Source organism: Halichoeres trimaculatus, unplaced genomic scaffold (genome assembly GCF_033239565.1).
Source record: "Halichoeres trimaculatus isolate MK-OKI-2021-1 unplaced genomic scaffold, fHalTri1.1 fHalTri1_scaffold_20, whole genome shotgun sequence".
In the NCBI taxonomy this organism is placed as follows: domain Eukaryota; kingdom Metazoa; phylum Chordata; class Actinopteri; order Labriformes; family Labridae; genus Halichoeres; species Halichoeres trimaculatus.
Window position 1 is genome coordinate 22,645,322 of NW_027437198.1, and position 116,889 is coordinate 22,762,210.

At 42.5% G+C, this 116,889-nt stretch overlaps 2 protein-coding genes across 5 annotated transcripts; both read left to right on the plus strand.

Annotated features, from left to right (window-relative positions):
* The first annotated feature begins 492 nt into the window (after window positions 1-492).
* On the plus strand, window positions 493-25,447 carry med25 (mediator complex subunit 25). 2 transcript variants are annotated; one of them, XM_074697581.1, is made up of 20 exons: window positions 493-649; window positions 1,700-1,852; window positions 1,941-1,986; window positions 2,075-2,199; window positions 2,283-2,381; window positions 2,517-2,637; window positions 2,745-2,901; window positions 4,450-4,568; window positions 4,730-4,805; window positions 5,608-5,867; window positions 8,046-8,147; window positions 12,960-13,045; window positions 13,130-13,187; window positions 13,277-13,384; window positions 13,930-14,106; window positions 19,347-19,460; window positions 19,674-19,745; window positions 21,512-21,682; window positions 21,768-21,888; window positions 24,910-25,447. In XM_074697581.1, the coding sequence occupies exons 2-20, from the start codon at window positions 1,707-1,709 to the stop codon at window positions 25,011-25,013; spliced, it is 2,262 nt and encodes a 753-aa protein (XP_074553682.1). In that variant the 5' UTR covers window positions 493-649; window positions 1,700-1,706; the 3' UTR covers window positions 25,014-25,447. The 2 variants fall into 2 exon arrangements, with proteins under 2 accessions (XP_074553682.1, XP_074553683.1); XM_074697582.1 differs by lacking the exon at window positions 19,674-19,745.
* A 5,580-nt stretch (window positions 25,448-31,027) lies between these two features.
* On the plus strand, window positions 31,028-85,035 carry lrrc4ba (leucine rich repeat containing 4Ba). 3 transcript variants are annotated; one of them, XM_074695877.1, is made up of 4 exons: window positions 31,028-31,205; window positions 35,802-36,123; window positions 72,271-72,806; window positions 79,045-85,035. In XM_074695877.1, exons 3-4 carry the CDS (start codon window positions 72,561-72,563, stop codon window positions 81,007-81,009), a joined length of 2,211 nt encoding a protein of 736 aa, XP_074551978.1. In that variant the 5' UTR covers window positions 31,028-31,205; window positions 35,802-36,123; window positions 72,271-72,560; the 3' UTR covers window positions 81,010-85,035. The 3 variants fall into 3 exon arrangements, with proteins under 3 accessions (XP_074551978.1, XP_074551979.1, XP_074551980.1); XM_074695878.1 differs by lacking the exon at window positions 35,802-36,123; XM_074695879.1 differs by lacking the exons at window positions 31,028-31,205; window positions 35,802-36,123 and adding an exon at window positions 64,786-64,969.
* Window positions 85,036-116,889: the final 31,854 nt, after the last annotated feature.

The following is a 116,889-nucleotide window of genomic DNA, read 5'->3' on the forward strand; positions in this document are numbered from 1 at the left end:
GTGATAGATATTTTGATTAAAAGAAAGTCAGCTTATTAGAAGGAAGGGCGGCAGCAATTTTCAAAGGTATTTTAAATCTAGATGTCTGCTTTTCTTATCAGTTTTAATGATGCTGTCTCTAGTAAAAGAGTGTAATACAGAATATATGCTGCAGGGGTTTCAGTTTGTCAGCTATGACTTAGCTTTTGATAGTAAATATAGCACACAGTTGTTTGTCATTTATGATGTGTAATGTAAATCTGGTCATCTGTGAGTGGTGTGCAAAAAAAAAACGGGGGGGACCAAATACTAATTTTTTAAACCATCAAAAATCTGGTACAAGCTCTCTGACTCTGAGTTTTAAGCTTGTTCGTCAAATGTGATTATTTTTGCTCGACAAACAAGAGCAGAATTCAAGCTAAACCACAGTCTATGGTTTAATTCGTGGTTTCAAACGGCAAGCGGCAGCACTTCACTGCTGCACGAGGAAGAGCCGAAGAAGATGACTAATACGTCATGAATTGTGGGCGTGGTCTAGCGTCACTTCCGTTGAAAATAAAACAAACGATAAAGCTAGGAATGCTGTGTTTGTTGTGCTAAAGTGGGTAATTTAATGCTTTAATTGAGGGTAAATCCACCCAGGATTTCTCTGGCAGCTGAATAACCACAGGTCAGTCCATTCTCGTTCATAAATAGATGACGAGGCGCGTGCGATTCGGATTTTTTCCGTTAGTTTTGCATTTATCGCACACTGACGTTACAGCTATGCTAGCTAACGTTTGATGATAAACTCAATGTAAGGTTCACATATTATGGCTGTAAACATTTATTTGTGCCCCGCATTGCATGAAAATATGCTTTGAGTGTTAGTGAATGATAATTTATTTATCAAGTTAATTATAAGCCGGGTTAGCTAAAGTTCAAAACATTTTAGTTTACTAAATTCTAACATTTCAGGGATAATTCAGTTTAAAGTGCTTACTTTTAAACTGTTGAAATGAATATTTTTAAAGGTAGCGAATTCATCACTACTCAGATAGATAGATTGATAGATTTTAGATTAGTGATGAATTTACTACATTAATAAATATTTATTTCAACAATTAATAAGTTAGAAATAATTTTGAGCATAGAAATAGCAATAAAATTATAAATTATTGAATAAATAATGTAATGAAATAGGTTAAATATATATAAAAGCTTTAAAAATACCAATAAGGAGAGTTGAAAATGAATGAGTCAATGAAACACTGAAATAAAAGAACAGCAAAAACGTGAGGAAAAAAAAAACACAGTGTTCATCACTCAAAATCAGGAACAGGATCTGTAAACTGCTGATATATGCTATCTCTAGGCTCTCAGTACCTTTAAAAAGTCCCCAAAGTAATGTTGTTAAAAAAGTGACAAGGATAAAAAAGAGGAACAAAACAAAGTGGCTTTTTTATCTTGGTTTCAATACATCAGTTCCTCGTTTCCCAGAATAAACGCTCTCACTGAGAAAGATCTGAAAGATTTTTCCACAGTCCAGTGTCCTTGGGGCTGAGACACCCAGATATGCAGTGCACCGCACAGGCTGACTTTGAATCAACAATTTGTTCTGAAAGAGTCCAGATAACAAGAATATGTCAGAGAGGATTTGATATAATCTAGGTAAATATATTTTTAGAGCTTTTATGTTAAGTCTTGTAAAGTAAAACTAAACTGTGTTCCCCTTTTTCAGATACTACATGGTGGCAGGTACATCACTCATGGAGCCGTCCACCAAGCCTGGGAACAACCAGGTGGCTGATGTGGTCTTTGTCATCGAAGGGACGGCCAACCTCGGACCCTACTTTGAATCTTTAAGGAAAAATTACATCCTTCCAGCTATTGAGTGAGAGAACTAAGACAGCCATCTATCTTTTTCGTGGAGTTGGTTCTGATGTTGTTGTGTCTGACTTCTTCTACTTTTCTGAACACAGATATTTCAATGGAGGGCCCCCAGCAGAGACAGACTTTGGCGGAGATGTTAGTGTTCTACTTTTTTATTTTCTTTTGGTTTATTTGGGGATGAATTATGTTTCTATTATTTATGTGAATATGTCTCCTTTTCCAGTACGGAGGGACGCAGTATGGTCTTGTAGTCTTTAACACAGTAGATTGTGCCCCTGAGTCGTATGTCCAGTGCCACGCACCAACAAGCTCTGCCTTTGAGTTTGTCTCATGGATCGACAGCATTCAGTGAGAGATTACTGATTAAGTATCATTCATGTGGTTTCAGATTAAACAAAACAGAAACTTAACTGCCTTCTTTTTCCTCAAAGGTTCATGGGAGGTGGAGCAGAAAGCTGTAGTCTCATCGCAGAAGGACTTTCTGTGGCTCTGCAGCTCTTTGATGACTTTAAGAAGATGAGAGAGCAAATGTGAGGCATTCCCTATGTTTTACTGTCCCAGAATTCCCTAGAACAGAGAGAATATGATATTTACCCTGACCTCTGGAAATTCTTTTTAACTCCTTAAAATTCCCTGTCTTCACTGCTGCTCTGTTTCTTTTTCAGAGGCCAAACCCACAAGGTGTGTGTGCTGCTGTGTAACTCTCCCCCTTACCTGCTTCCTGCTGTGGAGAGTGTCAGTTACACCGGCTGCACAGCAGACAGCCTGGTCAAAATCATCAGAGATGTGAGTTGTGTTTTATGTTCCTTTTGTGACAGATGTTATATATATTGTGTAACTAATGTGTTAAATATCCTGTTTTTTGTGTCATGGTGTGTTTTTTCATTTCTCAGAGGGGAATTAATTTCTCTGTGGTGGCTCCACGCAAACTGCCAGCTCTCAGAGCTCTGTTTGAACGAGCGTCTCCAGTAGGCGGTGCGGTTGAACCCCATCCAGACTACAGTCAGGACCCGTTCCACATGGTCCTGGTCAGAGGCATCTCTCTTCCTGGTGAGAAAACACGATTTAACACCTGGTTTGTGTGGGTGTTAGCTTGCTTAGACCAGTCTGTCCACATTTGTTAACTTTCTTTAGAAAATAAATAATGCTGCATTGTACTTTGGGGATAGTTTAAACTTTTCACTGATATTTTGTTTTTTATGTCAGGGTGTTTTGGTCTTGCCTTGTTATTTGGCATCTGGGAGAACATTTATTTCTCTCCAGTCGACAGCAGGCTAAGCGGTTCAGTCCTTTGTTTAGGTTGATTCTGATAATGGTGGTGGGAAACTGAAAGTATAATATGACATAAAGATGTTGTATGACACTATAAATATGATACAATGCAACTTTCACTTTAACATGGTTGAAGTATTTACGCAGTGAGTTTTGCTGGAAGGGAACCCTGAATCATGTTATTTGGAATCAAATGCTGATTTTAGGCATTAGTTAGCCAAGCATTAGATATCTAACTGTTATATAATGTTAAATATATGCAGCCAGAGGTGTTTTTTTCATGAATCAGTGAAGAGCAGTGGCATTTAACAGTGAATATTGGTTGTGCATCTTCTCTGCATAAAAGCTAATCTTCTGCTGGAGATGTAGAGCTGTGTAAATGCAACTTTAACAGGACTTATTTGCCAACAAGGGGCCAAAACAGTGACTCAATCCAGCTTTAATAATATGATCTACTTACCTCAGTCATTTGACGGAATTCTTTTTAAAGTGTGTTTATGTTTAGGACTGCAGCAGAGGTCTGCAGACTCACTCAGGCGTAGCCAGTTATGATGCTTGATGGCAGCAGTACAAGCGCCTACAAAAGGCAATTTAGCTTTTGTTTTGGAGAGAGCCATAGAAATAAATCTAAACTTAGACATCAAGGGGAATCTGCGCTGGATGCTGTGTAGTATTGTTCATGATTAAAAATGTGTTTTGTGTAAAACAGTGCAGCATTGTGGTGTCCCAGCTCACTTATCAGCTGCATTTAAAGCGTCTTATCTGCAGACACACTGCTGATAGGATGTTACACCACTTTCTGCAGGGCTGCAAACAAACACACGAGTAAATCTAGCGTAAATGTTCTTATCGATTTCTGAGAGTCTTCTGTCTCTGTTTCTTAAACTTTGGTGCCCTTTTGTTACTTGTTTGCTCTGAGCTTTCTCTTGAACCAACTGTGTTTCTCTTTTATTTTGAACAAAGTAACACACTGAACAAATGTAGTCCAAACTGTAATAACGTCCAACCAGACACCATTTAAGACATAATTTGTCAGCTTCACTTGTTACGTGGTGTTACAGATATCAAACATTCACACAATTGTTGACACAATTGTCTCTGAGAAGATTACAGCAGGTTCTTGGTGAGTTGGCGTAGCTTAAGCAAAGACTTTTTAGCTGCTCCTAATGGTTCCTCCTACACTTTTCTGTGTGTAGGAGTTGATTCCTTGTAAATGTTTCTAATCCTTGACTCTTGGTGAAGAACCGTTTCGCTCCTACGAGGCTTCTGCAGAGCTTCTTTACTTTTTCAAACAGTGCAGAAACTTGCTCTTCTGTCTGTCTCCAGTGTCTCCAGGAGGAGGTCCAGGACCACTCAAACCAGTCCTCCCCCCTCAGCCCAACAGTCAGACTCTTGGTGGAGCTTCACAGCCTGTTCCTCCCATTAACGCGTCTCATCCTTACCAGGTAACAGACAAGCAGCCACACAGCGCTGTGAGACTCTCTGGACTCTTATTCCTGAAGCCTTCTTTTGGCTCAGTCTCAGGGAGTGTGTGTGTGTGTGTGTGTGTGTGTCCTCTCCCTGAAGTGTTAAACCAAGCATTGTCCTTCTTTAAATCTTCTAACAGAATCAGCCCCCTATGTCTGCTGCTCAGGCGGCTGCACAGATGGCTGTGGAGGCAGCCAACAACCAGAAGAGTCGCTGTGAGTAACCAGTGGGCTATTTATGTTAGCCGGGCTTTTGGCTGATGTGTCTCCATGTCTCGGATCTCTGTGTGAGACTGTTTGTACATCTCGGAGTGGGGCTTATTGTTACTTTTTTTAGACGTCTATTTCCAAACATAGCAAATCCGTCCTCTCCTCACAAGTGTGTGTTTTTCTCTGTTGTATTTTACAGTGTTGGGGATGACAGCATTAGAACTAATAACTAACCCCCTTACTTTTTCCTGTAACGGGTTGTCTAATGGATCACTGTGTCAAGCGTTATAACGCCATAACCGTTACTGTCAGTGAAATGAGGTGAGGACCTAATGCTAAAGTAAACTTTTCAGCAACAAATATCACACAGCTACCTGTTTCCGTCTGTGTAACCTGCAGTCAGAGAGGATCTCCTGCAGCATCTTTGGATCAAACCAACCCCAGGGAGAGGGGTGATGCTTTTCAAAGTTTTAATGTAAGGCACAAGTAGCCGACTTGTTTTGATTTTAAAAAATATTATAGATGACAGGAATACACTAAAAAACAAGGGGTTAATCTGGAGAAATTAGAAGTTGGGAGTGGCGCGAGAGACTCCTGGCTCAGCCAGACACAGGACAGGAGCTGTGAATTTACTATGCATGAGTACAGCGTGGTCTGTGGGGTAAAAACTACTAATACTACTAATTAAATAACTGTTTGGGAGAGTAATGAGTAATTATGACAAAGTACTTTTTTAAAGTAATTTTCCCGACACTGGTATTGTATTAGTTATTTATAAGCTCAGACGGTGTTCCTCTCCTTCCTCCAGTCCCAGTTATGGTGGGTCAGGGTCCTCCGTTCCCCGGTCAGCCAAACATGCCATCAGTCTCTGGGGTGAAGCTCAATCAGCCGAGCATCGCTACAGTCACCACAGCCTCACAGCCCATGATGCCACAGCAACAAGTTCCCCCCAATCAGCAACAGCCTGTCCCGCCCCAGGGGCAGCAGGTGCCCAGTCAGCAGCAGGCACCACCTCAGCAGCAGCCCCTCGCAAATCAGCCCACGGCGGCTTCAGCCCAGCCCAACATGGTAAATCCTGATCATCCATATGAAACCTATAGTGTGGTACCATCTTTCTTCTTTAATAAGAGTGATAAAAAGTTGTGCTCCCACTGCTTTAGGGAAAGGTTAGGCACATAAATCTGAGCACTGTCCAGAGGGTGTTTTGTAAGACAAGCCCGAGTTACCTCAGCTTTTCAGCTCAATGTATAGAGATGCATCAATACACTGCAAAAACTGAAATCTTACCAAGAGTTTTTGTCTTATTTCAGTGACAAAAGGTCTTTTTAGACTTAATTGGAGCCACATTCACATGCCCAGTCCAGAAAATGTCTTATTCCAATTTATTTAAAGACAAAAATGAGGTCTGAATTTCTTGAAATGAGTAAAAAAAAATCTGCCTGTGGGGTAAGAGAAATGTGACTTGTCAAGATTAGAATAATGTCTTAATACAAGTAAATTTTTCTTATCCCACTGGCATCTTTTTTGTTACTCATTTCAAGCAATTCAGACCTCAATTTTGTCTTTATATAACTTTAAATACTACAATTTTTTGGACTAGTCAGGTGAATGTGGCTAACATCGAGTCTAAAAAAAACATTTGTACTGAAAATAAGACAAAAACACTTGATAAGATTTCTTTTTTTTGAAGCGTACATTGAGCTCACAGATTATGCACTACATAAAATTAAAACCTTATCAAGTTTTTTTATTTTATTTTTCGTAGAAAATGTCTTTTTAGTCTTAATGTGAACCACATTCACCTGACCAGTCCAGAAAAATGTCTTGTTTTAAGTTTTTTAGAGACAAAAATGAGGTCTGCATTGCTTGTAACGTGTTAAAAAAATCTGCCAATGGGACAAGAAGAATGTTAGTTGCATCAAGACATTATTCTAGTCCTGAGCAAACTTTAAAGCAAATTTTTCGTGTTCCATAGGAAGATTTTTTTTACTTGTTATGAACAATTCAGACCTTATTTTGTCTTGAAATAGCTTGAAACAAGACATTTTCTGGACTGATCAGTTAAATGTTGCTTAAATTGAGTATAATAAGACAATCTTTACTCAAAATAAGACAAAGACACTTGAGAAGATTTAAGTTTTATGCAGGGTAAGAATATTGATGGTTATCAGACCAATCACAGAGGAGAGAGTACAACTCAAATTATCACATGGAAGACATCAAATGTGATTTTTCTGATTGCTTGAAAGAGTAAAAAGTCTTTTGAACAAATACTGAACATCTGGATAAATACTAACAAGAAACGAAGTGAGGCAGAAAATAAAAGTAGAGCAAATCTCCTTCTGTTGGAAGTTCATCCCAGGACTGCAGCTCAGTGAAGACTATTAACAGCAGTTGGTGTGTAGGAACCAGAGGTGTAGTCTGGTGTCAGCTGTAGCAGAGCTCATAAATCAAATAGGGCCTTTCTACTTAGATTTTATTGGCAACCAGTGAAAGGAGGCCAGAACAGGAGCGCCTTCTTCTCGCTGCTGCAGTTTGATCTTCAGTAGCTGCAGGCGAGCCAGGGATGACTGACTGACTCCCACATACAGAGAGTTACAGTCATCTCGACGTGAGGTAATTAAAGCATGTGAAACAGTCTCCATATCTGCAGCAGACAGAGTGAGAGATTTCTTACTGTTGACTTAATGTGAACAGAGCTAACAGACGCTGAATCAGGTGAGATTTGGAGTTAAAACAGCACTCAGCTGCGCTCCTGATTGGCTATTCTCCCCAGGTTGTAAACATTATGAATGTTTAAATCAGATCAATATTTTTAAAGTGTCTCTGTCTGTGTTAGGAATCAAAGAGCCGAGTCTTTAATCTGTGCAGCGTAACAGCAGCAGCCGCCTGGAGCTGAGTTTGCTGTCTGACGCCGTGTGAAGTCTGATATCAAAACGAATTTTTAATGTTACAACTACAGATCAGAAAAGGACCGTGTTCCTCTTCCTTTGTCGGTCATTGTACGTACAGTTAGTTTACACATTTTTCATGACTTAATTTCTCTCTGTACAGCACACCAGTGTTTATTTAGATTAAAAAATCAACAATTAGCAAAACAAAATATTGAATAAGAGTTTCAAATCTCTGTTATTTGTCTGTTCCCTTCACTGGGTATATTTTTGACTGCTAAAGCTCTGTTTTGGTCCAAATTTGAACAAATATGCTTTGTGTAACACCCTCTCATCTCTTTTATTTTCTTGACAGGCTGGTGTGTCCGGAGCCCAAGGCAACGCGAATCCCATTGGACAGCCGCAAGGTGTAGCCAATAAGATTGTAGCATGGACGGGCGTTCTGGAGTGGCAGGAGGTAACATTCAGTAAAAGGTCTAAATTTGAGTTAATGCAGAGTGGCAGATGTCCTAAAAATGGAGCCGTACTGCGGAGAGCAATGTTAGGAAACATTTTAAGATGAGTAAAGCGTTTTGAGGGGGAATCGCTCTGCGTTCCAGAAAATATGAGAACCATCGAGGATGAAAGTCAGCTCTGTGTCTGACGTTAAAGCCATCCTGGTTCAGTGGGAGGGAGGAGTCGGTTAAAGGAATAGTTCAACATTTTGGAAAATGTACTCATCTGCTTTTTTTTTGCTGGGGGTTAGATGAGTAAAGACCAGGCTCTTGTCTGTTTGGTAAAAATCAGATTACAGCCAGCAGGTGATTCACGTAGCTCAGCATGAAGGACAAATAAAGAAATACTTTGCCTGCAGGAAATGAAATCTGAATATGAACTCATCCTAAGTTTTGACAATTCATAACCTTTTTTGGAAAGATGCAGTTACTTCCTTCAGTTTTAACTTGTGTCATGACTTTGGATGATTTTCCTGTGGTAAAAACGAACGCTCGGACGATATGCTTTTCTCCAGATTTGATTCTTTTATGATTATTGGCGTGCCAAAATTGTAATTCTTTAATATTTCTGATTTTTAATTTGCATTTTTAACACCAGACCATGTGAAAAAGTTGAGTATTGATGATGATGATGATGTCTAAAGACTATATCTGGAGCCATATTTTTTTAGGATTTATTCAGGGGATCTGACATCACTAGATAGTCAAAGAAAAATATATCACCCTCTGCTGGAGAATAGCGGTAAAACACTAGTCAGAAATTCTCAAATAAACACAATATTACAGGAGCTTAATTACTGTTTACCCCTGGAGTCGGAATTGGTGGAGGTGGTGTGGATCCCCCGACTTCCTAGTCAGAAATTCCGACTCCAGGGGGCGTTCCAGTTGAAATGTACCGTTTGTGAAATTGACCATAGTGACTGAAAGGATGAGATGGTGAATACAAGCAGATGAACGAACACCAAGGCTTGTTGTAGAGCCACTGCTTCTCAGATGAAGTGGTTCGGGCGTCTGGGTAGGATGCCTCCTGGACGCCTCCCTGGGGAGGTGTTTCTGGCATGCCCAGCTGAGAGGAGACCCAGGGTAGACCCACAGACTGTATATAGAGCAGACAGTGTGGCTCTGGCATTTACCATTGTACGGTTTTGAAGCCAAAATTCCCTGTCACAGGCGCAGCCACTGGCAGTAGTTGTGCAGCCAGAGTCTGCGCAGTAGAGACTGTGAGGGATTCTGGGAGAATCTGAGTGGAGCCAGGTTTTAAAAATAAAAATATTTTTTTTGCTTTTGAGAGTCTAATCTCTTCTTGACTCTACCTCCTGACATATTTTACAATCCCCTAAAAAAATACACGAGAACGTCAGCTGTCAATCATCGTTAAACGTGGCGTCAAACCTCGTTTTTAACCTCGTATAACTAATGAAAACGAAACTTTTCAGAAAAAAGAGGGCTTGAATACAAGGCAGCCAAATGAAATAATCAAATCACCACAACAATCAGACATGAGAAAAATTTCTGCGAGTCGTTTTTATTTTTTAGAATTTGACCACAGCCCATCTGGAATGACTGGGAAGCAGATTTTTTTTACCTATACTGCAGCCAGCCACCAGGGGGAGCAGTATTTCTCGGCTGGCCTGGGAATGCCTTGGTGTTCCCCCCAGAGGAGCTGGTGGAAGTGGCTGGGGACAGGGGCCACTGGTCTTTGCTGATGGCATTGCTGCCCCTTTGGCCCGGCCCCAGTTAATTGGCGGAAGACGGATGGAAAAAAATAGATGTTCGAACAAAACATCCCACTTTCAAAATTTCTAAAACCAAGAAATCCTGTTACCTATTTGAATCCATAGTATTCTCCCAACCCTGGTGAAAATGGTCATTCCGGCTCTCAGGACACAGGAGTTCTTAGTCTACCTCTTCTCAAATCAGTTTCTTTATGTTTCTCTGTGCTGCCATTTGGTTTACCTGATCCAACAGGAACATTTAAACACCAAAGTCACACAGTTTTTATGCTTTGCTCCGACTTGACTTTGACCACAGATGAGAAGAAGTGTGTTTAGTAAAATGTCAAACTCTAGTTTGAGTAAGTTTTTCCGGCATCTCTGGCCTGTACATCAATCTATATCAGACAGCTGAAATAAAAGCAGCAGGACCCTCTAAGTAGTGGTGATCATCACAGTGGTGAGTCTTAATAACCACCTGTCATTGATTATTGCACAGTATGATTAATTGCACATCATTTTAGCGTCTTGCTGCTATTGGCTTAGCTCAAGGTCAGATCATTGAGTTTACAGTGGCAGTGCTGAGCCAGGAAAACAGATGGCTAATGGCTCTAATGCGACACTCACAAGGCCCCTCAAGTGTTTGTGTTTGGTGGACGGGCTCCGATCGATTGCCCTATCGACCCACGGTTCCTTCTCCTCTCTTCTGTTTGTCAAAATCATCAGAGTGGGTCAAGCAGACGGGGATAGGCGTGGGAGGCTCAGGAAACTCTTGTCTATAAGATTAGGAGCGTGAAATTCTGCTTTTAATCTACCTTTTCCACCTCCACCGCTTTCATCACAGAGAAGATACCCTCTCTGCTCGATGACTGAAACAGAAAAACATTTTTCTTCTGTAGAAATCGTCTGTTTCTGCTCGGTTTCATCAGTTTGTTCCCCATACTTTTTGTTGGCTAATTTATGAAGTAACTTTCCTGAAAGGTTTTGCTCACATTTTTCAAACCAGCCCAAATCTAAGGCAGATAAATTGGATTGTTTTCTCCCCGACTCATCTCAGGATCCTTTTATTTCCTGTGGTAACAAGCACTGAAACAAATAGACCATTTGTCTGCAGAGAAGCCAGGACAATACACGTGTAATGGGCAGCACAGAGACTACAGTAGGCTGGACTAATACGTGATTGATTAGCCATCAATCCTAAATCGATTCCTTGAAGATGAAGAAGTTTGGCGCTTTCCCCAAGTGGGATTGCTGCATCGATGGGCGTGGAGAGTCGTTCTTTTTTCTGTCTTTACTTGACATTTTGCTGGTAAGGAGGTTATCTGCAGGCCTTTAAACGTCCATCCATCCGTCCATTTTTTAATTGCTTGTCCTGATTGGGGTCAGAGTTGAGAGAAGGTCGAACCCAGCATGTCCCTTTTCCTCAGCGATATTCTCCAACTGCTCAAGGACAGCTGGAAGATGTAATCCCTCAGCATGTCGGGGGTTTTCAAGGTGTCTCCAGCTGGTTAACAAGTAGAGCACAACCAGAACGACACAGTTAGGGCATCCTCACAGAAACATATGGTCGGATCAGTTTAAAGAAAACCTCCAGTCTATTTTAATCTGGGCCTTATATGTTCAACGTGTTAAAAATGCAACTCAAAATAGATGTTAAATATGATTTTAAAAATAAAGCATGATGAGGTCTTTGGTTAGAAAATTAGAAAAGATTAACAAAGAAATGAGAGGTATCACCACAGGGGGCGTCACAATCAACACCAACAGAGAGCTCCTCACAGGAGCTTTAAATGAAGCCTTAGGGGCCATTAACACGACAAAGCTTTTGGGGTGAAATGCAAAAGTTTTGTTGCGTTTCGGCCTCGTATTTTCACAGAAATGACGTGTCAGCCAACCTAAAACGCAAACTTTTGAAATCGGCTTCCGATTTCAAAAGTGGAATTTTTTTGAAACGCTCCCGACACCGTTGCCGTGTAAACAATAAGCCAGTGTGTTCAGTGGAAACGCTGACGTCACACTCCGCTTCGTGCATACAACAAGGCAATAGTGCTGTTGTTACGAACCTCTTGGTCTACCAAGTTGTGCTTGTGCTGCTGAATCTGCTGAATCTGCTGACTGTCTTTATACAAAGTGAGCATCTGTTGCTCCACTTCTGCTCTTAATATTCCCTAATACACCAGATGATTGGCTCAACTCTACTTCGTTGGAGATCTCCCAAAAGCGGCTTCTGGACGAGACAGTTATAGTGCCAACTACAGGCCTGGCATGCTGTAGTTTTCGTGTCAACGCAGATTTTTTTCACTGTGTTTTAGCATTTTTGGATGAAACATTGTTGTAAACGAGTATCAGCGATATGGATCAGGAGAGTTTGGTACAGGTTGAAGCAATAAAGCCTGATTCTGTTTCCATTTCCACAGCCAACCATAACCTTCTTGGTAGAGGGCGTGTAATCTGGATGCTAACTGCCGCGTTAGCAACACAACAGTGTGACAGTATAGCAGCAAAGCACAGTTTACCCCAATAATAAATCCAATTAAGAAGAAAAATGTGACACAGTAAACAAAGAGCGCTCTGTTTGTGATGGCATTATCCACACAAAAGGAAAATTAACTTCATAAATGTTGACTGGAGATCTAAACATGGCAGGGTTATGTGTTCTTTATTACCCCTGTAGCACAGAAAGTGTTTATTCTTTCGACCAATCAATGGACTGTGGTGTTTCTAGCTCCACCTTCTGGGGTCAGATCGGTTTGTCTGGCACCCCAATAGAAGGGTACCAAGAAGTGGGATGGTACGGGTTGGCAATTTGGGGACCTTTTCCTGTTTTAGTCAAAGGGAACGCCACAAACCAAACTGAACCGCTTGGTGGAAATGGGGCTTAGGATCTTTCACTTTGTTGATACCTGATTGGAGTCTTCTGATGTGTCCCATTTCTCATTTTTATTTTTAAATCTGCTTGTTTTTATGTTTTATTTCTCTGTGAAGAACTTTGAATTCCCACAGTACAGAAAACATGTGATACTTAATCAACCTTCCTCTCTTTCCGGTTATGTTCACTCCCAGAAGCCGAAGGCCTCCTCTCTGGATTCAGCCACGAAGCTGACGCGCTCTCTGCCGTGTCAAGTGCACGTGAACCAAGGGGAGAATCTGTAAGTATCCCGACACACGAAATGATGAAATGATTTCTGGTGCAGTTTGACTTTTGTTTCATGCTCTTTTTTGTGTTTTGATAGAAACACAGACCAGTGGCCTCAGAAGCTCATCATGCAGCTGATTCCTCAGCAGCTCCTGGTGAGATGTGGTTTCTGTTCTTGGAGAGTTGTGCTGACTGTTCTTTGCATTTTTAAATCATGTTTTCTAAGTGCCTGCTTTTTCTGCAGACAACCTTAGGCCACCTCTTCAGAAACTCTCGAATGGTTCAGTTTCTCTTCACCCACAAAGACATGGAGTCGTTGAAAGGCCTCTACCGCATTATGGCCAACGGTTTTGTGAGTGTTTTTTTTAGCACTTTACGTTTTCTCTGAGCCTTAGAGTGTTTGTTCCCCCCCGTGTCCCCAAACTTATCCATCATTTAGTGCAGCTCGATACATTTTCCATGAGTGGCAAGTGAGTGCAGGTTTCCACCTCTGTTTGGTGATTTGACTGAAAGCTTCATGATGTGCTGCAGTGTTATAGTACAGACTCTAGAGGGGGTTCCAGGCCATACTTTCAGGCACTTTCAGGGTAGCTCATGTTGTTTTCAACATGCTTTGCTATCAGCCCAGAAGAAATAAGAGTAGCTGATTCAGTCCCAGAAGGAAAGCATCATGATTTTTAGTGTTAATCGGGTAGAGCCGCTGGGAAATATCAGAGGTTTAGCTCCATTCTGTCCAGCTGAGCTCCATTTCTGTGCCGAAATTAGGATAACAGCTCAGTGAGAATCAATTAAAACCATTTGCATTCATTAAAAAATATATAGAGGAGTGTGTGAAGTCCTGAGGCCATGAGTCATGTTATGTCAAGGTTTGAGTCTGCCCTGTGACCCTCCCTGCAGGCCGGCTGCGTCCACTTCCCCCACACCACCTCGCCTTGCGAAGTGCGGGTGCTGATGCTGCTCTACTCCTCCAAGAAGAGAATATTCATGGGCCTCATCCCCAACGACCAGAGCGGCTTTGTCAACGGCATCCGGCAGGTCATCACCAACCACAAGCAGGTCCAGCAGCACAGAGCGGTGAGTGGCTGAGGAGGAGGAGGAGGTGGAGGAGGGGGGTGGGAGCTGAAAACCAAAAGAAGGTGATAATGAGGAGGCATTATCAAGGAGCACTGGGGAATTGAGGTGCATTGTTTACGGCATTAAGGTGCATTGTTATTGACATTTCATTTAGCGAGCCCAGTATCTTCACAGCAGCCACTAAAGGCTCTCGCTCTAGTAGGAGCTAATGAGGCTAGCATTAGCTAAATTCCTGCTGCAACATTAGCTCTCGCACTTCATTGTCTCCTTAAAGGGAGGGAAATATTGGTGCAATACATTTGCACTCTTTACGGAGAAGCTGTTGCATCCTCCATGTTGAGCATTTTAAAGAGGATGAGCGTGCTCGTACAGTTTGACAGTTTTAAAGCTTTTCTTTATGGTTTCAGGGTCCACTTTATTAGGTACACGTAAAAAACTATCTATAATAACTGCTGTCTTCAAGTCTCCTCTTATGTCCATAAGCTTCAGTCTGGACTCCGTCAGGAGGTGACTCTTAAAGGTGCAGTGTGTAGAAATTAGAAGTTTAGCAAGATCACTGATTTTCAGGCTTTACAGATCTAACAGGATGCTGAAGATGGCTCATTTATTCTGATCATCTGAGGGACATGTCTCATAGCCGGAGAAACAAAAAGCAGAGAGCTCAATGACAGCAGCATAACCCTCTGATAGCTCATGTTCTCTCCTCTGTAGTTCATGTTTGGGGCCGATGCCGATACCGATACTGGGGGCAAAATAAAGACGATATCCGATATATCCGCTGATATATAGAATAAAGTCATTAATAAACACAGGATATATACTGTATATAATCACAAATCATTATAATACCCATATGATTCAAGACAGAGACAGAACTCTGTTAAATTAACAAGGAACTTAAATTATAAAACTGTCAACATAAGAACTGTAGTGTAAACCAATGATAAATAAGAACAAGCTTTAAACACAATAATAAATAAATAAGTCAAACTTTAAACACAGTAAGCATTAAAAAAAATGTTAACACACAATGAGCAACTAACATAATGTTAAAATGTCGTTCTATAGTCTTACATTAGATAATGGTGGACAGAGGGGGTGGGCACTCGGGCAGTGTGCAGCCCAACACACAGGAGCAGGAGCGACAGAATCTCAGTGGAGCAAAAATTTTTATAATCGGCCACATTATAATTGGCCCGATTAATAGGTTGGGCTCTAAACACTATTGAAACCACTACAACAAACACACAAAAAAAACAGACCGAACATTTTCTTCGACGGCTCCCAGCTTGGAAACGCTACACCGATGTTTACTCTCCTTTTAGTCATTGTCTGTCCCGGTTTCACTTCATTTGTGCGTGATGTTTCGGACCAAAATATGATGGATTTACACCCATGTGACGCATGGTCAAGGAAACTCTCCATACTAACTCTTATTTGCAAAACAACAAAAATATACCTCTCCTCTTCTTCTTCTCATTCTTCTTCAATGGCAACAACCGTCATCTTCTTCTATTGTAAAATTAGCTGCACCCACTCTTCTTTGCTGCCTGATGTATTGAAAAACGCTGTTGAGGAAATTTCAGGAACCTTTACACTTGATGAAGAAGACCCTGGAGACTCAAATAGCTTAAGTTAAAATAATTTATATAGCTTGATTGAGGAGGAAATGACAGACAGAACTATGCTATGTCTATCTATAAGCTAACAGGTTCAGCTTAGCTTGGGAACCCAACCTGGGAAACAGTGGAGACAGGAACGTGTGGACTAGAAACACACTGTCTCTGTGTACAGATAACTATAAGGCAAACACAGGTATTATTGTGACACATTTAGAGGCAATTTCGAGAAGTAACTAAGGAAATCCATGAAGCAATATGAAAATTCAGCCACAACCATGATTTGCTCTTTCTGTCCACCAAAATCTGCCGGAGTTGGTCGGTCGTTTTGTCTGTTGGCCAATGCTGCCAATGTGTACAAACTGCACCTTTAAATGATGCTGATGTCAGTGGTTAGGTGTGTGTTGTTGCTGCACAGGGAAACAAACTCATTTCAATATGAAATAAAATTTGACTTCAAACGTAAAAATAAATTGAAAACACTTTCAACTGCAGTGTAGATTACATGCTTGAGCTGTTGTCATGAATTGTAATAGGTTGCACATGTGAACCGAGAAAGGCCTCTGGGATTATATAACTCACCAAAGGAACAACAGGAATGATATAGAGGTTTTCCACAGCCCAGGTAGAGAGCTGGACTGTTACCTCGTTATAGATGTGCAGGACATATCGATGCAAACATGAGGTGAATGAAGATCTAAAGAAGCTGTTTTAAGTTGTTGGATGTGAGAGTTATTGTGCTGAGCTGTAGGCGAAGCGATGGAGAAGCAGAAGTGTGTGCTGCAACCTTTAGGGACCAGGTTAAAAACTGTTAAAGCTGGACCACTTCTTGTCGCCGTGCTCACACGGCATAAAAATTTCACTTTCCCTCTCTGCTCGTCCTCGTCCCCTGGAGACGAGCTGATTTAAAATATGCCCTCTGGATTAGCCGTCCTCTCCGTGGCAGAGCTGGGCTCCAGCTCCAGCAGCCTGAGGAGGCTGCTGCACAGCTCAGGAACAATGCTGCACCCCGTCACAGAGCAAGCAATGTGTCTCCATTTAAAACTGAAGCCTGCTGTCAGGTTTTACACCACTTGGATCACATTTCTGCTCTCATCAGCCGTGATAGCGCGTGTGCTCATCCTGCTAGTTTCATGTCTTTACAGAAGAGCGTCTGCGCTATATGTGACTCTGAGCGGTGTGTGTACGAACATCAAGACATTTAGAGACAGCAGACAACATGAAATCGTAATGAAGATCTTTCTTTTCCCCCCTCCTCTTGTGCATCATCACATATTCAGAGCTGCATTGCTAATAGGGAAGCGCTACAGCAATCTTAACGTAATTAAAATTTTAATTTGGAGCAGTGGTTAGGTTCTTCTGTGGCGGCTTTCATTTGTTCTGCATTTCGGAAGACAGAATAAATTGTTTTTTTCTTGAAAAGAGATGCAAGCCCTAAACCTTCGATCTGGGATTTTGCAGGTTACTGGGTCAAAGACAGGAGATAAATCTTAGATGGGAGAGGAGAAGGAAAGCTGGAGCTGCGAGTTTGACTTCACTATTGGACAGAAAACACATTGTGCATTAGCGCGATCCCAGGGTGTTTTTTCCAGCTTCAGCAAGATGGATGGGTGAAGGTGTTTTTCCATCACGCTGTAGTTAATAATTTGTGCTTAGCAGAAGGATGAAGCACCCTTCATGCCTCCTCGTTTCTGCCTGAGCTTGGAAACAGAATCCACGCTGCAGACGATGGCTAACTGCTACCGGTTACAGAAGTCAACATCTTCAGCCTCTCTCTGTCTTATGATGTGATTTCTCTCCTGTCTGATGATTCCTTTTTAAGCTCTGCTCTGAATACAAGTGTGAGGATGTGCAGTAAATGATGATGAGAATCCAGCCCACAGGTGTTTCTCTGCCTTTCCATTTTAAGCCCCACGTTTGTAAAAGCAGCGGTTGGATACTGTATGGGACTGTTTTTTTTTCTGCTCCTCACTTTGCTAACAGCTTTAGTCATCAAGCTCGAGTTTGCTTTAAACCGTGAAATCCAAAATAGCAAACACAGCAGCAGGTGGTGCTTCAAGTGTCATCATGTCCGTGTTTGTTTTTGCCTTTTCGTCTGCACACTCACGAGCAAAGAGGGAGCGTTTGCTTTCAGCCCAACGCTCTCAAGTAGTTAACACAGCAAACATCCATTACATGGGGAGAATATGTCGACTGAAGATATAGATAATGGATCCAATTTAGTGTTTTTTTCATACGTTATTGTGTCAGTAAATATTGTAAGTGCATCAAATAAATAGTGCATTGGTTCGAAATGTTTGAACATGATGTTCTTTCCAACTTTTGTCAGTCTTCACCAGAAAACAGATGTAGATCTCTGTGATCGTGGTATATATGACCATAAAAAGTCACATTTTGATATGCATCTATAATTGTTCAGGGCTTTTTTTTTAAGAAACACAACTCTTTCTTTTTTTTATGCTGATGATGTTCAAATCCACCTGCCTTTGACTTCACAATCCACTGACTCTGAAAGGACCTCGCTCAAATGCCTTAAAGATGTTAAGTCCTGGATGAGCGAAACTTTCTGCTCTTAAATGAAGAAACGCCATCGTCTTCTGTGAGGAATCTTGTGGTCATTTTTGACCGCCAGGTCAGCTTAGTCGTCAAAAACAGCTATTATAATTTGAGGATTTTACCGAGAGTAAGTGGGTGCCTGTCATACAGAGACTTTGAGACTGTGATCTATGCTTTTATTAGCACTAGATTGGATTATTGTAAATCTTTGTATCTTTTTTAATAAGTAATGCAAATTTAATACAAGTGGTATATAGAAACTAAGTAAGAAGAGGAGAAAATAAAAGGAAATTTGGGATAAGAACAGAACTGAGAAGTCGTTAAAAACAGAGACAAGGTCAACGAGGGCGACGAGATTTTTGAGAAAAGAAAACTAAATAGACAAAATAAATAAATTGATTAATTAATTAATTAAATACTGAAATAAGTAATAGCCTTGAGGGATGACTTTAGAAAATCTGAATCAAAAGCAAAATCCAACAAAACAGGGCATACAAAAAAGTTAAAGATAATAATAATAATAATAATAATAACAATAATAATAATAATAATAATAATAATAATAATAATAATAATAATAACCAAATAATGATGACGATGATGATAATAATAATAATATAATAATAATTATTATTTTATTATTATTATTATTATTATTATTATTATTATTATTATTATTATTATTATTATTATTATTATCATTAAATTTAAACACCCAGAAAATAAAAGCTGAAAAAATTGTTAAAAAAAATTAGAGAAAAAGAAAAGAAAATTTTAAAAGTATAATTATGCAGACTCATCTCTTCTCCCTGGCTTTTGATTAAAGCCTGATGGTCATCAAATTATTAATTATTTCATTCAAATTATTTATTTTTATTCTATATTATTTCATGTTAAATTTGCTCCTGTTCTACTGTTGTAGTATTGTATCCTGTTATTTCTGCTGCTTTTAACATGTACAATCTGCACTTTGCTTGTTTTTAATGGGCTCTATAAATAACATTTGAGTTGAGTTGAGGGCTGCCCACTGCTGCAAGCTAAATCACGTTTTGTGTCCCGTTGCAGCAACTGGGCGGAGCCGGAGGTCCGATGCAGCCCGGTCAAGTCGCTCCCAACCAGAACTTCCTGAACAGACCTCCTGGCCCCATCCCCGTCTCTCACGGCAACGTCCAGCAGCAGGTAACTGATCTGACTGAGTGGCGTGCGTGCCTGTGACTCCTTCTCTCACACTGCCTGGCGTTGACACCTTGTGACTGCCCTGGTGCCCGCTGATCTCTGCATGCCTGACTGCTAACCCTTTCCTCCACTGTCCCTCTTTTTTTTTTCTCCACACCACCACCATTTCCCCACCTCCTCCTCTTCCTCCTCCTCTGGGATCTGTCCTGTGTGCAGTCTGTGGTGGTGGGCATGCCCCCTGTTAGTCAGGTGTCTATGATGGAGGAGCAGCAGAGGCAGAACAACATGGTGAGACATGAAGTAGCTTCTTAACGTGCAAGCAAGCTCTGCACAGGGTGTCATACATAACATAAATACACTGCAAGAACAGAAATCCAGGCTCGTGATTATTTCTTATTTTTGGGAGAAATGACTCTTCACAGGCTCTTCAGGTGTCATTTTTATCTCTTCATATCTTAAAAAGGGGCTGTCTCTAGACCTGCCAGGTAAATGCCGCTAATATTAAATCTTTTAGGACCTAACACATGCTTTGGTTTCAGTTTTTGCAGTGCATTTAGTCAGAGAATAATGTCTTTGTGATATTAAGTAGGGATGCACCGATATGAAAACTATGGCCAATACTGATCTCGGATATTAATATTGTTGTTATGGCTGATAATTGATATTAATGGAAGAGACAAGCATGATCAAAAAGTACAATTTGTCTGTTGGGATCAAAAACAGGAAGTGAGACATTAAAGAGGGGAGTCCACTCTTCTTCTGTAGTTTTGGTGTTTACATAGTCAGAGAAAACAATATTATTTGGGTCTTGAAAGATCGTTCAAGATTAGGGATGGGTACCGAATTAGGCAATTTTTATCAGTGCCGATCGAATCCTGTCAAAAGTCCCGAGTACCGATTCCCGTGAAACCAAAAGTTACCACGTTTAGGTACCTAAATGCATCCTTGTGACTGTGAGGGAGTGGAAGAGTTGGTGATTTTCCATGCTGGACGTGAACACAGCATTGCAAGGTGTTATACTGAAGAATAAATATGTTAGATTGACATTTTTTTTAGGTTTTATTGTTACAAAAATTGATATTTTTTACCACGTTAACACAAAAAAGTACCGAAAATTGGTACCGTTGAGTACTGGTACCAATTTCCAGGTACTGGGCATCGGTACGGTATCGTTTCAAATGTGAAAGGTACCCATCCCCATTCAAAATGCTCTGAAAATGGCCAGCAGCTAATGAGTAAATATTGGGGTGCACCGATCACAATTTTCTGGCCAATCACCGATCTTTAAAAAGTGTCACCTGCCGATATCGATTTGGGTCGATACTGATTTTTATTTTTTATCTTTTATATCTGACAGCATGTACATTCAATGTTCCAATCTCAAACCTTATTTCATTGAAAATCATTGAACTATACCTGTGAAACAATAAAATTTTTGTTTTAACTTAAACAACCAATAAAGTGTCCTGACTTTTAGGTCTCAGAGCAAAAAGCAACAATCATGTCTAGTAAATATCAGCCCACTTTTACATATTGGCTGATGCTGATATATTAAAAAAATGACAAACATCGGCCAATACAGATATTGATACCGATATATCGTGCATCCCTATAAATAAGGATGTCCATGTTTCAGATATTTAGGACTTCTCTTGTTTAATTCATGAAGAAACACACCATCACTCCATCTTCACTGCTCAGAGTCTCTGATACACGTCCTTGCTGGACGCTCCTCCTGCAGCATGCTAAAAACATACCTCCATATTAACATGCATGTGTGAGTTTGTATATCTGTTAAGGAGGAGTTGTTTGCAGAGCACGACATGAGGGGCTGTTTAGATTTAAAAGCTGCATTTTGTGTCACATCTTTGAAAGTAGCTCCATTAAAATCAGCCTGAAGGTGAAACACTCATTTAACATCAACAAAGATTTGTTTGCAGCGTGCGAGCTGTGAGGTGAGTTTGTTTAACACCTGTTGGTCAGTCAGGATGGAGAAATGACTCAAGTTGGGTTTTTTTTTTTCTATGTGTAAGATTTCTCAAACTGTTCTTCAGATGACGATGAGAGCAGCTGGACCAACAAACCAACAACAACCTGTCAGCGGCGCTCCGCCCAACCAGGTCGCACAAGGTGGACAAGCCCAAGCTCAGGGTCCCATCCTCCGCCTCTCCAACCCTGGAGCCAACCCCCAGCTCCGCAGCCTCCTCCTCAGCCAGCAGCAGCCAGTAAGAACGCCATCTCCTCCTCTGCTGAACATCTTCACAGAGACTCCTGCTTCTCCTGCTTTAACCCGTCTCTGTGTCTCTGCAGCAGGGCGGAGTGTCCCACATGCCAGGCATGATGTCTCACCAGGGTTTGGGGCAGCAGTTGGTCCATCAGACGCCAGGAGGGGGGGCTCAAATGCAGGGCCAGTGGAGGCAGCCGTTGGCAGGTCAGTGCGCACCCCACTGATGAGGAAGGAGATCAGAAAACATGAGACTGAAGATGAAACTCATCCTCGAATATGGGTCATGAAAAATACTCAGTTCAGAAGTTTGAAACCTCACAAGACAAAAAAAATCACGAAAAGAGAGGAGAGGAGTCTGTTTTGGTTTTCCCTGTGTGAGTGTAGGAATAACTCAGAGCTAATCAACTTCTGTTTTTCATTATTTCACTTTAAATGAGCTCAAAGCAGCTCTCTTCTCTTCAAACGTGACTTTTCAGCCTCCACATGCAGCTCATCACATGTATCTGACAAACATCAACTCGACAGACTTTCTCGTGGGTCAGTTCCTTTTTTTTTGCTTATATTAATAGAAAAGTTCTGGAAACTTCTGTCCTGTATGGACGTGGAGCTGTGACTTCAGAGAATATCTCCGCCGGAGGAGGATCCTCCTCTTTACAGGAAGACGTAAAACCGCTGATCAGAGGTTATGATATGTACGCCTTCCTCCTCAGGCCTCTGAACGACGCTCACTTTGATTAATTCTCAGTAACGCCTGTGAACGGATCAGACTTGTGTGAGGAGTGTTAAACCGGTTGTGAAACAGACTGAAATGAATATTAATGCCTCTTTATGGCCCACAAAGGCAAACAAGACGATCAGCAACAAGATTCATATTTCCATACGGTGATTTATAATTCCTCTAACAGCTGCCGAGAGGGTAGGTGTCAAACACGGAGATTAGAGCGCACTGACACACACCTTTTCTATCTTTATTTTCTGTTATTCACAATGAATGCTTGATAAGAGGAGGAGGGTGAGAAATTTGTTGTAAGAAAACACAACTATCGCGCAGAGGATGGGTGTGATCGTCCCTTTTCCTGCAAATAAGAAGAAGCGCTATCAGAAAGTTCCTTAGAGAAGCTTTAACGTAAAACTTTAAATTAGTGTTAATGTCTGCTTTAGCTCATCATGTGTGTGTTTCAGGTTGTTTTTCCTAAAAACTAGAACAGGACTGTGTTTTATTCAGTGTTGGACATTAAAATCTTAGTGTTTAAGAATGAGGTCACATTCCTTCAAAAGGAGAAAACATGACTTGATTCTGAGAAATAATTATTTCTCTATTTTAAAGAAAAAAAAAGGGGCTTTAAAGGTGCAGTGCGTAGAAATTAGAACTTCCTCTGATAGCTCATGTTCTGTTTGACAGAGCTAGCCTTCAACAGTGAAGCACAAATCCACCTCTGACTGACCTGACTGTCAGAGGGAAGGTAAACCTCTCAAATATAGAAATGCTTAGGCTTGTTAGACTATACCACAAACAATAAACAGTAACGTTGAGAAGGGAGAAACATTGCTACAGATACGTTATCCAATGGTTCGTTGCACGTTTACCTCTGGGGCAGGAAAAAAGTCAACTTCTGCGTCGTTTTTAGACTAAACTTTTTCATTGACGACCCCCAGCTTGGAAACTAGGGATGCACTGATGTGAAAATCTTGGTCTCTACCAATACCGATATGAAGAGTGCTGTTATAGCCGATAACCAGTATTTACAAATATCAATATTGGTAAAAAAAAATAATCTGAGATAATGTGTCGAGGTAGTTCAGAAAAAAAAAGCTGCATGATCGTGACAAAGGACGACAAAGGAGAATGCTATGAAAAAGTACATTTTGTTGGTTTTAGGATCAAAAACAGGAAGTGAGACATAAAACCACAGAGTCCACTCTTCTTATGTAGTTTTGGTGTTTACATAGTCGTAGAAAACAAGATCTTTGGGGTCTTGAAAGATCATTCAAGATGCTCTGAAAATGGCCAGCAGCTAATAAGTAAATATCTGTCAACTTTTACACATTGGTCGATATCAATCTTGATACCTTCTTCTTCCTCCTCTTCTTCTGTTGCCTCCTCCTCTTCTTCTTTTTTTCTTCTTCTTTTTCTTTTGCTCCTTCTTCTGCTTCTTCTTCTTCTTCCTCTTCTTCTGTTGCTTCCTCCTCTTCTTCTTCTCTTTCTTCTTTTTTCTTCTTCCTCTTCTTCTTCCTCTTCTTCTATTGCTTCCTCCTCCTCTTCTTCTTTTTTTTCTTCTTTTTTTCTTCTCCTTCTGCTTCTTCTCCTTCTTCCTCTTCTTCTGTTGCTTCCTCCTCTTCTTCTTCTTTTTCTTCTTCTTCTTTTTCTTTTTCTTCCTCTTCTTCCTCTTTTTCTTCTTCTTTTTCTCTTTCCTCTTCTTCTTTTTCTCTTGTCTTCTTCTGCTTCCTCTTCTTCTTCGTCTTTGTTCTCTTTTCTTCTACTTCTGCTTCCTCTTTTTTGATTCTTTTTCTACTTCTTCTTATTATTATTTATTTTTTTCTAATAATTATTCAGTGACAGATTTCTGATGGTTTCTTTTAGAAAGTCTTATAACTAAATTTATTTGAAAAGTCAGAAGTCTTTTTCTTCTTCTTCTTGTTCTTCATCAGAAATAACTGCTGTCTTCTTCTACTGTAAAAACAACAACCCCTCTCTTCTTCCATTGCCTGTTGGTAGATTTCAGGACCACCATCCTGGCTCATATTGAAAACTGCATTTTGCTCTTTCTTTCCCCAAAAATCTGCTGTGGATAAACATGGTCGGTAATATATAAATAAAAAGCATTTTTTCTAACTTAATAAAAAGAAAACAAAAGTTCCATCAGAATTACTGCTCACTTGTTTTAAGATACTTCACATGCGTTTCTAAAAATTATATCTAATTTCCACAGTTTCTGTTTAGTTGAACGCTGACAACCTCTACATTCTGCACCTTAAGTCGTTATTTAAACTCTGGATTTATTTGTAATGAAAAAAATCACCTGAATTTATGAGCGTTAAGCTAGCAGCTCTCCATCGACGCTTTAAAAGAAGAAAAATGACAGCTTCAGCCTGTTTGATCCTCTGTCCTGCTTTGAAGTCTGACCTATATATACAGTACAAAGTGAGTAATGTGAAGAGAACCCTGTCTTCTAAATCTCTCTTTCTCTGTCTCTGCTCTCCCCCCGAACATCCCAACCTGTGCAGGTCAGATCCTGATGTCAGGAGGTCAGAGAGGAGCTGTCCCTCAGCCGGGGATGCCTCAAGTCTCCAGCGTCATGGAGGATGAAATCCTCATGGACCTAATCTGAGCTGGCGTGCTGGACTCTGGAGCGAGTTGAATCTTGGCAGCCTTGTTTTTTGTTTTTTGTTTTTTTTAGCCAGTTTGGACACATGCATCCGCTCAGTTGCTTTATTGCTACAAATGTTCAACATAATTAAGGAACAAATCACGAGTCGTTTTTTTCCCTTTCTTTTCACGGGACTGAGCAGCTGAAGTTAATTAGGGGCAGACAATGCGAGCATTAGTTTTTCATGTAAATGTTGAACCGACAGCACGCTAATCCTCCACAGTGAAGAAGCTAAACCAGTGGAAACAGACAATTATGTTCAGCTTCTGCAAACATTTCCTATATGTTGTATCACTGACTTCTCAAACACTGTTTTTTTTCTTCTTTTAATTAAAAAATGTTTGATTTCTTATTTTAATCATACTGAAGTTGTTTTATGAGGATGGAATAAAGAAGCATAGATTTATCATCTTGAGGAGTTTTTGCTCTGGATGCTCGATGATGTTGTCCTTGTGAAGTCCGGCCAACGTCTCCTCAGTCCTGCCCCCTGCTGAGCCCGTGCAGATTGGACCCGTAAGGTGAGAGCGAGCCTGAAATAGACTCTGTGTTTCATAGTTCAGAGTCTTTTTCTGCCAAATAGTGTCACAGTGTTAATTTTAACTACTCCAATATGTCGTGGAACCACAGAGAGTCGTCTTGTGCCAAGTAGTCCTACCAGATGGCATCAGTTGGCCATGCTTCCTTTGGCATACCGTACAATCAGGCTGACCGCATGCGCACACGGATCACACTCCTCGTATATGTCAGGGTCTGCCTTCTGAACGTGCTCATGCATGCACGCTCCACGCGCTCAAGTTAAAGCCACACACACACACTCTCCTGTCAGGTGACATGGGCGCTAAAGCTGCAGGAAGAAAACACACATGTGGACTTTGCGTAACCTCACACACCTTCATAACACACACCAGTTTGTAGTTTTTGGACGCTGTGTACACACACATGTACACACTCACCAACCAACAGGAAGTGATGTCAGTCCCTGTCACCTGGGAGACAGAGACGGTTGCTAAGTTACTGTGACAGTGGGTTCTTGTTTCTGAGCTTTTTTCCTCAGCCCCGCTTTCACATGGACTCACACAGATAGACACTGGTCCCTCAGTGGCTGCTGTTCATCCCTCCCATCCCTTAATCACTGGCCGGCCCTCGGAGCCCGGCTTAGCCTCACTTTATCACTTTCTCTCCTCCTTCTCTCCTTCTGTCCTTCCCTCATCTATCTGCCTCCATCTCACTATCGTGCTATTAGCGCCTGTCGGAGCTCATAAGTTTTTCAGTATCTCTTATTAAACGTTCGCAGGTCCGTGTGATGAACTTCAGGGGTAAATAAAATTAGCTCTAATCTGGCCCTCAGTCATCAGGATGGATGCGCAAACATCAACCATAATGTTTGTTTTTGACAATTTGCACACATTTTTTTTCAAGCTTAATTAACTAAAAGACATGTTTTGAAAGGTGTGTCTGTTATATATCCCATGGTTATATTTCCAGCACCCCACCTTGAGGAAGGTGTCCGCTTTGTGACTTCTTGAATCTTACATGTTTTAAAGCATCTAACCCACAGATTTTGTGTAATCCTGTGTTCAGGATGTGGTTTAAAGGCCCCGCTGCATTTATTGAGAATGTCCATGAAGTCTCCTCCTGTTGGTCTCTGGAGCGTCAGCCTCAACGTCAAACACATCAAGAAGGATGAATCCACAGGTCGGCTCCCCCCAAAGGGTCAGGGGGTGTCCATAGCTGGTTACATCAATTTCATGAATATATACAAAGATAATGAATGGGGGGGGGGACTATCAGTGAAAAAATAACTAAATAAAAAGGATTAAAGAAAAAAAAAAAGAAGGAAAAGGGAATTGAAAAAAAAGGAAAGAAAAAAGAAGAAAAGGGGGTTTAGAGGAAGGAAGGAAAGAAAAAAGAATAAGGAAAAAAGAAAAGGAAAAAGAAGAAAAGGGGGTAAAGGGGAAGGAAAGAAAGTAAGAAAAAAGGAAAAGGAAGAAAACGGGAAGAGGAAAAAAGGAGAAAAGAAAGGAAAAAGAAGAATAGAAGTAAAGAGGAAGGGAAAAAAAGGAAGAAAGAAAAAGGAAAAAAGAAAAGTAAAAAGACAAAAGGGGGTAAAGGGGAAGAAAAGACAGAAAAAAAAGGAAAAAGAAAAGGAAAAAGAAGAAAAGGGAAAGAAAAGAAAGAAAGAAAAAGGAAAAAAAGAAAAGGAAAAAGAAGAAAATGGGGTAAAGGGGAAGAAAAGAAAGAAAGAAAGAAAAAGGAAAAATGAAAAGGAAAAAAGAAAAGGGGGTAAAGGGGAAGGAAAGGAAGAAAAAACGAAAAAAGAAAAGGAAAATGAAGAAAATGGGAAGGAAAGGGAAAAAAAAAGAATAAAAGGAAAAAAGGAAAAAAAAAGGAAAATGAAGAAAAGGGAAAGAGGCAAATAAAAGAAAGAAAGAAAAAAGGAAAAAGAAGAAATGGGGAAGGAAAGAAAGAAAGAAAAAAGAAAAAGGTAAAGGAAAAAGAAGAAAAGGGGTAAAGGGGATAGAAAGAAAGAAAGAATAAAGGAAAAAAGAAAAGGAAAAAGAAGAAAAGGTGAAGGAAAGAACTAAAGGAAAAAAGAAAAGAAGGAGAATGGGAATTTATTTTAAAAATATATATTCTTCCCCTATCTGAACTTTTCTATTACCTAAATCCTCCATCTACATATTCATCCCAGCATAAACTGAAATCTCATACCTGAGCATCTCCTTATGTGCCCCATGTAAAAATTGAACTTTGATCTAGAATAAATGGGAAAATGAATTTTTGTGCAATATATCTTCTGATGAATGGATAAAAAATGTCTAAAATTATCCAACACACAAATAACTCTAATGACTGAAGAACGTATATGTGGAAAGTTTTAATAAGATATTTTAAGACGGCCCAAATTCAAAGCAAGTGCAAAGACAATTTTACGTCCAGATGATGGAGAGACTGCGCGAGCAAACATTTTGGTCATGTACAGTAATCAGGAAATTCTGGGAAAACCCTCTTTGAAAAATTTCAAACATGTTGTGCATCTCTCTGAATTCCAACCCACATTTCCATCTCCTAGGCAAGTTACCAGAAGAGATAAAGGAGATTTAAGCTCATTTGGTTTCAGTTTTGAGAGCAGTAATGAAACAACAACAACAAGGCATTGGCTCAAAAAGGACGTTCTAGGAAATACAAAATGAAAAAAAAAAAAATAAATCAATAAAATGAAATTCAGAAAGCAGCTTTCTGGAAACATAGAAGAGATACACAATGAGCAACACTTCAAAGGATTCACCAGTTTAAAGTGATAAATAAGGATTTTTTTTTAATGCACACATGAATTGTCCACATAAATAACCTTTATTTTGATGGTTTCAAGAATATTCATCAAGCTCATGGATTAAGCTTCTTAGGCTCTATTTATACCATTTATAAAATTGATCATTAATTTACATTTATAGAAGTGTGAGCAGCAGATCAAAGAATGCATACTTGATTTTAATAAAAAAATATCATAGCAAAATGTAATTGTGGTGCTTCACTTTCCTTTTTTTGTCTTGTTTCTTTCTTATTTGTTTGACTACAACAACAACAACAAAAACAAAACAAAACAAAAACAAAACACAGCTGCTCAGCTTTGCCTTGTTGTGATAGTTTTGTTTGTGTTGCAAATGTTTCATCCCTCCCTTGTCATGTTGGTTTTCATCATTCATTTAAAAAAAAAATACACATGGAGTCATTTCAGCTTCAAACATGATCCAGAAAACGTGACTTTCTGCCTCATCCTCGGAGAACAACGCTGAGCTGTTGGCTCATAACTGTGGCTTTAAATGTCGTAATTGCCGCTTGGCAGTAATGTCATAATTATGAACCAAAAGAAAAAAAAAAATCATAATTATGAGATAATGCGCTGGAAATTATAGTTTCCATCCACTTCACTCATCAGGGATTTGGCTGTAAAGACAGCAGAGTTTGGAGCCCAGTGTTCTCAGTCTTCTTACCAGGAGAGTCCTGATCCCAAAACCTGATTCCATGACCCAGAAGAGATCCAGCAGATCTGATTTACAGAAAGGGGTTTATTTATCTATTTTTTGCTGGTTAACTGTGGAGGTTTGGGATAAATGTGTCATGAATTTGTCTTCATCACCTGGAGAACATGTTGTCAGCTCTACAAGACTTCAAGAAGTGACAACGGTAGCTCCTCCTCCTCACTGCCTGAATCTCTTCCTTCACCTCTAAATGAGACCCAGATCCAAACCCAATCCACCATTCCTCCATTTTTATGAAATAAACTGTGACAGAGGCAGAAACGTACCCACCCTGCCTGAACAGATCTCCCAGGTGGAACCTCTGTTGAAAGTTGGATCTCTCTCCGTTCTCCTCAAAGCCTCGGAGCCAACAAAGAAAAAGAAAGGAGAAATCTTCATGTGAACAGCAATGTCTGATCTCAGAGCTTTAGTAAAAGAATTTGATTCTCATCAAGGAGAGAGGATTCAAAACCCTGAAGAATACTGTCATTCTTTACTGATATGGTTGTGGTTGGATCCCAGGAACCTCCAACCTTCGCTGGAGCAGTAACTGAGTCTTCCAGCAGACCATCACCTGATCAAGTCTGAACCGTGCAGGAAGTGTTTAATATCCTCCGTCTTGGAAATAGAACAAGAGCAATTGATGCTCAAAGCCTCCATTGTGGAGGCAGGCGTCTCAATGTGCTTTGTTGCCTTGGAGATCCAGACTCCTGGGGCGCCATGTGGGGGGTGCTGTGGGGATACAGGGCTGATGAAGGAGCAGCCATCAAAGCCATCAGAGAGTGAGAGCTGTGGCGTGTCGTACTGGGTTGTAGCCTGTGCTAACTTCAAACACTGTCAGAGAAACATCAAACTTTTATTACAGTTATCAAAACACAGAAGCGTGGATGTTGATTTTATGATTCTGTGTTCAGTGGTGCAACACCATCAGTAAATCAGCTCAGTGATGAAGACACGATTTAGATATTCCACGACCAAATAAAAGACTCTTAAAATCAACTTTCCTTCTGTTATGTGTAAAATGAAAAAGACTGAGATGCTTTAAACACATTCATACCAAAATACAACATGCATAAGATACCATACATTTCATATAGAATACAGAATATAGAATGTAAAATATAGGGGTAGGAGAAAAATGGTTATATGACATATTGGGATTTCCTGTTTGGCAAAATCAAAACAGTCAAAAAAACATCAGAATCGTGATTCTTTCTCAAAATATCTTTTTTTTTTTTCAAATTCAAATTCTGCATTACAGTCTTTGTTTATAAACTTGATTGGAAATTCATCATCATTTTACTTTTTTCACATGTTTAAAAGCAAACTAAAAACCGTAAAAATCGTAAATGTCAAAGAATCGCAGTTTAAATAGAAACGGCATCCCAAAAATCGTAATAGAATCTAATTGCAAGAATAGCGTATTTTACGACGGCGTATTAGGGCCACTAAGAAATAAAATAAATATATACAAATTTTCGAGAAAAAAATTCAAAATTTTTGAGTGTCTAAAGTCGCAAATTCTGACTTTGGAAACTCAAAAATTTGCGAGTTTATAAAGTGGAAAATTTACGACTTAATAAACTAGTAAATTTGCGAGTTAGTGAAGTACAAATTTACAACTTCGTAAAGTCGTAAATTTACTGGTTTATTAAGTCGTAAATTTTCCACTTCATAAACTCACAAATTTTTGAGTTTCTAAAGTCGTAAATTTGCAACTTCAGAAACTCGAAAATTTTGAGTTTTTTTCTCGAATATTTTTTTTTTATTATTATTATTTCTTTAGTGGCCCTATTTATTTTTTTGTATTTCTTTGGTGGCCCTAATACGCTGTTGTTCATATTATCCCAGCCTTATAGAATTTGACATTAAGACATGTTCACTGTGCTCTGAGTGTGTCAGTAGTCTCATCAGTGGAGGCTCTGCAGGCACAGCGGCAGGTGTGCGGAGGGGGCGGAGCTTCAGGGGAACCGCGGGAGACGGAGAAATGTTTGAAGAGCAGCAGGTGGAAGGAAAACCGAGATGATCTTTACTCCAAATCAAACTGATCCTTCGGTGCTTTGGAGGATCGTAACAGTGGATCTATCAGGAGGACTCTGTGCCAGGCTTCACCCTGAAGGGACCAGGACTGGTGAGTCTAATACTTTTAAACCTGAGTCTTTGCTTGCTGCTGCTGCTGTTCAGTGGTTTGTGATGAGTATGAGTGAGATTAGCTGCTGTAGCGGTCTTTGTGGCGTGTTGGGGTGAATGTGAAGAGTAGAAAGGCGCTTTAAAGGTGATAGTTCATTTACTGTTGCTACTTCCTCTTTTGGTTTGAGTGACTCTCGGTGATTGGCGGCTTAGAGCAGGAAGCTTCTCCTCTTTCCCCCCGGTTGAACCAAGGGACAACATCCGGTTTAGAAAAATGAGGCTGATGCTGAAGTGCTGAATGTTGCTGTTCATCGAGAATCCGCTTGAGGCTGGCCGCAGAAAGACTGGTCGCCACATACACAAAAGAAACAAACACTCAGATTTTTACGTCATTAAAAAATGTGTTTACCAAAGACTGCATATAGAGTGGACAGCTTGGCTCTGCCATTTACCATTGTACGTCTTTGAAGCCACAATTCCATTGTTGTGCAGCCAGAGTCTGCGCAGTAGAGTCTGTGAGTGATTCTGGGAGAATCTGAGTGAAGCCAGGTGACAAAAAGTAAAAGATTTTTTTTTTTCATTCGAGAGTCTAATCACTTCTTGACTCTACCTCCCGACATATTTTACAATCCCCGAAAAAAAATACACAAGAACAGCAACTATCCATCATTGTTAAATGTGACTTAAAACCTTGTTTTTAACCTCTTAAAAGTACTGAAAAAGAAACTTTTCAGAAAAAAGAGGACTTGAATACAAGGCAGCCGAATGATATCTTCAAATCACCACAACAATCGGACATGAGAAACATTTCTACAAGGTATATTGATTTTTTAAAGTTTGACTACAGCCCATCTGGATTGACTGGGGAGATGTTTTTTTTTTTTTTTACCTATACAGCAGCCAGCCACCAGGGGGAGCAGTATTTGTGGCAACCTCACTTAGAGTTGAGCAAAATTACATCCTTTAAAAAAAAAAAAATGTTTTACAGTCGATGGTATTTACAGCCAGGTTCAAAAACAGCATGGATCTGAAATGCTAATATTATTTTCAAAAACTGCTCCCCCTGGTGGCTGGCTGCAGTATGAGTAAAAAAAATCCATCTCCCCAGTCATTCCAGATGGGCTGAAGTCAAACTTAAAAAAATGTATACACTTTGTAGAAATGTTTCTCATGCTTGATTGTTGTGGTGATTTGAAAATATTTTTGGGCTCGTATTCAAGTCCTCTTTTCCCAGAATAGTTTTTTTCATTAGTTATAAGAGGTTAAATAAGTTGTCAAAAAAAATTGTCCTAAAGGTTGACACCAGGGAGACTGCTGTTCTTTTATCGTACAGTCAATGGTTGAGGCCCAGCTCTCATGTCTGAGTCTAACTGTCTCTATCACCAGCTCTTCCAGCCTTAATGTTATGACCACAGGGTCCACAGGCAGAGCTGATGTGCAGGACTCTTATTTTCAGTTTTATTTGAGAAGAAGAGATCAAGACTTTCATATCTTTCTGCATTTATCACAGTTGGGTAATAAGGTAAAATAACTCATGAAGGCTTTTAACATCTTGGTGAATTTAGTAGTGAAGTATATTTGCTTCTTCATGGCTCATATAGATTTATATTATTAGCATTAAAATATGATTAAGTGCTCTTAACTTCGTCAATTAGGCCCCCGAACGAACCATGAGCAGAGTGTGAGCAGTGTGCACCGCTCAGAGGTCAGCCTGAAATTTAACGCTCCTGCTTCATGTCGTCTCCATGAGAGAGGAGGCAGTGGACCGGTTTAAGGCCCGGTTAGAGCCGGCTGCGGGCTAAAGATGAAGATTATTCAGCCTGGTGGCAGAAGTGCTGCTCGGCATTATGGGGTTTATAGGCCTGGGGCAGAGTTTGTTTTACGCCCTGCCGCAGGAGGTGTTGACAGGAGCGAGCGATGTCGGAGCAGGAGAGACAGACTTATTATTAGGCCTGGCCTTGCTGAAAGCCAGCGCTGGTGCTGTGATGGCGGTAGATGAGTTTAGCCTGCACACGGAGAGATTAGGAGGAGGACGCGGGTCGGAGGAGCATATAACACCTCAAATTGGATTTGTCTCCAGGGGCTGCTGGTCGGGGTCCACTTGGCCTGACTGTGTGCAGATCAATGGCTCCATTGGACCTAATGGATGCCAGATAGGGCCGTGTCTGATAAGAGAGGAGTATTGGCTATAGTGGGAGAGATTCAAGCTTGGTTAACTTTGTGTTTAAAAGAGCTTCTTCTCCCACTGTGCGGGAAAACACATTGTTTTTCAGCATGTACACTGGCAAAAGCGTCGGAGCGTTCAACCCCTCGCTTGCTTGTCACGACAACCCGAATGTTCAATTTGGTATCACACAGGTTGGAATCTCTGCAGCCGATGGCGTGCTGTTTCGCCATCAGATACGGATCAGGGCTCGGTTTGGTTTGGGGCCTCGGAGGCTGCGGAGTTCAGACTTGAGATTGTGTGTGTGCAGAAGGAGGGAGGGAGGTGTAGAAACAGCAGGAGGAGAAAGGCAGGCGGCGTGTTGTCGACATAGAGGCCGTGTTTGCCCCACTTCTTCTAAATCCACGCTGTTCCAGTACAGAGCATCACGGCGTGGGCAGACGGTGGAGGGACCTGAGTGTAACCTGGAGCCAACAGAGGGGCCTGTGTGTTTCTTAAAACAGAGGAGCACAGGAGGAGGCGAAAATAGTCGACATGAAGCTCTCCGTCTTCATATGAGGCACATTAATCCTCACCGTGGCCCCCATCTTTATTCATTCATCGGCCTGTGGTGTCCACTCAATCAGTCACTTAAAGCCTGGCCTGATGGAGCGAGCCCTCCTCACCCACACAGGGGGCAGGGAGGAGGAGAGGAGGAGAGGAGGGGAGGTGATACTCCAAACCGCCTGAGCAGACACTGCAGCACGGAGATACAAACAGAGCGGGTTGGAGAGGAAGAGGAGGAAATGTGAGGGGGCTCTTTTAAATAATGAGGCAAAGAGGGGGAGGAGAAAAGAGGGGAGGGAGGGGATGAGACAACTGGAGGTGAAAGGAGAGTGTATGACGAGTGAGTGGGGTTCAAAGTGAAAGAGGAGGGCGAGGAGCGTTCATATGAAGAGCGATTTGACGGAGGGAGAGATCCAGGCCGACGACAACACCTCCACTGACTACTGAGGTGTGTGTGTGTGTGTGTGTGTGAGGGAGAGGGAGAGGGAGGGAGTGTGTGAGAGTTAGGGAAGGGGAGGGATATCCACTGCACTGTTGTGTGACTGGAAATTTAATAGAGAGAAGGAGGGAGGGAGGGAGGGAGGGAGGCAGGAAGGCAGCAGGGGAGGGGAGGAGAGGAAGGAGGAAGGAGCGACGCAATGCAAAAGCAGGAGCGGGAGACAGTTGCTGGAATAACAGAGGAGTGGGGGGACACTGCTGGACCCTCTCTGGAAAGTGTGTGTATGTGTGTGTGTAGAGGTGTAAAGTGAGGAGGAACACAAAGTGCTAAAAAGAGGAGAAGGCCGCGCAGGGAGGAACAGGTTGGACACCCTGTTGCTGCATCCAGGCTGGAGATGTCAGGGTGACTCGTTATGTTATTCTCCATCTAAATCATACTCCTGTGTGTGTGTCTGTGTGTGTGTGTGTGTGTGTGTGTGACAGAGCCAGGCTGTGAGGGAGACACGTGTGTGTGTGGAAACACGTGCCCATGTATGATGGAGAGCCGGCGCCGAGGTGCAAAGGATGTGAGACAGGAGCGATCCTCCGAGTCTCGATATAGAACGTTATCAATCCAGCACTAATCACGCCTGACTCCCTCCCTCCCTCCCTCCCTCCTTCTTTCTCCTGCTGCACCCACCCTCTCCCTTCTCACATGTTCCCACCCTGAGGTGATGATTGACAGCTCCCCTTTTATCAGACCTTTAACCTCAACCTGGCCTTCAACCTTCTAATTACACCCCCTCCCTCCTTCCTCCTCCTCCTCCTTCCACTTAAGATCATAATTCTCACGTTCATTAAAGCAGAACTTCCTCTTTAAGCTCCTCCCCCTTTCTTTTCATCCCAGCCTGTCAATCACTAATCACCTGTGCATGCTCTGCATTTACAGCTTTAATGTCAGGATGGGGGCACATGCAGCCACTGCTGCACAGGTTGGGCTCCATCAGCACTGTGAGCTTGGGTGTTGCCAAGGGAACCGGCCAAGCAGCAAATGTTCCCTATAACAAGCTGTAAACACCTCCATCATCACATTATAGAGATTATGTGACTGTATGTGGATGAAAACAGGTGTGAGGGGAAGAAATGACGTGAAGTTTGATAAAAAATGACGTTTATTTTGTCTTTGAACGCATCATTCTGCAGAACAGAGAGGTGTGCGCTCACTTTAATCCCTCTGATGATCAGAATTTGGATGCATTTATCATGTCATCTCATTTGTCTTATTAATATTTAAGTCTTTGCTACAGGCTGTCTGTCTGTCTGTCTGTCTGTCTTGGAGCATGCAGCGTGCATGCTGATGCGTCTGCTTGAATGCAACAGCGTCAGTCTTCAGATGCCGCGCAGAAACACGAGAAAACGAACAGTGAGAGGAGAAGAAACAATAAAGTTCAATTTCCCATGTCCCGGCAGCAGAAGCGGCGCAGCGTCCCGTCGCCATCGTCCGCTGGCTCCATCCACCTGAAGATTTCTGAGACAATTCTTATTACCAGCGGAGGCAGCGCTGCGTTTGGAAAGGGTGAATCAATCTGAGCGAGGGAGAGGGAGAGGGGAGAGATAGAGTGGGGGAGAGGAGGAGAGGAAGAAGACAGCGTCGGCGGCGGCTCTGCAGTGGAATACGCTCATATTTGAGAGGAAGGTGAGAAGCTCTCGGAGTACTCGACCAAACCAGCGGCGCACGGAGCAGGGGACGGGACGTGGACGCGGCATCAGGAGATCAAATCAAGAGAAAAAGGTGAGTCCGTGGATGACATTCACTCTGTCATTTTGTTGTTTGTGCGCTGCGTGTGTTTGCGCGTGAGCCCGGCGCGTGCAGTCGTGCTCAACAAACTATAACGCGTTGAAGAGAAATCCGCATTCGTGACCTGGTGTGATGTGTGAACTGTCCTCGTGCGTGTAATCCGGCATCACCCCCCCTCTTCTCCTGCCTCACTGACTGCATGGCTTTGGTACCCAGGAATTACATGTATGTACGACAAGACTGTGTGTGTGCGCGCGTGTGTGTGTGTGCGTATTTGCGCGCGTGTGTGGGGATGAAATTGATCTGCATGATGTGATTAGGTGAAAACAATCCGGATTCAAACTTTTCCAGCTCACAGCCTCCCAGTCTCATTCTTTATGACTTGTTAGTTTGTCTCAGTAAATATGAACATAACCTTGGCGCTAAGAGGAGCATCGCTGTAGCACAGGCTGTTGACAGGGCTCACTGTTTGATCCAGCTAACGCGCTGCTCCCTCCTTAATAAACTCAATTAAACCTCCCTAATCTGGCCACTTTACACACTTAATGTGTGTGTTGGGGTTCCGTTAACCCCCCCTTCCTTTGCCCCCCCTCCAAATTGATGACCCCAGATTTGTGCAGGAAAAATGCGCAGCCACCTTGCGGCTTATGCGCGGTGGGTTAAGCTCTGAGTCAGAGCCTGGGGGCCCCTCCGGCTGAGAACAAGGAGCGGATAGATTAGGACTGATGAATGAAGATCTACTGCCTCTATCTGCAACACAATGATACGGTTATGAGAGGATTTAAATGCTAATGTGCAGTGTTTCAGAGAAATCCGAATGGGGCTGGGGACTGGCGGGAGGAGATTGCTGGCAGTGTGTGAGAGTGTGAGCTCATGGACCAGCTGGATGAGCTCCGGAGTTTTATGATAGAGAGAATAAGTTATTAATGGGGTGTTGGAAGGTGAAGTGGGGCACTGGGGCAGGATTAGACAAGAGAGGGGCGGAGAGGGGGGAGTGTGTGTAGCCTGTGGGCTCCAACAAGAGGAGATGTGGGGGTATTCAACCTCCAACAGTGCAACTTTCTTCTGACAGATTAGCATGAGGAAGGAAGATGCTGAAGGAGAGTTTATGGGGGAATGTGGAGGAGGCAGCCTTGTGTAAGATGGCTGCTTTAATATTTTGTTACCCCTCAGACTTATTGTTGCCTTTGTTTTACGTTCAGCCCTGTATTTCATTTAATGGTGGTTACAGCTCCTATAAACTTTTACACCAGCATAGCTCACCCACCAACACTGACCATGACACACACCTTTTTACGAGCCTCCTCTCTGCGTCGCCGTCCTCTGAATCCATCCTACCAACAGGAAGCGAGGAAGAACTGAAATATTGTGCAGCATTTTCCCTGCTGAACGCTGCTGTCCTTTAAATATTTTGTTACCCCCACAGGCAGATTAGGCACTTCTGTTTTGCTGCCTGAATTTTATATCCTGTGATTTTTATTCATGCACCTGTATTCGATTTAACGCTTGTTACAGTACCTGTAAACTTCAAAGCTTTCAAACTACCCAGGCCGTCAAACGCAAACCATGACACATACCATTTATGAGCCACGTTTCACTGAGTTTTCCTCCCATTACGTCCAAAACAGGCCTGAGGACGTAAAACTTTAAGAGGATTGTAAGTTTTTATGCGGCCTGTAAAAGTATGTGTTTTATCCAATCATATTGTGAGCTTTATGTCCAAAAAGTGCAGGAAAAAGAGGCTTCTCTTCGACCAGTCATGGCAGGGCCCGGGCTTCATAAGGCTGTTGTCACATGATATCACAGTTAAAGGCGAGGTCCTCCAGCTGAGGGCAGAGCTTCAAATATCAAGACAACTCAGTGCGGGGAAAGAGAGGCCGAAATGTCAGTGGAATTTGTTCGCCTTGAACTTTATAGCTGCCCTCTCTCTGCTCCACAAAGCAAAGTGATACCTGAAGTAGTTCAACACAGCAACTGGAGAGAAGTCTGGACGACATGCCTCCATCTCTTAAAGAAGTGAAGCCAAATGTTAGCCTATAGATGGGCTCTGATGTGTGCTTATCAGACGACAGCAGAACAGATTCCTGAAGCAGACTCTTGTGTTTAAGTGCAGTGACTCAGTGTGTTTACATGAGCTGGTTAAAGCTTGATCTGGCAGTTTAATTGGTCCACTATCCACCACGGTTATTATAGGAGAAAATTAGCCTCCTTTCAGCTACTGGACCTCGTTCTGGTTCAATTATTGCATCTCAAAACAAAGCAAGCAAGTTAGCAAGAGGCTAACGAGCTGTATGTCAAATGGTGTGGGATAGCTTTAAAGCGATTCTCCGGGATGGAACAAGTTGGGTCCTATCACAAGGTTTAGGGCAGAAATTACCCCTACAGCAGTGTTTTTGTGCAGCAGAAGCCCAGGGCGCTCGCACCAAACACCCCCTCCCTGCTCCTCTGCTGGTTTCCTCTGCACTCAGACGGGGCCATATTTTACTCGACCAAAAACACAAATAAACAGACTCCCACCGAAAAAATCTGATATCGGTCTGCATTCATGCTTTGTTTAGAGAATTTTCAGCGCGTCACTTTCACACAAAAACACCGCTAAATAAGGCTCTGGTTCTCTTCGTGTTGTAAAACAGCGCTACCTCCGCTGCAGAGCCACAGCTGGCTATGAGGCGCTCGCCACTTAGTGCGAGATATAAACAAACGCAGGTAGTCTGCCAGGACGAAGAGACACGATGAGAACTAGAGCCTTATTTAGCGGTGTTTTTGTGTGAAAGTAACGCGCTGAAAATTCTCTGAATAAAGCGTGAATGCAGACTGATATCAGATTTTTTCAGTGAGTCCGTTTATTTGTGTTTTTGGTCAGGTAAAGTAAGGCCCCGTCTGAGTGCAGAGGAAACCAGCAGAGGAGCAGGGAGGGGGTGTTTGGTGCGAGCGCTCTGGGCTTCTGCTGCACAAAAACACTGCTGTAGGGGTAATTTCTGCCCTAAACCTTGTGATAGGACCCAACTTGTTCCATCCCGGAGTATCACTTTAAAGCTCTACCGTTTGTGCGCTCTATGCTTCACCTGTGGAATGAGGCGCGGTTGGCACGACAACAGTTTTAGGGCAAAAGGCAAAAGTGTTGTTGTGTTTCAGCCTCGCGTTTACACGGAAACTTTTGAACACACAGTTGTTACCATTTTAGCGAACTACCGTGTTGTGCTTGTGCTGCTCAATCTGCTGAATCTGCTGACTGTCTTTCAACAAAATGAGCATCTGTTGCTCCACTGCTGCTCTTAGTATTCACCAATACACGAGCGCCACATAGCGCCACCTACAGGCCTGGCATGCTTACTACAGCATTTCCTTGTAAAAGCAGATTTTTTCACACTGGGTTTTAGCATCTTTGGACGAAACGTTGTGTAAACGGGGCCTAAATGAGATGAAAGCTAGGTCTAAGGCTTGTAGATCCTCATTCAGGAAAAGTGCATACACACAACTATGAGCTTAATCTTTTCTTACAAACGCTTGAAGCACAAACCTGGGATTCATCAATATTTCTTATTGAATTAAATCTTACTCAATGAACAGAAACAGAAATTGCTCAGACCATGTGTACACACAAAATTATGACGACCAACTCTCAGAAAACATGAACACATCTTCTTTCAACTAAATGCATGACCTATTTTGATTACTTTTTAATAGAATTCAATAGTAACTGAATTGACCAAATGTATTAAATAATCAAGAAACTGACACCTTTTCACCCTCATCACGTGACATATTGAATTTAGTCTTTAGTTTACTGTTAACCCTTTCAGGCTCAAATTAAGTTTTAGTAACAGAAAAAATATATGGGGTAGTTATATACAATTCTGACTTTTTATGAGAGAGACCTTCACATGCAATGTATTCTGGGATGTTGCAACATTATAATAAAGCTACCTATAAGGAAAAACCCAGAGGAGGTTGGTAGTGAAACTTTGAAAATCTGTTTCGGTGAAACCAAGGAGGCAGCCATGTTGGGAGTGACACAGCTCTGCCAGTTGGTGGGATAGTAGGAAACTGTTGCTAATGCGTAACTAAGTTCTTCAGTGGTACTTCTGAGAAAAGACTCATAAAATGTGGATGTGCCGTTATTACGTCTGCCTAGAGAGGGTTAAATATACAATAAAAATGATAAATGTGAAGTCTAAAATGTCACATATTTTGATGACATGCCTGTAAATTTAGAGCAGTTGTGTGCACAGACAGACTGTGTGTTTTTTCCACATAGGAGGAAACTTCAGCCTGTGTTTTGGCTCCCAACAGGGCACACCACTGAATTAGAGTTGTTCAGATTTACTAATATAGACGTGAGGTGGTCAAAATTGGCTGGTGCACATGTGTCATCAATTCAACAGTGATTTTATGCACAGAGTAAGAACATCTCTACGCATTTATCAGTGAGTGAGGTCCATAATTATACCTTAAAGCAGTCAACAACGCCTTCCTTTAATGTGTTTCTGCTAGAAAAAACAACGCTATTGTCTACAATCATTGTATTAAAGTATCAAGATTTTTTGTTTAAATTTTGTTGTTTTTTTCAAATTTAAATCCTTCATATAATTTTTTCTTTATAAGCTGGGTTAAGGAAAAGTTGAGATGTCAGATCCCCTGAAAAAATCCTTCAAACTGACTCACATGTGATGTTCATTTTTGGGGAAAATATGGCTCCAGATACAGTATGCAGACATGATTCAACTTTTTCACTTAGTCTGGTGTTCAAAAAGTGAACTGAAAATAAAAAAAATTGGGAATATCTCAGAATATCCCAGCCCTAATATTGTCCAAGTATGTTAGTCTGCCTATAAGAAAAGCTGATTAATTGTTGCTTATTTTAACATCATGCAAACATACCCAGTGTTCCTCCTCTGTCCTGCGAGAACTGTGCAAGAGTTGATTGATCAATCAAGCAAAGTCAATCACAATTTCATAACATCTCTTTCTAAAATTCAAATATTAAACTTCCCAGAAGAACAAAATGCTTATTAGTAAGTTTGAGACCTTATGCATCTGAACAAATTAGACTAAAGTGAATTTAAGAAGTATGTATAATCCTGACTTATTAAGTGCATTTTTTGTTATATTGCCTGAGGCTCAGAAACAAAATAAAAAAACATCCAAATATGAAATTCATTTTACATTACTCTATTTATTTTAAAATAAAACAGACAAATTTATATTTATTTTTATGATATTCCATTTTGTTTCATTGCTCTTGTCTTAAGATTTTTCCTTTGTGACCCATCTGTTATTGATCAATCAATCAATCACGCTTATTTATATAGCACATTTAAAAACAACCAAGGTTGACCAAAGTGCCGCACAGTCTTAAAACACAATCAAATAAAAGCAAGTTTAAAATAATAATAATAATAATAATAATAATAATAATAATAATAATAATAATAATAATAATAATAATAATGATAGTAATAATAATAATAATAATAATAATAATAATAATAAAATGAAATAAAAATAGAAATAAAAAATGTGTCAGAAGAGAATAAAAACAGTAAAAACAACATGATGATAAAATGCAGTGATCTTTAATGCAGCCAGCCACCAGGGGGAGCTCTAAATGGTTTGGCATCACTTTTTAGTTGCTTTTATGGTGACCTTGTATTTTTTGTAGTTTCAAGTTAGAAAAAAAAGTAAAGAGTTGGACTTCTTGGCTGCTTTAAATCACCGAGTCCTGTGAGTAGAAGATGGAAGAGCCACACTGCGGGGCTCAGGTCTCCTTCTGGGTCCTGAAGGATGGGAGTCGTGACCCAGTATGCATGTTATTAAAATTAAACAGTGTCAGGATTCACCTGGAAAGGTTAACACGGATTAGTTAATGGGATGTAGTCTGAATGTTTTATTCAGCTGATTCCTCCTGTAAGGATTCTGCGCCCGTACCTGCTCCACGTTGAGGCTGATCCACCAATGATGAACACACCTGATGCACGTTGTGGTGGCGTTACCGTTGAATGCAGCTCAATGCAACTTCTTCCCGCGGTCACCTCACTCACCTCATCCGTCAGCCGTTTATCCTGACATGCTGGCACACATGTTGCACAAAAACGGAGCGCTTCTTCTTTCCTGTCGCAAATTTAGCCCTGGCTGAACGGTTTCAGTCATCGGAGGAATCAGGCCGGGCTGCTCTCTTTCTGATGCACACCACTTATGCATGGCTGATGAGCTTGATGAAAACAAGCAAGCAGGTTAACAGGGACATGGTAAATTACACCTGCACACCTGGCCTAGAGGGAAGGTGTGACTTTGAGATAATGCTCAGCCCTTCCTCCTCTCACATGGCTCCAAACTGTGGACTGTTTCCAGAGACGAGATGAGCAGGAGCGTGTACAAATCCTCCAAAGGAAAAACAAGAGGTCAAAGAAGGCAGGAGAGGAGTCGAGCGTATAAATACCCCTCACATCCTTCAGCGTCCTGATATAACACAATGTCAATGATTGCTGCGTCTCTGAAAAGATGCTTTCAGTCTGCTGGGCCTCTCCTCGTCCCCTTATTGTAACTCAAAGGACAAAGGACTGCATTAATTCTGAGGGACGTCTCTGCTGCTGATTTAAAATGCAAGGAGAGTATCTGTTGCCCTAAATATGCTTTCTGTGTGTGCACGCATGTGTCCATGTGCAGAGAGACCGGGAGGGGGAAGGACGAAGATTATAGATGACAGTAAAACGACTCTAATCAGGCCAAGCTGGTCGCTGATCTCTTCACAGGGCATCACTGTCATTGATTGATCGCCGCACAACTTGCTGATGTACACAGGTTGAAGGGTGAAGGCAGAGTTGCTGATCTGCAGTGAGAGGCCGGGGGCAGTGGAAATAACTGCCAGTTGTCTCTTAGAAACACAGCAGGATGAGCTTCGAATTGAACCGGAGATGTTATATTTCCTCACAGCGAATATGTTATAATGCTGAAGCTGAAGAGTGAGAGGAGAGAAATTAAACTCAAAATATGGCATATGTTTAAGAAAAAATGCAAAGTAGTTAAACAAAACAGACGATGAAAACTTTATTTAAAACATTTAAAATAGCAAACACACAGAGATGGGAGGAAGGAGTGAAATTGGAGTAGAGAAGCAGTAGAGATGGAGTAAAGAGGGAGGGAAAAAGCAGGCAAGGAGAGGAGAATGAGGAGGGAAGGAGGGGGGGAGAAGCAGGCAACAAAAGTGAAAATGAGTTCACAAGCAGGGAAAAAGGAGTGAGGAAGCGGGTTAGGAGGAGGGGAGAAAGAGAGGAAGCAGGTAAAAAAAAGAGGAGGAGGAGGGAAGAAGCAGGGAAGAAGGAGGGTAGAAGGAGGTAAGGAGAGGAAAAGGAGGAGAGAAGGACGACGGAATAAGGAAGCAACAAAGAGTGAAAATGGAGTTCAGAAGCAGGGAAAAAGGAAGGAGTAAGGAGTAAAGGAAGCAGGTTAGGAGGAGGGAAGAAGCAGGAAAGAAGCAGGTAAGGAGACAAGAAGGAGTAGGGATTAAGCAGTGAAGAAGGGGGGTAGAAGGAGGTAAGGAGAGCAAAGGGAGGAGAGAAGGACGAGGGAAGAAGAAGGCAACAAAGAATGAAAGTGGAGTTCAGAAACAAGGAAGGAGGAGGGGATAAGGAGTAAGGAAGCAGGTAAGAAGGAGGGAAGAAGCAGGGAAGGAGGAGTTAGGATAAGGAGGACGGAAAGTAGAAGGAGGGAAGAAGGAGGCAACCAAGAATAGAAATGAAGTTTAAAGGAAGGAAGAATGAGGGAATGAGGAGTGAAAAAGCAGGTTAGGAGGAGGGAAGAAGTGGGAAAGAAGCAGGTAAGGAGAGAAGAAGGAGGAGGGAAGGTGAAGGAGAAGAAGGAGGCAAAAAGTGAAAGTGGAGTTCAGAAACAAGATAGAAGGATGGGGATAAGGAGTAAGGAAGCAGGTTAGGAGGAGGGGAGACGCAGGGTAGAAGCAGTAAGGATAAGGAAGGAAAGGAGAAGGGGGGAATGAGGAAGGGAAGAAGGAGGCAACAAAAAGTGAAAAAGGAGTTCAGAAGCAGGGGAAAAGGAAGGAGTAAGGAGTAAAGAAGCAGGTTAGGAGGAGCAAAGAAGCAGGAAAGGTAAGGAGAGGAGAAGAAGGGAAGAAGGAGGCAACAAAAGTGAAAGTGGATTTCAGAAACAGGGAAGGAGGAGAGGATAAGGAGTAAGGAAGCAGGTTAGGAGGAGGGAAGAAGCAGGAAAGAAGCAGGTAAGGAGACGAGAAGGAGGGAAGAAGCAGGGAAGAAGGAGGGTAAAAGAAGGTAAGAGGAGGAGAAGGAGAGGGAAAGACGCAGGCAACAAAAAGTGAAAATGAAGTTCAGAAGCAGGGAAGGAGGAAGGAGTTAAAAAAGCAGGTATGGAGTAGGGAAGAAGAAGTTAGAATAAGGAGGAAGGAAGAGGAGAGAAGTAGGAGAAACAAAGTATGCAACAAAAAGTGAAAATGCAGTTCAGAAGCAGCGAAGAATGAAGGAGGAAGGAGTAAAGAAGCAGGTTAGGAGGAGGGGAGAAGCGGGATAGAAGGAGGTAAGGAGACAAGAAGGAGAAGGAAAGAAGAAGTAAAAAAGGAAGGGAAGAAGGAGGCAACAAAAAGTGAAAATCACTTCAGATGCAGGGAAGAAGGATGAGGAAGAAGAAAGAGGAGGAGGAAAGGAAGTGTACAGAAAATGGGAAATGTACAGAAACCTTATAAAAGATAAATATGATAAGAGCCAAGATTTACAGGAAGTTTAAACAGAAATCACTAAAAATGTAAAAGCTACGTGCACCATTCTTGAGTTTGGGTCTGTAGATCTGAGGGTCCGTGTGATCTGTCCCAGTTTGACTTTAGTTAGCATGAGCACTGACCCATCTGTAGCAGAAATGCTAACCGCCTGTGATGGCGAGGTGGATATAATTAGCTCTGATTGGTTTGATTGAGCCTCCGTCCATGCCTGGGTGTTGGCCCTTTGGGGACCATGATGACTGTCTGGACGTTAATTATTGAGTAATAAATGGAGGAACAGTAATGGTTAATGATTCAAAGGCTGTAATCTGTTCCAAATGTCCAGATTTCCTGCAAAGAAATATCTTCTCTCCACAGAGAGAGGACTCAGGCGATCCCTCCTCATGAGTCCATGAATGCATCGTGGGAGAGCAGTCCGGCGGGGATTCGCCAAATATCCGATCACGTGTTAGTGAAGACGAATGAAAGAGGGGTCATCGCTGGGAGTCAGGCCACGGTTCAATTTGTGCCGTTTGAAATGAGCTGGCCGAAGAGCGGTCAGCCCTGCGTGTCTCATTGAGTTTGGCAAAGCGGAGCGATATTATCTTCTCCTGGTTAGATTAAGTATTAGTAAATGTGATTGGGTAATGAAGGCGGTCAGGCCCCGGTGACCACAGCGCTTTGCACTGACTGCCAGCTTGGCTGCATCCAGGCGCGGAGTCTTGGGGGAGTTTGTTTCGGGTCAGTGATGGCATAAGAGCTCAATACAGCATTGCAGAGTCAGGCTGGGGCCTTTCCTCTGTCTGCTCGGCTGACTGGCTGCTGGGCTGGAGGCGCCGCTGTCGTGGCATACTGATGCCGCCGCTGATGAGGAGGATGACAGTGTAAATATTGATGATGCAGACGCACAGAAACAGACTTTGTACCGGAGCCCTGACGACCGGAGTGTGAGGCTTCACAGTTTGTTGTTTCGTCGCTCCTCGTGATTCAGGCGTGATTCAAACAGGTTGTGGCCTCCGACGCCTGGAGAGAAGCGTGGGCCGGTGTCGCACGTACGCATCATCCTGTATGGATCTTTGTGGAGGTTTGTCGTATTTTTAGGGGAGGGATGGCGCTGATGTCACGGTGAGATGGTGGCGGTCCCTGGAGGCGGCTGCAGCCACAAAGGAGGTAGTTAGTGAAGCTGTGCGCCATCGCTGTGATAAATCACGCCGTGTGTTTACACGGTTAGGACGATTACTCTCCACGCTGTCACGTGAACCTTTGCTCGCCGTTTCCCTAGACTCCACTCCACCACATCTACAGACTGTTGACTCAGTTGTACTCGTATATTTATATATTTTGCTCCTCTTGCACTTTTCTTCCTGTGATATCTTTGTATCGGGCGGTGCAGACAGCGGTGAGGCGTTCAGGCTCAAATTTCCCTGCGTGGACGTTTGTAACACATGCTGTTGATTGACATTGAAGCAGGAGGAGTCTCTGAATTTGTTCTTTTTGTGGAAACAGAAAAAGTTTGGAGTCGATGTGGAGTTTGTTCTTCAGCGGTGCACCTGTGGTGACCTGAGTCTAATAATAACTCCGTCTGACCTGCAGTTATCAGACGTTTGTCAGCTTTCAGTCACCGCCTCCCTCAGAGACGTTGTCATATGGACGTTTTTTTCCGGGGACCTCTCCGTCGCTCTGCAGGCTTCACTCAAAGCCACGCCACGCTTTGAGAGCTTCAGAGCGGGGCCTGCGGACGCCCGGAGCCCCCGATGATGTGACAGAGACACGCAAGATGGTGAGTGGTTACTATGGCAGGTTACTATGGCAACCTCAGGTCTCTGTGAGAGCTTCCATTTCGCACAGCGTGGGAGAGAGGGAGAGGGATGGGTGGAGAGAAGAACCCGCAGAGAGGAGGAGACGGGTGGAGAAGCTGGCAGAGGAGGTGAGGTGTGGAGGTAAACATGCCTAAGGTGAGGAGGAGAGGAGGAAAAGGGGGAGGAGACAGAGTGATGGAGAGGTGTTAGTGACGGGGTGAGGCTGAGGGGCAGATCGAAGGGCAGGAGAGGCGATCACGTGGTGTGAAACGGCGTCCCTCTAACATCTTAACGCCGCGTTGTGATCCTGCACACTGCGCCTCCTCTTTATCTCTCCTCTCGCTTTAGCTGGCGAGGTGCTCGGCTGCGAGAGACATTGTGTCAGTCTTGGTGACTGGTCTCCATGGAGACGTCCATCAGTCAGTCCGTGTCAGTTGTTTCTCGGGCAAAGCCTTATCGTGTTTGTCAGTGTGAGTGTTTATCTGTCTGTGTATTAGTCAGCGTGTCACTCATAGAGGAAGGCAGGGCCAGGGCCTGGATGGATGCAGTCCAAGAGAGCCACGCTTATCAGGCGAGCATGCACACGCTGTTTGTTTGAACTTTTGTTTGTTTGCACGCTGGAAAACAAGCATTTAACAGCCCAAACGGTGAGGTCTCATGTTGGTACAGTCATGGATATAGAGATGCATGCACTGATTCATCCACCTTTGCACTTGTTGCATCACACTGATAGTGTGCGTGCTCAGAAATCCTCATTAAGCGCTGATCTCTGTCACTGTGAAGAACTGTAAACGGCTGCTGGTGTCGCACTCCTCTTTTTTTTTTCTTCTTCTGCATATCTGTAATGTTATTTCCTGCATTTGGTGCTGCTGCGTTTCACCGAGAGCAGCGATATAACACTGTCACAACACTAAGTGCTGATTCTGTGCTGGAACATTACACGTTTGGTTTTTTATTCTCATACCGTGGTGTGCTGGTTTAAGTTTTTACTGTGCAAGGATGAGGTGTGTGCTTACAGACCACAGCTGCAGAGGAGATGCCACAATGTAGAAACAAAGGTTTGATGTTAATCTTATGTTTGGAAATCAGGATTATCTCCTTGTTATCAAAGCAACTTCTTTGGTCCAGACTTGTTCACTCATTTCGACTCTGGCTGCCATGAATCATCACTTTCTTCATGGGGTTTCTAAACTTAAGCATCTGGAATTTTTTTTTTTTTCAAATTATTGAAATTTTGACACCAACTCTGCACAGCCCTGTTTCCACTATGGGTGGGAGACGAAATCGAAAATTTATAGGGATTTTTTTTTGACAATATCAAAATCAGGATTCTTTGTAAAAACAATTTTTTTTTTTTTCAAATTTAAATTTTTCATTTCAGTCTTGGTTTATTAAATAGATTGGAAAAAGTTATGTGTGTGCGTTTTATTGGAAAATATGGCTCCTGATATACTCCGTAGACATTGTCATCATCATTTGACTTTTTCACATTGTCTGGTTTTAGAAAAAGCAAACTAAAAATTACCAAAAATTGTAAATATCAAAGAATCACAATTTCCTAGGTCAGCTAGGTAGTAGTTTGATGCCATGGCAGCGCTACATGGTATACCTTGCTAATAAATCCAACGAAGAAGAAAAATTTGACCATTTTGAGAGCAGTTTCACGCTGTTCGTGAGGCTATTTTCTAGAGATGTTGGATACCACTTTTTTTCAGACCAATACCAGCTTGAGTAATCACCAATACCTCTGGTACTTTTGGTACATAAAATTCAAATTAACAGTGACACATCATTTTGATCAAGACAGCACAGTAACTCTGACATTAAATCCAAAATAAACACAAACACAATTGTTTAATGAATATCAGAAATAACAATAAAAATATGTCAGACTTTAAATTATTTTTTCTTTTTAAGCTATTTTTGGGCTTTTATGCCTTTAATTTGGTAGTAGAGAGGACAGTCGATAGTGGAGGAAACGGGGCAAGAGTGGGGAGTGACATGCAGGAAAGAGGCTGGATTTAAACCCAGGCCACCTGCGCGAGGGCGAACCTCATGGAGCTTGACTTAAACCACCTTAAGTGCTTTTTTAAGTAAACGGAAGTGTAAATAAAACAGTTGAACTGTTAACTCTCCCTGGTTTATTCATGTTACCTGAACAGGGCCTGACGCACATTTGACGTGGTGTTAAACTGCAGCAGGTAGCGCCAACAACTGGTGAGGAGGACTCGCTTGATGTAAGATTTTCTTGTCTTGAGTATCCCTAGTGTTTTCCAAACAAAAGTAAAGTTATCTGCATGAAGCTGACTGGAGATTTGAACATGGTAGGGTTTTGTGTTGTTCTTTATTACCGCACAGGGAGTAACGTTTCTCTCAACCAATCAACAGACTGCAGTGTTTCTAGCTCCACTTTCTGGGGTCAGATCAGTATGTCTTGCACCCCAACAGAAGGGTACCCCAGAAGTGGAGCGGCACAGGTTGGTATTTTGGGGACCTGTCCCGGTGTTTGTCAAAGGAAACACCACAAAATGTGTGCTGTACTGAGAAGAACCGAACTGAACCGCTTGGTGGAAACGGCTTTTGACTCACCTTTGACCTCTTAGTGCGTTCATCCTATCCCATCACCTGTCTATCTTCATCTATCCTGTCAAATAACCTCCCCAAAACCTTAAATGAATCTTAAACTGTGTTACACAGAGTGTCTCATCTCTATTACTGACTTTGATCGGGGCCTCTGGAGTAAAACATCCACAGCATCTCGTGTTGTGACAACAGGATGGCGTTTTTGTTCAGGTGGAACACTTTGCCTGAGCGTGTGGCAGCGAAAGGGCCTGGACTTACCATTTACTTTACAAACTGCACCAATTACAGAACCCATGAGCTGTGTCCTGTTATGTGAGTGTGAAGCCCAGCAGCCTCTGTGATACTGTAGAGGAGATATTTACTGTGTTGTGCACACTCTCAGACTGTGCTAAAGGAAGAGTTCATGAACAAAAAGGCAGAGGGTGAAACTTAAAGGATCTGTAAAATAAACCTGCAGAGTGGTAACGCACTCTGGTATGAAGCTGAACACAAACAATGTGTTTTAGTCCAATATTTGTGTGTTTCATGGTCTGTGTGGGAGGATTTGTAATTGCTGTAATTGCCCCACATTCTTTGCTCTGCAGAGCTCTGCTCGTGCATTTCATCATGGTGAAATCAGCCGCGCTGATTTAAGTCAAAGTCACAGAGCTTGTTGTTGCACAGATTTTCAGTACGGTCCAAAAGAAATCCATCACACGTCTTATTTATATTTTCTATATTCAGAAAGTGTTGTTGCAGTACAGGTGAAATTCATGTCGGTAGTTCAGATACTTCCTTTATTTTTATCCTTTAACCCCTAAACTTCCACTTCTTTTAACCCTTTAACATTTAAATGCAAAGGATATAAAGTGTATTTAATTTTTGAAACTTTAATATTCCATCCAAGAAATGTATTTGTTGTTGTTGAAGCACTGAGATAAAAAAAAAACTCAAGATAATCAGAGAAATAAACGAATAAATATTTCAAGCCATAGAGACGACCCAGTCAGGTTTTACTCAGTTTAACATATTTTTAATGTGATAATGACTCAAAAATGCTCTACAACAACTGAGCAGCAGGTTAAGGGGTTAAAATGATTTTTTTAAAACACAGAAAATCAAATGACCCTGAAGAAAAAGCATACTTGAATTAAAGTTGTCAAACAAGTAACTATTCAACTAATTCTATCATAATTTGTGAATGGCAGAAGTATCATGATTAATCCTGTCTTCAATTTTATGTTTTAAATTCTTCAACATTTAACATCCAAAAAGATTTCAAGTCCATTCTACAGAAAAGTTGTTGAAAAAAAAGTCATAATTTAAGAAAAGCTCTTTCACTGTAGTAGGAATTGACCTCTGGCTAAGCCACGCCCACTCCACTCGCTCAGACAAACAGTGAACATTGAGTGACAGGTGCTTTGTTGTTGTGCCACAGTAGGAGACATTTCAGAGGATGCTGTTGATGATTTTTGGAGAATGAAAGATCACGTATCATCTAGAGCAGTCATTTCCATTTTTTAACTGATGATTGGCTCCTCATACTTTCATATGGGATTATTTTTTGTAATCCTAAGGGGACATCACCACAATGTTTACTGTAACTGAAGCCACAAGCTCAAACAGCCAAAGCCAAGCCACCATATATTTCCTACTGTTTCACAGCACTCAGAGGAAAACACTGTCACTGTGTCACCATCACACATATAAAAGAGCTGACCCATTGATTACTTTGACCGCTAGTTACCTAAAGAAAGATTTGGAGTCAAATTCAAAACCCGTTTTGAAAACACAACATCTAAATATCTTGTCCTGAGTCTAAGATTTTGCTTCTTATCTCTTTCACATAAAATAAAATAGAATAGAATCCTTCACAGTAAAAACTTAAGTATTTTCAGAGTGTAAGCCTAACAAAGTGTAGTGTATTTGTCAAATTTGTCTCTTAGGCCTGTTAGCTGGTACAAAAGATGTAAGATGATGCAGAAACATCATCAAAGAATCCATTTTTATCTTTTCACAGTTATCCTGTCAATTGATTTTACAGGTTAGACATATTCTGGATTGGGTCACCGTGGCTTGTTCCTCCAAAAAAGTGGGTCACCGGAAAAAAAAATTGGGAAACACTGATCTAGAAGTCACCAATAGAGCCAATAAAAAAGCCTCACTTGCAGACTAAATTTACAGGCCACAGTACAAACCTGATAAACAGCATCTTAGACAACAAGACAGAGGATCGGCATTGGTAAGGACAAGAATATAAAGACCTTTTAACCATCTTTACCAAGAGTGTGTCTCTGTTAGTTTGGTGCTACAGTATTTACACTGAGTCAAACAGCACAACGTTTGCCAACCTTTGTTTTCTCAGCTATTACAGATAAGCTAATGAAGCTAAACTCAAGTAGCTAACGTTAGTTTAGCTAGAACCCTTTGTACAGCTGCTAACAATGATGTACTATCACCAAAGAACAAAAACTAGAACAAACAGGCTAACAAACTCCCAACAAACAAAGAGACACAGCAGGGAGCTAACGTTAGGCTAACTTTAGCTAACGTTAAAGAAAATCCCAGCACATCTGTCAGGTTGCAGTGGTGGTTCTAGCGTTAAAGATAACTTTAGATCACAATATGGAGCCTCAAATTTGACGTCAGTTTACCTAAGAACAGGTGTAGACGTCCTTGTTTGTTTTATCCACGTTGAGTTGATGCTGTGGTCTACACAACTGCAAAACTTATCCAAATTACTTTCCAATATCGTTTGACCATTTTTAGAATTAAAACCTCAGAAAAATTTCATGAAAACTGAACAAAAACTAACTTTCTGTGATGCTTTTCAATGATCGTCCAGGCAGAGAATGTCCGATTGTACAGAAATGGTTATAACCACTGTGATTGGCTCATCACATTTGAGGGCGGGACTTAGCCATGGGTGAATTTTTACATATATGAAGTTACATTAGTCAAAAGTTTCACCTTAATCTTGAAACTGAATATAACTTTGTGAGAAGTGAGAAGAAGTCCCTTAAACACGTGACCCGTCAGCACAAAGTCCTGCAGCTTGTACTTTCATGTTACAGTAACTTTTTTATCATAAGTGACACACACTGAACGCAGCACGGACTGACCCCATCAGGGAAATGTCACTGAACACACACACAAACAATCTCATGGAGTCAGAGTTGGCACGCCACAGTTTGACCTCTCCAATAAAACACACACACACATTTTCTTTTTCGTAAGCAAAAACTAAAAATCACAGCGAGGGCAGCAAAGGAACACAGAAACGCTGAACCGAGTCGTCCTCTCCAAAACAGCTGGGAGCAACAAACGCTCAGCCCAGGAACTCTGGGAAAAGGTTTCAGAGCAAGCCCGAGAAATTGTGCAGTTTGCTCTGCTCTGTAAATGGCTGAGAGACATTTTGATTAGCTGCTGGCTTCAGCTCCCCCCACCTCCTCCTCCTCCTCCTCCTCCTCCTCCTCAGTGTGCAGGAATTGAGTGTATCAACACACTTAACAACCTTAAATACGGATTAATTGTTCGCCAAATCAGAGTCCCGACCACAGAACGGACAGTAAGAAGTGGGTTTTATTTGAAGTCGTGAATGTGAAGATGGTAACATTAAAGAGGACTTTCATCCCAGCATGTAACGACAAGTGGCGAGCTCCCCCAGAGAGGGATTTGAACGTGTGTGGTAGGTAATATAATGTGTGTTAATGGGGGTGCTTTAGCAGGGTGATGAGCACAGTGACTTTTAATCTGCAGCCCTGTGTGTGTGTGTGTGTGTGTGTGTGTGTGAGGGGTGGGTGGGGGTGGGGGTTGTCGTTCCTGTAGGAGACACTCTGAATAGATCAGGCCTTCTCTCTGCATCCTGCATCCTAATGAGAGCAACGCGGCATCTTTGGACAGTCTGAGTGGGAGGCTGAGGTGGGAGACGGATCCAGAGCAGAGGGGGCTGCAGAATATCCGATTTGTCGAGGATGAGTGGTGATCAAATGTGGAACGCTCTGGTTTAAGACTCCTCGTCAGCCTGTTTGCTAAAAATAAGCTCTTATTGGGATATCGCGGAATGATTAATAAATAAAAAACAGTTTGTCTCGGTAAAAATAGACTCAAAAAGTGAGCGTTTCAGGGCGTTAGAGGCTGCTGGTCTCATTATTGTATCATTTTAAGAAGCTTAATAAGTAAACAGGGAGGAAACGAGGAGGAGTCGCTCTCTAATTAATATTTTATCTCACAATCATAAGCTCAAACGACCTTCTGTACGTTGAGGAGTACAAAATGACAGATTAGCTTAAGTGCTAACAAGTTATTACAGGACATCAGATGTGCTTTCACTGAATTATGGATATTTTATGTTTATTACAACAAACACAGAGTGTAATGAGAGCAGGGAGGGGGTGAGTCCTCGCTGAAGCTCATGATGATGTGATGTTCAGGAAATATTGATGAGTGTGAGAAATGACTTTGAGAAACGTGTCACTCTTCTAAATTATTTCCACTCGGTCATGGGGAACAAACTGAAATGTTGAAGAAAATACTCTTCTGAATCTGTGCACACCAGGACCCAGTTACACGTTCATCTGTGCTTACGACCAGATCTGATTTAAAAAGATTCAAGATAATCCCACCAACAAACAGAGAAATAATAAGGCCTGAAAATCTGGGAGGAAAATAAACTCCATGAGTGGATTCTGGTTTTAGAAAAACAATACTTTATTTTATTTATTTATTTTCATTTATTATCTCAAATAATAATAAGAAAAAACTGTCTACAACAAATCATAGTCAAAAATAGAATAAAATAATAGAAATCAGATGAAAGAGAGTAGAAAAAGAAGCAACTGACATGTTCGAGGATCTGTGCTTTTTGACACTTTTTGTCAGTTGGTGCCCATTCCCAAACTGTAGGGGGCGGTGTATCACAAATGTATGTCTATCAAAGTACGAGAGTCAAAGAAGTTTGTTTGTCTTTACGACATCTGTTCCGGAGATTTTTCCAGATTCTTTTAAACAGTTCAACTTCTTTGCCGAGAGTTGCTGCAGTTTTACGCCATGAATTATTTCCCACTTGGTTATCACAGTGTAAAGAGTCACACAGATGCCTGTATTTCTGCACTTTGACCACTAAGAGATTCTGTTCTTCCGCCATCTTGTCTGCGTGTCTCCATCCAGCAGGTTAGAAATTTTTTAAGTGGGCATGACGCAGAAGATTTCCACGTGAAAAGGACTGCGCAATGGGCGTGGGTGCAAAAATGACATTGTTAATGTGCAAGAGAGTGTCCAGTAATGTGGAAGTTAGTGGGAGGTTAGACGCTAAGGAGTGGTGAATGTGGGGACTAGGGCTGGGTATGGTTCAGAATTTTTTAATACTGGTATCAGTACCTTCACTTGTATACCAGTTCCTAAACAATTTCATAATGTAAATTTTAACAAAAAGAAAATAACAGTACACATTATAGTTCAAATCTTGAGTCTTACTTTTCAGCTGTACTTTTTTTCCACTCTGAGCAGTTTTCTTATTGAGTGCACCTTAAATGTGTTAATAGCTTTGTATGAACTTTCTTCTGACTTTTTTTGTCAAAATAATCCTCCTCCTTTATCCGGACTTGGAATCACCAAAAATGACCAAAAAGACGAATGAGGGAGTGTGATTAAATTTCGTTAGGGATGTCCCGATATTACATTTTCACTTCCGATACAATGCCGATACTGCAGCATTGAGTATTGGCCGATACTGATATTAATTCTATACAATATCAGCATTAAACATGCATACTTTTATTACTTATTTTGAAGTATGTCTGTCATGTTAGAAAAGGCTTGATTAAGTGTTATTATTCAAACACAGAACAGTAGTCAGCAACAGTAGGTATGAGGAAAAACTGACCCATTTATAATTAACCAATGGGTAACAGAAACTGCTTATATCAGAGATTTTAGATGCATTCTGATACGATAGCGATACTTGTTTTTTTTGCTGATATCGCACCGATATCTGATATCAATACCGGACTGGGACACCTCTAGTTCTCGTCTTCTCAGGCTGCAGCGTGCGACATGGATCATACGCGCTGTCTGCATGCTTACTGTACCACACTAAAAAGCTCACCTCTCTAAACAAACTGGACTTTAAGAAGCATGCTTGGGCGTGGTATGGATGGCCAGTGTGACAACGCTCTGAGAGGAACTGCTGCATTGGATTGTGGAGGGGCTCAGCTTAGCACTGAACTCAGTGCAGCTTTCACGTCAGTCTCCAAACTATAGAAAAGTTTCTGGATTTGTCAGTCGTCCATTTTTACCACAAAAAAAAAGAAGCTAGAGGGTCTGAAATGTAACATTACACCATTGGCACCGAAAGACGAGGCATGTTATGATACCATTAAAGAACAGAAGTTCACTACCCAGCCGTGGTGTGGAGAGTTCAAAGTTTCTCGCTAACAGCTCATATCCTGCCATTTTCATGAACTCTGTGTATTTTCTTGGATTCATAAGATTGTGTTTTCCACGCGGACTCATTTATTGTAAAGTAAACCAAACCTCAGGGTGCAGATAAACGCAGCTCCATGTTTTTTTTTCCTGCGTAACATCACATCCCTGCAGACACGCGTATCTCTCCTTCAGGCCTCATACTGTCGGCTTCTTTCATCAGTAATAACTCCGAACCACCTCCAGCACCTCCTCGCCATTCCCCAGCTGGTACCAACCACTTATTGATACCAGCAATAAAACACAGATTGAGTCAATAGGTGGGGAGACTCAGATGTGTTTCTACATAAAAGTACAATGTGGGGAAATCTCTGTGTGAAGTATCAGGGAGAGCAAAGATCGATATGAAGTACAATGCTGCTGTTTTCACCTGAACGTTGTGGCCCGCCGCTGTTACACACTCCTGTCCTTAAATCCCTGTCTGGGTGGGGGGTTTAGGGTGTTGGGGGGCGGCTTATCGACTTGCATCATTGATCCACCTGCGAGAACATCCAACGTCGTGAATATTTCACCAACCTGGGGGGCTCCTTCCCTCTCGGAGCCAGCCGTGAATCAGGTATTACTGAAGCAACACAAAGGACGTTAGTACGCTATTAGTCACACTGCTTAGAGTGCGTAAGTGTGTGTTTGTGTGTGTGGGCAGGTGACGTCAGGCCTCCATTCACCAGCAAGGCCAGAGCCTGTCCGGCTTTTCTTTCAGTCCCGAGGGGGGCGGTGGGAGAGGAGACAGAGGAGAGGAAGTGGGCGAATGCGGGGCTTCCTCTCGCTGCCTTACAAAACCAACCCCCCCCACACACACACACACACATTTAACAACTCTTCAAAAGCACAGTCTGGTGTTCCCGCCCCCCCTCTCTAGGAACATTAAACACAGGGAACCTTCTGCGTGACTCTGCAGAAAAACGAAATCTGCTTTTTCCTTGTTTTCCATTAAATCACAGCTCCTGCGTCCTGCTGCAGAATTTCCCTCGTCTTCATTTTTTTAAAAGCGCCCTCACTCTTTCATCCCCCAAGTCAATTTCCCTCGCTGTTTAGTCCCATGCTTTAAATGTTTATAAGTGCCCGTGAGGAGGGGAAGCCTAAGTGTGACGGACTACCCTGGGACTCAGTCGGGGCTGGAGGAGCAGGATGAACGCAGACCGTGGACGCTCTGGATTAAAATGTGTAGAAAGTGTCTCCATGGCAGGATTACTGCGCTATCTGACATGACTACAGCGGGAACAAATGAAACGTGTTGTATTATTTAAATCGTCAGCACACTGTTTTTAGCTTAGGCGGCACGGTTTATATCCAGTCTGGCCTCTGCACGCTGAACGTTATTCTGCATGAGCAGCTTTTGTTCCCTGGTTGGGACAAAAACAAGAGATGTCCTGCTGAGTTGGGGGAGACTGCCAAGAACAAATTTAGAGGTTGTTTTATGTTAACTAGCAGGGATATCATAACAGCACTGATTTCCGTCCCACACGGCTCTGCTTCTTCAGAGCTTTGAGCCAGGAATGAGCATCTGGGAAAGTTTGGGACCTGGCTGCAGCCCTCCTTCTTTTATTGTCCTGCAGTTCATCGTATTATTCTTAATAAGAAGCAGTGAGATGAGACTGATTTGGTTTGATGCTCTGAGTCCGAATGCAGCTGAGTGGAGGGGGGCAGCCCTCTCTGGGAATCTGAATCACTTTAAAGACTTTAAAGAAGGATGATGGAGCCACTCTGGTATTTAGAGGACGTTGGTCTGCTGGACTTTAAAAGATGAGAAATCTGAAATCAATGCTAACACTTAGCTTTACTCTATTTTTTCTGTTAAAGAAGGCAGTGTTGTGCCTTTTTGTCCTTATTCTGTCCCTCTGGTGCTCCTGTAGTAGCTTAACATTATTTAAAGCTCAAAATAGTTTGTTTTTCTCACACTGGTGATTTAGGAACACCTATTCGAGACTTGTCTGAAACGCTGTCTCTTTAAGGCTCTCTGCTCCAAAAACCCTCTTCCCTCTGATTGGCCAGCCCTCTGGAGGCGGAGCTATGGGCAGATCACGGTTTTGGACTCCACACAGACACAAAAGCCTTGTTTTTACCAAGTGGTTAGGTTCGGTTCGTCTCGGTACGGCACACATTTTGTGGTGTTTCAGGTTCCCAAAGTTACAGACCTGTACCGTCCCACTTTTTGGTACCCTTCCATTTGGGGATCTAGACATACCAATCCGACCACAGAGGGTGGAGCTAGAAACACTGCAGTCCGTTGATTGGTAAAAAGAACTGCTTCTTCCCAGTGGTAATAAAGAACAACCCATTAGCCTGCCATGTTAAAGGGGTCATTTACACGACAACTCAAAATTTTTGTTGCGTTTCGGCCTCACGTTTACACAGACGGTCGCCCTAAAACAACAGTACCTTTGTCACGATCGTCGTGGACTACCATGTTGGGCTTGTGCTGCTCAATCTGCCGACTGTCTTTCAACACAATGAGCATCTGTTGCCCCACTTGTGCTCTTAGTATTCCCCAATACACCAGATGATCAGCTCAACCCTAATTCGGTGAAGATCTCCTTAAGGCTGCCTCTGGACAAGACAGTTATAGCGCCAACTACTGGCCTGGCACGCTTACTACAGCACTTTCAGCCCCTCAGCGTTTCTGTGTAAATGCAGATTTTTTTTCACTGCGTTTTAGGTTCTTCAGATACGTCGTGTGAACTGGGCATAAATCTCCAGTCGGCTTCCTTAAGAGTTGCTGGACGTCATTGCTCTCATTTACTGTGTTGCATTTTCCTCTGTGTTGGATTTATTAGCGGGGTACACTGTCTTACGCTGCTACAGTGTCATGGTATTGCGTAAGGACGGGCCTTTCAAGCAAAAGAGCTATTCAATATTTGCTCGTGACTATTCAAAGATTTTTCAAAGATCGTCAACCCCTCCCACAAGCCGCCGCCCACGTGCACGTACCTGCCAACATTACACTATGACACTCATTTTCGTTCACTTCTTCAAAGGAGTTGCTGCTCTTCCCAATCTCTATTTGAGCGTCTCCTCATTCTAGTTTTGGCTGTAAATCCTCCAACCTTCTCACTTCTAGTCTGGCTCTGTTCATCATGTCAGATTGTTGCTGTGGTCAAGTGAAAAGTCATTGGGCATTTTAGATGGTTTCCGTGCACAACTTCCTGTCCCGCTTTTTGAGAAATTGACGCGCAGTAGCTCTGGCATCCAGCATAAAACTGTGATCTGACACAGACAGGACAAAGCCTTCATCACATGAACTGTTCAATTTGTTTTTTCATGTTAATGACTTTTGGAATATTCAAAAATCATTGCCCATCTTTAGTATTACATAGCTAACATGGCTATTAGCATCCGGCTAAAGGTCCATCTAAGCTCAACCCTAAATACAGATCTCGATACTGATGGAGCCTTCTGTCTGTGCTCTGCGTTCACGGATACAGGCCAAAGGGAGCAGTACCACTAGAAACCACAGGGGGCAGTGTTGCTGTTATTACCTGATACGTAGCTCTAGTGACACAGGAAGAAGAAATAACAATGGTGGAACTTTTGCAATGTATTTAAAGGCCTCACCAACCACCACCTCCTACAACACTGCCTCTGTTTTGTCTTTTAAGTAAGAGGAATATCAGAAATACTTCCTCCACAGTTAGCATGTTTGTTCTTGAGTTTGTTGTCAAAAACTTTTGGCTCTTTTGTGGCGGTGTTGCAGATTTTAGACGTACAACTCTGAATTTATCCAGATGTTATTGCTGTTTAACTGAGGAGCTACTTTTCTCTTGCGTCTGTCGTGTTGAAGACATGGCTCCAGAAATCTGCACTGAAACATCATCTGATAACTAAAATCCAACTGTTGAGTCTGAATTCAGTCCAGATAACAAGCCTCAGACGCCGACGCTGCTGGTGATCAATGTCGATATTGATCTGGAGAAACTTATCGTATCACTCACATCAGACACGCTTGACCACACACTGAATTTTAACGACAGGGTTATTGATTGAATTGATGCAGCAAATTGACTGAATCAGCGTCCAACATGACACATAATAACTCTGATGTAACTGGTATCAGCAGCGGTGGCGCGGTAGATAATCTGACGACTTGTTATTCCCAATCAAATCCCTCCTATTATCTGGATTAGCTCCTGGTCTGAGGAGCTGGTGTGTGTGCGTGTGTGTGTGTGTGGGAGCAGATGTTGCCCTGACTTAGAGCCTCACAGGCTTCACCCTGATTGCAGAGATGTCACAGTGATCAGGAAAGGTCATGGCTCCGCTCCCAATGCACACCACCGACATGATGAGCTCCACTCTTTTCCTTTTTTTTTTTCTTTTTTTGCTCGCCGTGGCGGTATGAGCTGCCATCTTGGTGCATGTCGAGTCGTTATTGATGGGCCTCCACGCTGATGTGCAGACAGGACACTGGAGAGCGTGAGCATACTCCTGTCTGTTCATCTGTCAGCGCCTCCTCCCCCTCCCTCCTCCTCCTCCTCCTCTCTGTGAGCCTGTCTTTGCATTAGTTGGAAAAGTTTTCCTCCAACCATCTGCTGCTCGCTCCGTTTACGCTCGGTCTCTGATTCCTCCTCGAGAAAGAAACAAAAATCCCACGCACCTTATTCTGCTTCTGTTCCCGCCCCTCCCTTCTCTTTCATTCGGGCTGTGTGGTCACAGTTTGAGATGTAGTGGAGGGTAAAATTATCCAAACTCAATTACCCGAACCTTTAAAGGCTGACATAAATCTTTATGAAATAAAACTTCCAGGACGCCTCGTTGCTCCAGGGAGCAGAAACACAAAGATGGGGGTCCTTTAACCTTCACCTCGGCTGAGCCTCTGGCCGGTCAGAAATGTGATAATTCATAGAAGACAGTCTACTGTACATGTAATGTTGTCTAACAGTGTGGGGAAATGTTTGATTTAACTTTGAAGCTCCTCTTTAAGGCTCAGGGGAGAAGCTAAGAGGAACTCTGGGAACACTCTGGGTTGGCCATCAAAGGGGGATAAAAGCTGGAATTACATTTTTTTCCCATCATTACATTCAAAGCAGAACAGCAGAAGCTTTGAATGTTTGAGCTCATCTCCCAGCAGCCTCTCATGCTCTAACATCCCTTTACTTTACATCTTATTCCCACAGCCTCTTCACTTTCTCATCATCCGCCCTTAAACTTCCCCTCCTCTACGCTAACCACCCGGCCTTTCACTCACCTGCTCCAGCCTCCATCATCAGCCGTCTCCGTTTGAGCTGGACCATTTCCTCCAATCATATGTCTCCATGTGACCCCGGGCTCAGTACAGCTCAGATTTCTTCTTCTTATCTCCTACATGTGATGTCGAGGCTTCACGTAACGAGAGTTAGCAGACTGAGGAGCCGCTCTGTGCATGTGATCCATCAAATCCCCTCGCTATTCTCATGGATTTGAACCCGCGCCCTCTGCTCATATTTCAGCTTGAATATGTTTTTTTTCAGAAATCCATCAAACTCTGTTTTTATTGTTATTCAGCCTCCATGTTTTCCATCCAGCGAAGAGACGAAAAGATGCAGAGAGAAAACAGAAACCTGGTAATAAATGAGCTGAAAAGCTCGTTCACTCTTTGATGTGATTAACAGGTGACCTCCGGGTTTTTAACCACATAAAGGGAGTCAGAGTCTAACAGGGAGGATGAAACAGAACATCTCGGTTATATTTTTGCTAATTATTCCAAACATTTTGACCAATCACATGGATGTTTTACAGCAGATTTCCTCCAGATTTGAGTCCAATCCCTCATCCAGCCTTCAGCACCACTAGTCTCCAGTTTAAATTACATGTAGAAACTTGAAAAACCTAAAGATTACAATAAAAACTGGTAATGGAAACACCAACATTTCTAAAAAACCTCTCACATCTGGATAAAAAGTTTTAATGCTCTCACTGTCTTCTCCCAGAAGTCCCTCGTACGCGTCCACCACCACACACACAGACTCTCCTGTCAGCTACATATTTAGTGCTGATGTTGGGGTTTCTGATTGTCAGTGAAGGCATCAGGAAGACTGAGTAGATCAGAGTGCAGCAGGAAGGAGGGGAAGAGGTGTGTGTGTGTGAGTGGGAGAGTAGGCGAGCTGGATATGATGATTTTCATTCAGTGTTTAGCTCGTGCCGGATGGAGGTTACAATATTTTAACTAGGGATGGGTGGCTTTCACATCTATAATGATATGGTACAGATACCCGGTACTTGGCGTAAAGTATCGGTACTCAACGGTACCAATTTTTGGTACTTTCTTTGTATGTTTAACTGGTAATAAATGTTAAATAATTTAATGATGAAATCTCAAATTTTTTCAATGTAATATATTGATTTCTTATTATATAAACTTGCAATGCTGTGTTCATGTCCAGCATGGAAAATCGCCTGCTCTTCCACTCCCTCGCAGTTTCAAGGATGTGTTCAGGCACCGAAACATTGGTTTAAACCAACATCGCATGTAATGGACTGCAATTTTCAAATCGCAAAGGCTGCAATTAAAAAAAAAAAGTTTCATGTACACAAACCAGGAGGGGATAAAAAAACTTATACTTGTCCACCCTTAAAACCAGCAAAAGTCGAAATCCTTTTTTTTCTGGCAAAAAAAGCCCCCTGTGAGCTACAAAGATCCATCCAGTAGAATGATCGTAGCTGGCAGAGCCATACCCCTTGATCACTTTGTTCTGTATGGTTTGTTTCTCTTACTGACAACTGGAGGTCAGTAAATTTTCACAGTGTTCCTTTTTCTTTTTCATTTAAGAAATGCAAAAAAGACTTATTTAAATGTTAACATTTTCTTTTGTTGTGTTAGTCATACTTTTAAATGACTTAAAACTTGTGTTCATTGAACAATGCAGAAGATAAATGTCCCCCCCTAAAAGTTGTATGCTAAATTGCAATCGCAATATTGGTCTGAAAAAATCGCAATTAGATTACTCTGCAAAATCGTTCTGCCCTAGTACCAAATTAGGTACTTTTATAGGTACCAACCGAATTCTGTCAAAAGTACCAGGTACCGATTCACATAGAACCTAAAGGTACCATGTCTAGGTACCTAAATGCATCCTTGTGACTGTGAGGGAGTGGAAGAGTAGGTAATTTTCCATGCTGGACATAATCCCAGCATTGCAAGGTTGTATATTGAAGAATAAATATGTTAAGTAAAAAAGTACAGAAAGTTGGTACCGCTGAGTACCGGTACCGATTGCCAACTACCAGATATTGGTACCGAATCGTTTCAAATGTGAAAGGTACCCATCCCTAATTTTTAACACCCTCTGCCTTTGCATGTTGACAACATCAGCAACAACAGTGAGGCTCATCAAAACACAAGTTCAGCTCTTAAAATATTTGAGGTATCCATGGTTACTGCCGGTTTCAGTCCTCCTTTCTTCTTCCTCATTTCTCAAACTGAATCTTGACTTTACTCAAGTTGTGCACAATTCTGGTCATGATGGAAACGCCAGCAAGGCGCAATTTTACTAGGGATGCACAGATCTGATCCTGGTATCCGGTACCGGTGCCGATCCCCAGCCCCTTAAAGCTGGATCAGGTATTGGTGGGAAAGTATTGATCCAAACTTGACACTAAGGCTAAACTATGATTAAGGTATAACATTTTACAATCAAATAGTAATTTTTGTAAATTCTGAAGTGTTTTTTAACCAAACTGCTGTTAAACATTTAAACACTTATAAATTAAATAAATATCAACTTCAGTAATTCCAGATGCACTCATTTTTGTCTTTTATTTAAAACTTTACCAGTCTTATCCCACAGTAGAGCATGCAGGCTATTATTTAACACTGGTATGAGATCAGTAACAGTATTGGGACCCAAAAAGCTGAATTGGTGCATCCCTAATTTGTACTTAATCAAAACTTTAGAAATACCTCTTTGATTTTTGTGAAAAAGTGCAACAAAAACGCCACGATGATAGACTGATGAGCCTCTCCTCATCCATGTTGTCTGGTTTATATTTTGTCGTTAGATGCTTGATTCTGATTGGTCCACTCTTTGGTACATAGGCTCTTATTGTTTTTGGCTAGTGATAAAGGGGAGGTGACACAGAGGAGCAATAAAAACAGCCGACATCGACACTGAGCCCTGAAAACAGTGAACAGCTCTGGTTTTATATAGAAACAGGCCCTAACAGCGCAACAGCTGCTGTTAGTGAACACAGGCCCTCATCATACTTTTCTGAATCTGACTCTCATGTTGAAGCAACTGTTGCACGCTATCACACGTGTGGAACTATAACTGCAATTTCACCTAAAAAAAAAAACGTAATAACACCCGAATGTCAGCTCCCATTTTCCTCCCGCATTAAATCAGCGCTCATCATCTCTCAGGAAGCTCGTCCCTGACCTTTACATCTGTGATTTGTGGCCACACAGCAGACAAATTAAAGTGTATTCTCCTGCACTGTAAATCACAGTATCATCAGCGTGTGTGTTGAGAAATTGTGCTTTTTGGAGGGTTAATGTCATTCACACTCATGTTCAGTTCATGCCATTTGTATAGGAGTGTGTATAGGGTGCTAATGAGGGAGGAGGAGGGAGGAGGATTGGTGGGATACAGCTGGACAGAGTGGGAGACTGTGGTGAATAGGTAACCATGGTAACTCTGTTGGCTAAGATTTGAATGCAGAGAGAGAAAGGGAGCTAGAGGGAGCAAAAAGGGGGAAAAGAAGCTGCAGTGTGTTTGTGTGTTCAGGGCGGAGAGAATGAGGAGGGGTTAAGGGTTAAAACCCGTCATTGAAGCAGGTTAAGCTTTCATCAAATTGTAAGGTCAACGCAGCGTTTAGCCCCGAAACTGGACGCTGCTCAGGAGCGAGTGGAAAAACGGGGGTGAAGGAGGTGTAAGGCAGCTGGAGGGGCGAAGAGTATGCAGAGGAAAGGAGTGTTCCTACTTTTACAAGCAGAGATGGGTGGAGGAAGATATCAGGGGAGACAGAGGAGGAGGAGGGGGGAGAGCTGCAGGTAGAGACGGTTGTAACATGTGAAGAGTGACAGCGGTGAGGCCGAATACAATCAACCAGCCTCTAACCAACTGTCAGCTCCGACTAGTCTCAGCTTCCTCTATGGACTCTCCTCCTCCTCCTCCTCCTCCCTGAAAAACATCTAAGCCAGCATCCTAACCCCGGCATCCACCTGCTCTCTCCCTGCACCTCTCTCCATCACTTGTTTTTTTTTCTTTGCACCTTTTTTCGACTCTTACCTGAAATAGCTCTGGCACTTCGCTCTCATCGCCAGGAAGAAAAAAAAAGGTGGCTGGGAATTAGAATAAATAAAAAGGTGAGAGTCGATCCAAAAATAACACCTGAGTGCCTCCATTATCCACATACTGATGAGGAGGAGTTGCATTGCTGCCAGGCGCTGCAGTTGCAGTCATTGCAGATTCAGTTCAAGTTGTTGTCTCAGGGGTTTGGGTTGAATTTTGTTTCAAGTGTTGCAGTTTTAGTTGTACATGTTAGTGTTGCAGTTGGAGTTGCTGCTGTTGAAGCTGATTCTGTTTAAGTTGCCATGCCATCATTTGTTGCAGCTTTGTCAGTTGCTGTTTGAATTGGAGTTGATTCAGTTCCAGTTCCAGTTTTTAAAGTTGCAGGTTTGATTTATACTTTAAGTTGCAATGGTTGCAGGAGAAGTTGTTGTTGACCCAGTTTTTGTGGTTTTTCCCAGTTGTTGCAGCTCTTGTAGTTGCAGGAGTTATGTTTGCAAATTGAGCCTTTGCAGTTGAGGTTGCTCTACTTTCTGTTTTATTCTTTGCAACTGTTGCAGATTTTTCAGTTGCCTTAGTTGCAGGTAGTTATATTTGCAGTAGCCATTGTTGCAGTTGTGTTGCGTTCTCTCAGTGTGATACTTCTTCCACTTGCACTTGTTACACTCATTGTTGCTGTTGTTGCAGACAAAGTTGTGGTGATCTCTGTAGCTGTTGTTGCAAATTATTACACAGATGTTGCAACTGTGGCTTTTTCAGTTGCAGGTTTTACACTTGGTGAAGATGTACAAAGTGGCTGTTGCACTGGAAGTTGTTTGAGTTGCAGTTCTCCAGCTTATTTCAGCAACTTACTTATTTGTTATGAAACAAGTTGTTGCAGTTGCAGCTGTTTTGGTTGCAGTTTCTGCATTTGCAGTTGTTGTAGTTGTTGCTGCCGTTTTGTTTGCAGTTAATGCAGTTAGTGCTGTTTCAGTTGCACTTGCAGCCTTTTTTAGTCGCAGTTGTTGTAGTCACAGTTAATACAGTTGTATTGATTGCAGTTGTTTTGGCTGTTGTTGTGTTAGTTGCTGTTGTTGTAGCTGTATTGGTTGCTGTTGTTGCAACTGTGTTAGTTGCTGTGTTGCTTGCTGCTGTTGCAGTTGCAGCTGTGTTGGTTGCAGTTGTTGCAGTTGTTGCTGCTGTTGCAGTTGCAGCTGTGTTGGTTGCAGTTGTTGCAGTTGTTGCTGCTGTTGCAGTTGCAGCTGTGTTAGTTGCAGTTGTTTTAATTGTAGTTTTTTTCAGCTGTTTTGGTTGCAGTTGTGTTGGTTGCTGTTGTTGCAGGTGTTGGCTGTAGTTGTTGCTGTGTTGTTTGCTGCTGTTGTAGTTGTTGCTGTTGTTGCACTTGTGTTGGTTGCAGTTGCAGCTGTGGTGGTTTCTGTTGCTGTTGTTGCAGTTGTGTTTGTTGCAGCTGCAGCTGTGTTGGTTGCTGTTGCTGCTGGTGTCGCGTCCTGTCTGACCAGAGATTCTGCCGCTGATATGATTTATCACGGTGTCCTTGTGTGTGTGTTTTAATGTCATTGAACCTCTGCGTAGGCATTATTGATCAGTCTCCCCCTCCTCCTCCCCCCTCCTCCCCCGTCCTCCCCTCTACATCTCACCTGTTTCATATTCATCCCTCTGTATTGTCTTTTTGCCTCCACCTCCTGCTGCTCTCTGTTTTATATGCATCTGTGTGTTGTCATTCCCCTCCCTCCATCTCTGTCTGTTTTATATTCATCTCTCCATCGAGCCCTCCTCCCATCTTTCTCTCTCTCTGAGCGAGAGATTATTAATATTAATGTGTCTGTTCTTCTTCTTCTTCTCTCTCTTTATTTCCCTCTTCACTCTTTCTCGTCTCTCCTTTACTACTGATCTCTTCTCCCCACTATTTTTACCTCTCTCTGGGTCTTTACCCCTCATCGTCCCTTTCACTCAGCCTTCCTCCATCTGTCTCCATCTCTATCTTTCTCTTTCTGCGCCGGCTCTCTGCAGCTGCTCAGTATTCATCTATTACTGTAGTGTTGATAATTCCCTTCTCTGCCTGCAGCCATACAGTCATCTATCGGATAATAATCCTCCTCTCTTTCTATTCTCTCCCCCTCCTTGTCTCCTTTCTTACTGTGCCAAGTGAGGATGCTCAGCGTGTCAAATGAGTGTGCGTGTCAGAGTCCCATCATTACAACCATCATCATTAATAACCACATCCAGATTGCTGGAAGCCGTTTTGAAGGCTGCTCAGGTCCAAACAACCTGCAGAGGGCTCAGAGGCTGCCGGAGCCCGACTTCAGCCGGTCATCTATTAGTGTTAATGCAGACTGCACCATTCATTGGCTGCTGCTCTGCAGCCCCCAGAGCGTGCAGCGCTGCTCTGTGCAGGAACTGAATTAACAGCTTTAGTCCCACCGCTGTTTGTGCTGCTGCTAAAGTGGAGATGCACCCTGGGTTTAGTTTCTGTTTCTATTCTGGACTTCTGAGGCTGCTTTGATAAACCCTCATCCTGAGGATGGAGGTCCCCGCAGGCCTGAGGAGGTGACTTTTTGTCCTGTTTTACAACCTTTGCTTTTTTCTCATCAGTTCACTTTTTTATGACTTTGTAGATCCATTTTTCTCAGTGACCTGATACTTTTTCTCTTTCTGTTCTGGTGTGGATTTATTGAGTGTGGGTTCTTTACCTTAGTTAGAAAGAACATTACGTACGGTGACTATACTGTCTTCTTTTGCCTGAACATGTCGTCCTTTTTGTCCAGGAGAATTTTATAAAATTCCCTTAAATATCCAGGTTGTTCAGCTTGTTCTACAGACCATTAGTATTTATGATAAAGCGCTGCACTGGGCCATTATCCTGATGTACCTGCTAGGGATGTCCTGACTGGTCAGTATTGGCGCCCATTATGGCTATTTTTGGAAGATCAGATAGCATTGGATTTCGTTACGTGATCGGGACAGATCCAGTTTTCACGTGTTTTCAGCACCGTCACGCTTTACGGCTGCTGTAAATCCCTGTATTCTGCACTTTCTTAGTCAGTATTTTGAGTACAAAGTTGAGCACCAGCACTTTTGAAGGGTTTCATCTGAAACTATTGACTATTTATTATTATTTTTATTTTTTATTTGAGTTGTATTATGGATTTTGATTTTAAACTATTTGGGATTTATGTTATTCATTTATTTATGTATTTATTTATTTATTTAACATTATTATTATTATTATTATTATTATTATTATTATTATTATTATTATTATTATTATTATGACCTGGTTGAGAAAGCAAGTTTGTTGCAATATGGTTCATTTTATAAAAAAGGATATGTATGTGATAATGGTTGCATTATTCTAAGGGTCTGAAATTGTAGGTATTGGTACCGGATCGGTAAAGCATATCATGAAAAAATCAGATAGGATTGGAAGTTAAAAAATCTGAAAAAGTCAAAGATGTTGTGTGTGCACACCCCATGTGTCATGATGTGGAAGGCCCAGGCCTCCCCGTCTCTCAGATTAAATCACAGGGTCTCAGACCCAGCTCTTGTTAAATATTTAGCACTGATCACTGAATGTTGAAACAATACTGTTTACATTGATTTTTAGTTGTGGTTAGTTTGGCTTCAATTGGGGGCGGGCAGCACCTGCAGCCAAATAACCTAAAGTACTTCATCACACCAGCTTAAGTTTTTCCCTCCAGTCTAGATTCTTGGTGTTGGTGTTGTACGTGGCAGTGGACAAAAGCATCTGCTAAATGAAACTGTAGATAGTGAAACAGAAAACTTGGTGTGACTGCCTGTGCCGTGCTGGGCTGTCACACAGAAAATGCCGAAGCATAAATGCTCTTTTACAGACAAACTGCAGAAAAATAATCCTCTTTTCATCATGGTTGTGGCCGGTGCGAAGTTCTGTGTTCTGTCTGCAAAACTGGGACTGATGCATCAGCTGCAAATAAAGATCCTGCAGACTTGGAAAACCACATCATCACTGATGAGCATGTTTTAAAATAATGTATGGTTCATAGGGTGACTTTGGTGTTTTTATGTTTCTTTGGGTATATTTGCAGGATCCTCATGAAGCCGGACAGGGGGTCATCTTTTTATGTTTCCATAACATGGTCACGCCTCTTGCCTCTTGCTCCGAAAACTGGAACCTATGCACATGTTTGCTCCCGCTTTAACTTAAGTTCCTGGTTGAATTTTCTTTAAAAACACCAGTTACCCTCATAATAATGTAAAAGTTGGAACATTATTGTAGCTACCTTAGGCAACAAGACCTTACATTTTGGTCACCATGCATTATAAATACCATTCCCACCTAGTTTCACCCACCCCTGAGAGATATTCTTAGTTATTTCTGCTTTTAAAAAGTGAGATAAAAACAGTATAACCACCTGTGTATAAAGCTGTAAACATGTTTGCCTTAAAAGTCTTCATCCTGTGGACCTGGTCTCTGGAGGACACTTGAGAAAGTGCTGTTTTATGCACTTCTTGTCTGGCTTCAGTTAATAGCACTAGAGGTTACCTCTCTGTTACAAAACCCTGAGCCAAAACAAAATATAACAAGATTAGAAATAAAAAATCTGTCTGTTGAGGCAGAAAACAACATTAGGAATAACAACAGAAATACAAATACGACATGAGTTTCATGTCTGCAGCTCTGGTTGTTTGCAGCAGTTCGTCTTGTATGTTTAATATGTTTGCGGTGTGCAGGCAGAGGTGCTAAAGTTAGCGTGTTGAGCATTAATACATCAGTGTCTAATTAATGGATCTAACTTGGTGTAATTAGTGATAACAAATGGGAAGTGTGCAGCGATGGCTGGAAGCCTCCCTCTCACACCAGTGCTGTTATTAATGGTTCTCAGACTGGAGACCACCTGTCCCACATACATGATGCTTCAACACTCAGAGCAGGTTTCAGAAAGGAGAGGGGGGGTTGTCCTTTTAATCCTTGAATGCTTAATTAGCATTCATAAAGACTTCACGTGCAGATTATGAGTTAAACAGTGTCATTATTTATGACTGAACATGCATGTCGCCTCTTAGTTTAAATAAGTTTTGCCCTTCAAAATAAAATCATATCAGTTCACACTCAAATGTTGAAGCTACACTCGGTTTGGTTTTGTGCGTCTCTTCCTCCTCTATTCTGATCACATTTGCTTTGTTTGACAGTGATGGTGCATGATTTCTCTCAGAGCGACAAAAATACATTTTTTCACGTCCCTTTTTTCTCGACTAGTGGAATCTTAGAAAGTGGAGCTAAATCTTTTAAAAAAAGGAGTTTGAAGACAAAAAAAGTCTGTGTCCAAACTGCTTTGGATTTTGAACACAACCAAATTTGAAAATAGTATGCGGTAATAAATTCATATAACTTAGAAAAAAAGGAAAATAAGATCAACTGGTACTTGTCATCTTTGAGTTTAAGCTGTCTTGTGTTTATTATTTCGTTTACTGTCAACTCTGTATTTCTTTATTGAGGACTTTGTAACTCATTTAGATTTGTATGCTTTAAATTTCATGTGTGAGAATTTCATCTGAGTTTGAAGCTGTGAATGGGACTGAGTCGTTGTCATGTATTTTAGGTTACATATCGTCACCCTATTAAAACAATGGCCTAAGTCATTTTTCCAAGTTTTTAGGAAAACATAAAAAACTTTACCAGATACAGAGAATATGATATTTATTCATCTTTTCAACCTTTTCTAACAGTCTAGTCTGACTTTAACTGCCCTTTCCTTCCATAGTGCAAACTCCAAACTGAAATTACCCTGATTTAAATTAAACAAACGTCAGGTAAATCATATTGTTCAGGGGGCGGTCCCTTTCCTCACTTCTCCAGGTCTACTTTGCTGTTTTTTTCAATTAATCTTAACACATTTCCAACATCCAGTTTTGACAACTTTTTGAATCCTGACCATTAACTGTCCTTTCACTCTATAAAGCGAACGAGTTTTGTTCCTACAGCGCGTCATGACCCGAAATTCCACGTAGTCAGATTTTTACCCTAAAAACCCCGTAAATCTCTAGATAACTATCCAAATACACGTTATACTTCACATGTATGGGAAAACAGTACAGACAATTAAAAAAAAAAAAAATTCAATTCAAATCAAATAAATATGTAGTGTCATAGACAATCTACACCAGGGGTGACCAACTTGAGGTGCCTGCGAGGCATGTTCCAAAAAACAGCATTGGTCACAATGAAGCCACACACTACCATCAGTGTTCTGTAAATCATTTATAATAATTGTGAAATAATTAACATTGACCTGATTAATGTTAAGAGTGATCGGTGCAATTTTGTTCAGAAAGTTTTTATCAGACAAGTAGCCTTTCATGCCACTCATGAGGTGAGTAGCCCTCAGCCTCAAAAAAGCTGGTGACCCCCTGATCTACACAATGACCTGACTTCAGACAAAGTGGACGATGCTGATGACCGTGTAGCTGTGTATTCATACACACTCCATGTCAAAACTAGTACGTGTCATAGGAGCTTATGAACAGAGCAGCGCAACTTTTCTTGCGTCATATATTTTTTGGCATCGTAAAGTCGAAACCACGTAAGTCGGGAACTCCTGTAACTCCAACCTAACCTGAACAAATGCCAGGTCAACCATACGCTGAGTAGACATACTCATCCATCCCCTACCGAAAAGCAAAAACACTTCTTTAATTTTAAAACTTTTAGGAGTATAACTGCCTTGTGCTCATTTATTTGGTTACAGAAATAAGTGTGCTAGCCAGGAATAGGTAGCTTGCTAGAAGTAGCTAAATTTGTAGTTAAACTATGACTTATGAAATTTAGGCTAAATTACTAAACAGCATTTTACCCTAGCCTTCATGATAATGAGGCGCCATCATGAAAGCTCGTTAAATGTTATTCTAAATATTCCAAAATATTAACTTAGGCTGGAAATAAAATGGCCTCAGTCACCCTCTTGACTTAAGCCATTGTTCTATAGGGCGTAGAGAGCGTGATCCTATTAGCTTAACTAGCATTAAGAGATGATTTAAACCAAAAACTCATTTTCATCAAAACATGACTTAGGCCGTCTTAATAAGGGTGATGATATCTATCACCGTGCTGTAAACGCAGACATGTTGTCCCACTTTTTACTTCCAGTTTCTGTGTTTATGAAGCACCTTGACACACGGTTAAAGTCTCTCACCTGCCCTGGATGACAGGATTTGATTTGTGACAAAATGTCTGCTCAGGGATTACGTGAGGTTTGGATTTTTCCCTCAGCCCCCTCCAGTGATAAGCTCCACCGTGGATGTCTGCCTCTTATTTGTTCAGCTCATTCTCTGTAGCTGAAAACACTGATGGCAGTCTGTGTTCTGTCTCTAATATCTCCCCCTCTCTTTTGTTCTCCTACAGTCACTCCTGGGTTCTTCTCACTTCAGAAAAAGCATCGCTCAAATCCCCAGACAGCTCCAGAAAAAGAGGGAATAACATCTGTTTATCTGCATATTTCTATGTTTAAAACTCAAGAGGAGGAAACTCAGAGATCGACGGAGGACACGCAACGTTTGAGGATGCAGAAATAGACGGAACAAATTGTCGCTGGAGGAACAAAAGGAGGATAAACCTTTTCTCGCTAGTCCACCAGTGTGGAGTCCGCTCACCTGAACCTCCGGATTAACGAGCAGGGTCATGTCCCAGTTGCCATGCGCATCCCCACGCTGACCTGCCTCCCCGGCCCCTCCCCCTTCCTCTTTCTATTGGCCCAGCTGCTACTGCGGCTCCTCCTCCCTGGGCCGGAGTTGGTGGGAGCCGCCTCCTCCTGCCCCTCCCACTGTACCTGCTCCAACCAGGCCAGCCGGGTCATCTGCACCCGGCAGAACCTGGAGGAGGTGCCCGAGAGCATCTCAGTGAACACGCGATACCTCAACCTGCAGGAGAACTCCATACAGGTGAGTCCTGATCCCTGTTTTCCAAAAATTCCCCCACAGGCTTTGTTTCATGTTTCTAGCGTGTGTGTCAAAGTAACTAAATTCTGGCTGATTTATGCTTGATGCATCTGTGGGGTCCACACATCTTCATGCGGCTGTCCTTTTGGCACCTACATTATGGAATTAATTTCCATAATGAGGACACAATGAGCATGTTCAGAGCAAATTTGAGCGCAAGAGCAGAGTTCTGAGAGACAATATCATCAAATCTGAGCATCCCTCCAAACATCGGACGTCGGAGAGACATCAAATCATGTCAATATTGGGTCAGTCCGTCAAAGACCATATCAAGACGTCAGAGCAACATGCAAAATTTTGACATCTAATTCTGACCACTTTTGGATGGTCAGCATTTGCACGTCACTTGCAGACCAATCTAGACGTCAATGAGACGTTCAAAATGGATCTAAACATTTAGACGTCATTAGTAGACCTTTTTTAGAAGTTAACCTAACCTCCATACAACATCTGAACAAGACGTATTAAAAACTTTCATTCTGCACCTTAAAGGCAGGGTTAGCAGTCCTGAAACTAGCATGAATTTGAATGTAGCATCTCGTCAGGACTCTTCCTAGCCCCCCAGGAGTAAAGCTATAATTCAAATAGTACATGTACATTTTCTCTTGGACTCACAAATATTTTTTGCTTGTCAGAGCCCCTGTGGTGAGAGTTTATTAGACTCTGATCCAGACTACAGCCCAGAGCCAAGTACCTCATCGGGTCCATCTTTCTTTTCTTGCTCTGCTTAGCCAGAGGAGTGGTTACCAGTAGTTTCTCTGCCATTCTTCTGCTGAGTGCGAACCTGTACACCACTAAACTCTGGAACATGCGTTGAGTCAGGGGCAGTGCGCACCGGTGAAATGTATGCGCAGGAGGAGGGCAAAACGGCAGGACAGGATTTGATTGGTTTAACAGATTGGATCCTAAACGATGTGATTGGCTGATGTTTCCATGGGTTTTCTCCTGCTGTAGATAGCGGATATTATTCGCTCTCATTTAAGAACACATCATGCATTGCTGCCATCGGGACATGTAGATCATTTTAACCAGTATAACAAAAAGTGTATCCAAATCAAACTACCAATTATACCTTCAAGGGGACCTGATTTGAACGTCAAAAGTTACATTCAATATACTTCCTTTCATGAAATTGATTTCTCCAGCCTTACCACCTTTAATTGTCAGGAATACCTGGGAAGAAGAGCTTGGTATTACCTTTCCCAGCGAGTGGTGGCTGAAAGCAACACTGGAACCCCTTGTGCTAGTCTGACACTAATACAGTTTAAGGTTTTACACAGGATGCATCTTTCCAAAGTCAAATTAAGCAAATTATTCAACACCAGTGTTACATGTGATAGATGCTCTATTTCTCCCGCCAATCACTCACACATGTTTTTCTTCTGTCCTTAGCTAAATTTATTCTGGTCCACCTTCTGTGAAGTCTTATCAAAGGTCCTTAATCGTCATCAACGTCACATTGCGCAGCTCTCAAATCAATTAAAAATGCTCTTCAATCAAGACAGGAAACTAATTCCATACTACAATCCCTCACGCGGGCCCTTTCACAAAGAAAATTTCCGTGCCCCACACACTAGAAAATTTCTAACCTGCTGGACAAGATGGCGGAAGAACAGGATCTCCGAGTGGTCGAAGTGCGGAAATTCAGGCGTCTGTATGACTCTTATGCAGAGATCGCTGTGATAACCAAGTAGTAAATAAATCATGCCATGAAATTGCGGCCATTCTCTGCAGAGAAGAGAAACCAGTTAAAGGTACCTGGAAAAATCTCTGGGACAGATATGTCATTTTGACGTTTAGTACTCTGGTAGATGTACATTTGTGATACACCGCCCCCTGCAGATTGTCTTATTTCCACGTATCATGTTTGTGTGGAAAGCACAACACAGCCTTTAACCTCCCTGGAATAATTATAAATGAGTGTACGATGAACCCACTCAACTATTTCTGACGCATATTCTCATACACCATAAAAACAAGGAACTCACTCCCTTATAAATGTAGTTTCTGGCTCTTTTTGTCATGAAGCTTTTTAACATTGCTATTTATAGTGTTATTGGTAGTGGGGGAGGGCCATTTTAAAGAGTAAGTGCACATTTAAACACAAATACAGAGACATTAAGATGTGTATCTTTAACATTAGGTCTTTACATAATGAGGAAAGGGCCGACATGTTGATTCAGGATCTCTTTTAGAAACTTTCGCTCTGAGGAGAGACGGGAACGTAAGCAGCAATAAGGGCAGAAAGAGACACTTAAGCCTCTCCTGCACTGAGGGAATATTTTATGAATTGAAAGCCAGGCATATTTCCATGACACCGTGCTGCCTTTTGTATGCATTACCAATTTATCTGGAGTCCCCAGACGGCGTTTTGTGGCTTTACTGCTGCGAGGGAAGATCATTTAACCACAGACCATCGATACAAAGCGCATGAATCTCCACATTTATAAACAGAGTGGGCTGATTTTACTCTTTGCAGCTGCATTTGAGGTAATTGGATCCTTCCTCTTGCTGCTGACAGTGTTTTGATCTTTTTGTGATTTTAAATTCATTTCTACCTCAGCTTTAATAAGAAGCAACAAATATACCCCACACACCGCTCAAACTGTCCGGTGCGTCCGTCAAACTCCTCTGAATGTCCTCGATTCCTGGGAGGAAACATCTTATTATGTGAGCAGAAATGGGACATCGTGCCACATAATGGGTTTGGGAGGTTTAGAAAGATGCAGTTCATAAATAAAATTTAAAGAAATTATGAAAAAATATTAATATTTGTCCCATTTCGTTTTTAGTCCACAGATTTCGATTCGGTTTGTTGTATCCTGCAGCTCCACTTGAAATGATTAAAAATCTAAAAATGTTTTAACACCTGAAGGCATCCTAGATTCTGTGGCTTATTTTTTCCTTCACTGAGTACCCTGAGAGTAAAGCCTTGACAGCTCCCACCCCCTCTTAACATGCCCCCCCTCCTCCTGCTCCTGCTCTACATACAGAGGAGGCGATGACCTGACTCCAGGAGTCTCTCTGCCTCTCACAGGGGCTCTGGCCACACATTTCTCAAACAATCAGAGATTTGACGGGCTTTTAGTCGCACTCACTAGCTGAGTGGGTTTGACTTCTTGCCAAATGATTCAGTCGGACACTAGTGGGTGCTGTCCAAGGCCTCTGCACCACGTTTGTCAGAACTGAGTCTCACCCCAGAGAAAAAACACACAGATCCACCTCCGAACTATCTCTGAATCAGTGTTAAAAAACTGTCTTGAATTATTGAGACATTTTGGATTAATTAACGAAGAGTCATAGATCAATCCTCTGTGGTGTAAACAGACCAACACCGTTTATCAGCTTATTATCAGGGGATTACATCGTGTGAGCAGAGAGTCCCCTGAGTCTCTCGGAAACAACAGAGTCAACAGCTCAGAGTGTCTGGAGCAGGCTCTGAAATGAGATCAGTGGGATGAACAGCAGTGGGTTTGTGGTTTTTAAAGCTTCTGCAGGTGACTTTCTGTTGGTGTTGAATCTGGCGCCTCCAATGGACAAAATGACACCTTCACATTTCAGAGAATCTGCCCCAAAGTGTTCAGAACACACAAGTGTATGCACACACACAGACAGATAAGCACACTCACACACTGTGTAGAGGACAGTCAGGAAAAATAATGTCACAAACACAGATAAAAAACACACTCTGCCTATTCTTAAGTGACTGCCTATAAAGCAACGTACTGACAATTTACAGTGATGTGGCTCCAACTTGGCAACTCGGCAACCTCCGGTCTAAGAATATGAGACAATGTGGAAGTGCTAAAATCTGCTGTTTCTCAAGTGTCCGCTTGAGGCTGGCTCCAAACGTATCAAAGTCACAAACACACCAAGCCAAAAAAATTCAGTTATCAAAGCAGAAATTAACTTATTTACAGCCTGGTTAAACAAACGTCTTCTGTCTGAGTCGCTAGTTTCACAATAGGCGCACAGTCTAGGGAGGTGATTTTTTTTCCAATTCAGCCGTTGAGAGGATTTTAAGATCAGGAGCTCGCCCAATCAGGGGCACAGCTCAGGGTCACGTGACCAACTGGCGCCCTATAGCTGTACACGAAGCCCTTGCCACTACCAATATGGCCGTGATAGACGATCTGCTTCATTTTCTGTTTCAGAAACAGACAGGGTGACTTTGGGGAGATGACATCCAAGTTTTATACAGTTTATGGATTAGAGCCAACTGAGGCTCCCGTTGGTGCTTTAACTGTTTTGTCCAGAACATAGACTGTATTGTAGTTAGGAAAAAATTCACCCCCCGTACAGTGGGTGCCGGTAGTGAAATTAGCGACTCAGACAAGCGACATTTTTTTGAACCAGGCTGTAAATAGATTAATTTCTGCTTTGAAAATGGCTTTTTTTGGCTTGGTGTGTATGTGACTTCAGGTACTTCCTGAGCCGGCCTCAAGTGGACACTCGATAAACAGCAGATTTTAGCACTTCCCCATTGTCTCATATTCTTAGACCAGAGGTTGCCGCTTGGTCCAGAAGTGGATTTTGGTAGACCTCCACTGTAGTAGAGTTGACCCGTTTATCTGGTGTATTGGTGAATGCTAAGAACAGAAAACAGAAGTAAAGCAACAGATGCACATTTTGTTGAAAGACAGTCAGCAGATTGAGCAGCACAAGCACAACATGGTAGTCCACGATGATCGTAACAACTGAACTGTTGAACTGTTGTAAGTGCTTGCGAGAAGCGAAGTGGAGCATGACGTCAGCATTTCCACTAAAAACACCGGCTTACTGTTTACATGGCTACAGTTTCAGAAAAATTCCACTTTGGAGGCCGTTTTCAAAAGTTTGCGTTTCAGGTCAGCTAAAACGTTTCATCCTAAAACTGTTGTCTTGTAAACAGCCCCTAATCTCTAGCGCTGAAAATGCGCTGGTAAAAAAAGAAATAGCAGAGACCATCAGCCTTTTGTTGTTGATGGTTTGTTCATTTTTGTAGCAAAGAGACATCACTGTGTCAAAACCAGCTTAAACTTCCTCACAGGAGCTTTAACACCTGTTTTTGTCCAAAACTTCAAGCCTCAGATTCACTCCAATAATCTTAAGCCATTTCTTGCCATCAGCACCTTGTAATGTGCCTCATTTGATTAATCTCTTATTTATAAGACAGCTGTTTATACCTCAGTCACAGTCTCCTGCCTTTTGATGTGTGTTTCTGAAGATAGTGGACTTATAACTCTGCGTCTATCAATAACATTGGAGCCCCAACATGGAGGTCAGGGTAGCCTCTGGATCAGATCGACGCTGGGAGTTGCATGTTTAACGCCTCGTTGTCAGCTGGAGTCTGTCTGAAAAGCCAACCTTCCCCTGCAGACAGCAGCACGAGTCAGTGGAGTGGAAGGGTCAGCTGTTTCCATTATTAGCAGAGAAATGAATTATTTATATTTGTGTGGTTTCTTCATTTAAATATGCATACAGTACTATCCTCCCTTTGCTTGACTCATTCATTGACATGATTTGCTTCCTCTTCAGATGGTTGTGACAAGAACTCTGAATGTTTATTGTTTCAGCATAAGTGCTGGATCTCTTTGAAAGCTTTATGTCTTCTATTATTAATCAGAAAACCAACAAAACAAGTTATTTTTTGGGGAAAGCTTGAGGCTCCTGTGAGGAGTGCTGTTGCCTCTATATGACCTATAAAAGCAAACAAAATCATTAGTGAGAAGATAAATTCTCTCTATGCTGAAATTTTCTGTGCCTGAGCTGCTCATGGTTGGGATTGAATAAAGTGATGGACATCTAGCTGCAAAAACAGCCTCGAGTGTACATTTAAAATAACAAACAGGCTCGGAAAGACAGCAGGAAGTAGGTCTATGTGACAAATTCGGCCAAAAGGCGCCACTTTATCCACAAGGGGGCGCCAAAATTGACATAGAATTTAAGTTTCTTGCAGGAGCTTTAAACAACATGTGATACAAAATGATTAATGACAGATAAATAATCTTCTCAAGTGTATTTTTTGGCATTAAATAATAAAGAGACCCCAGAATGTCCAAATGAAGCTCGAAATATCCAAAGTGTTTTAACGCTTAAATTTTCGTGCCCCATTTGTCTGTTTTCCTCAGAAATATTTTAATCTCATAATCTCATCAATCTTTCGTGAGGTTGTAGTAACTCATTTTTTCTCTCTTTCCAGGTAATCAAGTCAGACACTTTCAAGCACCTGAGGCACCTTGAGATCCTCCAGCTCTCCAAGAATCAGATCCGTCAGATTGAAGTCGGAGCGTTCAATGGCCTCCCAAACCTCAACACACTGGAGCTTTTTGACAACCGCCTCACACTGGTGCCATCACATGCCTTCGAGTACCTCAGCAAGCTGCGGGAGCTGTGGCTGCGAAACAACCCCATCGAGACTCTGCCGGGCTATGCCTTCCACCGAGTGCCCTCACTGCGACGCCTGGACCTGGGCGAGCTCAAGAAGTTGGATTTCATCTCTGACGCGGCTTTTGTTGGCCTCATCAACCTACGATACCTGAACCTGGGCATGTGTGGGCTGAAGGACATTCCCAAACTGACAGCCCTGGTGCGTCTGGAGGAGCTGGAGTTGTCAGGGAACAGGTTGGAGATTATTCGACCTGGTTCCTTCCAGGGTTTGGTGTCGCTGCGCAAACTGTGGCTCATGCACTCGCAGGTTTCTGTAATAGAGCGCAACGCTTTCGACGACCTGAAAAACCTGGAGGAGCTCAACCTGTCCCACAACTCCCTGCACTCGTTGCCCCATGACCTCTTCACGCCGCTTCACCAGCTGGAGAGAGTCCACCTTAATCACAATCCCTGGGTCTGCAACTGTGACGTGCTTTGGCTAAGTTGGTGGTTGAAAGAGACGGTGCCGAGTAACACCACCTGCTGTGCACGCTGCCACGCTCCCCCGTTTCTAAAAGGCAAATACATCGGAGAGCTTGATCAGAGCCATTTCACCTGTTATGCACCTGTCATTGTGGAGCCACCGACTGACCTCAATGTCACTGAGGGCATGGCTGCTGAGCTCAAGTGTCGCACGAGCACCTCCACAACATCCGTCAACTGGATCACCCCAAATGGGACTCTAATGACCCACGGTTCGTACCGCGTTCGGATATCCGTCCTGCACGATGGCACACTCAACTTCACCAACGTCACCCTGCGTGACACGGGTCAGTACACCTGCATGGTGACCAACGCTGCTGGCAACACTACGGCAACCGCTGTCCTCAACGTCACTGCCGCTGACGCCAGTGTCAACTACACCTACTTCACAACAGTCACTGTGGAAACCGTGGAAACCACCGGGGAGGAGGATTCTGCGCTGGTAGCCATCAATGAGACCTTCATCCGGGTTCACCCTGGTCCAACTCCTTCAGGCCACCTCTGGCCGGAGGGTGTTTCTACCACAGCGTCCTCTCTGTCCGCCAGCTGGTCCTCATCCTCTCCCCGGGCAACCAGACCCACCTTCACTGTGCCCATCACGGAACCAGGCTTCTCAGGTCTGGATGATGTGATGAAGACCACCAAGATCATCATCGGCTGCTTCGTAGCCATTACCTTCATGGCAGCAGTGATGCTGGTGGTGTTCTACAAGCTGAGGAAGCAGCATCAGCTGCACAAGCACCACGGCCCGGCCCGCGCCATCGAGATCATCAACGTGGAGGACGAGTTAGGAGCCGGGGCCAGCGGTCGGGGTAGCGGGATCTCAGGAGGCTCTACTATGACCCAGAGTGGAAATACTGGATTGGGAGGGGGCCAGAGCCTCAGGATGCACCACCCAGAGATCGTCAACTTACCGAACCTGGCCCGATCGGAGCACCTCAACCACTACTACAAAACCCATCACTTCAACAACAACATGATGACCCTGGGCATGGGCACGGGCTCCGGTATGGGCCTCAACAACAACAACAACCCCTCACCCTGCTCACCGTCTCAGAACACGTCCATACCCTGTTCCCAGATCCCAACCTCCACCGGTGGAGGGATGCCCACGGTGGGCACCCTGCCCTCCCCTGTGCCCCTGCCCCAGCTGGGTCTCCACAGTTCTCTCAAAGGCCTTATGGGGAAAAGCCAGAACGAGCCCTTGCTTTTTAAGAGCGGCTCCAAGGAAAATGTGCAAGAGACTCAAATTTGAGCAAGAGTGAGAGCGGCGTGAGACATAGAGATGCTTGATAAAGACAGAAAAGAGCCAGTGAGACCGAGTAAACGAGACTGATTGTAGCCTACTGTCCTCATGGACAGATTCCAGAAAAGATTATATTCACATAGCTGCTGCTTTGCATTGTCAGTCTCTTGACAGGGAGCAGCAGACGGAGAAAGAAAATGGGAAAGAGAGGGTGACAGAGTAAAATATCATATCAGCACTAGTCCCAACAACGACATTTGCACATGCTTTTACTCAATCAGACACAAACATAGAAGAAGTACACGACAAACAGGAATTGTTTAGTTGCCTGTTCACCCTGCCACAGTCTTTGCCAAAGCGATGAAGCCAACGCTTTGATTGCTTCACAAACACTGAGCCTCTTTAGGTTTTATACAGATCAATTCATATATTTCCAGACACTCTGAGTGTTTATATTTGGACAGAAACATTATATTGGCCATCGAAGGTGTTGTTGTATTAGTGTTTGGCAGAGACTCGGGATGACAAACAATGGATTGGGTGAGCAGGATGGTCCCAGGTTTCCAGGAAGCGCTAACAGAAAGCAGAGAAAGCAGAATTAGAGCAGTGCAACGATCCGCCTAGGAAACACGTACGAGACTAGTGCTCTGCAGGGAGACAGAAAACAACACAGAAGTATATTTTCAGAGAGGTTTCACTCTCGATTTCTCACTTTTATCCCTTTTTTACACCTTACTGGCTACTGTCTCCTTTGAAAGAGGAGCCAAAAAGAATAGTTTATCATGGGACGGGGAAACTCCTGTGGCTTAAAGGACAATGAGAGATACGAAAAGAGCGAAGGTAAATATTATATATACCGTAAATATATTTTCATTCAAAGAAATAAATTATAAAGAATCTCTATCAAACATCAGACTGGAACTACAACGTCTGAGGAATAGTTAAAAAAAAAAAAAGATACGCAGCTGTTTAGTGGCCCTCCCTCACGACTTTTCCAAACTTGAAACAAGATGGCCGCACTGACTGTGCTACGTGGACGACGTGAGGGAAAGAGGAGCAGCTGGAAACGTGTTTGGGGTGAATTTATTTTGGTCTTTTTGTAGCCGCACTCTCCTGACGCATTCACACAAACAGGGTCACTGCAGAGGGGACGTGTTGACACCCTGCTGCGAAAAAAACTACGAAACACCACGAGGACGGCAGCAGCGTTGACGGCGTCTCTCCATCGTTTGCTACACAGCAGAGTATTAATAATAATGATCATCATGGTAATAATGATAACAAGCTTTAGCTTAATTTGTCATAAAGGCCATTTAATAATGAACAATATGTTACCATATTTTACTGTATTATTACTGTAACTGAAATGTTGCACATGCTAGCTTAGCATGCTATCTAGAAACACATGCTAGTTTAAAAGACGTTTCACGATGAGGATATGACATATTATTGTTACTACGTTATCATTGTTATCATTGATATGACTATTATTATTACTACTTGTGCCTATAAATAGCTGAGATGACATATTTTTTCATATGTATATGACACTGAAGTTGTTTCGTGACTGACCCTGTGGGACTCCGGCTAACGAACAGCAGCGGGACGATCTAAGCGAACTCAGCAGGAAATAACCCGGCCCTCCAAACGGCTTCCTCACTGACTCGTCTGGACGGACCCCTCATGTTATCACACTGGGAAAAACACGGGACCTTTGATGAGGACTGCTCCTTTGCAGGAGGATTATTTCACAACTGTATCTCAGTGTTATCGTGTATGAGTGGATTTCATGGCAGCAGGGAGCTAAATGGACACTGCCGAGCATTTTTAAAGGTAAGCGCAGCTCGTTCAGTGAAGCAGGAGGTAACATGCAGTGCAGTATACAGCGGTGGGTGAATTTTTTCTAAAGAAAATGGACATTAAATGAAAAAAATATAGAAGCTTATAGATCTCTTTTAAAAAAAACAAAATTATTATGATAAGTGTTTTTCATTTTGGGTTTTTATCAAGTTTGATTCTTTTCTGTTTTTTTAAATCAGGTGTTATCTTTATTGTAATATTGTTATTGTTATTATAATTAGCTGATTACACTGGTTATAATTCTGAGAGATGTTCTGTTAGCAGAGGTCACTTTGAAAATTAAAAAAACCTGGCACATACAACGGCAGTTGAAGTCTGTGAAGTTTTGGTGGCTACCTTTTCTTTCCGTTCTGTTCGTAGTCTCACTGTTTGTGTCCCTTCGGCTCTGCTTGAGATGAGACCTGGCGAATGTGAAGCGCTCCTTTTTTTTTTTTGTTTTGTTTTGTTTCTGCACAGGGGGACAGGAAAAAGGCCCTGCTCTGGTTTACAACCTCACCCTCACTGGCTCTGTGCTTTTCCTGAATGTCATCGCCATCTCGCTGTTCAGAGAGACAGCACGGTTGCGCAATGTCAACACCTCGTCGCCATGACTACACACTCAGACAAATTGCGCGAATGGCGTCAAACGTCAGCCTCTCGGCAGTCTCGTTTCCTGTTTAGGCGCCGCGTCTCGGGGCTCCGGCCGCTGTTCCCCTTTAATGGTAGCAAATCAGCCTGAGCTTTGTACCCATGTCCTCGCGAAAAACGCCCCATCCTCCTCCTCCCTTTTCCTCCCTCAGCATCCTGCCATCAGGTTTCCCTGGCAACTGTTGCCGCTGCGACAGGCCTTACCACAGCGTCTTGATTTCGAATGCTAAACAGACGGGAGCAGACAGTATAGAGACTCTCCTCCATGTGCATACTCGGCCAATGTTATCCATTTGTTTACACTAGCATCTGTATTTCTCACACTGCACACTTCCTGTTAGTGAACCATGCAGTTTGCACTCTCCTGTCCCCTATGTGTTTAATTTACATCGGCCTCACACTGACGCTAAACGCGCTTCTGCACCCTACACTTCTGATTAACACTCATTCCCTGCATCGCTTATTAACATATCCCCTCCCCAACACAAGGGATCCATATTCTCCTCACGACTTATTTACATATTCATCTGCCTCTGTGTGCAAATAACGGAGAAATTATCATGAGGGTATGAGTGTGTGTCTGTGTGTGTCAAAGCAAGGACTGTTACAAAAGCATTTCACCCCCAATTCCTGAAAAACTGCCTGCCCTGCATATCCCCGTGTAGTAGATCATCACTTTGGGTAAAGTGCCGTGTGTTGGCCCTGTAGCTGGTGTGAAGTGGCACAAACCAGAGGCGGTGTTATTGAGGTTTCCTGGTAAAGAGAGATGGAGAGAAAGAGCAGCGGTTGAGCCAGAGACACAAAGTCACAGTGCTGCAGTGTCTGAGTCACAGAGCGCCCAACACACTCCCAACGCTCTAATGGAAATACTGTGTTTACCGTGCAGGAGAGGGCTGCTCCATCACCCATTCTGGGAATAGGTGAAAAACATCACAAAACGTGTGTGTGTGTGTGTGTGAGAAGGTGAGCGTGTGGATAATAACACGCCTGTTGTGCTGTTGTGTAAGGCAAAGAAATCAGGACATGTGAAGTGGTTCACTGTTTATGGCGAGAGATGTTACACCATCGTTGATGCAATGCTGCTCACTTTGTGTGTAGTTGCAGCTGTGTCTGTGTGTCTGTGTGTGTTCAGGTGGGCTCTCGCTTGCTTGCGAGCTTGTATAAGGAGTGGAAGAGGGAGGAGGGGTTGGCCAGACCTCCATTTTAAATCCCCCAGTTCAAACCAGATCTGTCTGTCCCTCTCTCTGCTTCAGGCTCCTTTATGATCCTCTCCCCGACACTCCGAGTAAAAGCAGGATTCTTTTTTTTCTTTGGGCTTAAGCAGCTCCTCCTCCCCTCCTCCTCCCCTCCTCCTCCCCTCTTTCTCTACATATTTGGATGAGTCCAAAGTCTTTTCAAAGAGGTCTTAGACTGAGCATGCCAGTTCCACTTTTCTAATAAAGTTAAAAAACTCTTATTCTCCCAAATTCTCACTGTCACGTCATTCCAGAAAGACATACTCATTTCTGTTTCCTGCCTTAAGGCTATAAAGTTATATTTGTGCAAAAGTTTTGAGCACAAAAATGCTTTTTTGCCATAACTCAAAATTATATCATGTGAAAAAATTAGAATCAAGGGAAAAACAAAGAAGTTTCAGCAAACACTTATTAATTACATGTGCATTAACAACTTGTTTTCCTCCCCCACGTAACACAGATACAAACACAAAGCTAACATCGAGCTATCAATACTGTAAAAGGGGAAGTTGGTACAAATAAGAAAACCAAAGTTTACCAATCCCTTTGGATTTCGTCCTTTTGGATTTTACTCAATCCAACTCTTCCAGCTGGTTTGGCTAAATAATTCAGGGATGTTGTGTATATCTAGGGATGGGTACCTTTCACGTTTGAAACAATACAGTACCAATGCCTGGTACCTGGTAATCGTACCAGTACTCAACTGTACCAATTTTCGGTACTCTTCTGGCTGTATGTGGAAAAAGATATCAATTTGTTTGATAATGAAATATATATTTTTTCAATTTAACATATTTCTTCTTCAATATATAACCTTGCAATACTGTGTTCATGTCCAGCATGGAAAATCACCTACTCTTCCACTCCCTTGCAGTCACAAGGATGGGTTTAGGTACCTAAACATGGTGCCGTTTGACTTCACATGAATCGGTACCCGGTACTTTTGACAGAATTCGGTCGGTACCTTCAAAAGTACCTAATTCGGTACCCATCCCTATGTATATCCCAGTACCATTGGATACAAAACAGCCAGTTCGAATTTGCCCTGTACGACTCCCGATTGGTTGACTTTGTAGCACATTTTTAACGCTGTGTCATGTTAAGCTATCGTACAGGCAGAATTGAGCTCAGAGGAAGTGTAAGGCTGAGCAAAGGAAGAGGATAAGCTGCTTTTTTTAAGCTTGATTCTGTTTTTATATATATATATATATATATATATATATATATATATATATATATATATATATATATATATATATATATAATATATATATATATATATATATATATATATATATATATAATATATATATATATATATATATATATAATATATATATATATATATATATATATATATATATACTATGATACTATAAAGCTGAAGACCTATTTATCCTCCCATCCATGTGTCCGTTACGTTGGCATTGCCGTTAACCACAACATCCACTAGGGGGAGCAGCCCAGAGTCAAATGTTTATGACAACAAACCCAAAAACAAACATGGCAACTGTGGAGGAGGTATTGCTGATGTAGCGCTAGCTTAAAAGACAAAAACAAAGGCAGCATTGTAGGAGATGTTTGTTAGTGGGCTGTTAAATATGTCACAAAAGTTTCACCATTGTTATTTCTTCTTCGTGACTCACTAGAGCCACATATTGAGTAGTAAAAGCAACACTGCCCCCTTGGTTTTTGGTGGTATTGCTTCTTTATCCCTAAGCTTTATGGAAAATTATCTGGATGCGTATTTACATTCACAAATGGGCTTTTGGACGACTTTTTCCAGACCTCAGAGTCTTTGTATGTGAGACGCAGACAGCTCGACACTCAGCCCACTGATCATGTCTTTAGCTTTTCCTATGTCCAGTTTTTATTTTCTTCCCTTTTGGGGTCTCTATTGTTTTTGTTTTTTGTATTTCCTGCTGACATGTTCGTAGGAGCGTCCACAAACATCCCGTCTGTTTTTACAAAATCAAAAAAACTCCCAAACTTGTGGGAAAACTTTGGCGTGGGCACTTTTCTCTGTCACCTGTGATGTGTTTTAAGCTGCAGTGGAAGTAAAACCCTGGGGTAAAGGCTGGCTATCCAACATCCAAGCCTTCTTCTTCTTTTGTCCGTCATTGAACGTAAAGTGGTGTCAAAGAGCCATGACCGCCCTGAGTACGAGTTATAAAGATGTTAGCATTTGCTCAGTTTTACCATCCTGGGAATACTCCAGAAGCTTGGTGGATGTGTGTTGAGATTTATTCCCGTGTTGTGATTTAAAATCTGAACGATGAACACTTATCCCACTTTTTGGGTGCGTTTGGTGGTTGCAGGCGTCCCTCGTTGTCTCACTGCGTTTGAGGCTTTGGCCGAACTTGTGCCAGTCCCTGAGGGCCGTATCACACACGTGTTAACCTCGACACTACAAGCCAAGTGTGAGCTACACACTGCTTAATTTCTCTGCTGCCCTCCTTCATTTAAAAAATGGCAGTGAAGCGACAGCTGAGCTCGATGCATTATTGATACAGGCGGTGTCAATGATGCATGCGCTAAGACGCCGCTGCTAATTTTCTCCCCCATGCAGAGGCCAGAAGCCTCAAACTGCAGTCATTCATTCGAGTCGTTATCGCTGCTTTTTTTTTTTACCCCTGGTTATCAAGACTGGGAGCTAAACATGGCTGCTCCTTTTGACTCATGATGGCTGCAGTGATTGGGTTAAGTGTGGCGGCGTTTTGTGTGCCACTGTGTCACTGAGGACCCCCCGCCGCCGCAGCAGCATCATCAGCAGCTCTGTCTGGCCTCTGCTGTGTGATGTTTGGCAGTCAGGGGGGCTGGATTCATCACCATCACGCTGATCCAAGAGCCGATCTGATGGCACCAGTTTTTGACGATGCCCCGGTCGTTCTGTTCGGTCACATTAGGAGAGAATGACACGTTTTTTTTATGTTTTGTTTTCTGTCGCTGCCATGTTGCTGTGCTGCTGGAGATTTGATGAGTGCAGACATTTTTCTGTGTCATCTGTGAAAACCCTGCCCTGGAGCCCACTATCACACTTCCACACACACATCAGCACAGGAAGGATCGCACACACACTTTGGCACACACACGCTGACACTGACTAACGAGTGATTTAGTGATTGAGGAGGAGCTTTCTGGAACAATTTGAGTGCACTGGAGGCTAACACAAACCCTTTAGCAGCTCCGTGTGTGCGTGCTTTATATCCTGTGAAGGTGTCCTTAATTTTCAAACAGCACATGTCTTACTTCCTTGTTGCCTTGGTAACCATGTCGGCGGTCATAAGATGTCCGTTTGGGCTCGGCCTTGGGAGTGGGAACGGTGGGGCCTGTCAGCGAGTGTGGGCCGTGACGCAAGAGTGATGAGTGGCGTCTCGGTCCAGATGACTATCTCATGCGTGTCACTCAGCTGTGGGTCAGCGGGCCCGTGAACAGCAGCTGAGAGAAAACCCACTCAGTCAAACGGGACACGCTCGCAGCTTGTGCAACTGTAAAGCAGCGATTAATGCGAAGAGTGAAGTCAGAGCGCTGCTCAACGGCGAGCTTCTCATGAATGCTTTATAAAGAGGGTATCAGTGCCGTCACGTGAAAACCTTGTAGCTGCATTTCTGAGCATCAGTGAAGAGATTTAATTTTCCATTTCAAATGTGGAAACTCTCCTGCGCTCTGGAGGAACCCTCTCCGAGCTCTGTGGGGGGACATTCAAAAGAGATTCTTAGAAATAAAGCTCATATTGACTTCACGCGAGCAGCCAGATTTGGCTTTGAGGACAATCAGTTGGGATTTCGTCACACACGTTTGGGGCCTCCTCGTGCCCTGGAGCGCTGTGGAAACCTCCTCCCTCCAGTCCTGTGATGTGTGCAGACTCTGGGACTTGTCCTGAACCGTCCCGAACTATTAAAGGAAGTGCTGAGCCAGCAGCGGCGCTCTCCTCAGAGGGACACGCTCGCTGTTAAGTTTCCAAAAGCACAGAGCAGCCGTGTTCCCAGATTTACTGTTTATGGACGCCTTGGCTGGTGCTCGTGCTCGCTCTGTGCTGCGTGTGATGTTTGTTTGAAGCCGGGCAGGGGGCCATGGAGTACAGTTCACTGCTTTGAAGTGTAAATCCAGGTCTGGTTGGAGCACCGTATGGAGGGCAGCGTGGAAATAGACGTGGGCATATGGATGGAGGCTGCTGGTTTGATAACAGAGCTGTGTAACCTGAATCTATCTGCTGACATGGCAGGAGCACAGGGAAACATGGAGTAAAGCGCAGATACAAGGGTAAACAGATCACAGTTTTCCCCTTCTACATCACAATTTATAAAATCACAACTCAGTTTATCAGTGAAACCAGTAAAACCAGTAAAAAGTGAAACTGGATTAGTAAATATGTTTTATAGCTCTGTTTTTAAGATTCCCCTGCCAAAAGCCTAAAGCAGTGAGAGCACACCTCCACTCTCTTTCATGTGCATATATGACAAGCCAAGGCAAGGAGAGCATCAGCAAACTTTTTTTTTTTTTTGCAGAAGTCCCCTATTTTGCAGAGACTAATTCAGTCAAAATAAATGATAAAGATAGGGAAAAAAGAAATCTCTGTTAAAAATTAGCTTTTCTTTTGTACAAGCAGGATGTTTAACCCTGTTTCCACGAAGCGGTCTGGTAGGGATCAGTGAAGCCTGATCCTGTTTACGTTTCCACAGCTGACCCTGTCCTTCTCGATAGGCGGCGTCTTTGTACCCGTGTCAGCTACGTAACAGCATGACAGCACAGAATACCCCGCAAATTAAACCAACAAAGAAGAAAAGTGCAACAAAATTTGGTTTTGTCATGGCTTGTGATGCTATTTTCCAAACAAGAAGAAAGTTGTCTTCACAAAGTCGACTGGAAATTTAAAAATGGCAGAGTTAAAGGTTGTTCTTTATTACCGCTGTTGTACAAGAAGTGACGATTCTTTCAATCATTGGACTGCAGTGTTTCTAGCTTCACCTCCTGGGGTTGGATCGGTTTTTCTGGCACCCCAACAAAAGGGTACCAAAGAATGAGTTACTACAGGTCAGTAATAGAGGTGCGAAAAAACATCAATAAGGCAATTTATTGCAATACTTTGTCCTGTGATAAACTATTATTTTATCTCTCAAAACTGATACTTTTCGTATAACAAAAATTCATAATTTAGGTGAATTGGAAGTACATCTTCCACACCTCCACTAAGATAGATGGCGCTGAAGAGCTACTCCGCTGTATGTTGCCTATAAACTGTACAATGAATATAATCTCAAAGTATATTAAAGCAAGAAAAGCACTCAGAGAGCGCAGACCTCCGCCAAGCATATTGTGATTGTGACGCAACACTTAAGTCCGACTTTAATGTTATACTTTCTTTCAGCAGACTGTCTGCCACAATTTGGTGTTGGTTGCAGGTTTGTACAATAATTTGTTTCCTGACAGTGTTGAAAATTATAATGACCCCAATATTTCATATTCCAGATCTTAGTATCCAGAATATTGCCAGGATATAGATCGTACTTTAACATCTGACAGAATTTATGGTGACCTTGTCTTGTATTGTTTTGCAAAGCAATCTGACCATTTATAGTGGAGTTATATACACATATGGTGAAAACGGCCCTATCTCACAATGATGACGAATCCTTGAAAAAAAAAAAAGTCCTGGATCCAGACGGTGATCCGGATCACCTCTAAAATGTAATCACTCCTTCCTTATTCCATTTTGAATGTTTCCTGAAAATTTAATTGAGATCTGATTTTTACTTTTTGAGTCATGTTGTTCACAGACAAACTTTCCCAATCATAACCTCCTTGGCCGACTTGATGATATTGGTTTATTTAATTTTCAATCATGTTTGGTGCAATATTAGATTTTTATTTTGAGTAACTTTGGTTACATCAACACACTTTATGTTTTCAAGTCAAGTGTATGTATGAAACACTTCATCTGACTTTCATTATTTCAAACCCAATAAAATAGAAAAGTTGTTTTCAATCAAATAGTTTACTGGCTACAACATCCCAATATATCAAAGTTGTGATATTATCGTACCGTGAGTTTCTTTGCCAATACTCACCCTAGTCGGTATTTTGGGGACCTATCCTGGAATAGTCAAAGCAAACGCCACAAAATTCGTGCTGTGCCAAGACAAACAGAACCGAACAGCTTGGTGGAAACGGGGCTTTCGTTGGACTCTACAGCCTTCACTGCAAAAAACTGAAATCTTATCAAGTGTTTTTGTCTTTTTTTAAGTGAAAAATTGTCTTATTATACTCGATATGAGCCACTTTCAACTTATCAATCCAGAAAAATGTCTTGTTTCAAGTTATCAGAGTACAAAAATGAGGTTTGAATCGCTTGTAACCAGTAAAAAAAATCTGCCAATGGAACAAGAAAAAATTGCTTGAAAATTTCCTTGAGACTAGAATAATGTCTTAATACAAGCAACTTTTCTCTTCCATTGGCAGATTTTTTTTACTGGTTACGAGCAATTCAGACCTAATTTTTGTCCTTAAACAACTTTAAACAAGACATTTTTCTGGATTGGTCATGTGAATTTGGCTCATATTGAGTCTAAAAAGGAATTTTCTACTGAAAATAAGACAAAAACACTTGATAAGATTTCAGTTTTTGCAGTGTTGTTGCTGTATTTCTTTCTGCATCTCCCTCATCTAACAGGATAACTGGTGTTCATTCTAACTGCATACTCGCTGTAGTTCCTATTCCACAAACAGAGTTGAAAATGAGTTTCGATGCAGTCCTCCGTCACGCTCGTTAATTCCCCGGCTCTCACCTGAGGTCAGAAGTTGTGATCAGAGAGCAAAAGCCGCAGCAGAGATCCGGCCTGACCCAGATAAGCCTCCTGAGCGGAGCGTCGAATCTGACCTGCAGCGTCCTCAAAGTGAAACAAGTTAGGAGAGAGCTGTAAACACTTATTAATCTGGAATCAACTTTTTACTGCACTCATTGATTTTTCTTTACCCTGTCTTTGTCTCCACCCGCTTATGTCAGCGCTGAGGCATGCTATCTTTCTTTTAATCTCATTGGAGCTGATTTATTCATCCAGTCTGGACCTTAATACCCTCATTTCATGTCTGCTCCCATCTCTGCTCCCGGTCTGGATGAAACCAACTTCACATTCTTAATATTTCCCCCCCTGATGCTCATAAAGCCGACACTCTGCGCACTCCGCTTGTGTCCCGGTCATGGTTTTGTCGCTTTCACCAGGTTCAGCCGACAGTGGAGGCTCTGCGTCGCCTCAGGGCCTCCCCCCACTCCTCCTCGCCCGGAGGAGAGAGAGTGACAAGGGAGGAAGAGAGGAGACAGAAATAGAGGGAGAGACAGGGGAGATAGATTGAGGAGAGATGTGACGATGGCAGGAGGAATGAAAGATGACAATGAGAGGCATCCTGTCACTCCGGATCTTTGTAGGTTTTATCCACATGTGAGAGTGTGTCTGCTTTCGTGTGCGAAGTATCATACACACACACAGGGGCCCCGGCTCAGTGCACTTGTGAGTGAGTGTGTGTGTGTGTGTGTGTAATATTTGCATGAGCGGCATAAGTATGCATATTTATGCGTACGTCCGAGTGGGTTGCGTGCATACTTGTGTGCACTCGAGTGCGCTCGCTATCCGTGTTTATGTTCCTGTGTGCGGCAGAGATAAAGACATGGAGGAGAGGAAGGAGGCCGCTGCAGTGCTTATATGTCAGCCAGCGCCGGAGGGGGAATGACTCCTCTCTGTCCCCAACCCAGGAGAGGCCGAGGAGGAGCACGGCTGACTTCTCCTGCTCCTCTGCCTTTTCTCACCCTCTCCTTCAGAAATGTAGCTAAAGCCTTTCTCCTTCCTCTCTGACTCACATCCTCGTACGTTTTCTCGCTACTTCACGGGAGTAGGCCTCCGTCTCGCATCTTTCCTCCTCATCCCGCCGCTCCTCTCTATCTACCTCACGCTTCCAGCTTCACCCCTCCCACCTTCTCCTGCTGCCATTTTTCTCCACCCTGCAGCTAGATGTCAACTTGTGATTCTGTGTTAACCCCATGATCCTCACACACACACACACACACACACACACACACACACACACACAGACAGGCTCCCACGCTCCTGTTAGCCCCCTGCATCCAGCCGATCCCCTCTCAGGAAAACAGGAAAACAAACCCAACAAGAAGAAGAAACAAAGCTTCTGATGTTTCCTTCCCTCTGTTCAATTAAACATGGCCTCCATCTGCCTCTCAGTTTCTCTTCTGCAATATTGACTGTGGTTGTTCTTGTGATTGTTTCTAAAGACTGTGTTTTAACCTGTTATAACCACAGATGTACGTATTAACACAGGAGGAACATGTCACTAGGAGTGTGTTTGTGTGTGTTAGAGAGTGTGTGAGTGTGTGTGTGTGTGGATGGAGGAGGGTGGATTTGTTCTGCTTCAAGGTTCTGTGCCAAATCTTTTTTCAGAACGTTCAATCTCTGTTCATGTGCCATACTGAGAAATTTATGAAATAAAATGTTTTTGCACAAAATTCAAAATAAGACGGGGCTGATTTTTTTTTTAAAACGTGGGTCTGTTTTAAATTAGAGTGGAAATCCAGTGTTTGTTTTTCTGCCTGTGTGTGTGTGTGTGTGTGGGTGAATAATTTTGGTGAATTCTTGATGTGCATCTTCTTCCTCGTTGTTATTTTCCCAAAGAGCCTCTTCCTCCTCTTCTCTCTGTCAGGATTGTTTTTTTTCTTCTCCTGTGTGCCACAGCATTGTTGCAAAGTGTGTGAATGTGTGTGTGTGTGTGAGAGTGTTTTTGAAGGCATTGTGTCAGTGTGTTAGAGCTGATTTGACACTGAGGCTGCGGACGGCTGGCTGCAGGGTGTGTATGGTGACCCCAGTGGCTGACCTCCGCCTGCGCCCCTCGTCTGCCGTGTGTGTGTGTGTGTGTGTGGGATGCTGTTCAGCTTGTAGTGAGCTCTTACATCATGCTGGTTGGGGGTTTGCCAAGAGGTCAGTTTCCGACTCTAGGTTACAATAATTATCTCAGTGTGTGTGTGTGTGTGTGTGTGTGTGTGTGTGTGTGTGTGTGTGTGTGTGTGTGTGTGTGTGTGTAAGGAAGGGGTCACCAGGTCAGGTGAACGTTAACGCTCCTCAAACGTTTCTCTAAGTCATCTTTTCAAACGCTCAGCTGCCGATCAGCTGGCAGGCGTCTGAATGGATCAGCTGACAAATAGCTGACAACAGATGCGCAGCTGTACATACACATGTACACTGTGTGTGTGTGTGTGTGTGTGTGTGTGTGTGTGTCAAAAATTCCAGATTTAATCTGTTCAGTGATCTGATTGAAACAACTCCAAACTGGACCAGAAATTTTGCTTATGATCAACTTAACTCAACTTTTACTTAACTGCTTACTTCTTCACCAAACTCGTTCAGCCTGACTTTATCTAAACTTTTTTTGCCTACCAGGTTAAATCTCCATCAGACATTAAGGTGAGTTGATAAAAGTCAGACAATTTTACCATGAAGGAGTCAGCGAGCGTGGGGATGCGAGCATGTAATCCTTCGTGCAGCAAAGAGCCAGAGTTTAGGGCAAGGTTGAAGGGATGATGTGACGGGTCGAGTCGACATTTAGGTGAAATTTGAGGTGAAGTTTGAGGCGACATTAAAGCGAAGTTGAGACAAAGTCGAAGCAAAATTGAGTCAGTTGAGGTAAAGTTTGTAGAAAGTTGATGTGAAGTTTGAGGCAAAGTTGTGGCGAAATTTGTGGTAAAGCTGAAGTGAAGTTGAGGTCTTTTGTCCACATGAAACCACAGTTTTACGTCACTGAGAACAATGTTTTCTGAAAACTCCAGCCAAAGTGAAGATTTTGGAAAACTCTTGTTTGGAGGTTCCGTTTAGATACTAGTAAACAAAGATTTTGGCTCTCAAGTGTCAAAGCTAAATGACGAGGGCTCATTGTATAGACTGTAAAAAAAAAATGGATGTCAACTTGCTCGGCTCAAAGTGAGGTCTCCACAAAAACTGCTCCCCCTGGTGGCTGGCTGCAGTATAGGTCAAAAAATCCATCTCCCCAGTCATTCCAGATGGGCTGTGGTCAAAATTTTAAAAATTATTACACTTCGTAGAAATGTTTCTCACGTCCGATTGTTGTGAAGATATCATTTGGCTGTCTTGCATTCAAGTCCTCTTTTTTCTAAAAAGTTTCATTTCCATTAGTTATACGAGGTTAAAAACGAGGCTTTACATACATTTTTTTACATTTAACGATGATTGACAGCTGCCGTTCTTTTGTATTTTTTTCGGGGATTGTAAAATATGTCAGGAGGTAGGGTCAGGAAGTGATTAGACTCTCAAAAGAAAAAAAATTATTATTATTTTTGTCACCCAGCTCGCAACGCTGTCCACTCTATATACAGTCTATGGGCTCATTCTGATTGGATGGCACAGGTTTTACGTCAGAAAATCCACTGCCAAATATGGGTTCGGCATCTGACGAGCCACACTCACCGATGACTTTGCCCGCTGGGTGTGGATGAAAGTATTTTAAAATACCCGGCTACGTGTTGACACATGGCATCAGTCTCCTTGCTAACAGCTCCAGCACCCTCACCTGTCAGTAAAGTCCGCCCTAACCTTAAATGTCCAAAACTGGAGTAATAACGTAATGAGTTATAAAAAAACTCTGCTCTATTGAGGGATTATCAGTCTATGTCATCCTAAAGATGAGCACACATCTTTACATTTAGCTCATTCATTCAGATGAGTTAGCATTTATTAAACACTAAATTCAACCTGTTATCAGCTTCAAAATGTACGTTTTTTTCTGTGGACAGTTTTTAGAAATTATATGATACAACAGAGGCAACTTCTATCAAGTTTTGACCATCACAGAGCAACCAAAGTTTTGGAGTTATTAGCGACCATGCTAACTGGTGACTCTCAGTCGACAGTATCAGTGATTAATGGCCGAGAGTCACCAATTAACAAGGTCGCACTTTACACTGAAACACCAGCAACGTCTGCGGTTAAATAATTAACTCTGGACGTAGTTTTCTGTTTTTTTTTTATCATGAACCAAGTCTTAGACTCAGCAGTTTGTGTGCTTCTTTTTGGTCTGGGAGGATTTTTGATTTATTGACACATGTTTACGTCCTGGTCTATATCTGTCCACTTGCTGATCTCTTCTGTCCACTCACTGCTATTTCTTTATAAACCTGGGATTCATTTACCATCCATCTAGGTGAAGATATTTAGTTTAAAAAATGTGGGGGGTTTTTTTGGTGGTTAGCTCCTCCTCGGCAGTTGAAAAAAAACGGAACAAACAGTACAAAAATGAGCTAATCAGACAAAAAATCCTTCCTGATCTGGCCTGTAAACATGTTTGTTTGTGCTGTAAAGATCAGCTTTCTGAATGGGTGTGTATGTGTCACCAGTGCGTCTTCAGTAAGCCTCTAGTGGACATTTGAGGAACTGCAGTTTATATTAGCCACTTACACAGACTTCATATGTTAAGACTGTAATTGATCGACACAGCTGTTGAGGGTAAACTGAAGTGATTACAATAAACAAGTGTTAGAGAGGGAACGAAGGTTAGAGGTTAAAATTCAGCGACACAGTATCATTTCATAACGTTCGTCACAGATTCTAAGTGTCTCAGCCAAAGTTTATGATAATCCATTTAATCTGAACAGTCTGACATCACTGTTCATGGAGATGTACAGCATCTAAAAATAAAGAGTTGTGAATATTTCATGGCTCTTTTTCAGACACTTGCAAATGACTCGTGAAGTAGAGTGATGACTTGACTCGGGTTTTCCTCCGAGGACTCGTCGCTCGGTCTGAGATTTATCTTTGCCCCCCGAGGAGGAGGAGGAACCTTGAGGAAGCTCTGCATTAACACATGCATTACTCAAAGACCTGATGGATCATTGTGAACATGTACAGTTCTCCCACATTGTAGTGAACTGTATGCACCATTGTTTAAGTCTTCTGCATAAATCTTGCTCTTTTCCTCCAACAGCTTTCACATGTAAACCAGGAAGCTTTTATTCTTTTATCCAGAGCTGGTAATCTAGCAATTTAGCTTCTTCTTCTTTTGCTCCAAAAATTCAGTAAATTCAGTAATCAGATTATTGTAATCCAGTTATACGTTATGTATTACTCCTCCAGCCTTTGTGTGGGTGTGTGCATGCAAAGAAGCACTGTCCTGCTTTGCATGATGGCTGTGCACAACCCGGGCTAAAGCAAACAGGTTTGAATTACATGAGCAGAGTGTGATTTGAATTATCATATTTAAAAAGTGGGGACATACCCCCTCCCTCCTCGTCCCCCGTCCCTGTGTGGAAGCTGGAGTTTCATGCATGCAGGATTTTATCAGGAAGGAGGAAAATGCACGGCCACTTTCTGCAGGACTCATGTTGGAACTTTAAAATGCTGATGCGACACCACCTCCGTTTCTCATACATGCTACCAGGGGGGCAGCCAACGGTCGCGCTGAATAGATTATGCAAAACCACCTAACAATTCTCATTTTCACCTCACCGACTCCAGCTCCTACATGACTCAAGGGTAGAGCAGCAAGTACGTACTTAAGATTGGAACAGACTGCAGGGATGCTAAAGCATGCGACTCAATCACACGGCTCTATTTCCCGCTCAGCTCTCGTTAGGTTAAAATAGCGGGGATTGAAGGTTTGGGGTGGAGGGGGAAATACACAGTGGAAAGACAAGGATTGAGATTTGAGGAAGAGGAGGAGGAGGAGGAGAAGGGGGAGGGGAGTCTTAAAGTAGCAAACAAGTTTCCGTTTCTGCCTCCCCTCCTCGTGAAAAGGCCAATTCTTTCAGTTGGCTGCAATCTAAGTGATTCCTCCCCCCCCTGTTTCTCCCCTTCTGGGGGCTGTCGCATGTCACTCTCCTCTCTTCGTCGCTGCCGTTTGTCTGTGCTTTTCTGCTCCGGTGCTCCTGCTTCTCCTGCTGCTCCTGCTGCCTTGGCATGGTCATCGTTGTTGTTGGCCGAGGCTGTTTCTGCTGCAGCAGCGCGGCTATTCCCCGCTCCGTCTGGAGGTCAGGGCCGGCAGCGGTCCTGCATGTGAAGGTCAGAGCGCAGGAAAAAAAAAAAAAAAAAAGGTGCCTCTGTCTTCTTTAATTCAGCCCTGTGTGATGAACGGTGCATGTCACCCTTCAACATCCCCCTCCCTTCCTCCTCCTCTTCCTCCTCTGCCCCCTCCAGCTCTGCAGCGATACAGTTGTAAAGTGTAACCTTGGAGACGGAGGCTAATCATCCATCCCATAGCCACCCTTTCAATCACTCTTTACCTCGCTGTTTCTCCACACCTCCTCTCCTTTCCTCCACTGCAACAGGCTATTTAGCTGTTTCATGGGGTTTACAGTACTTCCCCAATTATCTCCCTCCCTCTTCCTCCTCATCATCCTCCCCTATCTTTGTTTGTCCTGTGGAAGGACGTTTGTTTCCTGTGGGGGTAGAGGGGAATCGACATGGAGAGATGAGTTATTGATTAGAAAGCAGGTTGCAGGGGAGAGCTAATGCGACTCAGAGAAAGAGAGACGGAGAAGACAGGGTGACACGTCCAACCTATGACACATCCTGCATACTGTATTAAGGCAGCGTGCCCACGCACGCCGCCTGAACATATGTGCAGTGCGTTGTGTCGCTCGCTGTTACATGCACACGTGATTCGAGGTGGCATAAATTGTCGCCGTGGTGTGAAAATCTTTGCTGTTCAGATGTTTCACAGATTAACGGATGCATGGTTGGCAGCAGGTGGAGAAAACCAACAACCTGCCAGACTCTAAAAAAAAACCCACTTGGCTTTATTTAAAATAATCATGAATCCTCAAATTTGATTATCATAAATTCAGAGTGTCATCAGTGGGAGGAGACTGACATTTCTTTTCTCTGGCACAACAATTGGACCCATCTTTAAAGAAAACCCAAACTGAACGCTTATTTTCTCAGTCTAATATCGGCTATTTTGCTTTTATTAAGCCGTGTCAATGTACACAGAGCTCTGCAGGATGTGGTTTTATGAATCAGAGTCTCAAAATGATCTTACGGTGCTCTGTGTGGAAGCCAAATTATCCACTGAGGTCTCCTCTTCCCAAAACCAGAGATACCTGTTGATTACAATCAGGTAAACACAGAGGAAAGCTGTTTAGGTTTGACTCAAATGTCGTTAAAGCTCCATGGTGAGGGTTCAGTGGAGCTGCAAGCTTTAATGATATTTCAACTAAAGCTTCAGGATATTTTTCTGCATGTGGGTATGTCTTTTTAGGGCCAATCCCAATTCTACCCATTGGTTTTGCTCATTCACGTCTAGTTAAGTGGTGTCCCAATTCTCCCTGAGGCTAAGGGGAAGAGCTACACATCAGGAAATGAAGACAAACCGGGCTTTGCTTTTCTTGAAACCAAGGGGTATGACAAATTTCCCATGCTGTGGATACTCTAATCAGATATCCAATCCTTTGCTACTCCATGTAATTATTAGCCATGTTATGAATATTTGGTTGCATTTGAAAATCACTTGTTATAACCATCTAGATAATGTTGCTGTAGTTACAGCTACAGCTAATAATAGCTACATCGATGTCAGGGTGACAAATTCACAGCAATCAGACTTCACGACAATGAACTGCATTTCATGAATGGATAGCTGCCAACCAGTGGGGATTGCTCTAAGACTGCAAGGGAAGCTCAGCTTTCCCTAAAATGTCCCCAAAAAAGTGGTGATATGTACTGCTGTGTGAACAATTTATTGACAAAATCTGCGCTAGAATTCCTTCATCTTTTGTTCAGAATCAGCTACCTGTCACAGGTAACTGGCTCCACCTCCTTCTCGTTCATCCCCGCAGCGTCTCAGCGCTTTAACATAGTCCGACGCTGAGCGTCATCTGACTTCAGCAGGGAGGCATAGAGTGGGTTGTTCCACTGTGGAAACTGGACGTCATTGGATAAACGCTGAGCTTTGTCCCGCCCATCGGACGCTCAGTGTCTCTGGGGGTCTATGAGGCAGTGGGCTGGCCTGGACGCTTGGCTTCTGCATGATGATTGGATGATCTGTCTGAGGCTGAATCCCTTTTTGATTGACAGTAAAATGAGTCAGTCAGGGATCTTGAAGTATAACCCTCCACTGGGGCATCTTCTGAGTTGTTCTGGACTGATCTGAAGGCTTTATCGATCCCCAGTGAGTTTACTTTTCCTAAAAATGACGAGCGTTGAGAGAACACTGGTAAAATCCCTGGAAAAACACCTGGTTGGTACGACAGGGTCACAGATCATTTTCTTGAAAAGAACGGAGGCTATAATTTTAATAATAAATGAATAAACAAATTTATGACGTAGGTCAGAAAAAAATGAGCTTCCCCTCCTTGACTGACCAGCAGCCGCCACTGCTGCCAACACTCATGCATACATGGAAATGATTGGCCTCACATGCCAAAAGAAAAACCACAGGGAAAAAAAAAACAAAATAAAACACAAAAATAAAACAAACAAAAAAAAAAGGATCAACCACAGGAAAAAAAACTAAACAAAAGACCCAAAGCAAAAACAAACAAAAAGCAAATAAAAATCCCAAAGCAAAAAAAAAAAAAAACACTGAAAAAACCCAAAACAAAACAAACAAACAATAAAACAAAACAAAAGAAAAACCACAGGGAAATCTCACACTTTGTCAAAGCTAAATGTTGGCAGGTATGTAAATAAGTAGTCAGCTTACCTGCTTTAGCTTTATAAGCCAATGTTAAGCTAACGTTACAGTATTCAGAAACTACATAGTATAGCTACTGAATACTGCAACATTAGTTTGATGTTAGCTTTTCATAGCTTAGCTGTCTCATCACTCATGTAATGCTGTACATCATAGTGAAGTCCGTTTGCCTTGAACTTGTCGCCTTAATCTGACATCAGTTTATCATCACTGTGTAAAAATGTGTTCGGTTTGGAGGTGAATAAACAGTCACTCTGCCTATGACAGCCAGCGAGTGTCCAGAGGTGATGACGTAGCGGGAATCGAGTGATGTCTCATGTCTGAGAGATGTGACTTTAAAACAGGGGGCCGAGGGGAAGGGGAAGATGAATGGGGAGGGGAAAGAGTGATGATTGGGATTGGCCCAAAACACATCTTTACATGTCGGTCAACAACAAAACACAAGGGATACCATCTTCCACCTGACACCTTTTAACTGCCCTGTTAGGCACACCATCACATAATGACAAACTGACACACTCGGGGCCACAAGGGCAGGTACGACACCAGCAGCTTTGCAGTTAGACAGAGCAGAGAATATGTCATCCCGGGAGAAGGTCGAAAAAATCCGGCAAACAACACGAGATGTAATTTATAACGAGGATTTACCCAGGGACGCTATTTCACGCACAGCTATCCATGAAGAGATGTCTTTTTTTTTCCCTGAGAGGAAGCATATGTTCTCGCAGACAGCGGCTGACGTCGCACCATTCCACCAGCCAAGGTGTGTGCCCGTGTTTGCAGCGTGTTAACTCATGATTCGACGCCGTCACACGCCTCAGGCTGCAGCTCGGCAGCATTTGAGCGTTTGAGTGCGTCGGCTTGCGGCCTGCTCTCCTTATCTGTGATATTCTGCAGGAGCTGATCCGTGCAAACAAACAGCGTGCTATCATCACGCAGCAAACAGGCAATCAACGTGCAACCACTTGTTGGGCAATCTTTCCAAATTAAGAGTCCTCTCAGGCTTCTTACGTGATGCAGATGATTGACATGCAAGCACACGCTGCCTCCCCGCTCCAACCCTCACCCCTAAACTCACTCTTCCTCCTCGCTCTGTCTGCTGGTTACATAAAGTTGCAGTGCGTGTTTTCCCCAAGGTGAATTGACTGGCTCGCTTGTGAACTCTCACATTTGTAAATCTGTGCAACCCTCGTGCACTCATGCCGCCGCTGCTCCGTCTTGATGCTGCAGCGCTGAACGATCAGAGCTGTTGCAGTAATGACTGAAGGCGTGGAGACGGCGGTGGAGGTGAATCTCTTGCTATCTCTTTTTCTCTCTGTCTCATCAGCATCTTCAATTCATTGATTAGCTTGAGAGTAGGACTGACAGCAGCCACTGCGGTCCTGCAGGGCTGCCAGTGTGTGTGTGTGTGTGTGTGAGTGTGTGTGTGTTGGCCTGTGAGTGTGAACAGATAGAGCTACAGACAGTAGACGGGGGGCAGAGCCTGCAGTCGTGTGGAGCCTTATTTACTCCACTACCTGCTTTTATTGAGTCAGCCCACTCAGTCCGGCTCTCATAGTGGAGCGCCAGAAAAGTCCCCACTTGGTCGACCACGCAGAGTCCACGCACCCTGATCCTGCACCGCACACAGGACCTGTTTACGCCGGACACAGCAGCGCCTAATGAGACAGCATTATTTGTAGTCCGGTGACAGCGGCGGCCTTGCCATTAGACTGATAATGAGTCGCTGGGATATTGAAGGATGCTTGTCGATATTGGTATTCACCAAGGAGCCAGTGCCACTTCTCGGGGTTGCCGTGGATACCAGCGTGCTCGCTAAATGACCCAATAATAATAATAATAATGATAACAATGACAGCAGTGTGAGGAGATTGAGTTTTAAAACCACAGGGAGAGGAAGGACGGCGGCCGGAGAGCGGGAGTAATAAGGACGCAGAGAGAGTGATACAAATGACAAGAGGAAAATAAATGTGGAGGGAGGAGGGGGTGAGAGTTGTGGGTGAGGAGGGGGAGGCAGAGAGAGGAACACAATCGATGATCAGTGAAGTAGCGTAAGCATTGTTCACACTTCCCCACAAAACAACCTGCCCCCTTCACTCCTACAGCCTCTCCTTCTCTCCTTCCCTCTCTCCCTTTCTTCCTCTCTTTTTCTCTCCTTCTATCTCGCTGCAGCGTTGCCATAGCAACCAAGAAATGTGGGAATACCTCTGTCCTTCAGAGGGAGAAAGAGAGAGATAGAAAGCAGGAGAAGGAAAGAAAAGAGAAGGAAAGAAGAGAGGAAAGAGAAAAAGAAAGTGGGAGAAGATAAAGAGCAAAGAGAGCAGGAAGGAAAGGAAGGAAACAAGGAAGGAAGGAAGGCATGAGATCAGAAAGAAGGAAATCAGTGAAGTAGAAAGGTGAAGTAGACAGCAGGTAGAAAAGAAAGGAGCCAAGGAAGAACAGCACCAGGTAGGAAAGGAAGGAAACAAGGAAAAATGGCACCAGGTAGGTAAGGAAAGGAACAAGGAAGTAAGACAGTAGTTAAGAAAGGAACGAAATAAGGGGAGAGGCAGTAAGTATGAAAGGAAGGAAAAGAGTGAGGAAGATGGTAAGCAGTAAAGGAAGGAAAAGAAGACAACAGGTAGGTAAGGAATCAAGAAAGGCAGCAAGTAGAAAAAAAAAGAAAGACGCGCAAGGAAGTAGGCGAACGGCAGGTAGGAAAGGAAGGCAAGGGAAAAGGAAGTAAGTTATGAGATCAGAAAGGAAGGAAACAAGTGAAGTAGAAAGCAGGTAGGAAGAGAGCAAAGGAGAAAGAAAGCAGGAAGGAAAGGAAGGAAACAAGAACAAAACCACCAGGTAGGAAAGGAAGGAATCAAGGAAGAAAGACAGCAGGTAGAAAAGGAAAGAAACAAGGAAAAAAGGCACCAGGTAGGAATGGAAGGAAATAAGTGAGAAAGACAGCAAGTAGGAAAGGAAAGAAACAAGAAAAAAAGACAACAGGAAGGAAGAGATCAAGGACAGCAGTGGTTGGGAAGGAAACAAAGAAAGGAAAGGGAATATAGCAAACAGCAGGTAGAAAAGGAAGGAAACAAGGAAGAAAGCCACCAGGTAGGAAAGGAAGGAAACAAGAATAAAAGCCACCAGGTAAGTTAGGAAGGAAACAAGGAAGAAAGACAGCAGGTAGAAAAGGAAGGAAACAAGGAAAAAAGGCACCAGGTAGGAATGTAAAGAAATAAGTGAGAATGACAGCAAGTAGGAAAGGAAAGAAACAAGAATAAAGAAGACAACAGGTAGGAAGAGATCAAGGAAAGCAGTGGTTGGGAAGGAAACAAAGAAAGGAAAGGGAATATAGCAAACAGCAGGTAGAAAAGGAAGGAAACAAGGAAGAAAGCCACCAGGTAGGAAAGGAAGGAAACAAGAATAAAAGCCACCAGGTAGGTTAGGAAGGAAACAAGGAAGAAAGACAGCAGGTAGAAAAGGAAGGAAACAAGGAAGAACAACAGCAGGTAGGTTGGGAAGGAAACAAGGATGAAAGCCACCAGGTAGGAAAGGAAAGAAACAAGAAGAAAGAAGACAACAAGTAGGTTGGGAAGGAAACAAGGATGAAAGCCACCAGGTAGGAAAGGAAAGAAACAAGAAGAAAGAAGACAACAGGTAGGAAGAGATCAAGGAAAGTAGCAGGTAGGAAGGAAACAAAGAAAGAAAGGAGAGTGGGCCAAACAGCCAGTAGGAAAGGATGGAACAAGTAGGTAAAACATGAGGCAAAGATTGGATGAAGGAAAAAGCAGTGAGGATTAAATGAAGGAAGGATAGGAGAGGAGGAGTCTGGGGGAGCATCCAAAGGTTGAAACATTTTGTTCTTGAACTCTGGAGGAAACAGCAGCTAACGTGTCTGAGCTCCAACATGCAGCTCACATGGAGACAAACGCAACCACTTCCTCCCTTCCTTTCTTCCTTTCATCCTTCCATCCTTCCTCCTCTCTCTGCACACACAGACTGTACTCCTGTTAATCAGAGGTAAACCAAGCTGTGTGTTTACCTGCTGTCTCTGCTGTGCAGTTTCAGTTCCTATGACAACGCATCCAGATTGAAATAGTCTCCATGAATGTTTCTCTCACCTTGTTTACCCAAATCCCCCTCCTCTTCTTTTAACAATGCATGCAACTTACTGCTGCATTAGGAGAGCAGGTAAAGCATCTCCCCCCTCCTCCCCTTTCTCCCCCTCTCCTGCCACACTCTCACCTTCCTGCCAACCTGCTGCAAAGATCCTCCTCAAATTCATTTTATTGGCAGCTAGCATTTCCATGGAAACATCTCAAAACCATGGCAACTATTTGAAGGGAGCCAAGCGCTTTCAGCACTCATGCCCCTGCTCTACCTCTTCCTCTCATGCTATCCTTCCTCTCCCCTTTCCTCTCCTCCTCTGTGTAAAAATATTGTCACCGTTATTTGTGTTTTTGCTAACTTTTCATGCATGCTGTCACGGATACTTTCAAGCGACGTATCTGCAGCCGCCTCATTGTCCACACTCCTGGATTTGAGCTTTATTTCCTGGCACTGTGTCTGTGAGAGCCGATTGTCTCCGTCACTCACACACTGTGTTCGTGTGCGTGCATGTTGCATCCTCTCTCTGTGTGTGCACTCTCTGCAGGAACCAAACATGATTATAGGCAAGTGCATAATGCCTAAGCCTCCCCTTCTCCTCCATTACTTACCTTGAGCTTGTCCTCTCGGGTGTTTCAGCTGCATGCCCGCCTGTCAATCATGTGACTCCTCCCCTGGGACGCAGCCTGGTGATGTGAACTGGAGTAAGACTGAGCAGGATGGAGGGCTGGGAGTCCAGTCACAGCAGCCCCCCCACCTCGTGATGGGGCCTGGAACTGCTGTCACTGTTGTGGTCGACTCCAAGAAGACTTCAGATGCATTTTTAAACTGAAGTTTCTTTTGAAGTGTGTGTATTGAATTTTTAGATCACGTCTAAGAAGTTCAGCTACCAAAACATGTACTTGATTTGTTTTTAAATATGAAGCAATGGAATTGAATATGACTGTTTTTACCGTAAACCCTCAAATATGAAAGCAAGTCTTAATATGAGGCAGGCTTTTATTTGAAGCAGGGCCTTATTTAGCATTTGACAAGTCTGGTGGACTTACTGGTACGACCTGGGGTGCCTCCGCCGCCAAAGTACTCTGTATCTCGGTCGGCCTGGAGCAGAAACCCACACACCAAAAGGTAGAAGTGGTCTAGAGGTTAACATTTTTTCTGGGATACCACGGGTCACAAAATTTTCATGGGATTCCAGCAGGATGGGAGTCAGTATGGTACAGGATAAAAAGTTGACGAGAGCAGATGGGAGCGGGAACCATTTTGTAGTTTATTTCCAGTAAGCCTACAGTGTAATGCAAGTGAAAAGAACTAAACTTCCCAGAAGCCAACAGTAGTTTAAAATGCCATGGTAAGAAAATCAAATCAAATTCAGGGGGGGAGTCAATTTACAAGGAGTAGGAGTCATTTTACAAGCAGTGGGAAAGGACAGGATTTTTTTTTTCTGGGGGAGTGGGATGGGACAGGTGCGAAAGTCCACTCCCATGTCAGTCCTCAACATTGCCCCCAGACCATGACCGGCTGCCTGAAGCCCACCCTTTTGTTTTAACTACCAGCCCTTGGAGGAATTACCCGGCACAGGGTGAAAGGAAGTCACCCTTGCGCTGACAACGAAGCCAAACAACACAACTGGCAGATCATGCATGCCACAACAACGCAGCCAGCCCCTAAAAGCAGGCTTGTCCAGCCATTCCTTACAGATGTGAGCTCAAGAGCTGCTCACTTCCATCTTGGAGGACTTGTCCGTAAAGGCCTGGCCGATGGCAGCTTAGAAGCAAGAGTGGGAATCGGCAGGACGAACACATCCTCACCAGTACATTTGGGACTCTGGGGATGGCACTGAAGGAGAACTGCTCCCCCACTGATGATGGACAAGGGAATGACTGATTTTCAGCATTTTGAAGCATATTGGCATCCGCCTTTTGTTTCAATGTGGCGGTTAAACTGTGCTATCTTGGCTTGCAGAGATGCCTCTCTCTGCAGTCACTACCCTATCTCTAGCATTGTCCCACCCAAAGTACCATCTGATTGGTGACACGCAGGGCCATTTTCTGGAAAACCTGACTTACTGTAGAAAACTTAAGGGAGCTACTTATTTTTTTAAGGTTTAATTTAACTTTATAAGACATGCTGCTGAGCGTGGAAGCTGTTTAATAAACATATGCTAAAGGCGTGATTCAGTTCGTATTATCCAAAAGGTTGACGCCAATATTTTCATTTTTTATCAAATACTGATAATCGGTATTAACGTTGTAAAAACCATATCCGTCTGTTTCTACAGTGGACCCTCCTCAACCGCCTTTGCACGTGGGTTGGCTGCTTTGGGTCATCAAGTAGAGAGTAGGGCCTCCTCAGAATGGGAGCTGACACAAGGGCGTGGCTAAATGAGCTGAATGTTTGAAGACGATACAGGAAATGATTATAACAAGATGTGTAGTGTTGCTTGGTTTAACTTTGAGTCCCCAAAAGTATAAAATAGGTCGGTTCATCCTCACCTGTCGCCCTTACACACAACGCTCCCCACGCTAAGCTTGCTGTCTTCTTTGGCGGTATGAGCATCACCTTTTTGCAGCAGCAGCAGATATTTCACGTGTATTACTCCTGCGTTGTCACTTCTGTAGTGTTTTTCATTCTGATATCAACTTTGCCCGCCCTGTGAGTGAGATGGCGTGTGATTTATTTCACTCCAATGGCGCTGTAGCAGTAGAGAATGGGCGGTGTAATAATGTGGGTTGCGTAAAGATCGTGACCTCCATCGTAAAAGGAGAATAATGGTGTTTATTTGAGGATTAACGGTTTGTAATAAAACAAATATAGACGAGTTATGAAAAAGGAGAAGGAGGGGTGAGTTGTAAAGCATGTAGAAAGTCCCACCAGACGCTTTGATGTGGAGTAAACAGAGATTTTCACCTCAAATTAGACGGACATGTTGCTGCTATGTGCACCTGAAGACATCACGCTGACGGTTTATTGAAAAGTAATCTGGTTTTCACTCCGATGTGGGAATATGCAGAGCTGCTGAGTGGATCGAGCAGCTACAGGAGAACCATTTAGAGTTTAAGATAAAAAAAAGGATGATTCTCAATTTTATGGCAGAGGAAGACATAAAGTGTAGACATTAGTTGAAATGGCTTTCACCTCCGACTGTCAGATGTATTTCGGACTCATTTTCCAGCTCTGAAAGATCCTTTCCCTGATAACGCTGCAGTGAATGTGACTTTATGAAGCAGATCCTGCAGCTCAGTTTTTTAAAATCACAGGATCTGACTTATCTCAGTGCTATCAAAAGTTGTTTATTCTTATTTTTTAGAAGCTGAAAGTGTTTTTTTTAACATCAGAGCTTTGAATGTGACAGCACAGACTGAGACAAAAGACGTTAAGAACACAATTAGACTGAACTGAACTGACAAGGCTTTGATTGACTCCTATTCAGCTCCCAAAACAGGAAGGAAATGAAGGGGTGTATCTGTGAAAGTCAATCTGTCCTATTTTAGATCTGTCTGTAATAATTGATATCTCACAACAGCTCTGATGTGACGGCCGGCTTTGATATTATCTAAGAGACCTAATTGTCAGTCTGTGGTCATACCAGCACAGAGGAAACTAACAGAGTCACAAAACTGTGCGGGTAAAACGCTTTACATCCTCTGAGGGGAATCTCTGCATCTGTTTGAAGAGGAGGTTTAATATTTTGGATAAAAAATAACAGCAGCTTTTAAAACCTTAACATACAATCTGTCTGTAAAGTGATCAAAACACTCTGTTCTAAAAATAGTATGAGATCTTCACAAAACTTGCTAAAATGATGAAGTCATTGCTGAAAGATCACCTGTTATGGGCCTCAAACACCAAGGTCTGCCCATAACAGGCCTCTAGAGACCTGGCCAATCAGAGGGGAGAGGGTCTGTGGAGTAGAAAGCCCTAAAGGGACTGCCAGGACTATCAGTTTGAAGTGGACTGCAGCTACACCTTTAAACCAGACAAATGGTGTGGCCTTGAACAAGTGTTTTAATCTTGAGCCCATGTTTTAGACTTTAGCTCATATTTAGGCCTTTATCTTGTGTTTTAGCTTTTAGCCTGTGTTTTAGCCTTTAACCTGTATTTTAGTCTTTAGCCTGTGTTTAAGCCTTTAACCCATGATTTAGCCTTTAGCTTGTATCTGAGCCTTTGAAACATTTTTTAAGTCTAAGCTTAAGTGTTACCCTTTAGCCTGTTTAAGCCTTTAACCCATGTTTTAGTTTTTAGCTCTTGTTTTAGTCTTCAGCCTGTGTTTTATCTTTTAACACATATTTTGGCCGTAAGATCATTTTTAGGCCTTTAACCCATGACTTAGCCTTTAGCTCATGTTTTAGTTTTCAGCTTATGTTTTAGCCTTCAACCTGTGTTCAAACCTTTAACCCATGCTTTAGTCCTCAGCTCGTGTTTTAGCCTTTTGCCTGTGTTTGAGCCTTTAACCCATGTTTTAGTCTTAAGCTTATGTGTTATCCTAAAGCCCGTGTTTAAGCTTTTTACCCATGTTTTAGTTTCTAGCTCTTGTTTTAGCCTTCAGCCTGTGTTTTAGCTTTTAACCCATATTTTAGCCTTAAGATCATGTTTAGGCCTTTAACCATGATTTTGCCATTAGCTCATGTTTTTAGTCTTCAGCCTGTGTTAGCTTTCAACCCATGTTTTAGTCTTTAGCTCATGTTTTAGCCTTCAGCCAATGTTTAAGCCTTTAACCCATTGTTTTTAGTCGTTAAGCTCATGTTTTAGCCTCTAGCCTGTTTTTTAGCCTTTAGCCTGTGATTTAGTCTTTAGCCATGTTTAAGCCTTTAGCTCCTGTTTTAGCCTTTAGCCTGTGATTTAGTCTTTAGCCATGTTTTAGCCTTTAGCTTCTGTTTTAGCCTTTTGCCTGTGTCTTAAGCCTCGTTTTCACAAAGCGGTTTAGTTTGGTTCGTCTCGGTAGGCACACATTTTAAGGCGTTTCCTCAGACTTATCCCAAGACTTGTCCCCGAACAACCGAGACAAGCTGTCCCACTTTTTGGGACCCTTCTGTAGAGTTACCAAACTAACTGATTAGATCCTGGAAGGTGGGGCTACAACAGCGCAGTCTGTTGATTGGTCAAAAGAATGGTCACTTACTGCATTTCTCCTTGTGCTTCGTAACAAAGAGCCACATGCCAATTACATAGAGGTTTCCCATCATTGCTCTTTGTTTACTGTGCCGCGTTTTTCTTTTTTGTTGTACTTGTTACCTGGGTACACTGTGTCGCGCTGCTATGGCGTCATGCTATTATCTAACTGATGGGGCTATCAGGATCCAGTTTACACGCCGCCTACCATGAGGGGCCACAGTTGGCTGTTGAAACACACAAAGGTTCAGGCTAAAACGATTGAACATGTACCAAACTGTACTGATCCAATCCAAACTGTTTGGTGGAAACGGGGCCTTGGCTTTTAACCTGTGTTTTAGCCTTTAGCCCACGTTAGCTCAACACCCCCCTCTTTAAAAATGATCTTCATCCAAGAACACACATATGAAGCTTTGATAATACTCTGCATTAATCACTGCAATCTCAGTCTTGTCCTCTCGCTCACCTCTTTCTTCAGTACATATTCTTTTCTCTAACCCCAGATTCCTTAAAATAAGGCAAACCTTAACAAAGGAAGTGAAATTAGTGTAATTGTTTTAATGAAAAGACCTCAAGGCTTTTTTTTTCTCTCCCTACCATGTGATGGTGGATGAGTCCTCCTCACCTAATGCAGCAGGCTGACTGCACAGTCAGAGGACATGGAGGGAACAAATAAAAACACATGCATCACAATAACGCCCAGGAATGATAGTAGCATTGACATAATGAAGATGGAAGCTGTACACACACGTCTTTCTCCCAAAGACTGGCTCTGGATTTTCTTATTGGGGGAAGAAGAATTACAGCAGCATGAAATGAATCAGAGGTATTATCTGACTCCTCTGAAGATAGTCTGGGAAGAGTAAGCAAATCTTATTCAGCGCTGAGGCTTTTCCGTTGTATGGGAGACTATCAGAAAGTCAACCCTCAGAAAATGCAGAGATTAGTGGGTAGTAGTGCCGGTTTAGTCTCCTCCGGGGAGTCCTGTGTATGGGCGGTGGGATCACTAAGTAGACTGATCCGGTCTGTGACAGGCTGAGGAGCCACACTTTTCCAGGATCCCCGGCAGTTAATGATGAGGAGCCTGCTGAGGTGAGGACACTGTGATCAAACACACGCAGGGAGAACAAAATGAACACATTCGGGGGGGTTGACGGAATAACAGAAGCACGCCGGCAATACGTGAACATCAAGCAGCTAATAAGGAGGAGGGCAAACCTTCAGAGCCGCTCCAGTCCTCCCAGAGAAGCTTTCATGTGGTGTCTTGAACTGCGTGTGGTGACATCTCGGAGGTTCTTTCAAGAGGGGAAAACCTTTCCATCACCCCACCAGAACTCATTATACGGCAGCAGAGAAGGGACAGTCCTCTGATACCAGCTCAGCTGTGTTTTGATCTGCTGGTTGAGACAACGCTGCTGTTCACCAACCAAAACATTTTGTTTCCCGCAACAAAAAATGTTCAAAGCTCGTGGAGTTATTCATTTTTCAAGGCAACAACATGTGTTTAGGAGGGTCCTGCAGAGAGTGCTGTCTGGGCCTCGACGGGGAACCAGCACTCTGCGTTATACGCTCTGAAACAAAGTGCCATGAACTATTTATCTCCTATTGTTTTTAGTGTGAGCTGGATTACAGCTGTGGTGTTTTTTTTCTCGGGCAAAATGACGACACTGTTCATGCCCTAAATTTGTTAATTGTGTTGGTGTTAAACTGGAGGTGATTCCAGAGGTTTTCTTTAAGCTCGAACTGGGTTCAGCAGGCAGAGTTTTCAGCTCTTCACAATTTAGCAAAACATTGTTGCCCTAAACTGTTAAAGGGGCTGCAAGGACTACCTGGAAAAGAAGTGCTTTTCAAAGAGAAAGACTCTGTTTCCCATTGTCGTAAGCTAATATTTGCAGTTATTTAAACTATTGAGCGTACATCTTTTTTTTTTTTTTTTTTTTTTTTTCCTAAAAGGAAAATCTATTTGGATCATTTTAACTTTTTATCCTTTTTGATTTCAGCAAAATGATTTAATACTTAAGCTCCTTCAACAGTTTTCATCCATCCATAAAGAATTTATCTTCCTTGCATCATACAACTTAAGTATCAACCATCTCTTTATGGATCTGCAGACAACAGCTGCATATGTAAGCTAGGTTTGTCTGCTAAAAGTATATGCCAGATTGTAATCCACCCTTTACAATGAGATTATCAGCGCCAAAGGCTAATAATTAGCCTTTAGCTCGGGCTGTATCACTCTACAACACAGGGGCTAAACTGTTTGTGCTAATGTTCATTCCAACTCACAGTCAACAGTTATTCTGCAGTGGTCTGTTCAAACTTGAGAGTTTATCAATAAAATGAAGAGTGAGGTTACGTTAGCTCTGCTTGGTAGATGACTGGCAGGACGTAGCTAACCAGTATACATTACGGTTTGTTTTAGAGCACCAGGCTGTCAGCTGGGCTAAATATAGCTGGCTACTAAACTGCTTACAAACTGACAGTGTTTACTTGTTGTCACGTTAGCCTTCAGATATGTCAGAGCATCGGGCTGCTGATGTTGCTAACATATAGCCGGCTTAATGTCACCTTTCAAACTGTAGAGCTATGTAACTGTACTGATAAATACCTTACCTCGGCGCGTTGTATCCATTAAAAAGTTGTCTTAAAGAAAATTTGTTTTTGAACCTATCTCTATTCAATTCCGAACAAACACACATCTCATTAAAAGTAATTTACAACAGTGTGCAGAGACTCCGGGCCACAAGGTGTCGAGGGAGTGCAACTAAAACAGATCCTTCTCATAGCATCTTTAAACGACTGAGTCTCCAATTTTACATAAAAATCTTTTTGAATCATTTTAATTATGTATCTTTTTATTTCAGTAAAATGTTTTAGTTCTTTTGCTCCTCCCACAGTTTCCATCCATCTATTAATAAAATTAACTTGCGTCGTACAATAAATGTATCAAGCATCTCCTGATGGCTCTGCAGACAAAAGTTGCATATGTAAGTAAGATTTTGTCTGCTAAGGCTTAAAAAGGCTCTTCTAGTCTTCTATCATTACAATAAAAAATGAAATTGCTTATTTAATTTTTTTATAACCATTGTTTCTGTCCACACCTTTCTGCGTACCTCTACAAATCTGACAGACACTCAGGGATGATGAATGATGTGGTGACAGTTTATCTGCAGTCTTAGTCTTAGCCATGTATTTGCTGTGTGTGTGTGTGTGTGTGTGTGTGTGTGTGTGTGTGTGTGTGTGTGTGTGTGTGTGTGTGTGTGTGTGTGTGTGTGTGTGTGTGTGTGTGTGTGTGTGTATCTGTGTGTGTGTGTGTGTGTGTATCTGTGTGTGAGGCTGCAGTGCTGTCTAATGGAGTGTGCACACATTGTGACTGAGCACTGTTTGCACCTGAGGCTGCATTTGCCATTTGAAAAAGGCTTCATGGTCCTTGACTGTAGCATGTCCATACAGATCAATCATCAGACATCAGGCCGCTTCATTACTGCCTGTAAATACTGTCCTCTTATGGGTCTTAGAGTTTAACTAACGCTGGAGTGACAGAATCTTTGAGTTTCACTAAAAATGAAAAGAAAGGAAAATGATCCGACCAGATTTTTTGCACATTGCATCACTTTAACCATCTCTGCATCTGCTCTCATGTTGATAAATCTTTGGTGTTAATCAGGAGTTAATAACATGTGATATCTGTGCCAGATTTGTTCATTTCATACATAGCAGCCAGCCTCCCAAGTCGACCAAACTGTCTTTACTATCAGTTTGTCACATTTTGCATATGCTCCCATGATTTCCCTTTCACACTACGCAGATGGATCTACATACACAGCGTGTGTCTTATTTGTGTGTGCCAACACATTAAACACCTACACACATATGCATGCATGTATTCACCCACACAGAGCACTAACCGGAACCTTCTGTTTGTTTTTTACTGCATAAACCCGCTTATGCAGTACAGCATCTCGAAAGTACAAAAGGGTCCCGTAATCTGTAATCCAGTAATCACCATGACAGCCTTCTTCACCTCTCTGCATGATATCAATAAATGGAGTGTATAAATGTTTTAATCCAGCAGATATTAAAGGAAGAGCACTTAAGGATAATACCTGTATTAAGAAAGGTCAGTAAGAAAGTCTCAAATTACTTTTAGCTTTTTTAGATTAATCACATTATGACAAATATTTACTTCCTGTAACGTTTGAGCTGATGGAGAAATGTTTGAATGGGTGTATATGAGGTCTTTTGGTATTTCTGCAGCCAGCCTCTAGTGGACACTGAAGGAACTGCAGTTTTCAGCTTCTGCTCTACGTTTCAGACTGGAGTTTGCAGCTGTGCTGCTACACCTTTTTTTTTTTTTTTTTTTTCCTTTTAATGGCTAGAAGAGTACAACAAAGTCAGGGGAGTAGAAAAATCAATGTTTTTTCTTGTCTGTCTTCAGTGTGTAATGAAAATATTGTTGGAAAAATAATTTAGTTTATCATTCAAAATGTAAAAGATGAGAGGAAGTAGCTTAGGTTTGATGGTGGCTTGGGGCCACATCCAATAAAATAAGATAAAAAAAAGAAAAAAATTATATAAAATGAAAAAAAAAATATATATATATATATACAATAAAATAAAATAAAGTAATTGTAATAAAATTAAAAATAAAATAAAATAAAATAAGATTAGATTAAAACAAATTAAAAGTATAAATAAATTTAGATTGATTAAAAAATAATTTTAGAGATCAAAAATTTTGATTCGTAGGAGTTTTTTTTTTACAAATGTACAAGAAAAAAGTCATTTATTCATGAAAATAAAATTGTTAATTTATGAGAGTAATGTAAATAATAAACAAGACTTAAGTTGTTAAACTACAAGAATTAAGTCATTATTTTTACGTGATTAATCTCATAAATTTAAGAGACTGATCTCATACATTTTTAAGAATGAAGTCATGAATTTACAAGAACAATGTCATAGTTTTTCAAATATAAAATTGTTAATTTAAAAGAATGATATTATTTTAAAAGAATAATAGTATTTATTAATAGAGAAAAGTTGTTAATCTACGTGATAAATCTCATAGTTTTTTGAGAATAAAGCTGTAAATGTGTAAGAATGAATTCTGATTTTACAAGAATCAAGACATCAATTTACAAGATTAATCTCATAAAATAATAAAAAAGATATTCAAGATTAATTTAATAAATTAACGAGAATAAAGTTAATTTCTGAAAATGAAATTTTTTATTTTTTATTTTTTTTTAACATGGCCTTAATCTGTCCTACTAATGTGAAAGTGAATCTGCTGATTAATCTAATGATTGACTGTTTTTTCCTGGTTGTGTTTGGCATTGTGCACATAAAAGAGACTTATTAGGATGTCAGAGAGAAATCTAAAAACAAACCTTTAACAGACTGAGCTCTGCTTCTTGGCGCCTTACTGAGGAGGTTTCTCCTTCACGTCTGACTGGGTGGTGCCAAAAAAGAACACATAGGACACCAGAGAAAGGATTATTTCTCCCACCTGGCCCGGGAAAGCCTCAGGGTGCTCTGGAAACACCGAGAGTTGGAGGACGTAGTTGGAGCGAGAGGGGCTTAATTACTGGGCCTGCATCCCCTCTGACTTGGACTGTGTTAATCAGCAGAAAATGGATGTCATAGCAAACGTGGAGGGGAAGAAGTTTCCTAAAGGGAAAGACTGAAACTCTCTACAGATAGACACGACTTACAAGACGCCATCTTCTTCTTCTTTAGAGTAAGAGTCAGACAAAGACAAGAAACTTTGGACCTTTTGTTGAATTTTGTTTTTTGCACAAACAGAAGCTGAAAACCTGCTTCCTCCAGCGACAGACGCTCTGTGTCCCTCCACCACATGCAGTCATGAAGTTGTCATTATTGTGAAATGTAAGAGCAGCTCTGAGTCTCAACGCCTCCCAACCTCCCGCCCCCCCTCAGATACATTGTGCTCATTATATAGGTCGAGAGCTCAGGGAGGGTTTGGGCTCTTTAATCAATAGAAAGGCCACCAGGGGCACTCCGTAGATCATACCATGGCAACGAGTAAAGGACACAGAAGATGAAGACAGCAGGAGTGAGAGCTGCAGTCAGGTGGTCTGAGTGAGGCTGAAATAAGGTGGATGTTCCTGCATATGTGAGCGCTCTCCATCTCTTTCATTTAAATCTCATCCTGTAATTACATGGATGAGACTCACTGCAAGATTCTTTCCCTCCAGTGCTCCTTCTCCCTCTCCCTCCAAGTCTGTGATTTCATGTATAATTACTCGCATAATTATAGTTCCCTCCATCCTACTGTTCAGGAGCTCTGTTTCTGTCTCTCTTGTCTTTCTGTTCTCACACACATGCAGACGAATCAGAGCCCCGTCTCCCTTTCGCCTGGCGCTGCGACTCGTCTTGTCACTCTCTTTTGTCTCGTCTGAGGCCTGTTCTAATATTGGAGAGACAGCACAAGAAGATACAGTACGCTGGGAGAGGAGTGGGAAGCTGGTGGTTTACTCCTGCTCTGCAATGCTCCCTCATTAATAATTCATCCAGGCATCACAAACTTAAAGAGCCTTAAGGTGTGTCACAGGGAATGAGGAGGAAACAAAATGCTCTTTTTTATTTTTTATCCTGCGTTACACTCGGAGAAGCCCACAGACCCTGACGGCAGCATTGTGCACCTTCTCATGTTGTGAAAGTTTCATGAGGCTGGCGGATGATGCCAGCAGATACAATTAGTTTGATTGCTTAGCAACTGAACATCACTGACAGTGGGAAATGGAGGGTAAAGCTCAGGTGCAGCAGGGAGGTTACACGCTGTTTTTCCTGACAGATCTGCAACCTTCACCCCCCCCTCCTAAAGAGAAATATGACTGCCATGCAAAGGAGCGTGTGGTGAATCGTCAGCGGCGCTTTCATGTGTCAGTCAGAGGAGAAACACATCACGCTGTGTCATGGGTTCACTGACAATAAGATTAGATCAACACCTCGCATAATCCACACACTCTCAGTGTAATTTACAGCTCGACAGGGCTCGAGATTTAAGTTTTATGCTGCACTGCAGGTCTACTGTGCAACCGATTGTGGCCTACTTTCAGGTATCTGGAGGATTTTCCCTGCTTTATCTTGGCTTTTATGCCCTCACCCTATTTCAGCTCATTTTCAGCAACATGCAGCGGTGTAAAGACGGAAAGCAATCTTTTTGTGCTCAGGAGTGCCTGGTGTTTCACAGGAGTACCATGAGTCAGGATTATCCCCCATGTTTTACAGAGATGCATGAGGAAAG

Coding starts and splice junctions, on each gene's coding strand:
- med25 (XM_074697581.1), top strand. CDS start 1,707: ATGGTGGCAGGTACATCACTCATGGAGCCGTCCACCAAGCCTGGGAAC. Junction 1,987..2,074: donor AGACAGACTTTGGCGGAGAT/GTTAGTGTTCTA, acceptor CTCCTTTTCCAG/TACGGAGGGACGCAGTATGG. Junction 14,107..19,346: donor AGGTCCAGCAGCACAGAGCG/GTGAGTGGCTGA, acceptor GTCCCGTTGCAG/CAACTGGGCGGAGCCGGAGG.
- lrrc4ba (XM_074695877.1), top strand. CDS start 72,561: ATGCGCATCCCCACGCTGACCTGCCTCCCCGGCCCCTCCCCCTTCCTC. Junction 72,807..79,044: donor TGCAGGAGAACTCCATACAG/GTGAGTCCTGAT, acceptor CTCTCTTTCCAG/GTAATCAAGTCAGACACTTT.